The sequence below is a fragment of the Ochotona princeps genome, chromosome 18 (assembly GCF_030435755.1).
Source record: "Ochotona princeps isolate mOchPri1 chromosome 18, mOchPri1.hap1, whole genome shotgun sequence".
NCBI classification, from domain to species: Eukaryota; Metazoa; Chordata; class Mammalia; order Lagomorpha; family Ochotonidae; genus Ochotona; species Ochotona princeps.
This window is the reverse complement of record NC_080849.1, coordinates 19,089,959-19,231,862: the sequence shown is the minus strand read 5'-3', so window position 1 is coordinate 19,231,862 and position 141,904 is coordinate 19,089,959. Positions and strand designations below refer to the sequence as shown.

General features: G+C 49.0%; 4 protein-coding genes across 17 annotated transcripts; 1 reads left to right on the top strand and 3 right to left on the bottom strand.

Annotated features, from left to right (window-relative positions):
* Positions 1-59,600: 59,600 nt before the first annotated feature.
* CFAP53 (cilia and flagella associated protein 53) lies at positions 59,601-82,440 on the bottom strand. Of its 2 annotated transcripts, none has more exons than XM_058677128.1 (8): positions 82,138-82,440; positions 76,720-76,949; positions 75,490-75,663; positions 70,911-71,214; positions 70,230-70,358; positions 65,001-65,217; positions 62,444-62,546; positions 59,601-59,881 (listed from the first exon to the last, which is right to left on the bottom strand). In XM_058677128.1, the coding sequence occupies exons 1-8, from the start codon at positions 82,204-82,206 to the stop codon at positions 59,653-59,655; spliced, it is 1,455 nt and encodes a 484-aa protein (XP_058533111.1). In that variant the 5' UTR covers positions 82,207-82,440; the 3' UTR covers positions 59,601-59,652. The 2 variants fall into 2 exon arrangements, with proteins under 2 accessions (XP_058533111.1, XP_004579561.2); XM_004579504.3 differs by having other exon boundaries at positions 59,602-59,881; positions 70,230-70,448.
* Positions 82,441-82,583: 143 nt separating this feature from the next.
* Positions 82,584-96,694, bottom strand: MBD1 (methyl-CpG binding domain protein 1). 12 transcript variants are annotated; one of them, XM_058677119.1, is made up of 17 exons: positions 96,539-96,694; positions 95,366-95,506; positions 91,993-92,107; positions 91,743-91,897; positions 91,567-91,649; positions 91,358-91,398; positions 90,866-91,012; positions 90,643-90,771; positions 90,384-90,458; positions 90,152-90,268; positions 90,004-90,069; positions 89,347-89,514; positions 88,530-88,829; positions 88,303-88,440; positions 87,829-87,963; positions 87,681-87,742; positions 82,584-83,370 (listed from the first exon to the last, which is right to left on the bottom strand). In XM_058677119.1, the coding sequence occupies exons 2-17, from the start codon at positions 95,473-95,475 to the stop codon at positions 83,298-83,300; spliced, it is 1,914 nt and encodes a 637-aa protein (XP_058533102.1). In that variant the 5' UTR covers positions 95,476-95,506; positions 96,539-96,694; the 3' UTR covers positions 82,584-83,297. The 12 variants fall into 12 exon arrangements, with proteins under 12 accessions (XP_058533102.1, XP_058533109.1, XP_058533098.1 ...); XM_058677115.1 differs by lacking the exon at positions 82,584-83,370 and adding an exon at positions 84,000-84,890; XM_058677120.1 differs by lacking the exon at positions 82,584-83,370 and adding an exon at positions 84,000-84,883.
* A 616-nt stretch (positions 96,695-97,310) lies between these two features.
* Positions 97,311-102,736, bottom strand: CXXC1 (CXXC finger protein 1). The gene is made up of 15 exons (XM_004579681.3): positions 102,574-102,736; positions 101,300-101,418; positions 101,103-101,203; positions 100,604-100,839; positions 100,337-100,513; positions 99,954-99,980; positions 99,624-99,869; positions 99,394-99,501; positions 99,054-99,238; positions 98,695-98,902; positions 98,502-98,612; positions 98,342-98,391; positions 98,122-98,218; positions 97,736-97,888; positions 97,311-97,655 (listed from the first exon to the last, which is right to left on the bottom strand). Exons 1-15 carry the CDS (start codon positions 102,574-102,576, stop codon positions 97,509-97,511), a joined length of 1,968 nt encoding a protein of 655 aa, XP_004579738.2. The 5' UTR covers positions 102,577-102,736; the 3' UTR covers positions 97,311-97,508.
* Positions 102,737-124,455: 21,719 nt separating this feature from the next.
* Positions 124,456-139,408, top strand: SKA1 (spindle and kinetochore associated complex subunit 1). Of its 2 annotated transcripts, XM_058676884.1 has the most exons (7): positions 124,456-124,545; positions 128,761-128,885; positions 132,023-132,120; positions 134,541-134,678; positions 137,846-138,015; positions 138,711-138,889; positions 139,025-139,408. In XM_058676884.1, exons 1-6 carry the CDS (start codon positions 124,461-124,463, stop codon positions 138,857-138,859), a joined length of 765 nt encoding a protein of 254 aa, XP_058532867.1. In that variant the 5' UTR covers positions 124,456-124,460; the 3' UTR covers positions 138,860-138,889; positions 139,025-139,408. The 2 variants fall into 2 exon arrangements, with proteins under 2 accessions (XP_058532867.1, XP_058532866.1); XM_058676883.1 differs by having other exon boundaries at positions 138,711-139,408.
* Positions 139,409-141,904: the final 2,496 nt, after the last annotated feature.

Sequence of the window (141,904 nt, the reverse complement as noted above, 5' to 3'; positions counted from 1 at the left end):
TGAAGGTTGTGTACTGAATTAGAACTGAAGCTGAGCCCACAGCTCCATCTGCAACTGTCCCACGGAAACCTCCCTCCCTTTACTACAAGGTGCTCAACTCACAAGGGACGGCCTCTGCCCCGCCGAGATTCATTGTCAGCATCACAGCAGAGCTGTGAGACACACCCTGTCCCACTGGGATCCCATGTGGGTGCTGGTGCGTGTTCCTGCTGCTCGGCTTCTGACCCAGCTCCCTGCTGAAGGCTCAAGTGTCAAGTGTACATGTCCCTACCACCCACAGGGGTGACCACCATGAAGCTCCTGGCTTCAGCCTGGCCCAGCGCTGGCTGTTGTGGCCATCTAGGGAGTGAAACAGAAGAGAGAAGATTTGTCTCTATCTTTCAAACAAATCCTTAAAAGAGATTCATGTCATTAGCAGACACACATGCCAGCATTCATGATTCTTTCCAGGTCAGCCCTCAGGAGCCTGCTTTGGACATGCTGCTGGTTTGCCTGCAGATGGTTGAGTCAGCCTTCTCTTCCTTGCCATACCTGGGCTCAGTTTGGGTTTTGCCCTATTGTTGGTTGTTATCTCCTTACCACCCATGCATCCACAGCGGAAATAGCTCCCAGGAGCCAGTGTGGCCCAGGCTTTGCAGTCCAGGGTCAGCAGGCTGGTTTGACATTCCAAGGGTGAAGAACTCCAGGCACACCGTGACCCATTCAGAGTCCTTCCTGGCAACAGCACACTAAGGGCTCCATTGCTCCATACCAGAGGCCAGCTAGCAGCACAGTCAGCCAGCCATTCTTACAGGAGGTCTCCCTTTCAGAGACCATGATTCAAATGCAATCCGAGGTTCCCATTACTGTAAGACACAGGTGGCCCCTGGTGTCAAGTAGACCAAGGCTTGAACATGTATTCCATCACTAACAGCACAGCTCTAAGTGTGCTTCATCATGTATAAGCATAAACTTCGACACAATGTGATGTGAATTATACTGTTGGAGAGAAAGTCTTGGTGTTAGCAGAACTGTAATACAGGAAAGCTTTTTTTAAAAAAAAAAAAGTGGTTAAAAAAGAAACAGGTCTCCCCTTCACTGATTCATTCTCCCAAATGACTGCAAGAGCCTGTTCCAAGTCATACTGAAGTTAGGAGCCTGGAGTTTCTTCAGGGTCTCCCACATGGGTAGCAGGCACCCAACCAGCTTAGCCATCACCCCTGCCTCCCAGGGGCTGTATTAACAGGAAACTGGAATCAGGACTCAGACCCATGGCCTCCACACAGTTCGCAAGCATCTTAGGTAAGGACTTAACCACCACGTCAAATACCCACCTTGAGCTTCACTTCTCAAACTGCTGTTGTCAAAGACTGAACATCAGAGGATTGCTTTGTACCCCAGAACACTACTCTGATGTTCCAAGGGTGAGAAAGAGATCATTTCTCTGCTCCCCTGCAACTGTAGTGATCTACTCAGCTTCTCTGGGGACAGGGTCTGCTGCTGAAACACAGTAACCCCTGAGTCCCACTTCCCTAGATACCTACACACCAGGAGAGATATATATGCTCCCAGCTCAGAGCCTCCCCACAACCCTGATCTAAAGGAGCTGGGGGTGGGGGGTGTGTGTGAGCAGAAGAATGATGCTAGCAAGAGTGCTGAGTCTTCACAAAGATGAGGCTCCCCTTGATTAAAGACCACACAAGACACAGCACTTGGGTTTGCCAGCATCTGTGAAACGCACACCCTGCAGTTCCAGCTGAGCCCCAAATGGCAGGCAACTGACACAGCCTCATCACACAGCCTAAGCTGTTGTAGAGTGGCACCAGCTTCCTCAGTTAAGGGTGTGTGTGCCAACACACACACACCACACACACACACTCCACCCTGCCTCCATCCCAGAATCTGAGATTATTTCACAATGAGTTTACTAAGATTATTTTGCAATCAGTAGTTGGGACTAAGAAAAGCATTCCTTCTATGCTAAGACAGATGAAGGGTGACAGAGGTTCTCTTGACAACTGCTGTCAGCATATTTCTTGGTCATTTTATTTCAGAATTACCAAAACCTCTGAGGGCACTGGTAACAGAAAGCAGCTCAGAAAGCGACTCCACCAGCCCAGTCACAGACACTGACAAGCCAGAGGCTCCATCCTCACAAGCTTCCTCACCCAGGATCTACAGCTCCAGAGCAGGAGGTAGCTCACAAAACCATCACCAGGTCCAAGGGACTGAAGACAGCTCCCCAGCCACTGGTTGGTTCCCCCAGGTATCCCATCTGGGCAGCTTGTGCCATCATCCGCTGCTTGCCCAAGTGGAATGAGGAATCAGGTGAGTAGCCAGGACTCAAACCCAGAGACTCCACTGTGGGTTGCCAGAGGTCCCATATGGCACCACCCTCACCTATAGAACAAACATCCACTCCAACCGAAGGTGTCTCATTGAAATCCTTCTCTATTTTAAAACTCAGGTGAACTAAAATTACATAACCACCACCTCCCTAAGTTTTTTTTTAACTTAAGTTTTCAAAAACTAAAAAAGAAAGAAACAATGAAACAAAAAAGAAAACTATTGCCTGTTGGTGTTAAGTTTCTACTCTGAAAAACAAAAAATCAATGAAACATCACAAAGTACCTCATATTCCTAGCTCATACAATGGTAAATTCTAAATTCTTCTCTTGGGAAACCTGCAACTACATTATTTTCCTTATGAAAAATGCAAGAAATCAAACTGCTTACTGCTGGTGACAGATTCGAGAAGTGGTCATCTCACTGCCATGGATTTATAAACCAGGTACTTCAGCTCCCAATCAGATCTTTCACAAGAATCTTGTGCCAAATTAATCACCACAGTTGTATACCGCCTTACTAAGTAACGGAATGTGGCATATCTGTTGTTCTAATTGCAGTAAGAGTTGTGGTCATGTTCAATAATTTAGAAATAAAGATGTCTTTTAAAAATTCACATATTTTGAAAGGACAGAGAGAGAGATCAATCTTTTATCTGCTGGTTCAATTCCCGGATGGCCACAAGAATCAGGATTGGGCCAGGCCAAAGCCAGGAGTTTCTTTTGGGTCTCCATCAAGGTTCAGAGGCCCAAACACTCGGGCCATCCTCTGCTGCTTTCCCAGGCCACCAGCAGGCAGCTGGATCAGAAGCGGAGCAGCCGGGACACGAAGCAGCATCCTTATGGTAGGCCAGCATCTCAGGTGGCAGCTAATTCTAAACATTCTTGTTAAAATTTTTGCACATTATAACTTACTGAGTATTTAATAGCTTACAAAATAAATAAGAAACGTGTGACAATACAGGACCTCACAGCACCAAGGTCAGTGTCTCCCTCTTTGGGCCCTCAATTAGGTTCCTCTAACAGTTGTGCAGGATTGGTAAAGACTACCCCAAGCAAGACACTGTCTACATGGTCATGCCAAGACGGAGCTCAGAGAACTTGGGCAAAAAGAGCCAACTCTGTTTCTGTTCTACAGACCCCTCTGTGAGGGCACGCATCTTTTACCTGTTGCCTGGAATCACCAGGACAGCATCCAGGACAACACACTTAACAAGCAAAAGTACACACATGTTCAAAGAGTACTCAAACTTGCTATGAATCTAAAGAGAACAGATGTCATATATTTCATAAGTCCAACTCTAAGAAGATAATCATGCGGGCCCGGCACCACAGCCTAGCAGCTAAAGTCTTCGCCTTGAAAGCCCCGGAATCCCATATGGGCGCCGGTTCTAATCCTGGCAGCTCCACTTCCATTCAGCTCCCTGCTTGTGGCCTGGGAAAGCAGTTGAGGATGTCCCAAAGCCTTGGGACCCTGCACCCATGTGGGAGACCCGGAAGAGGTTCCTGGTTCCCGGCTTTGGATCAGCACAGCACCGGCCGTTGCAGTCACTTGGGGAGTGAATCATTGGACGGAAGATCTTCCTCTGTCTCTCTTCCTCTCTGTATATCTGACTTTGCAATAAAAATAAATAAATCCTAAAAAACAAAAAGATAATCATGCTTCCCACACTGCCTGAGGTGGGAGGGCCAGAATTTGTGGTAAGGAAGTTTCCCAGCAGGGAGAGCTATTGAACAAGCCCCAGAATGAATAGCGAGGGTGTGCAGACTTCCTCCTCTGAAAAACTTGCAAACACCAGGCCGATTCTACCTGCCTAAGGCAGTGCTACTCAAGTCCAGCCTGATGCAGGCTGTTAAGTTCAAGATAAAAGGTCCGCTTAGGTTCCAGGGACTCTGCTTTACAACCCCTCTAGTGATCTTAACTCATAGACTTGGCTGAAAACGAAAGTTCCACAACAAGAACTTGTTTTCCGAGTCTATGCAGGATTACATCAGGTTCCTGGCACAGGGAAACCTCCCATAAATGGTAACTACAATTGCTCCAGGTAGGAAGCAGTCACAGGCCACAAACCACTGAGCCTCCTTCAACACAGGAACAGTGAACCCAGAAACTCTTCTCCGTATTTCACCTCTCACAAAAGCACAACTCTTTGTGGACGGCCTCGGGATGCCACAGGCTAGTCGCCACATGCGATGGAGCTTCCCATGTCACAGTGCCGGTCTGAGTCCCAGCTGCTCGCCTTCTAAGCCAGCTCCCTGATAACACTTCTTGGGAAAAACAGAAGACGGCTCAAGTGCCAGGACCCCTGCCACCTACATGGGAAGCTTGGATGGAGTTCTGGGCTTGTGGCTTTCAGCTTGGCCCCAGCACTGGTCACCATGGCTATCTGGGGAGTGAACCAGTAAATAAAAGCTCTAACACTGTCTTTCAAGTAAATACATTTTTAAAAACACAACTCTACAATAATTTATAGATGTTTTCTTCAAAAAGTTGACAGTTATGCAAACCTCAACAAGGCTTTTAACTCAAATACAGAAATACATATTTTTAAAAAACAACAATTTCTAAAATTTATGTAACAAAATAAATGTATATTTTAATTCTCTTTCCATAAACTTTTTGAAGGGTCTTCAAAACTTTAACCAGTGTTCTTTCTGTTTTTATTGAATCAAAAGGCAGAGAAACAAAGGTTTTCTCTACATAGAGCCCACTTCCTAGAGGTCTGTAACAGCCTAGGGCTGGGCCATGCTGAAGCCAGCAGTCTGGTACTCCTCCCAGGTCTTCCATGTGAGTGGCAGAGCCCAGGATGGGCTATCATCAGCTGCTTCTCAGGACGCATTACCAGGAAGTCAGACCAGAAGCAGAGAAGCCTGGACTCAAACTGGCACTCTTGATAGGATATGCCGGCATTGCAAGGGGAGAATTAGCCTGCTTCACAGCAACGCCCACCCCCAACCAGTCTTTTAAAGTACAACCCTTATTAGGACTAGATTTAAGAACCACATGTGGGCCTGGCACAATAGCCTAGTGGTTAAATCCTCACCTTGCAGCATGTACCATATGGGTACCAGTTCATACCCCAGTTGTTCCACTTTCCATCCAGCTCCCTGTTTGTGGCCCGAGAAAGCAGTAGATAATGGCCCAAAGCCTGGGACCCTGCACCCCTATGAGAGACCCAGAAGAAGCCCCTGGCTTTGGATCGACTCAGCTCCAGCCACTGCGGCCACTTGGGGTGGGGGTGAACCAGCCAGATCTTTCTCTCTGTATCTCCTTCTCTCTGTATATCTGACTTTCCAATAAAAATAAGTAAATCTTGAAGAATCACAAGTGATTATATTCAGCCATGCAATTATATTTACTGCCTTGAGTAGATTTCTCCTGCTGGCCCTTTGAGTTTAAAACCATCCTGAGGTTTCTGTAATCATTGCTGCTTCTAACCACCTCCCAGCAATTTATCTACTTGTGAAAGGAACAAAATCTGATTGTTCCCAAATTAATCAGCATCATTAAATTGCTGGCTCAGCACTCGCAATAAGCACACGGCGAGGATTCATCCTATTTCCTCTCCCAGAGCAAATGCATAAAGGAAGAGGAAAAGCTAAGGGTTTCGCTTGAGACTTGGCTGTTGTCTTTCTTCCAATCAGAAAAGCAATTCTCACAAGAACCAGGAATTTCTGAGGGATACCTATGACCAATCACTGCATACTAAGACCCCAAAATGCCTCGTAAAACACTCACAATGTTGGGTCCAGCATGGCAGGCTAATGGCTAAATTCTCACCTTGTATCCACCAGGATCCCATATGAGCCCACTCCAGCCACTGTGGTCATTTAGAATGAACTAGCAAATGGAAAATTTCTGTTGATATTCCTCTCAAATAAGCCTTTTTAAAAAGACTCCAGTTACAGCTTTCCTTCCAAGAGTCCCTAGTTTTTCCTCTGTGTACTGTTCATATACTTAGTTTCATCACATAATAAAACTAAGCATGGGTGCATGAATAATTCACAAATCCTATATTCAGAAGTACCTGGGGAAGACCCCTCTCGAGATCACTTAATCCAAAACCTTCATTTGTAAACGAAAAAAAATCACAGGCCCAAGGAGGTGACATGATTCTTTCAAAATGACAATTCATCAAACACTGAATTCAGAATGCCAGCTCCCACACCCCGGCCCTGTCTGACCTAGATCCTGCCTGATGGTGGTCTCCCCCAGGCAGCCAGGGGTCCCAGAAGCAGGAGTTACTCATCAACCTCCTGGATCAGGGAGCAGCTCAAATACCTGACAACTGGGTAAGGATGCGAAGGTGGACAGACAGGAAAGAGTTTCTCCAGGGTACACACACACACACGCCCTATGCCAGCACGGCCTTGCACATCATGATGCCTGCTGCTCAGGATATTCACAGACACGGACAAACGGGCTGCACAATGCCCTGGACATTTAGGAGCTGCTCTCACACAGAAAGATTGACCACCATGGAAGCCAGAGTAGTGAACTCACTACCCTCCTGCAGACTCCCAGAGAAGTCAGACAGGTTTTCCCACAGCTGTCAAGCATGCCTGAAAACACAGCCCTGCTGGAAAAGGTGCAGTCAGAGCTGTCAGGTGAGCTGGACCCAGGAACCATGCCAGGCAGGCCTCCTCCCACTGCACAGAGACCAAGCCAAGGATCTGGAGCCATGAGATTCCTGGCCCAAGAGACACACATTCCTCTCTCTCATGTATTTCATGATTTGAGTCACCACAGTAAACCTCTTACACATACTTTCACCAAGCCCAGGCTCTGCCTAACAGCTTTCACAGGTTGACTAGCTGCTTAGACCCTCATAACCGCCTTCCCAGGCTGAGTCCAAACTTCCAACCCAGGATGCTCAAGCCTCTTTGGAGAGGTGAAGCCCCACTCCCAGCCACCCAACCAGAGGGCACAGCTGCCAGCTTGTACAGCCACCACAGCCCCTGGCTTCTCCCACACAGCACACCCTCTGTGGGATTGCCTGTGACGTGGCCGCCATGACCAAGGCTGAGCTTCCCCCTGCTGCCCCTCCCCCACCCTGCCCAAACCAGCCAGGCGGGGCACTCAGGCACATCTACAGACACATGTGGTTGGACCAGATCCTGGAGGCACAAGGCGAATGGTTTTCACAACCACAGACAGCACAGACAGGGAGAATGGTTCCTGTTGTGTGGGTGAGACAGGCCCTAACATGTGCTGAGGCCAAGGTCAATCTGTGCAAGTTAGTTAAGGACTAAGCCTCAGGTCAGACCATCCAATGGAAGTATGCAACAGCGGCAACAGCAGAGCCTGCGAGGGGTACACCTGCACTCTCACACATACACTTAGAATTCATCCACAATAACTACTCCCTGATCATTCTGTCCCATGCAAGTGGCTTTTCTCGTGGCTTGGCTGCCATGTTTGAGGCCAAGAGCTGCTGGGTCAGACAGCAGGACCCTCAGCACTCCCGGAACCCCACGAGTAGGTATTTGGGTATGATCCTGTTCTACACATGAGGATGACAGAACACAAGGGCATACCAACTTGGGACTCCTACCACTGGTTAACAATGAATTCCAGAGACCTTTCACAGATGTCCTACCAGAGGGAACTTTTCAATCCTCAAAGGAAGGGGCTGTCTTGGTAAAGGGCAGTCCAGCAGGTGGGCATGTTCTAGGGCACAAGCCAAGGAACAGGTGCCCTAGTTCACAAAAGGTCAGCCAGGATTCTAAGACCTACAGGAGTAGCAGTTCGGAGAACCACTCTGGATCATCTGAAACTCATGTCCTTGGACCAGTGCAGGATCTCTGTCCCAGAGGCTTCCACCCACTAATCCCAACTGCAACTGAAACAAGACTACCTAACAAATCACAGGGCCTGGTGCAGAGGAATTCCTCCGCACAGATGAGCTCCTCCTAGCCCATCCATCGTCCTCTCAGTTAACTGTCAAGCTTGGAACTGCTTGGAGACAGCCTCCAAACCCAGCGGCCACCCCACACCAGCAAGACCCACCCATCCCGTGCCCACACTCCTCTGGAATGAGGCCTGAAACAAAGTGGCCATGTCTTACAAGCTAGGGTTCCCCAGTTCGGCAACATCCTGGCCTCTGCCCTCTAAGATCATCTTCAGTTCTGGTCTCCAAGGGGGCAAAACCCTCCACTGGGGGGGTGGCACTGAGCTTTGCAAGTCAGTGTTGCCCCCTTGTGGCACTTACTACCTGGCTAAGAAAAAAAGAGACAGAGAGAGATAAACTCACCTACCCATCCCTACCAAAACACCACCACTTAACGTTGTGTGACATAAATACAGACACTGAAGGGATCAGAGGAAATGGACATTAAGTCTGGGGGTTTACAGGGACAGAGTCACTGCTTGTGACCCTGCTACCTCCACCCACAGATGTCAGAGTGCACAGGCGGCCCGACACTACTAGCTCAGCTCTGAAGAGGGGCCTCAGTGATCCCCAGGGAGCAACCTCAACAATGGTCACATTCTAGACAGCATCGCCACGAAGGGCAAGCTCAAGGCACAATAAGCATGGCAGACAAGGGGCAGCCAAGCCACAGGACAGCATGCCAGAAAACAGAGTCCGGGAACTTTCACTTCAAACATGCCCCACCCAGGAAGCCGGGGCAGGGCAGCCAGTTCTTTGGCTGAACTGGTTTGGCACGGGCTGGTTTTTTTTTTTTTTTCTGGAGTGGCCACCTCCATGCCTGCCTGCCTGCCAGCCTGCCAAGAGCCGGGGACTCCTGGGATAGCAGGAAGATCTCCCAGCAGAGGGCAGAGAAGAGGCCCCACCTGCCTGCCTAAAGGCTCGGCTACATTCTCCAGTTCCCCTTAAGTGTATCTGGTCCATCTCGAAGAAAAAGAGGCCATTTTCCAAACTGTTCCCACATAAGCCAAGTGTCTTTTTCAAATCAGGGTCTGAAAATGTGTTTCTGCTTTGTAAGCTCCTCCAGTAGCCATGGAGGAAGAAATGCACCCCAACACTCACAGGGATCCTTGGCTGCATCCCACCCCCAGGCACACTGCTGCTAAAGCCTAGTGCATCAGGATAAACGCATCAGCACTGACCAGGGCACCCTGTGCCAAACTTCGGACTCTACATGTGAAAGAAAGTAGAACTTCCAGTATGTTGCTCAACAGCCTGGTAGGGCTGTGACCCATGCACAAAGTCACCCTCTCCATCAATAATGCTGTGTCTCCAAAGAATGTTTAACATCAGTAACATGGCTCAGCCACAGCCCGGTGTAAGTGATGAGACAGAGAAACCCCAGGATACCAGATCACCAGCAAAGCCAGATCCCCAACCACATTACATTAACCCTTAAAGCACATTTTGTTCACTGCACTGGTAGCGAAGGTTGTGAGACCCAGTCACCAACTGTCCAGAGTGTTCAGACACCTTCAAGATGCTTGTGCCAAGCTCTCAGGTCTGTAACCCAGTAGTCAGCACAGCCCTCCCCCACAAAAATATCTTCCAACCACCCAGCACCCCACAGCGGATGCTCTCCCCACCCCATCCGGGCAGGGTCTCCCTCCCGTTTTCCGGGCTACCAAGAGCAACACCCACCAGCATAGCAAAGATCTTCTTTTACAGACAGCTGCAGGCAGCCATGGCTCACGTTTCAATGATTTTTTTGTTTAGTGCTCATGCAACTGTAGCTAATGACAACACTGACTTCACAGAGCAGAGCTCAATCAAATCAACAGAGATGAAGGCTGTTAGCTTTCCAGGATTCAAGGCAACTCAAGACTTTGGGCAAAGGGACCTGCAGTCCATGAGTGGCCTCACCAAGCCTGCCAACATCTATTCCTTCCTTTCCCGTGCCAGCCAGATGCTCTGTAAAAGCACAACAGTCCTGCATGGGAGCTAATGCTTCCAGACAGTGACCTTGCAGCCAGGCCAGTCCTGGCTGCTTACTCCCCCAGGAGCAGGGCAAACAGGGCCCCCATTCATATGACAGTTTTTCCCTGGCCCTGCAGACTTCACCTGTAAGGCCTTTTCTCACCGTTCAGGTTAAGGGAGAAGGGAAACCCCTGGCAGTGGACCCAGGGGCAGAAATAGAGCCCAGCTCTCCCGGGGCATAGAAGCTTTGAATCTCCACCCATCTCCTTTCACCAGCAGTCAGCTGGGTGCAGGCACTATGGCAAACACCCCAGGAGTTTGGAGCCCCTTTCCCAGCCAAGGCAGAGTTGTGACAGTCGCAACTGACATCTAACAGCACACTTGCGCAGAAAACACTTCATGTGATGGAGACCAGGTAGTTCGGGAAGAGCCTAGCACCCGCAAAGAGGACCCCATCCCACCCCCGGCCTCAAGTGCCAGGCTGCCTGCATCAGTCCTCAGAGAAGCAGCAGTCACATCAGGAGGCAAACACATCCCAAGCGACAACTGAAACAATCAACATCCCAGCCAAGTATATGTTCCATGAACTTAACATAATAGCCACACATCAGGAATGCAGTCCCATTTAAAACAAATCCCCTCCCACACACACACATGTTATCATAGACAGTCCAAACTGTTGGAGGCATAGCATTCTAGGCACAAAAAGTGCTGAAGCCACGACATGACTTTGAGCCCTGGTTTTTGACCTGGGAGTGAAGAGCCCAATGGAGGAACCTCAGGTCTCACAAACACCTTCTAGTACCAGCTTCCGGTGTGGCCCCCTAAAGTATGGGCCTTGGATGAGTGCCCTTCTCCTGCACTGCAGCCCGGCATCCCAGCCAGGACAACAGCATGTCTACAGCCTAGTTCCCACATCCTGCTGGCTCCATCAAGACAGTGTCTACTCACCACAGGTCAGCGGACTACACCATGGGCCGCTGCTCCCACCCATCTTGCAGGCCTCATGTTCAAGGGGAAGCAAGCCCTTGCTACAGCATTCACATTCATTACACACAGAATCATTGACTCAGTGCTCCACCAGGCTTTCAAATTGTGACAGCTTTTTTTAAAATTGAGTTTCTATCAGGAAAGCCAAAATAGAAACCGTTCCTTCCCACTGCAGCTACAGCTGGGGTAGGACATGTTAAGATTGGAGTTAGGGAGCTAGGGGCTAAACCGCAGACTCCTAGAGCTGAACAGCTAACTGGTAACCAACTCAGAACACACACACATACATGCACCTACCAGAAAGCCAGTGATTCAAATGAACTCGCTGTGAAATGAGAGCCCCCAGTTAGGTTGTCCTGCCTGAGGGTCATGTTCACTACGAGCATCCAAAGGGTTAGGTGGCTCCAGCTAGCAGGCTGGCAGAGGGCCCTCCTCATCCCCAAGGTGTGGATGCTTCATTGGTACCAAGCACTGTCCCACCTGCCCTCCCGCAGCCATACCAAAGTGACAGCTAAACTAAAACTCATTCATTCTCGTCCTCTCATCAGAGGAGTCTCCTGGGCCAGACAAATCACAGCAATGATGAACAGGCCGGGGTCTTCTGTGAGCCAGTATGTCACGTATACCTTTCCAAAAATACATACTGGCCTGAGGACTGATCAGCCACACACTTCACATGGAAAGCAGGGGGACAGGGGAAGATCCACCTGACGGATGGGCAATTCCTACTTTCTAGAATTTATTCTCAAATTCTTTCTGAAACCGTACACATTCCGGTTCCTGAATATTGTTTAAGAGTCACCCAAATTAGTTTCTGAACCAGCCTTGCTTGACCACTAGAATCTCAATTCTCAACTATTCTGGTAACATTTTAGAAGTTTCAGAAGTTCTAAGTTCACTGCAAACAACAGTCTAAACAATGCTGTCTACACCTGTGTTGGAGTCCTGGCTCCACATCATACTCTAGTTTCCTGCTAAAGGCTCACAAAATTGGGTTTCTACCCATCCACGAGGGAGACTTGGATGGAGTTCCTGGCTTTGGCCTGGCCCAGTTCTGGCTTTTGTGGTCATTTAGGGAGGAAACCAATGGATGGGAAATATTTGTCTCTAGGCCTCTCAAATCTGAGCCAGATACATTACATACATACATACAAAATATTAAAACTTCCATCCTTACTCCTACTCTCCACATCCCTTCCCATCAATACAAAGCAAGTACCAGGAGTTTGGGTTTTATAAGATTCCTCATCAGAAAACTGGGTCAAGCCAAGGGTTTAGCATGAAATTTAGCATGAAAGTGTCCTGCCACAGATGACTGTGGAGGAGCAGGATTACAGCTGCTTCTCCAGGCTGTAACCTCCTGTGCTTCCTTCTTCAGAGCAGACAAGTCTACAACATTTGATTTTATGAAGATCACAATCTTAGGCATCAATTTTTAATGCATTTGGAAAAAGAACTGCCTATCTTGAATACACATATTGAATCATCGGTTTCCATCTTTTAAGCCAAGTTCAAAGATGCCAGGGAAAACTTAACAGAAGGGATCCCCGGAAAGGATATTACAGACCAAAGCAAGTTAAACTGACCCCCTGAACACACGCTCAGCAACTGCCAGGATGAAAAATCCCATCCCAGCCTGGAAAAGACTCCAACACAACATACAAACAAAACCAATAGTTTCCTACACTTCCTGAGGAAAAACCCATGTGTGGGGCACACAAGGCTACCTGTACCTCCTTGCTTTTAGGGGAATCTACCACATGAATGATCAAACAACACAGGGCGGCGGAGCACTTGCTGGCTGCACACAGCTTTCCTTCCCAGCCTGAGACCCTTTCATCTATGACTAACCACCAGAGGCTTCAGTTGCGCAATAGATTGGCAGCATGGGACCCCAGCAGCCCCCCACGAGCCACACCCTAGAACCACTGTCCCAGCCTCTAGGCAACTGCAGCAAGTGACAGAAAGCAAGATACTAAAAATAAAACACACACACAAACAATGGCCCATCCCGTGAGCAGTCAGGCAGAGGCGTCCTCTGCTTGCTCTCCTCTAAGCCAACCCCAGTGATTCTTATAGATCCTGCTCAATTCTCACCTCCCTCAATAAGCACCCTCCCCAACCTGCTTTGGCAGCTCCCTACATCTGAGATGACCCACAGGCCATAGACAAAGATCCTCACCCAGGGTTCCCTTGTTCAGTTTTTTGGTTTTTGGTTTTGTTTTAAGAACAATATAGAGAACTCTGAATGCTCGAGTCCCCAAAATCAGTCAAGTCAAACCCATCTGCCATCTGGCCCCAGGGGTGAAGCAGAAACCTTTTGCTGCTGTTGGGAGAAACAGATGTATTCAGCATGAAGGCCACCACCCCAGGGGCTTACTGTGTGGGTTAAACCAACAACTCCGAAATAAAACACATCATTAGAGGAAGCCATTCAATCCACAAAGGGCATGGTTTGTAGTATTTACACTGCGCTTATATGAAGTACCACATGGGGCTCAGGCCCAGCTCTTTGTTCATTCTGAATTATTCAGCATTGCACTGATAGATTGCTAATTAAAATACTAACCCCTAAGGCGAGGGTCCAACTAAGAACCCTCCTTCCTCCTGGCTTCATCACTCTGCCAGCAGTAGCAGAAAAAAACCCTCTGCACTTGCTTCCCTCCCAGCTCGCTGCCAAAGCTCACCAGGGACCTTCCACCTTACAAGTCCAACTTACTTCATGGCTAAGGAAGCAAAGCAGAAAATAGGGTGACTCCTCGAGCGCCTCTTGGAGGTCTGTCATTTCAGTGGACCCAGGAAAGGATGGCAGTTCTGGCACCTGGCACATAAGAACACAGGCTCTCTTCCTAGAGTGTGCCCCAGTTCCTCTGCGTCTCACGCCACCGGCTGCCCCCAACAAAGCTGTCTAATCTGGGCATGGCTGCAGTGTCCCTCAGCACAAGTGTGGACTGGGTCTGGGGTGTGCCCGACTGGACTAGACTCCAGCATCCAAAGTGCTCGTGAGAATCAGGGTAGAGTAGGAGGGCTGGGCTAGGCTAGATCTCTGCCCCTGCTGAGCCATGTGTGAGCTGTGTCTGGGTGTGGACCAAGCTTGGCTGAGCTGTAACACCCAAATGTAAAAACCAGAACAGGTGAAGACCAGTCAGGAAAGGCCTCTGTGCCCGCTAGGATAGGAGGTGAACTAAGTAGGGCTGGCCCATGGACCTACCAATGGGCATGAGATCTGGCATTGGGAGAGGTTCTGATGGATAATCTTGTGAAACTCCTCTGTCAGGACACAGTCCTTGCAGGTGAGTACAAAAACCACAATAGGGATCCAGGCCAGGGAATGGAACCCACCAGCATACATTTGGCACAGGTTGGGAATGAACAAGGCTGGCCAGTTCATATCACCCACTGGTGAATCTGAGCACCAGAATGGAGTGTGGGTCAGACCAGATTGGGTCAAAATATAACCCAGTTCACACAAGGGCCAGGACTAGGGGCTGGCTGGGCTAGGTTAGGCTGTGGCCCTCACCAGTGTGAGCCGGAATTGGGGGTGGGCCTGGCCTGGCCAAGCTTTAGCACCCATTGGAAAATGCCTAGGTGAGGCAGGCCATGCCAGACTGGGCCACAGCACCCAACCAGCACATGTGAGACCAAGGGAGGAAGGGGTGAAGCTGATAGTGAGGTTGCGAGGGGCTCCCCTGCTGGACTACCACTCCCACTGGAGAGCGTGAGTTGGGATGATGATAGACCAGGCCAGGCAGGGTTATAACATTTGTTCGTCTCATGTGAGAGCTGGATTAGAGAAATGCCAGGCTGGGTTGACTATTAGTTCTGGTGCATGCATAAGTCAGAGTGGGTATGAACTGGTTGGCTTTGCCACAGCATTAGCTGACAAAGGCTGGAATTGTGGGGGGGGGGGGGGGGGTTGCAAATTCTGTCAAGTTAAACTTTAGAACCACCTGGAGAGTGTAAGATCTGGGAGTGGGCCCGGTAGAGAAACAGTGGGCATCTCCTCCTTGGGTTGCCACTCTGACTGAGGAGCATGAGAACCATGATTGGGGTGGGTGTGGCTAGACAGAGTGTATGGGTTGAAAGTGGGGTTGTTTGGGTTGAACTAGGCTTCAATGCCCATTGACATGTATGAGAGCTGAATGGGATATGGGACAGACTGAACCAGCCTTCTGTACATACTGGCAACACGGGAATGAGAGCAAGGGGTGGGCCTGGTGGGAGTTATTGCAGGGTGCTCTGACTAGACAGCCACTCCCACTGACATGTAAAGGCCAAGTATGTGGTGAGCAGGATCGAGCTGGGCTGAAACACCCACTGGTTTATGTAGAAGAAAGGGCTGGAGGCAGAACTGACCCAACAATTGCAACCACCAGCAGGTGCATAAGCTGATCAAGGCAGCAGACTGTGTGGGACCCTGTATTGGCAGGCACACACAAGAATCAGGTCTGGGATCATGTCAGATGAAGTTTCTTTGGGGATTCCCACAACTGAACCGCTGGACTCAAAACCCCAACCATGGAGAAAATTGCAGGTTCCATGGTCTGACCGTGGAGTGCATGTGTCAGAGCTGGGCCTCCTTCCTCAGTGGCTTAGACAGAGCAATGGATAGCATATCCAGTTGCACATAGAGGATATGGCAGTAATTTGAAGCCTACAGAGGACACCTGGTACCATTACAGAGGACAGAGGACACAATAAATGGATCAACTGCCCCAGCCAAGTGTTGGCACTGAATATCTGGGCAAATGGAGACTCTAAGGTGGACTATGTCAACCAGTGGATTCTGGAGACATTTCATCATGCTTGGAGTGGCAAGATCAGCAGTAATTCAGAACTGTTGAACTATCAGAACCTCTTGAGCAGGACCCTCAGAGCATGCCCCACACTGGAGACCCTGGGATAGTGTCAGGTGGCTGAACCCAGGGTGCAGAGGCATTTGGGAGGCCAGGTGTGCCTTCTCCCCTTCTATCCCTTTCCCCAGATTTAGGAAGGAAAAAAAGAGGATGTAGAAATGGTGATCTCACCCACCTTCCTGTAACCCTGACCCTTATCACTCTAATCAACTATATAATCAAAAAATTAAAATTAAATAATAAGGGCTTGGCAGCGTGGCCTAGTGGCTAAGGTCCTCGCCTTGATCCCATATGGCCGCTGGTTCTAATCCCGGCAGCTCTACTTCCTCTCTATCTCTCCTCCTCTCAGTATATCTGACTTTGTAATGAAAATAAAATAAATCTTTTAAATAAAATAAAATAAATAATAAAAATAATCCTAAAACAAAAACTGATCCAAATGGACAGCCTCTCTAACAGCAAGCAAGTCATGATCTTCAAAGATTACATAAGCCAGGAGAGGAAAGGAAAGGCAGAGGAAGTGTTCCAGATGGAACAGTGTTCCTGATGAACAGGTGGGACATGTAATCCCGCACTGGACCCTTTACTACAAGGGACACTGCCAAATCTGAAACTCAGTGCAAGCTGAATTGTTCCTTTGCATTATCCTTGCAGCCGACTTTCTTAAGTGGCTCAAAACTGAGCGCATTCTAAGAATCAGACAGCTTCCACACCTCCCCTTCCCCCCAGACCTGCCACGTTGGCCCACCCACCTGAAAACTTAGTGCTGGAGTCCAATGCGATCGCACAATGCTTAAATCCTCACCTTGCAAGCACTGGGATCCAATATGGGTACCAATTCATGTCCCAGCTGCTCCACTTCCAATCCAGCTCCCTGTCTGCTGCCTGGGAAAGCAGTTGAGGATGGCTCAATGCCTTGGGACCCTGTATCCACATGGGAAGGCTAGAAGAAGCTCCTGGCTTCAGATCAGCTCAGTTCTAGCCGTTATGACCATTTGGGGAGTAAATCAGCAGATGGAAGATTTTTTTGTCTCTTTTCTCCATAAATCTGATATGCCTTTATTTAATAAAAATAAATACTTAAAAAAAAAAACCACACACACACACCCTGACGCTGTGGTCCAGATGATGAAACCCTGGATAGCTCAGATCTGCTAATTCAAAACCAAGCAGTCGTGGCTAATGTGTTTGACTGGCAGAAGACTCCTATTCCTATTTTCCCAACACTGCTAACAGAAAAATTCACAAGATGTTAACAGAAAAGCTGGGGCTTGCCCCAGAGACATGAGGGCAATGGACATCAAGGAAAGGAGGTCTGGCCAGGAACAGCAAGAGCAACAGCTGTCCTTCAGGATTTGCATAGCCCAACCACTCCTGCGTCAGGTACATGATGAGTCAGGTACCACTGAGAGCACTGCCCCTGGAAGATACTGCTACATGCCGAGCTTCAGGCACCTTTGGAGCAGTCCACACCAATATGAGCACACTGGGGACTTATCAACAGCCCTTCAGTAGAATCCAACACTGTCTCGCAGGCGTCACTCTGTATTTCATTCTTTTATCCACAACTCATTTTTGTTAACACCTCAGGTTAGGCCAATAGGCATGCCTGCTGTAAGTTTCCTTCCTATCGTTACTTTAAATTTCACTCCTCTTTCTCTCTCTGAATTCTGCTGGAAGGCAAATCCAATTGCCTCCATTTAACACAGAAGAAGAAAAGAGAACAGCCAAGCTACTTGGCCGCTGCAAGGAAATGGTGTAGAGTGAGAATTCTGAACCCAGACACCCAGTGCAGGGTCCTTTTGCCTAAAACCACAACAGTGTCCCACTAATAACACTGTCAGTGCTTACTAGGGCTTTTCCTTGCTTTCTGAGGACAGGAAGATCACACATGGCTATAACAAGAGATCAGAGGTGAATAGCAGGAAGAAATGCCCAGAAGGTTCAACTGGATCTCAGCAGAGAGCCAGAGACTCAACACTCCTATACTCCCCACCATCCCACCTCCTCATCCCCTCACCTCCAGCATGGGGTCATGTGTGCACTCAAGTGAAGAGTTGTAGAATGTCACTCCCCACGAAGCTAGCAGCCATGCACTAGGGCCCTGCCCACTCTCAAAAATCAAAAGAACACCTGGATCCCCCAGCACTCAGCCACCAGGCCCACCAGCCCCACTCAGAGCCCTGAGCACCTGTTATATAAGACAGCACTGGGGCTGGCATCTACCTACAGGGATAAATTGGATGATAAGGTAAATATGTAAAGAGTGAAGCAATCCTCCCAGATAAGAGCACCAACCAACAGCAAGTGCGGAGGAGGAGCAGGGCAACACCAGGATCACATAACGGGCAGACATCACGTAGAGCAGCCAGCCGCCTTGGTGCAGGGAGCAGCCGTGCTCGAGCTGAGGGGGGCCAGAAGGTTGATGGAAAAGCTGCAAGCTGGCTTCAGTCTTAGAGAAAATAGACTTAATATCCAGGGTAGGCACAACACAGATGTAGAAAACTCAAGATCTGCTCAGAAAGGTAAGGAGCAGATGGATCGTGCCAGCAGGAAGGGGGTTACACAGGGCTGAGCCTCAGCCTAGAGCGTGTCAGTTACTACGCCCTGGCTATGGGAAAAGCAAGCCCTGAGTTCTAGTAGGTTCCAGCATTAGCTGTTCTAACTTGAGGCCGGAGGCTACAAACAGGACAGGTTTTGTCAAGCAGTTAAATGAGGGAGCTGCTATTGTGGTTCGTTGGATTAAGCCCCAATTTATGAATCCCATGAGAGCACCAATTCAAGACCTAGCTGTTCCATAACTGACCCAGCTTCCTGGGAGAACAGCAGAGGGTGGCCCAAGTGCTTGGGCCCCTACACCCACATGGCAGACCTGGATGGAGTTGCAGGCTCATGACCTCAGCCTGGCCCGGCCCAGCCTGGCCCGGCCCAGCCCGGCCCCAGCATTGCAGTCATCTGGGGAGTGACCTAGAGAATAGAAAGGTCTCTGTATCTTTCTTTCAAATAAATAAATATTTTTTAAAAATGGGGGGGGGGGAGTCAAATGAGGTTAAGCAGCTAATTGTCCTGAAAAGTCATCAGCTCACGAGTACTGAGCCCCACGTGCAAGTCTTTACCCCAGAACCCTGCGGGGATGGATGGCAGGGGAGGGCCCGAAGGAAACAACAATCTGGATGCGGAAAGGCCCACAACAACATTCCCTCTTTCCTGCTACAAGAGCACAGAGTTAGGTCTCCAAGGGTGCTATTCTTCATCCCAACCCTCCCTGGAAGCCCCTGCTCACCAGAGCTAGTCACATGTGTGAGTGCAGATTTGCCAGAATGTTCCCTCTTATGGAGTAACCAGGAGAGAAAGAGCATAGGCACCCAGGCCCAAAGAACAGGGACTCCCACCGTATTCCTGACACAAGACACTATCACAGCAAGTTCTATCACTCAGGGTTTGGCCAGGTTTGATGCCAAGCCAGACTCTCATACTCAAGGACAAGGTTATCAGCTATAATCCCAAAATGTCTGTCAAGCAGCCCAGTGGACATGCAGCATGGCTCTCCAATGCACATCTCTAGCAACATCGCTAACATTTCAAACATGGTCAGCAAACACCCCCAAGGAGTTACGCCTGCTCCAGGCCCTGAAGACTCAACTATGAACAAAAGGAGGACTGCTGTGGGAGAGTTTAGGGTCCAAGCCAGGAGACACACACGGCACAGGGTCAGCTATGGGGTCAAAGAATAAGACAGCGTGTAGTAGGGGCCTCACTGAGGCAGCATCATAAGGAAGCCCAAGCAACCAGAAGACACTAGGGTGAAGACTCGGGACAGAACATCTGTGCACAGGCGGGAGGCCTGTAGCCTTCAGTGAACACAGAGGCAGCTGGTTTGGACAGTAGGACCAGAAGATATGCAGCTGTATGGGCCCAGGGAAGTATGGAGCTTAGGTATCACTTCCAAAGAAAGAGGAGAGACAGTTGCATCATTTCAAGCAGGAGAATGACATAATCCAACAGTCATCTTGCAAGACCGATCTGACCACCATGCTGAAACAGGACCACAAAGGGACAGAAGGGAATGACAGGGCAGGAAGACGGCAGCTGCTACTGTCCAGGCTGGGGACCACGGTGGGCTGGATAGGTTGAAGTGGTGAAGGGTGAGAAGCGCAAGTCCCAGTTATGCTTGCAAGTGGTGTCAACAGGACTTGCGGACAGAGTGGGAGTTGAGGGAGGATTCAAGATACTGCCTGGCTCTGGGGCTTCCGCACCTGCATCCCGGCAGCCCCCGACACTGGGAGAACAAGCTTGCCTCTGAGCCGCCTCTGCTAGGGGCCACAAACTCTTCATGCACTTTTCAGAATGGGCCATGAAGTTACAGCCAAAGACAGGTATCCACTTGACCAGACTACGGGAGGCCCAAACAGCTGGTAAACCCGATTCCAAGGATGCCCACGTGGGTGTTTCTGGAAGAAGTTAGTGCTTGAAGCCACGGAATGAGTAAAGCAGATCCTCCTTTAACACCCGGGCAGATCTCACTCAGTTCCCCGAGGGTCCAAACAGAACAAAAAGGCAGAGGGGCACATGCTGTCCCCCACTTGAGCTGGGACACCCACCTGCTCCTGCCCACAAGTGGGAACCCCCAGTTCTCAGACTTTCAGACTTGCACCCTTGGCAACCCCGCTTCTGGCACCTGTACTATCAGGGTTGTCCAGGTGGGCAGGACTTGAGAGAAATCCAAGGAGGCCTACATGGTGACGGAGGCTGCAGACACCCACGGCCACAGAACTAAAGACATGCACCATAACTGTGCCAGCCACAAACAAGCTTCTGGGTGCCGGAAGACACATGGAGAACAAGCATGCAGGAGACAGTCAAGGCTACTGCCCCTGGCCCACAGCTCCTGAGAAGGCAAAGCACCCATGCCAGGACATATGCTCTGAACCTGCACCCCAGCCTCTCCCGGAGCAGTCAGAGTCGGGGAATGTCCCACCTCCTTTTTCCTCCTTGTCTTAGCACAGAGTAGGAGGGTGCTTTGTGAACAAGAACAACAACTCCTCAGTGGGAACACAACCTGGAAACAAAGTGAACACAAGGGAAAGAAGATACTGCTGTTAGCAACAACACACCCACCTTTACCGGGGCTAGTGGCGTGGGGGGAGGGCGGGGGAGAGGGCGATGAGAAGCCACCCACAGCAAGTTCCTTCAAGGCCATCCTCCTTTCCCACGTGGAAACTGGGGCCACGCCATTCTCTTAGACTGAGGTACCTACAGCAACAAGAAAATGCCTTCTCTTCTCCTCTTCTTCCATCTGCTGGAGATCTGCCCAACACCCACAGGCTGCTGCTCCAGAAGGTGTCCAACCTCAGGCATCAGGAATTGTCCCTAGAAGCATGCACCCCATGCCAGGGCTCCAATCAGGTGCCAAGCAAAGTGATGGCTGGAGGAATCAGATAGAAAGCAGCCACAGCCTGTCCTGGATCTGTCACAAAGATGCTCCAGCCAGGGCAAAATCATGAGTTTTAGAACCAGATGGAGCCCTGGCACCTGCAAAGGGCAACCCAGGTACTGGCTGGCTTTCCAAGGGGTCTGGTGCCCTTTCAGGCAGCAGCCTTCCTTCCAGAGCTGACCCGAGCACCACTCTGTGCTAGGAGCCTTGTGAGCCAGGTGCCCACACCACAGTCCCGCCCCCCTTTAACTTCCTCTCCACTCTGCATCCAGGCTCACAACCCACAAGTGATTTCATCCTAAGAGTAACAGGTGGTCGTTTTAGACTGCCTTTCTCTAAAGCCCAGCACCAAGCTCTAACACATAACTAAAGCACTTTGGAAACCATTTTATACCAAAGCAGTAAAAGCTTTATAATGTCCATTATTTAAGTGAATTGAAACCCATTTCTCAAAGAGAAACAAAAATCATCAACCTTCCAGTAAAGACAGCCACATCCCTTTCCCAATGCTCAAGTTCGAGTCTTAGTTCCAGCCTCCTGCCAACACAGACCACAGGAGGCAGCAGGAATGGCACAAGTGATGGGATTCTAGTCAACCCCCTGTATTAGCCAGCTTGGACATTTAAGGGGCAAACAGGTGGACAAATACTTGCTCTCTTTGCCTCTCAAGCTTTCTCAATTTTCTACATAAACAGAATCTCAAGAACGAAACTATTCCTCCTCTCAACTTCTTTTAGAGTTTGTTTGAAATTATTCCTGTTCCTATGTTTTATATTCCTTCCAAACAAGCAGTCATTTCTAGTCACCTTGCAAAGCAAGCAAAACCTTAAGTCCATCGGGGTCACATTGCCTTGCAAGGCACTGCAGTGCCTCACCTGCCCCACCTTCTTTTTTTTTAAAAGATTTATTTATTTTATTACAAAGTCAGACATACAGAGAGGAGAGACAGAGAGGAAGATCTTCCATCCAATGATTCACTCCCCAAGTGAGCCACAACGAGCCGGTGCGCGCCAATCCGATGCCGGGAACCAGGAACCTCTTCCAGATGTCCCACATGGGTGCAGGGTCCCAAAGCCTTGGGCCGTCCTCGACTGCCCTCCCAGGCCACAAGCAGGGAGCTGGATGGGAAGTGGAGCCGCCAGGATTAGAACCGGCGCCCATATGGGATCCCAGGGCGTTCAAGGCAAGGACTTTAGCCACTAGGCCACGCCGCCGGGCCCCTGCCCCACCTTCTGTCTGAGGCAGCACGTGCCTCCCCCGGAGGCACCAACTCACCACATGCCCCTGTGGCACACACGCACTGCTGATTGACATCCTGCCAGTGCAGAGGAGACATGAGAGTACCCTGGTGTTGCAGGGTTAAACATACTGTAACCCTGAGTTCCCAACCCTCGTTACTATGGTTCCCAGGCACCTGCTGTTCTGGGTACCTTTGCATGCATGTGCCCTGGTCACAAATATCCTCTTACGACAGTCACTACAATTGGTGACATCACATCTCACTGGGTCAGGGCAGGTCCCGCTGCGAAGTCGATGACAAAGCAAACCCCACCCAACACCCAATTATCCCTGAAAGTACCCTGGCTCCCCAATGCCACAGGCAGAACAGTCCAAGGAAACAGACTCAGCCCCTAGGCATATCTTCCCCAAGCAGGGTCATCACCTACACAGCCACACTAACTGGCTGGCATGTTAGGGGACTTTTCTTTTCACCCAGTACCCATGAGCTGCATTTCTGTCATTTTAACACCTCCATGAAGCAAGCGTGCCCAAGTTGTAGGACAGTCCCACCACTACCAGTCCTTGCTGGAGGCTGCTTGTTTTCTTGGGGGTTTCAAGTTCATTCTGCCATCCCCACCTGGGCTCCAGTCCAGGCCAAGACTTCCCAACAACTCAAGGGCCAAGGCAGCACAGGGCCGAGTTCCCACTCCAAAAAACTTGGTGAAACTTCCATTCCCAAGTCTCACTTTTGCAAAATCTTCACCTTGATATTAAAAACGAGTTTGTAAAGAACTTAATGTGCTAGCAATTTCACTACAGTACACAAAATCAATAGCACTATCTTTTTCTCAAGTCGGCAACAACCAAAACCACTGCTTCAGTTCTGCCTGAAAGACAAGTGTATGCTCTTATGAGATCAACTATTAACCCAAGTGGAATTATCGACACGGGTTTTTTGCCAGGTACAGTGATACTTCAAAAAGTGTGTAGAGGGGGCCAGTGTACAGTGTAGTAGGGATTAACATTCTACTTGTAATGCCAGTATCTTATATTAGAGCTCCTGTTCAAATCTGGGATACTCTGCTTCCAATCCAGCCCCTGTTAACACATGTGGGAAGCAGGTCCAATACTTGGGCCTGCATTTACATGGAAGATCCGATGGAGCTCCTGGTTCCTGGTTCTTGGTTCCTGGTTCCAGGTTCCTGGTTCCAGTGTGGCCCAGCCCCAGCTGTTTGAGGAATGAACCAGTAGATGGAAGATCTGTCTTTCTACCATAATACCTTCCAAATACGTCTTTAAAAAGACTATGTCCATTTTATTAAAATTCACAGAAATGGTATTTAAAAGTAAGCTTTGTTGACAGAACAATGAGATCCATGCATGGTTTTTTCATAACATGAATCTTCCCAGAACTTTTCTGAAGATGCTTCATCTTTCTGGTTGCCTGAGGTCACCATAACGCTATCAAATAGGCTGCCATATTCTCCATGTGCGTCCACCCCTACACCTTTTTCACTCGTAGGCAGGACCAAGGACCAGGGCCACGTGACGTGAGCCTCGCGGATCCCCAACTCCCAGAGCTCACGAACCCGGCACAGGTGGGAGGTTCCTAAGTTGTAAAATACACCTAACACACAGGTAGCATTCTAACAGCTTTAAATATTCACAGAGCTATTGTGTAAGCATCATCAGCATCCATTTCCAACGACTGTTTGAATCCTGCAAAACAAATTTGGTGCCCATGAAACAATTCCTTCCTCTCTCCCAGCCTCCACCAACCCATCACCTTTCTACTTTATCCACATGAATGGGACGCCTTTGCATGCCTCACGGTATGAACAATCACCCCATCCATCTTGTTGTATCTGGCTAGGTTTCACTCACAATCGCCCTCAAAGTTCAACCTGGTCGGAGTGTAAGGTGTCCACTCTTCCTTCAGGTTGCACATGCACAGCTGTATGGATGGACCACTTCCAGCTCACCCACTCACCCTTTAAGGGGCATGTGGGCACTTCTACCTTTTAGCTATCCTAACACCCTCACCCTCCGGTCCTGCCTGACCTGCAGCAGGCGAAAGCAAAATATTCTCCCATCTACTTTCAATAACAGCAGTGAAGATGCTGGTTGGGCCCCTAGCAAGACCTGGCTCTGCTTCACCTCCCAGCTTCCTGCTAATGCACACGCTTGAAGGCAGCAGGCGATGACTCAAGTACTTGGGCCTCTGTAACCCACCAGGAAGAACTTAATTCAGTCCATTTCACAACCACACACATTAACTCCGGGAAATGACTGCTACAAAAAAGCCAGCAATTGAAGAGCAAAGATCTCCACACCTACCACCAACCTCTGGCTGAGCACCCAGCATTCCTCTTCCTTATTTCACAAACAGCATTAGCCCACATTAGGGAGTTTAGGCAAATTGAGAACGTGATTCAATCTGATAAGATGAAAAAGCAATTTCCTTCCTCTCAATGTACTAATTAATACCTCTTACTGCTTACCCAGTGGACTGGGAGAGCCCAAGGTCAAAGGCAGTTTTTTGGCGAGCATGGACTCACCCCCAGCCTCACAGATAGGCTGCAGCACACACCCCAAAAGGCACAAGACAGCTGCAGATCCATTGACCGAGTGTCAGGTGTAAAATACGATCCAGCCCTCCCCACAGAGAACCAAGACCACTCTCCTCCATTCAGTGCAAGGGCAAGTCGAAACCAACCTGGCCTGGCTTCCCTGCTATGATTCAATCAACCACTGCAGGCCACGGGCTCTGTCAGTTCCTAGGAGCGGAGCTCCCCGGGTCCCAACTCAGCAGAAATACCTCAGTGAGAACTGATGGAGCCTGGTAACAAAGCATTCCAAGTCTAGGGGTGGGAAGAAAAGGCAAGCATACTTTTAACACAAAGGATAATCCTGGGAAGTAAAGGTTAAAAGGTAGATGTGACCAAAATTGTGCTTGAAATGAAGGTATTCAAAGTCAAGGCTGTTGTTTTCACTTCCACAGCACAGCATCACTTTGTTCTTGTTCCACATTCACGCCTTCTGCTAAGCCTCCAGAGCACTGTAATCAAAGAACAGCAGCATTTCATCTCCCCTGATGGCTTCCACCCTCCCCGTGCCAAAGGAAGCAAGTGGGCTTTTCAGCGATGCTGGCAGCCAACAGCCCTGCCAAACCCACAGGCGGCAAGGCAGTGAGGCAGCTCCTGGTAACCGATGCCCTGGCCCCTGAGGACCTGTGGCCTGGGAACAAGGGGCAGGGCAGGTGTCAGGACAGGCAGCACAGGTGGCGTAGTTGCCTTTGCCTTTACTGAGGATATAAACGTCCCCAATTGAGGGCCAGCTGAATCCTGCTTGCTTGGCTTCCAATCCAACTCCTTACTAATGTGCCAGGGACATAGCTGTTAAAGGACAAGGTACTGGGGTCCCTATACACTTGGAAGACCTGGACAGAATTCTTGGCTCATGAGGCTGGCGTGGTAGCACAGCAAGCTAATCCTCTGCCTGCGGCACTGGCATCTCATATGAGCATGAGTTTGTATCCCAGATGCTCTACTTCTTTTTTTTTTTTTTTTTTTTTTTTTTTGATGCTCTACTTCTAATCCAGCTCCCTGTTTATGGCCTGGGAAAGCAGTAAAGAATAGCTCAAGTCATTGGGCCCCTGAACCCAGATAAGAGACCCAGAGGAAGCTCCTGGCTTTGGATCAGCTCAGATGTGGTTGTTATGGCCATCAGGGACCATTCTCTCTGTAATCTGCCTTTCAAATAAAAATAAATAAATCTTTTTAAAAACAAATCCTGACTTCAGCCTGGCCCAGTCCCAGCTACTCCAAGTTATCCTGGGGAGTGAACCAGTGAATGTAGATATTCCATGCTTTCTTTCCAAAAAATAACTCCTGAAACAAAACAAAAACAAAACATACTTCAATGACCTTATTGAATGCCCACGGCACACAAACCCACACCCTGGTAACTTTAAGGAGTGAAGCATTAACAGTCAACCTGGGGAGCGAGGACTGTGACACAGCAAGCTAAGAAACCATCTTTCACACCAGCATTCCATACAGGAACATTGGTTCAAGTCCAGGCTGCTGCACTTCCAACACAGGACCCTGATAATGTGCCTGGGAAGACAGAAGATGACCCAAGGAATTTGGTTCCTGCCCCTGTTAAGAGCACCCTCCTCCCGGAGTCTGGGGCTCCTGGCTTTGGGACCTAAACAAGCCAGTAGATGGAAGTTCTCTCCATCTTTCAAATAAATCTTTTTTCAAAAAGTGAAACCTACATCTTCAACAAGAGCGCTTCTGCAATCACATCCTCCTCTACACAACTACCATCTACACAAAGAAAAAGTCACAGAAGAATCCGAAGCTCCCTAGGCCTCCCGGCCTTCCACTCGGCTTTGCAACTCACCCCACTCTGAGCAGAACCTCCTTCTGAGGTGTATGACACAAGCAGTAAGCGGAACACCTGCGAATCTGCCAAGTCAGCACACTGCTAACAGTCAGCCTCCCAGCCCCACAGTTATTCTAGATCGTCAGTTTTCCTCCTCCCTCACGTGTGGATCCTTCAACAATATTTTCCACAGTTGCTGGTTTTAAAAATTCCAAGCAGGGTTTTACCACACGCATTCCCCAAAGCACCTTAAATGCTGTTGCCTGCTGTGCCCCAGGATGGTACCACAGCACTGGAGAAGTGAGATCCAGGTGGGCAGTTAGCAGAAGGCAGTGGAATACAGTACAGCTGGTCCCCACAGCTCCCCCACCACCTTCTGCAGGGCAGCATCTACACTACCCCACCTCCTGCCCCCCCCCCCACACACACACACGCCATCAGCCTCTAGACTCCATGGAGAGGCTGCTGGGTGCTCTGGATCCTCTAGGACTCCACATTACAAAGCATTTCAGTTTCCTGGAAAGATTCACCTATTCAGGATAAGCCTCCACGCCACACCTCACCTGCCCACCCGGCCTCTAGCCTCTGGCCAGGCTGAGACACACGTGCTGTCCCTGTCGCTCCAACCATTCACGAGCCAGTGAGCAAAGTTTAAGAGTAACACCGTGAGCCAGTCCCCTGGGGCATAGGTGCACCAGCTTGAATGGTCTCAGGCCAAGCTGCAAAGGTATTAGCAGTGCTCCCCTGGACTGGGTCCAGGTGGCCTTGGGATGTCCTCCTCAGGTCAAACTTCAACCTCCAATGCAGTCTGACAAATCTCCCAGTAACCACCTACCAGTGTCAGCAGGAAGGATCTGGGCCAGGGGTTATCCTCCTGGGAGGCTCTTTCCTCGGATATTCATTTACAGTGACCTGTCCCGGCCACTGTAGTGATCAGGGCCCTTCTGCCAAAGGGACAACCTTTGACCCTGGGCACAGGGAAGGGCTTCTCGGGCTCTAACCCCTCAGTTCTCTGGCCATAGCCTAGAATGGGAACAAAACACCTCTTCATGGTAGGGTTAAAGGGGAAATGACACCAGGAGCAAAGGAGAGAGGCACATGGCCATGGCTATGGCAGGATCTTGCATTGCAGAATGAGAAATGACTTCACACTGCCCAGAATTCCTGTACATCTTTCTTATTACAGTCGGCCTTTGTGAAGATGTCAGTCTCTCTAGGGATCACCTAGTCTGAGGGTAGCCAGAAGTGGGTGTTAGTAGGTGTTGCCTGCAATTGGCAAAGGCTTAAGCAGCACAGGATGACCTGGGGGCCAGATGTGGCAATAGCAAAGGGATCCCACAGCCACAAATTCCTAAAAGGCAGCACCATAGGGACAGACCTCCTGTTACTCTCTACCCTGTTGCTGGGAGCACAGGACACTCTGCGTGCCTGCTCTGTGCACCAAGGCTCTTTGGAGACCATCATCATTCCATCACTGGGACCAACACCTTGTGGAAGGTGGCAGCATGGCCAGCAGGCAAGCTGTAGGCCAGGCAGCTTCAGGTGTGACATGCTAGCTCAGGATCCTTGCTGACAAGCAGGAATGACAGTAGCACTACTTTGCAGGGTCACTGTTACACAGCCTGCCACCGAGGCAGACACTCCCATTAACAGTGGTTTCCCAGCTGTACAGCCCAAGACAAACAAGTTCAAAACAAATGGCGAGGAAGACTATGTCCAAGTGCCTGAAACACAAGGCGCTGGGATGGTGGCATAATGGCATGGTGGATTGAGCCACTGTGAGTCACTGCCTGTGATATCTGTATCCCATATAGGAACACTGGTTCAATCCCCAACTTCTCGGCTCTCCCTCCAACTCCATACTAAGGTACCTGGGCAGTACTTGGGGCCCTGCATCCCTGTAGGGAAACCCAGATGCACGCTGGGCTCCTGGCTTCAGCCTGGACCAGCCCCAGCCATTGAGTCCCTGTGAGAAGTGAACCAGTGGATGGACGATGTCTCTCCATGCCATTCAAATAAATCAACCTTAAAAGAACAGAAGAGGTAAGAGAAAAGAAAAATAAAGAGAAGGAGAAGAGGAAGGGAAGGAAAGGGAAAAGCACCCAGGCTGGCATTTGGTCTATAACGTAAGATGACCACACCCCCACTATAGTGTGTCTGCATTTGATTCCCAGCTCCAGATCCCAATTCCAACATTCCTGCCAACACAGATCCTGGGATAGAGCAGTGACGGCTCATGACAGGACTCCTGCAATTCATACGGGAGACCGCACTGCAATCCTTGCTTAGAGTTTTGGTCCCTGACAGAGGGCTACTGTAGGCATCTAGGAAGTGAATGAGTAGATGCGAGCTCTAGTGCTCTCTCTACATCTCAAAGTTAAGATACATGGGAGCTGGCATTTGATCTAGCGGTTAAAGACACCTGCATTCAGTTCCATGGTCTGACCATGGAGTGCATGCGTCAGAGCTGGGCCTCCAGCACTGATGGGACCATCAGTGCTATAGGGATGGCTCAAGTCCTGGGGGGCCCCTGGCACCTACATGAGAGACCTGAATGCCATTTCTGGCTCCCAGCTTCAGCCATACCAGCTGCTGCAGGCACTAGAGAAAAGAAACCAGCAAAGAGAACTCTTTCTCTGCCTCCATTTTTTTTTGAAACATTTGATACATTTTTCACAGTATCAAAAAAAGTTAGAACCTAAGCATTCCTCAAAATGAGAACCGCAAAAAAATTACTGATATATTTATAATACTTTATCATGCAGCCATTTAAGACTGAGGTTTAAAATACAACATGATCCCATTTAAGTAAATTTTGTATGTAAGTCTAACAAAAAGTAAATGCAAATCACAAGGGCCTAGCATGGTGGCATAGTGCACTAGTCCCTCTCTTGTGGTGTCAGCATCCCATATAGGTGTCAGTTCAAGTCCCAGCTGCTCTATTTCCCATCTAGCTCCCTGTTTGCGGCCTGGGAAAGCAATGGGGAATAGTCCAAAGCCTTGGGACCCTGCACCCACAAGAGAGACCCAGAAGCAGCTGCTGGCTCCCAACTTCAGATCAGTCCAGCTCTTCCCACTGCAGCAACCATTTGGGGCATGAATCAGCAGATGGAGGACCTCCCTATCACTGCCTCCAACACCATCAAGTAAAATAAACAATCTTTTCCAAAAAACGCAGATCACAAATGTGAGTCATATATGGAACATTAAATTTCCCATTAGCCAGCCTAAAAAGAACATGGATTGACTATTCTAATCCAACATGTATAAATTATTTCAATGTGTAACTGATAAAAGTGAGTTTTTTTGCTTTCCTTCAAAGTACAGTTACCTGGTATGCATTTTGCACTGACTGCTCATGCCAGATTGGAGAGGTGTACCTGCAAATCCTCCACAGCCACCCAGGTCCAGGGCACACAGACTCACAGCTCACAGCAGCCATCTGAGGGTGAGCTGCCAGGCTGTCTCCCTACACTGTATGAATTGCTTCAATAATCATTTGCATGCACAGAGCAGGGAAAGAGAATGTGGTGAAAAATGCCTTTTAATTTACCTTTAATATTACCATAGGAGGCCAGAAAGCATAGCTTAAACTCAATGCCTCTTTCCCAGAGCTCTTCACGCCTCTGGGGGGGGGGAGGGCAAGGGAGGAAGAGGAACCTTCTCTCCCATGCCTTGGCTGTCCACGGCTTTGCTACCTGCATTTCCAGCTATCCCTCACTTCCCAGTTCACAGCGTCCCACCCCATCCCATTCCCAAACAGCAGCACAGATTACAAAGGCTCCAGCCACAGAACCCTGAACCCCCACCCTGGGACTGGAGGGGAGGCCAGCTGACCAACAGCTGCCAGGTAGGCACTGCCTGTGGATAAGAACGTGCCACCCTCCAGCGACCTTCCCACAATACAAGTACCATGCCCAAAACTTCAGACCAAAAAACACAGACTAAGAAAGCATCTTCTCCAAGGGGTCAAACATCGGAGTTTCACCCCTGATGCCCAGGGTTGTCCACTCTAAAATATACCGTGGACCACCAGGGACTGCCCACACCAGGGTCATGATCTTAAGACCATACTATCATCAATGCCACTTCCTCGTTAACCGATGGCCAATTCCAGGCATCTGTGCCTTGTGACGAGTGTGTATCTCAGTGCTTCCCCTCCAAGCTCATTCTTACTAGTCCATCTCCAAACGTAAGTATTTCCACAGGGACAAACCACTTTCACCCCAAATTCAGCACAACACAGCCAAGATTCATCATTTTTGCAACTGACATCTCTCGGTCCACACCCAAGCTAGAATTGTCAAGGCCGTATTTGATGAATCGAATCTCCTTCCCTCACCCCTCACTAGAATCACCAAGTTCTACCTTCAGTAATTACTAGTAACTAGATCTTAGCTTCTCAGTCCCATTCTTCAGTAAAAGGAAGTTGGCAGACAGCACAAGAATCAAACTCACCTCACCACAGAGATGCCAGTGAAAAGCGTACAGCTGCTCTGGGTGTTCCTGCCAAAAGTCACAACCTCCACCTAAGGAGACGGGGAGAGACACTCCAGAGGAACCCTGAGAGACAGGTGTCAAGGTCATGACAGACAAGAAAAAAAAATGAACTGTCACCCACTGGAGGAAACCAAAGCGCTACATACAAGTTTAAGGCCACTTGAGACTCTAGATGGGGCCTGGCCCAGAAGGAGGAAATAAGTGAAAAAACCCTGAAGTTGCAGTGAGGTCAAGAAGGTGATGACTGCTGTCATAAATGCCAACCTCATGCTCCCAATCATTGAACTATACTTGTTATGTATTAGGGAGAAATATAACAAGCCACACAAGAATTGTTATTTTCACTATGCTCCTAGAAGCCTAAACTCGTATCAAAATAAAACATAAAACATTTAGGGCTTGGCAGCTTGGCCTAGTGGCTAAGGTCCTCGCCTTGATCCCATATGGCCACTGGTTCTAATCCCAGCGGCTCCACTTCCTCTCTGTTTCTCCTCCTCTCAGTATATCTGACTTTGTAATAAAAATAAAATAAATCTTAAAAAAAAAAAAAAACATTTAAAAAAAAACACAGTGGGGTGGGTATGAAGTACAACAGTTAAGTCGCTACTTGGGATACTCACATCCCACACTAGAGTGGCTGGTTCAAGGCCCAGCTACCCCATTTCTGATTCCAGCCTCTTACTAAACACTGGCAGGCAGCAGGTGATGGCTCAAGTACTTGGGCCCTGTCACTCACATGGGAGACCTGGACGGGATTCTTGGCTCATGGCTTGGCCGAGGGAGAGAGAGTGAACCAGTGGAAGAAAGATCTGTCTGGCTCTCTGTTTGCCTTTCAGTTAATAGTTTAAAGGAAAGTGTTCACCTTACTATCCTGAAATATGCCTCCCTCATCCCTACCCCTGTGATGAAACTCACTCCATCTCCTAGTCCTGCCCCCCACCATTAATCCTACTCATTCCTCTAACACAGTCATGCACACTACCCCTAAAGGACTCCTCTCCCTGCCAAGGTTTCAGCACTTCCACAACAGTCATACCATGCTGGGGTGATCTGGCATTCAGGTTTTGTCACCAACCACCTTGGAGGTTTGCTCTGGCTGTTGTAATCCAGTACCTCAGGCTCACTGGGGCAAGAGGACCCCACACACAAATGGCCCATAGGGGAGAGCAGGGAAAGAGGTCTACTCCACAGCACAGGGGACCTGCACTCAAGACCACGCCAGGCAAAGGTGCCCAGAGCTCACCTGGATTACCCAGGCTTACCAGCCAAGGCGGGAGAGGGACCATTGCATTCACAGGTCACAATGTACAAGGCTTAGACCAAGGTTACAGAGTAACACAAAACTTGTATGCTGCAGCCTCTCACCTGAAGGGGGCAGGGGTCGCAGCCTTGGAGCTCCTCAACACCATCATGGCTAAGCCATGGTGCACAGAGGGTTAATCTGAGTTCCCAGAGTCAGATTCAGAGAGGAGAGGCTGATTCCTGCTCCAGAAACTCCTCAGGAAGGGTTCCAGGAAATGCCTGGTAGTGGGAGGCAGGGTAGGGAAGTGGCACAGGGAAGGGAAAGAAGCCAGCCAGGCAAGGGTGTGGTCCTGAGGAAAGTCCCAAGTCAGGGACCCAACCCTGCAGAGCGACTCTGGTGATGGTGTGGCTCACCCTGCAGAGTCAGGCCACTCCCTGGACGGCTAGGGAACCACTGGGCCAGGCCCGCCCTGAACACTCAGAAGTGTTGACAAAGACAGGTGCCTGATCTCGGGAGTGAGCAAGTGTGAAAGCAGCACACAGGAGTAAGGGAGAGAAAGGAGTGGCTAGCATCTGCCGTCAGGGCCCAGCCGGTCCTCCCATCTTCAACACCCACCACATTCTTGGAAAGATGGCCAACTCGGGAGTCAACAAGCAAAGACAGCATCCTTGGTCCCTCTTGGAGGGAGTAGTGGGTCAGCAGCTGAAACCTGGAAGAAACCTACAACAGGCATTCACAGGAATGCAGGGGGAAAGGGAAGAACTGAAGAGTATCTTCCCCCACACAGAGCTCTACTGTATTTGTTATTTAAGAATTGATCCCAAATCAGCATTATTAGTATTAAGGCTCCCAAGCCCAAAGCCACCATATACAGTGGAATGTCCACCAGGAGCACCATGCTAGGAGCACTCAAACACACCCTCCGCTCAGATTCAAACGTTTCCTCAGTCAACAGGCAAGCAGGACAAAGCACTATTTGGAGACACGAGTTTCAGTCCAATGATGCCCCCATCACTCTGCTGGTGGGAATCAAAGTGGCATCCTGAAAAATCTCACTTATTTGAAATAGAGTCTTTAAATTTTTCATCCAGAATAACCCTTCTATGAAGAGCCTGAGGAGGAGAGAGGTTACATATGCAGTCATCACAATCAAGTCATATTTACTACACTTGCACCAGCATCTCTTCCTAGAATCTCAGCAAATCCATGATGTCCTCTCGCATGGGGCGGAAACCCAGCATGAACACTTGCCCATGCTGCCATCTGACAGCAGGGCCCATAGTCAGCTCTACCTTCCTGGCAGATTGTACGAAGCTGGCATGGACTCAGATTTTCTTTCCCCATCTAGAAAACCCTCACTACAAGAAAACAACTTGTCAAAAAAAAAAAAAAAGTCAAAAGCGATGACTCAATTGGCTAATCCTCCCCTTGCAAGTGTTGGGATTCCATATGGGTACCAGTTCATGTCTACATTGCTCCATTTCCCATCCAGTTCTCCGCCTGTGGCCTGGGAAGCCTTGGCTCCTACCTCTGGATAGGCACAGTTCTGGCTGGCCATTGCAGCCATTTGGGAAATGAACCAACAGATGGAAGATCTTTGCCTCTCCTTTCCTCTGTAAATCTGCCTTTCCAATAAAAATATTTTTAAAAAAAAGTGATGGACTGGGCCTTCTGAAAATAAGAGCATCTTTGTTCCTGTTCAGCAACTCACCTTTCTTCTCCCTCAACAACAAAAACCCATGTAGCATATCTTCCATGCCAGCAGGTAAGCGCAAATATAGAAAGGGGGAGGAACAAAGAAAGCCTTCTCCTGGTACCTAGCAACACACTAACATACTTGGTTGTTACCTGGAAGTATTTAATGCTCACCATAAGCATATGTCCAGTTATAGCTTCCAACTCTGTTACTAAAACAACAGGTGCCAACAAAGGTCTGTCAGATTTCCATCAGGAAGTCCAACAAAAGCTGCTGGCATCACACATTATTTCTCTTATGCATAATGTGTGTCTGGTCCAGTGTCCACCACATTAGGAAAGCACACCAGCAGGTTAAAAATAAAAGGGAACACGGGCTGTTTTGCTAATACACCAAAATGAACAAACCATCCCAACAAAGTCAATGTGAGGGCAAGCATGATCGCACCGCAGGACTTTCGGTTCACATGCGCACTGAGAACCTGCCTAGCAGGTAGGTTTAGAATGGCTGAGAAATGCCACCACCGTGTCTCACTGGCAAGTACCAGAAAGCACGACAACTCCTCAGACCACACACCAAAAGCCCAGTGCCTTAGCTGGAAGTAGAGACCCCTCTGAGCAGTCCACCAGCGCAATGGAGCAAGTTCAGCAAGAGGGTCCTCTTGAAAGGCCATGTTTATGTTGTTGAAAATCTAGAAGCCTGTGCGTATTCCCACCACACACATTTTTCATGAACTTGAAGACCCCTTGCATATGTGAATTTCAAAAATGTCTGCGAAATAAATTCATGTTTGAACTCTTTCACAAACTTTCTGAAGTGCCCCTGTATTTGTTCTGAAGTATGCCAAAACCTCACACCAATGAATCTATTTTAAACATCTTGTACTATCCTTCCAGAACTTATTGGTGACACCCAGTTTTACTTTTATCTTGAAATCTCAAAAAATAGTACCTTGAAATCTCTTGAATTCAGATAATCCCCACTAATTCATCATGTTCATAATTAAAACACAACATACTAATTTCTAAATTAGAAATGGTTTTCCAAGCAAAGTGTTATCTTCTAAAGCAATTCAGTATCAACTCCTGTTCTTCAAAAGCCGGGCTCCAGATTAAGGGTTATTTAATTGTCCATCTGCTTCGTGGAAGGTAGCAGTTAAACAAGGTCTGATAAAGGACGTCAGGGCAGCAGGAACCTTAGGGCTAGCAACCTGGATCGCCTGCACCTGAATGTCACCAAGCTTCAGCTCCCAACACTCCACGTGTCCCCCTGCCTCCAGCCCCCACTTCCAACGACTCACTCTGACCTGGGGAGACCGACAGTCCCTCCCCTTCCCACCTCTCCCTCCGCCCCCAAGACCCTCACAGGTAAGAAGGCGGATCCTCCGCCAAAGACAGAGCTGCCAGGTAGAACACGCTGTGGCTCACCCCAGCCCACTCCCGGGGGCTGTAGCCCACCGGTGACCACTGCTGATATCTCACGGGGGTTCCTGGAGCGAGCAATGAGCGGCACGTGGCAGTCGCAACCCAGAAGACCACAGCCACCTCGTGAGTCTCAGCCCCTCTCGGCCCACAGTGCCCCTCTATCTCCCAGCGCAGAGGGGGTGACCCGCACCGCGGGCTCCCCCGGGCGCCAGCCGGCGACGGCAGCAGCCAGGTGAGGATGCGGAAGTAGCTCCTGCACCCCGCCCAGACTGCCGGCGTCCCGGGACTCGCGCGCCCACCTCCGCAGCCAGGTGTGCGTCTGTTTGCGCGCACCGGACGCTGTCAAAGGCGTCTCAGCCGCGGGAGACCGGCAGCGGACCGGGGTACAGAGCAGGCGACTGGAACAAGCAGCGTTGCCCGAGGTGGGGGTGGGGACAGGGTCAGCTGCAGCGCGGCCGTGGGCGCTCAGGGAAGCGGCAGTCGATCCCCCCCCAAGTTTAGCCACAGGAACGGCTGCGGAACCCCGGCATCTCCGCCCCCCCGCCGCACCTGCTCCCGACTCTAAGCACAGGGCCCCACGCATCCGTTCTAACCTTCAAAGCATCCTAAAAACCCACGCCCACCCCCGGCTCGGCGCTACCCAGACCCTCGCCCTGCCATGACTGAAGCCCACTTGGCGTCCCCCTCCGTTCGCAACGTCCGGCATGCCCGGCCAGGCCCTCCCACCCCTACCCTCCCCAGTCGCGAGCCCGGTCCTCCGCTGAAGGGTTCTCCCTAGGCGGGTCCGCAAGAGGAAGGGAAGCCCAGAGGGGCGCCCTCCGGGGCCAGGGTAAGGTCCCTCCATCTAAACCCCCGGGCTGGCGGCGCGCCCCAGCGGTCCGAGGAACTCCGCGCGAGACGAGAACCGTAGGTGAGGGCGCCGGCTCTGGCGCTGAGGAGCAGGTGTTGCAGGGTTGCCGGCCGCAACGCGCTCCTCAACCACCAAACTTTCTCAGGCACCCAAAGTTAGGGGGGCTGGCACCAGAGGCGAGGCGGAGACAGTGAGGGGATCCCGCCGCCTGACGCCTCGGGGAGCCACAGAAGCGGGTGGTCCCGCGCCCACCTGCGCCGCCGCCGCACTCACCTGGCTGTAGAGCTCGCTGACCGACATGACCCCGCCAACCGGGCCCGGAGCCCCCGGCGCTGCGCTTGGTGCCGACGGGTCCCAGCCTCTCGCCGCCCCGGCGACGCTCAGTCCGCGGCCGGCCCGCCTGGCGCCATCTTCCCGGGCTCGCCGAGCGTTTCTCCCTTTCCCCCTTCCCCCGACCTGCCCAGCCGGCTTCCTGGAGGCACAGCGGCCGGCTCCCTCTCTGCCGGAGCGACCTTTACTCCCGCGGTGGCGGCGGCGGTGTCGCTGCGGCCGGGCTGGAGTTGCCAAGCGGGCGGAGCTGGAGGTCGCGGCGCCGCTCCCGGCTCAGGTATGGGGAGGAGGTGCGGGCGGAGGCCGACAGGGAGGGAGGGAGCGCCGCAGTCGCCGCCGCCTTTGAGCTCGCCGGACCCGGCTGGACGAGCCCTGACCGCCCCCGCCGCCACCACGGGGTCCGCGGGGCCGGAGGCGGGGCGGGCGGCGAGGTTCCGGGAGCCGGCGTGGGCCGCCCTCTGCTGGACGCCCGGCGCGCGCGGGCGCAGGTGCGCTTCGGTGGAGGCACCTGCCGCGCCTCCTTGGTTCCACCTGCGCAGAGCAGGGTGTGCAGACCTGGCTTGTGGACGGAGCCACGCCGAGGGGCACGGGAAGCAGTCGGAGAGGGAGAATAGGGGGAGTTCTTTACCGTCAGAAGGTCCTCAACGTCTTCCTCTGGCTTATATGTGCATACACTCACACTCACAATGCGTGTCTTCATTAGGCAAGCTCGGTTACGACACGGCTTGCTAGGAAGGCGATTTGGACACAATCCCAAAATAGTATCCCATTGTCGGAATTCCCTTTGCGGAGACGGGAATCGGCAACGAGCCGTGGGCCCTGGGCTCCAGGCCACTCCCCTCACGGGCCTGGCTGCCCGTCTGGGAAGTCTCCAGTCCCTCCTGGATCTCCACAGACCTATCTTCAGCTCCTCTGCCGCCCTCTACCTCAGTTACATCCCGCGGCACTTACTTCCCTCCAAAAGTAGACATTTGCGCCAAAGCGAAGAAGATAATTGGCAGGCATCAATGGAGGGAGAGCGACCTCCAGCTTCCCTCACCCGGGGGGTGCCTAGGACAGTCCCATTCCCCCAGCCTCCCATTTAAGATCTGCCCCGCGTGCAACACGAGATCCCATCGAATTCACCTGGAGGGAACCTCCCTTGGTTGCCTACAAAATGAGAATCATCACGTGCAGGGAAGCTTCTCCAAAATTCTAAGGGACGGTTCTTTCACGGTGGACCAATGATGCAGCGAACAAAGTTTGAACCACTTTTCCCATGGATCTGACAAGGGCAGAAAAGAAATGGCTGGAACTTTTTTCACTTTTAAAAGCCTTGTAGCTGAGACCCGGCGCGGTAGCCTAGTGGCTAAAGTCACCTTATATGCACCAGGATCCCATATGGGCGCCGATTGGTGTCCTGGCTGTTCCTCTTCCCATCCAGCTCCCCGCTTTTGCCCTGGGAAAGCAATAGAGGATGGTCCAAAGCTTTGGGACCCTGCACGCGCATGGGAGACCCGGAAGAAGCTCCAGGCTTCTGGCTTTGGATCAGAGATCAGCTCTGGACGTTGCGGCCACTTGGGGAGACAACCAACAGACAGATCTTTCTCTCCTTCCCCCTGTAAATCTGACTTTCCAATAAAAATAAATAAATCTTTAAAAAAAAAAAAAAGCCTTGTTACGTAGTTCCCTTCCCCTTGCTGCTAGGGTTGGCTTCCCACCACACCCACCATCAGCACCACCTGGCGCATGCTGGACCACGGTTACAGGGCTTCCTCACTGATCCGAGTCATGACTTGGCTGCTCTGAACCAGGAAACCGCCCCTGCTTGCCCTCCCAGGTTTTCTTTCCTCAGCCACACCAGCGACCCCACTGCCCTACCAGCGAACTATTTTCTCTATTGCATCCTGATATTTTTTCTTCTTTCCTGCTAAATTTCTCCATGTTTTAGCTTCCCTTCCTCCCAGTTCCTCCATAAAGCGCAGGTTATAAACATGTCTGCACGTTGCTGTCCATCACTTTTGCAAAATCAGTTGCCTGGCTCCTATGCTCAGAAATCCTGATGGAACCTGTCCAGAATGCTGCCCTGGGCAAAAGGGTTTTAGAGAGTTTCCTGGGTGGTTCTGCTGGGAGCCAAGGTTGTGGGTCACTGTGGTTTTTCCTTCCTGTCTGGGCTCTACTCGGGCCCAACCTATGGGCATTGCCTTCTTCCTGGGACATGTGAGTGGCCTTCCACTCTATCCATGATGTCTAGCCATCTCCTCATTGGGCATCTGTCCTTTTCTTCTCCCTGTTCCTCCTACAGCCTCTAGATATCCTCTTGTAGCCCTGCTTGTTTTCCCTGATCTTCGAATAAAATGGTACCCTATTTCCCAGAAGTCCTCACATCCCTTGTTTTAATCATTTGGCACAATCTTAACTCTCAGATTTAATTCTAACCTAGCTCTAAACCCACCTCTGCACCTGCCAGAGCCACAATGACAGCCATCCCACTGGGGTCCTGGGCCCACCCCTCCCCCACCCCTCCCCCACCCTGGTTTCCATCACACCTGGCATAAATTAAAACCTGGATTATGTTCACTGAACTGAATCTCATCCCTGAGAGTGACTCTGCCCTTGGCCAGAACTTTGTGAATTTCTAATTCCTCAATCTGATAGGGTCTTTCCCTCTTGTGCATAATAATTAAGACATTTTAAAACTGACTTTGTTCCAGGAAACATGCCAAGTGACTTACTTCTCTGATCTTGTTGAAACCCCCGAGCTGCCGCTTAAAGGAAGTTTGAAATATTTGTCCTATTTCACAGACGAGCAAAGAGAGGTCAGGGAGCTGAGAAGTGTTCCAGGACAGAGACTTGCATCCATTTAAAGTCTTGCTCCAGAAGTCGAGCACCTGTTTGCATGCACATGGTTGGTGAACTTCATTGTGAACCAGGATGAGGGGACTCCAGGGCCTGCTACTTAGTTAGCCAGTGCTGGGGTCAGGGCTCACATATTTAACAAATTCCACAGGTGGTAAAGGGGGCCACACTTTTGAGAAATATTTCTTAGCACTCCACAGCCTGCCAGAATAGAGAGAAGACATATGTTGGGAATGCCATAACCTCACTCCCAACATGTTTGGGCTTCCATCACTGACAAACAAGGAAGAACTTTGAGCTGCCACCGTGTTATCCTATGCCTCTCTCACCTGTGTTACAAGTGTGCAAAAGCTCCTTTCTCGCTCTCCCCACCCCACCACCCCCAGGCTCTGGACGACAGGAACCACAGCTGGCCTGCCTTTGAATTCTCTGCTTAGCCTGAAACTGCACAGTTGATTTCAATAGTGAGCAACTTGAGGTCAGTTTTCAGCCAGGTCCTGAAGTACTACTGCACATTAATTGAGGGGATAAGAAGGAGAAAGAAGGAGATTGTCAGGAAGGAAAAAAAATAGCGTCAGCAAGGCAAAGGCAGGCATTTGGCACAGTGGTTTGCGCAGGAGCCACAGCAGGCTGCCAGCTAACGTTTCCTCTGGGAGGCAGTGGTGATGGCCAAGGACTTGGGTCCCTCTGACCTACCAGGGACATGTCAGTTATGTTCTGGGTTCCTAGCTTCCACCTGGACCTTTCTGAGAACTCAGTGTTATAAAGACTTAGGGAAGGAATTCATGAACAACAAGCTTTCTTATTGGCTGGTACTTATGTGAAAATGATTTATAAACTATAAATTAATATGCAATGACCGTTGAAGCTATTTTCTTATATTTAATCCCCTACCAAACACTCCCTTTCCTTTGCTAGGTGAACTGAACACAGATGCATAGAAAATTACACAAAACACAGCTGGGACCTACTGTCACTGGCCCGGCTGAAGGGTGGGTGGAACAGGAGCCGTGCTGAGAGGGGCACAGGTTAATGTCCACTGCAGCTGAGCATGGACTGTCCTCCAATCAAGGCTGCTGCTGCTCCTCCCTGTCCCCCACAAGGCTCTGCCTCCCACTCACACCTCTGTGCATCCCTGGATCCTACGATTCAAAAGGCCAGCCTCTCATTGCTATGAAAGGCTTTTTTTCTGCTTATTTAAAAGTCAGAGAGAGAGACAGAGAGATCTTCTAGAAGCTTGTCTGCTCTGCAAACACAGAAAGCTCTGGAGGAGCTCCAGGACCTCTGCATGATGACCCCCTTCCCGTCCTCCACTTCCACCTGCGTGGGGAGGGCACATGTGTCCCACTGACCAGCACATCTCAAAGTCCCTTGTGAATTCATCAAGGGAGTAGATGATGCTGCCGCTGGGCAGGGCACCAACAAGGGGAGCAACCCCAGAACAGGACACCAGAGAGCTGGCACCAGAGTAGAAATCTCTTAGGCCCCCTTCTCTCCCCCTGCCAAGGCTGTCTCTTCCAGCTCACTGCTCCTGAATTATGTCAGGAATTCTGAGCCCCCACCTTCACCCTACCCCATGCTTTCATGGGACTAAATCCAGTGAGTTCTGGATCTGAATGAGGAGCAGGTGTAGTGTATCAGCAGTTTGAAAAAAAATCAACTCCCCAAAGGAAAAAGGAATTGTCTTAACCCATGTGAGCAGAGGGTAGGGAAAACACGATTCTGACCCAGAACTGGGCCTGGGCTCACTGACCCAGGATCACAGATCCCGGGGAGGTCCTGTTACCCAATACAACAATGTTCATCTCGTCTCAGTGTTGGCTGAGACGCCAGGAAGAGTGGAGACCTCCCTAACTTCTGAAGCAGCCAGCCAGTGCTGTCCTTGAACCTGAAGAGCCTCTTAGCTTTAGGGGCCCGTGACGTCATCCCTACCCTAGGGCAGCTTGCAATGTATCTTCCCTGTCATCTACAGATTTCCAAGTGCCACACTGAGACTTACAGGTTATAACTGAGAAATAAAAGTGTAATTGAAATCAGATCCTCTAATTGAAAAACGAGCAAAGAGGTGAAAAGTGTGTTCCCAACAAGTGGTCATTTAGTCCCTGTGGGAGGCCATCTCCTGGCACCCAAACCCTGGGCCATGTGTGTAGACTTTGGCTCCAGTGATTTGCAGTGAACAAGAAAATACAGCGAAAGTGATGAGATGAGCTTTCCAAAATTCAAAAATCAACCCTGGCCTTGCTGGAGCTCTCTGACCAAGCATCCCTGTGGAGGGCCTCATATGGCCTCTGTGCGGCCCTGGATGGACCTCCCTCTCCCAGCACTTACGTGAGTGACATTGCACAGCGTTCTCTCTGGCCGAGCCTTCACCTGGAACCACAGCCCCAGCTGACACTTGGGCTGAAGCACAAGCCCCAACCAAGCCATGCTGGTGTTACAGACCATGAGACAATCAGCATGAGCTGCTTTAGACCACCAAGTCTGAAGGTTGTTCTCACACAGATCGCACCCTGTGATGATTGGCATAACCTTGCCCCTCTGGGCAGGTCACTTTCCCAAATGTCCTCCAGTTTTTTCTCAGAGGGTTGTTCTTCTGTACTATTGTCTAAAAGAAATCCATTTCTGCATTCGAAAGCTCCACGTGCAGTTGCTTTATTTGCCGAGCACAGCCTACAGTCGGGGGAGACCCAGACCTCCGTCCCTGCATCCTCTTCTCATGCCTCCTGACTGGGAGTCTGCCTGGCCCGGTCAGTCGGTGCTTTGGCATGGAGAAGGCACATGCCCACGAGCCAAGAGCCGTGCGTTCCTTCCCAGTCAGGTGGTTTCCAATTCTGAGCTCTCAGCAGATTTGAAGGAGGACCTGATCCAGTGGGCAGATGCCAGGTTATTAAAAAGTAATCTCTTGATGGATCACTCTATGATTTCAGGCAACTCAGAAGGAATTCAAAGAATGGAAGGACTCTGTTTTCCCGTCTATTTCCCATCTATTTATTTAGATCAGCCAGATTTCTCAGCGTTTAGATCTGTAATAGAAACGATAGGTTTCTAAGGTTGTATGATGATACTATTTATGATGCTAATTCGGTTCAGACTGAAGAATGAGGAGACATGGGGCTTCGGGACTGTATTTAACTAAATTGAAAGTCTGGGCTGTGAAAAGGAGAGCACGTGGCTTCTGCTGCATAGATCCAAAGCCTGGGACCAAAGGGAAGCTTCAGGGTCAACAGACACCAGTCAGGAGGGAGACACCAACATTCCCATGAAAAGAGCTGGTCCAAAGACACAGCCGGCATTTGGGAAGCAGTGAATGAGCTTGCTGTCCATAGAAGAATTCCAGCAGAGGCCAATTGTCTATGACAAGAATTCTATAAGGGCTGGCATTATGGTGTAACAGGTTAAGCTGCTACCTGCAACACCAGCATCTCACATGGCTGCCAAGTCAAGTCCTGGCTGCTCCACTTTCCATCCAGCTCCCTGCCAATGGCCTGAGAAAAGCAGCGAAAGATGATCCAAGTACTTAGGCCCCTACAATCATATGGTGACATGGAAGAATCTACTGGCTCTTGCCTTCCGCCTGCCCCAGCCCCAAACGTTGTGGCCACCTAGAGAGTGAATCAATGAATGGAAGATCTTTGCGTGTGTGTGTGTAATTCTGATTTCCAAATTTAAAATAATAATAATAATGCTGGTAGATTCTGCTGCCGGGAGTTTGGGTTGCCTCCACAGATCTAGTTCATGAGACCGAGGATTGTTTTCACTGGATTTGGAGGGAAGCCTAACTAAGGTCAAGCTTAAACACACGATGTAAGTGAGGGCTGCTTGGAGGAGGCTCTAAAGCGACGTTCCTGACTAGGACAGAAGCAAGTGTAACCAACTGGCTGGTTGTCTGACTGGGCTGTGGAGTGACGTTGCTCCCTGTGCCTCTCCTCATTCTTCTGAGTGCTGTCTGCTCATGTGGTTGACTGGAGCTCTCAGAACCGGCTCTGCTTTGGGGAGCAGCCCAACTCTAAAGACTGGTTTTCTTTTGCTCAAATAAACTCTACTGAACATAACTTGTTTAAGGAATGTTCCTTAAAAATTTCCTTTAATTGGAACGGCAGATTTACAGAGAGAAGGAGAGACAGAAGGATCTTCCATCTGCTGGTTCACTCCTTAAGTGACCACAACAGCCCAAGCTGAGATGATCTGAAACCAGGAGCCTCCTCCAAGTCTCCAACGCAGCTCAGAGTCCCAAGGCTTTGGGCTATCCTCGACTGCTTTCCCAGGCCGCAAGCAAGGAACTGGAAAGGAAGTGGAGCAGCCAGAATACAAACCAGTGCCCACATGGGATCCCGGCACATGCAAGGTGAGGATTTATCCACTAAGCCACCACGCCGGGTCCATAAGGAATGTTCCTTTTAACCAGCTATTATCACCCTGTGGGACTGATCACCCACAGGAAACAAACAAACAAACAAACACCCCTCAATTCTCACTTCCTAGAGGGTCTGCTATCATTCCTTTCTGGCAGACTTGGTCGCCTGCCCTTTCACACATGAAAGGCTCTACTCCCTGCTGTGAAAGGGACGTGGGATTGACTTACTAGGGGAAGAAAGAAGAAGTCTATCCACAGGACTTGTTCACAAACCAGAAGGGCTATGTGTTTGGTAATTTCAGACGACACTGTGTGGAGTGAGGAGGGGTTAGACACGGCTGAACAGAAGAAAGGAGAAGACACGCAGGTGTCTCTGCCTGCATGTCCATGCTCTGCATGTCCCCACCACCACCCCAGGGGACTGAGCTTCCAGCCGTCCAGGAAACAGGGCCCTGCCCCATCACCTGCTCGCCTGTAAGCTGCTTTCCTTCCGGAGGATTATACACCTCACCTTGTCGCGTATCACCATCATCAAGCGCCCTCTAGTGGACATGTTTTCCCAACCTCCTGTTGTAGTTTTGCTTCTCCCTTGCAAATCTTCCATAATTCCTTGGCCTTTGAATAGCTACAAAGGGAAGGGCCAGAGCTTCCATTTTATAGATAATGAAACTGAGGCTCAGAGAGGAAGTGGTACTATCCTGCCCTTTGCTGGAAAGAACTAAGTCAATGCAGGGTGGAGGGGCTGTCACAAGACCTGCTTCAAGTGGCTTCAGTAACAGAGCATCTCACTCTGATGCCTCCCCACCTGCCTTGCCAGAAAGCTTATCTTTCACTTCCCCATCACCTGTTAATAAGTCAAGATGGAAGGACTGGCACAAGGGTTTCACTGGCTAACCCTCCACTTCTAAGTGCCAGCGTCTCTTATGGGCACCAGTTTGTGTCCCAACTGCTTCACTTCCCATCCAGCTCCCTGTTTATGGCCTAAGAAAGCAGTTGAAGATGGCCCAAAGCCTTGGAATCCTGCACCTGTGTTGGAGACCCAGAAGAAGCTCCTGGATCCTGGGTTTGGATAGGCTCAGCTCCAGCCATTGCGGCCATTTGGGAGTGAACCAGCAGTTGGAAGATCTTTCTTTGGATCTACCTTTCCAATGAAGGTAAATAAATCTTTAGAAATAAATAGGGCCCAGCATGGTAGCCTAGTGGTTAAATTTTCACCTTGCATGCACTGAGACCCTGTATGGGCACTGCTTTATTTCCTCACTGCTCCACTTCCCTTCCAGCTCCCTGCTTGTGGCCTGGGAAAGCAGTCAAGGACGTCCCAAAGCCTTGGGACCCTGCACCCGTATGGGAGACCCAGAGGAGGCTCCTGGCTTCGGATCAGCTCATCTCTGGCCATTGCAGCCACTTAGGGAGTGCCAGTGCATGGAAGATCTTTCTCTCTAGTAAAATAAATAAATAAAAATTAATAAAATAAAAATAAATAAATCATTTTAAAAATAAGTAAATAAGGAACCACTAACCCAAGATGCTGCCTAACTGATTCCAGCTGAAGGGTCCCAAGATGGCGGAGAGGGAAAGAGAACACCACGCTTTCCTGGGATCAGGTGGCAGTCTCGTGTTGGTTACCCAACCTGATGTCCGATGCCTGGTCCTGCCCATTCTTTAGGGCAGCCAGTCTCAGCCCTGGCCACACAACGAAATCAAATGGAAACTTACCCCAGGAAGCTTGACTCTGGGTCTCCTTCCAGAGGCACTCACTCAGTTTTCGTCAGGGTGGTCTCTGAGTACTTCCCATGGGATCCCAAGCACTTGAGCCACCACTTGCTGCTCCCAGGTACATTAGCAGGAAGCTGGACCCAAAGCCAAGCAGCCAGGACTCGAACCAGGCACGTTAACATGGGATGCCAGCAAGCCAAGCAACAACCCAAGTCTCTGTGCAAATGCCCACCCAAATAATAGTTTCAAAATCCACTACTGGAGAGAGTTAACTGCTCAAGAAATATATGGGAACCAGCATTGTGGCTTAATGGGTAAAGCCACTGCCTGTGATGCTGGCATACCATGTGGGTGCCAGTTCGAGTCTCAACTACTCCACTTCTGATCAAGATTCCTGATAATGTGCCTGGGAAAGCAGGGGATGGACCCCTGCACTCATGTAGGTTACCCAGAAGAAGCTTCTGGCATCAGACAGACCAACTCAGACCACTGCAGCCATTTGGGGAGTGAGCCAACAGGTGAAAGACCTCCCTGTCTGTCACTCTGTCTTTCAAGTAAATAAGATAAATCTTAAAAAAAAAAAAAAAAACTTATGAATTGCTAGTTTCTGGAATTTTCCATTTAATGTAGCATAATTGATCTCAGATAACTGCAACCTAGGAACATGAAACCATGGAAGGCAGGTATGGAGAGATCACTTTAGTTGGCATTAATTTGGCATTAATTTTGATTTCTGAAAGCAGTGACCTGGATGGCTGAGTTTTGGGGGGCTGTCCCAAGCCCTAGCCCTGCTCCACTCCTCCTCCTTCTAGTTTTTTCAGAATAGCCCCCCCCCATCAGAAAGGCCTTGCTTGGCCCCCTCGGCTATCACTGCCTGCTCCCCTCGATTCTCTGGAATGAGCTGCTTTAGGCCTTGTTTTCTGTCTACCCCATCCACCCAACTACAACACAAGCTCCCAGGAAAGCGATGACTTTGTGTGCCTTGGCTGCTCCCAGTCGGTAAGAAAATGTCGCTGCCACAGTAGCTGCCCTCCTGTGTCAGCTATCTGGAACCTCCACCTGGGGACCGAAGTCCTGTGTGTCTGCAGCCCCCAGGTGAGGTTTCCACTCATGCATCCTGCCCTGCTGCCCTTCAGGACTCCCAGGGCTGAGAGGACCACAACCACAAACCAGTGAGAATGGCTGGGTTGAAGGAAGCCTCTTCCACATTCCAATTCTGCCAGTTTCACAGAAGCGATTCACAGAGTGCAGTCAAGTGCAGAAAAAACCTTGTGTGTCCAAACTTTGCATAATTCAAATGAGCGCCTCTTAAACCCTCCAGCCGTGCAGAGAGCAGGCGTTTTCCACAGACTCAGAGCTGAGCAGAGATACCAAGGCCGGCAGCTCTGTCCTGCCAGGAGAGGGGAATGAATCATTCTGTCGCCTTGCTGTTGTGGGCTTCTGGGTGTCCACGATTAAACTACGAACGTCCCCAAGGGGAAGGCACATTAGCAGAGCTCTCAGACAGCAGCATTTTCCTTTGCATGCCTTCGCGTCCTCATCCTGTGCCGGCTTGGTTCACTCTCCAATCCACCACCCCCCCACCTGCCCGGTCTGAGTCTTCTATTACGTGCCCCCTAGCCTTGGCCCTCTGGTCTCTGAACACATCCTATCCCCAAACATTTTTTCTGTTCCGTCTATCTTCCCGTACACACACCCTCAGAGGGCTTCCAGCTCACTTACCACACAAGCCCAAGTGCAAACCGCAGCCTCATCTCCCAGCCGCTCTTCTGCTTCCTCTCCCACCTGCTGGTCCTTGAAGGCCTTCTGGTAGGTCTGCCTGTGACCCTGCTGCCTCATTGCTTTCCCATCCCCCCTCTTCTCAGGGAGGCATTCCCACTGCCTCATGTACACATGCACGTGGCCTTGGCCCTCCACAGATCTCCCGTGCCTCTGTCTTTGTGTAGCAGAGTCTCCTCCTGCTCCCAGATGAGCATCGGAGTCCCTCACCTGGGCTGGTTCCCTCCATGAAAGGCTCCTTCCTGGGTGGAGAGTGGCTTAAAGGATACTCTGCCAGGACCGCCCTCACAAAGAACCCCAACCTAGGCCTGACAGCCACAGAAATCTCTCTCACACTTCCGGAGCCTAGAGTCCCAAGATCAAGGTGTGGCCTGGGCAGAACCCTCTGAGCATGTGCCACATCGGGGATCCTGGTTTGGTATTGGGTGGCCATTCCCCATCTACAGCTACTGGGACAGTTGTAGGGCTGGGTATAGCTTGTCCCCTTATGTTCCCAGATATAGGAAGAAGAAATAGAAAAGTTGAAAACAGTGATCATACCGTCTTTTTCCTAACCCTGAACCCTGATTAACTGTGTAAACATCATCATCAAAAAAAAAAAAAAAAGATCAAGGTGTGGGCAGGACTGTGCTCTCTCTGAGACGTGCACGGAGGGACCCATGCTGGCCTTTCCTGGCTTCTGGTGGCCTGCCTATCAGGCCAGGTGTTCCTTGGAGTCTGGGGGCTATAGTCGCTGTCTGCCATCCGTGGTGTTCAATCCTCATGCATGGACTGAAGGCCCACCCCACCCAGATCCCACCCAGGATGACTCCATCTTAATGTTGCATATTTTTGATGACCCCATCTCCCAGTAAGGTCACCTAATAAGACCATTGGCTTGTAGGCATCAGCACTTCAACATGTAGGCAGTTTAACCCACACCAGGGGCCATCAGAGTGTCCTGGTTGAGTGGCACATCTTTCCCTCCAAGTCAAGGACATGGAGCCACTGTGCGCTGTGAGGCCAAAACCTTGCCTTCTTTCTTCACACACTGATTTGGCAGACGGTGAGAAAGTCGGGCATTGGGTCATCCCAGAAGTCAAAAAAAAAAAGTGAAGTCATGGGCAGGTGGCTCCCCAGGGAGCTCCCAGTGGGTGAGCAGAAGCAAAGGGTTGTAGGGACCCCTGGAAGCCACCACCTGCTGACTCCTGCATGCTCAGTGTTGTGGGCAGCAGATAACTAACAATCATGTGTTTATGTACTTGCCACGAGGCTATAGCCTAGTTCTGCTTGCACGTCTGTTATTCCATAATGAAACCGTAAAACTCTTGCACACTGAAGTTGTCTGGATCCCAATGCTTTGCCATTCCTGCTCATCGTGATCTCAAGCTCCTTCTGCAAGTGGCTGTAGAAGTCATGGGCCAATTCCTGATTCACACCTCATGGATCCCCCTGCCCCCCGTACACACACCAGCCCAGCCTGGGAGCTGCAACCAGCTTTAAGGCCAAGGTCAGTAAGGCATCCACCTTGGTGATGGTGCTTTTTATCCTTTGGACTCCACTCGAAGTCCCATAACAGGGGCCCTGCTTCACTCCTTGCAGCCCAGCCTCTGTCAACTGCTCATCCACATCCTTCTGTAACCGTGTCCTTCTCTGGCCTGCCAGTGTCCTATGCAATGCCCTGGGACAAGCCTTGGTCATGGCAGCTTTCCATCAGTCTCTGATCCCCTCTCTAAGTCCAGATGTTCATGACTTGGTCCCCTTATTCGCAGCCAATTCTCCCTGGTAACTTGACTTGCCTCCATGTTGCGTCTGGATTCCTATCAATCCCTGCTGGGAACTTCCTGTTCTCCCCTGGAGCCTGCAGGGAGGAGTTGGGCAGTCTGTTTAGCATCGGGGTCAGGGTTTTCCATCGGGGTCCTTTAGCACACAAGGTAGCACAGCAGGTTAAGCCGCTTCTTGGGATGCCCACATCCTATACTGAGTGCTGATTTAAGTCCTGGTTACTCTGATTTCAATATGGACCAAGACCATCAGCATTGACACAAAGCCTACCACAGGCCTGGTGTTCATTTTGAGTACATAGGAATCCCAACAATATGGGATTTTAATTTTTTGTTTTCACATTTCTAAACATTTATTTGTTTGTTTTGGAAAAGGCAGAGTTATAAAGAAAGAGAGATTGGGGACTTTGCTTTTTCTCGTTTGTAAAATGAGTCTTCTTTTGGTCTGCCCCACCATGCTCTGACCTCCTATTCCCAAGAAAAAATGTTCCAGAGAGGTCAAGTTCACATCTCACTGCGATCTGCCCCACAGATTTCCTTCCATGTGTCCTCCTGGTTGTCCAGGCTGAGTGAGGCTCACACGACTTAATGAAGGGCAGCTAGAGGTCTTCCTCAAGGGCACAGCCCTGAGGAACCTCTCTCCCTTTCCCAAATCACCCAAGCAGCCGTGCTGGGTCTCCAAGTGAGGTGTTGATGGTCTCACCAATGTTCCCCCACAAGCCACTCCTCATGAACACAAAACTCAAGCAACACCGTGCACAGCCATTCAAATGCAGGTTCAAGGAGCGGCTTTCCAGTCTTATCTGCCAACCAGAGGTTTTCCTTAAATATAGGCTTTGTGGGAATCTGGAATCTTCTCAGTGCTACAAGAAATCTATTCCATACACTCAGTTATGCTTGCACAGCACTGGGTCCCACATGGCTGCGTGCTGACCTGGGCTGTTTGTCGGCTCTAGGTCTGGGCCCATGATAGGCCTGTGAATTCCCCCAATGGCAAGGATTCTGCCATTCTATTCTGTAGCCGGCTTACTACAGCCATGAGGCAGCTGCCTCAGAAAACGGGCTTGATGCTCTCAAACACACTACATTTCGTAAATTGGGTAGATGAATCATATTTGTATTATTTATGGTTGTAATGCCGATAACCATGATGAAGAATTATGAGCATTCTTCTCAGCACATTTGTCAATGATTCCTTCAGCCGTTAAATGCAATATATATATATATATATATATATATATATTTTTTTTTTAAGCCGGTTGGGCTTTAAATGGCACTGCAGCTGTTTCCTAAAGTGAATAATGTGCTATTTCATTACTTCTTGAAATGCTGAGCTCAGCATGCTTGGGGGCTGATGAAATCAGCCGCCCCGAACCAGCATGGGCATCTATGACACTCGCATTAATAAACCTGCTTTATTTGCAATTGTGCATCTCCCCAATTTAGGATCAAGTTATTTCCCATTTTGTTCAAATAGCAATTGCAGTTGATTTGCTTACTGGTTAAGGAGTCTTTCTCATGGTCTTCCTGGAATTGGCAGCTGGAGGGTGGCATTACACAGCACAGGTCTGCAATGCCTACCCTAATCCTTTGTTTTGGAATTCTGAAATGTCTGGGTTTTAACAATGTACTGTGCACCACTTGTAAATTCCTGTGCAGTGGTAGCATATCAAGCTAATCTTCCACTTGCAATGCCAATTCCCATATGAGCACCAATTCAGGTTCTGGCTGCTCCATTTCCCATCCAGCTCCCTGCTTGTAGCCTAGGAAAGCAGCAGAGAAAGCCCAACTCCTTGAGCCCCTGCATCCGCATGGGAGACATGGAAGAAGCCCCTGGCTTCAGACCAGCCTGGCTTTGGCCGTTGCAGTCATTTGGAAAGTGAACAGAATGAAAGATTTTTCTATCTCTCCTTCTCTCTAAATCTGCCTTTCAAATTAAAATAAGGGGTTTGTGTGTGTGTGTGTGTGTGTGTGTGTGTGTGTGTGTGTAAAGTATTTGAGAGACCGGGAGAAATATTCCTTGACTGTTCACTCTCCCAAATGCCTGCCTACAATAGCTTAGGCTAAAATTGAGTTCCAGGAACTTGGCCTGGGTCTGCCCCCTGGTGGCAGGAACGCAACTACTTGCACATCACCAACCCTCTCAGGTTGCACATTGACAGGAAGCTGGAGCCTGCAGCAGAGGATCTTGGTCTCAATCCCAGGGATTCTGGTACAGGATGTAGGCGTCCTAACTGGGGTCTTGGCTGCTAGGACATCCACCTGCCCCTTAGCAAGGGTGGGGAGCATCTGGCCCATGGGCCATGTAAGAGGACCAAGCTCATTTGGTTCATCCCTGTGAAGGCAGCGGCAGACCAAACTCAAAATTCCATCAATCTATAGCAGTAGGGTCACCTCTTAAGTGGATCATTTTGTATGGATCATGAGTGATGTTCTAAATAGTCAGTGGCCCTGCACAGACACAAGGTTCCCCACCGCTGAAAGAGGTCATTTGAAATCACTCTTACTCTTTTCCAAGCGAAGCTTTGAGGTCTGCTAGCAAAATGAGGCTGCAGAGCAGGTTGTGTTTTGTAGTTGCAGATGAGGGCTGTTGCATGGTGACCATCCCTTGCTGCCCCAGCATGTGGGGTAGAGTCATCCTTGGAGGCTGGCAGCCATACCAGGTCCTCCACCCTGGTGGGGGTTCCGATTCAATGCGGTGCCTGCCATGTGCCACACATGGTTCTTGGTGCCATGAGAGTTCAAGAAACCTAAGCTAGGCCTTTGTCTGATCTCGGTTCCCTAACCGAATGTCACAGGCCAGGTGTGTTTTCATAGTCCTGGTCGCTAAAGTTGCAGACCCCTAGCTCTGGGGCTTGCTAGTACAATGCCTTTGGCGTTTCTCGCTCTCCTCACATGAATCCTAGCTCCTCTGACATCATTAACTCTTAATTGCCCACTAAAGGGCCTGTCTCCAAGTAAGGCTTCCATAAAGGGAATCTGGGAGGACAGAGCTTGGTCCATAGCAGGTCCTTCCCATTAGCTGACCCAGGCATGTCCCAGCTAACCCTACAAGAACAAGACACCAAGGGCGGGGAGTGAGAGGGAGGCCGCAGGAAGGCTGTGGGCCATGTTGGGAGTGCTCTCAGCAGCAACAAGGCCCAAGCCTGAAAACACTCCAGGGGCAGGGACACAATGTCTTCAGGCAACAGTGAGTAACAGCACAGCCAGCAGGGACTGGGACTGCCTGCTGGGGCCCAGGCTCTGTTAGCTCAGCTTAACAGGATACTGAGCACCCAGGGAATGTTCCCAAAGGAGAAAACAGAAGCTTCTGTGAGGTGGGGTGGGGGAGGGGCTGCCTTATTTCCTCGCTGAAGGCTGAGACCCAACAGCTCAGCAACCTGCTGGCACCAAATACAAATGTTTGCATAGATCATTATTTCAACAACAGCCCCAACAATCAAAAGCTTAGCCTGTTTTGTGTAGTGCCACAAATCTCATTCGACTGATTGTTGTCACCTGTTGCTAAAACAACACGAGGCCTTGCCTAACAAGACCCATGCCTTTTAAGGGTTCCCTGGCCTCCAGAGTTCCCTGGTGTTCATCCACTGCTGGGAGGAGTTGCTGTGCCTCCCATCCCTGCAGCCTCTGGACCAGCTCCTGTTGAGGGACCTGGCATCTCCAGCCACCTGTCCAGAGGAAACTCAATGGAGTTTTCTTGAATCTGGGCTACCTGGCCGTGAGAGCTTCCTCCTGGAGCAGCCTTGAATCCCACAGGCCCTTTGCAGACAGATGAAGGGTCTTTTTCTCAACAAATGTTCAAAGTTCAAGTCGTGTTGGAATTCAACTCCACCTGCTCACTTGCTTTTCACAATGAGGATCTAATGAAGGCATGCCATGAGTCAGCAGCCTCAGGGGTGTGGGCAGCAGGTGCGTCTCTGAGCCTTTTTGCTCCCCAGGAGGAAGGAGATTGTGGAAGCCTCAAAATCCTCCCAACCTGCTCCACGCCCAAGTCTGTGGCCGCTGGAAGCTCAAAGGCACTTCCAGCCCTGAGCCGGCAGTTGCCGCAGTTGCGTTGCCACCTCTGAGAACCCACTTCCTGGCCCATGCGTCACCCGTGTCGGAGCTGGTGTAGCCTCCTCCCGATCCCGGGTCCCTGCCTGCTGACAGGTAGCGTAGGCTCCCTGGCTGTTTCTAGAGTTCTTAGAGGGTCTCTCAGCTCTGGCCTTCTCTTGGTTTCAGCCTGGCGTGCTGGGTAAGGAATCACGAGGAAGGGTCTCTGTTTGTCCTTTCACCGTTACGTGTGAGGCCTCTTTTCTTTCCCCAGAACAAATGATGCCACCAATGCTAAGGTGTGCTCTTCTGCTTATGTGCACTCGGTGTGTAATGGGAGAGAAAACACACAGACATGCATTCACACATGCACACACATGCACAACTTGCAGGACAAAACCAAACCAAGCCCCAGCAGCCTTGCTTTAGCCGAGCGTTGTAGGTGAGAGCCGGAGCTCTGCTAACTTCTCTGGCCTTGCTCTGTCCTGCTCCCTGACTGCCGCTGTTGGGCACGTGGCTCCTTCCAGGGTCCCAGGGACACATTCAGGTGCACACCGTGCCTTGCTGTGCCTTATGGCCTCAGAGATTCTCACAGAGCCTTCTGAGCCTACAGAGTCAGTGCTCCTGGGGACAACCAGACATCAAAGAGGCCAAGAGTGGGGTGGGTGAGGACAAGTGCTCAGTGTACCCTCACATGCATCAAACCTGAGTGACTTTCACATGTCCCCCTGCAGATCCTCCAAGTGGAAGGGACCGCTCCCCCTCATGGCTCCTTCCTCTGCGCTCCACAGCTCCCCAGCACATCTGCCACCAACACTGTGTCACCCAAATCCTCACCAAGGGCTCTGCTTGCAGAAGTGAGACCAGGACGGACCCTCCTCTGTGAGGATTTGCACCAGACCTGTTCCCTGACCCTTCCAGCTCTGGAAGGCCTGTCGTCTGGAAGCCCAATAAGAGGGTCCCCAGTACCTCTAACCTTAAGACACATTCAGCTGATGGATGGTGTGGGGGTACCTGAAATCACTAAAAATAAAAGCACTAAGAGCTGTCATTATTGATCTTCATAGGCAATGAAAGAGAGGAAGGGTGATAGGAAAAAGGGAGAAGTCAGGATGATAATGGAAATGTTGTCAAAATGGGAGTCACTTATGAGCCAACTGAACTACATAGAGCTGGGAGGTCTCAAAGGAAGGGTCCTTACAATTGGCCTAACGACAGGAACTGGTGCAAAGGATTCCAGCCAATCATGCACTCGCACCAATAGCCACCCGCCTGGCAGCTGCCCATCTGCGATGAATCCTCGCAGCCAGGATTCTTGTTTCAAAACATTTGATGTTAACCTTCACCTTTAAAAACTTCTGCTTTGCTTGGCCTCCTGGGGTGTGCAATGGTTCTCCACAGTTCCCCATGGCATGTGTACTCTGGACTTGCAAATCCCCTGCCACTCATTCCTCAATAAACATTTTTTAAAGATTTCTTTATTTTTTATAGAAAGGCAGATTTACAGAGAGAAGGCCTTCCATTCACTAGTTCATTCACCAAATGGCCACAATGGTCAGAGTGAAGCTGATCCGAAGCCAGGATTCAGCATCTTTCTCCAGGTCTCCCAGTGGGTGCAGGGTCCCAAGGTTTTGGGTCGTCCTTGACTGCCTTTCCAGGCCACAAGCAGGGAGCTGGATGGGAAGTGAGGCAGCCAGGACATGAACTGGTACCCATGTCGGGTGCTGGTACTTGTAGGTGGAGGGTTAACCAATTGACCCATTGCACTGGTCCTAAACTAAACTATTTCTTTACAGATTTTTTTCCCCAGTTGTTATTCATGTTGATAGTTTATCATGTAATTCAAATCCGCTGTTCACAAAGTATAGCCAAGTTTTCGTTAATAACTTGGTAGCCACCAATAGTTAGTGCACTAAAATTTACGTGCCAGCACAAGGTGATTAAGTTGATGGGTGGATTGAGCCGAAGCTATCATTGTCTGGTTTATGAACTTATAACCAATAAGGCCTTCCACAGACATGACAATTGGGCCTTTTTTTCTTCACGAACGCAGAGGACAAGCATTCAACTGTGGCTTATGTCAAGCCAAGTATGGTGCACTGACTAAAGGAGGTGATGGCCCCACACAGATCAGTTCTGGATGGCTTTCATTCACTGTGCGCACCATTTTAACACACACCTGCAAAATGAGGCATGGCCACTAGGGGGCTGGTGAGCAGGGTCTGGCGTTTATTTCTGGAGAGTGAGTGGCAAGAGGCCTGACAGTGACCTCCTCCAGAGACTAGGTTTAGTCAGTAAAGCTCCCGAAGACATAACCACACCTTGTGGCTAATTGTTTTGGGAAGATGGATCTTCTTTAAAGTCATCTTTCCATTGATTACAGCACCTGCACAGAACTCTGCACAAATCTGAAGGGAAGAACTGGAAGAATTCCTCAAACACACCAGATAACCACCACCCGATGAGCACCCAACAGTCCTCTTGTGGGCATCAGCTTGTATTCAGTTTGGGGCAATTATAAGTACTACTTCTATGAATAATACTGTATACATAATTTATGACATATGTGTTTCTGCTGGGTATGTACCTAAGAGTATTTGCAGGTATTTAGGGGAAAGTTTTGATAGGGATAGGATTCTTTATAATTTTTTAGTGTCTTGGTTATATTGGTACACTGCCTTCTGACTTCCAAGTTTTTTAATGAGAAATCCATTTATAACCGTATTGAACATCCCTTGTACATGGTGAGTCACTTCCTTCAAGATTCCCTCCTTTGGGCTCGGCAGCGTGGCCTAGTGGCTAAGGTCCTCGCCTTGATCCCATATGGCCACTGGTTCTAATCCCGGCAGCTCCACTTCCTCTCTATCTCTCCTCCTCTCAGTACATCTGACTTTGTAATAAAAATGAAATAAATCTTTAAAAAAAAAAAAAAAAAAGATTCCCTCCTTTGGGCCCATCGTGATAGTCTAGTGGCTGAAGTCCTTATCCTGCATGTACCAGGCGTGGGTTCTTATCCCAGCTACTCCATTTTCCATCCAGTTCCCTGCTTATAGCCTGGGAAAGCAGTAGAGCATGTCCTAAGGCCTTAGGTTCCTGCAACCACATGGGAAACCCGGAAGAAACTCCTGGCTCCTGGTTTTGGATCAGCGCAGCTCTAGCCATTGCAGCCACTTGGGGAGTGAACCAGTGGATGGAAGATCTTTCTGTCCATCTCTTCTTTTCCCTATAAATCTGACTTTCTAATAAAAACAATTTTTAAAAAAAAAAAAGATTCCCTTTTGGAGCCAGCACCTTGGCATAGCTGGCTAAGCAGCACCAGCATCCAGTATGGATGAAGGGATAATAACAAGATTTTCCAAGTGGAGTCAGAGGGTGACTAAAGAAGCAGGACCAATGCATGTCTCACACTGCTGCCTAAGAATGTGAACGTGGGGTATTTCTACCCTCTGCCTGCAAGCAGTAAGACATTACTGGACTCTTGCTTTATTATGGGCATTTTTATGAAGAACACACGTAGTATGTAACCCTTATCTTCTATTGGTTATGTGACTCTGTTCTTTCCCAAATATTTCTACCAAAGATGCTTTGCTGCTTTCTAATAAATTAACACTGCTCTTGGCCTCCCTGTGCATACTCACCAAGAGCTATCTAAATCTGTGTCTGCTGACCTGCAATTCCTGTGATGCCAGGTCTCTAAAGTTCTTTTGCCTTTATAGTCACAGAGCTTGATCGACAAAACTGTTCTGAATTGCTGCCAAACTCGCCATTCCAATCACAATAAAATCTATTCAGAATCCACTGGCTGACATAGTCCTTCACGGTTGGGGTTCTGAGATCAGCAGTTCAGTTGGAGAGATCTCCAAAGAAACTTTGTCTGACGTGATCTCAGACCTGATTCCTGTGTGTGCTTGCCAGTACAGGGTCCGGCACCGTCCATTGCCCCAATCAGCTTATGCACGTGCTGGTGGTTGCAATTGCTGGATCAGTTCTGTTTCCAGCACTGTCTTCCACACGAACCAGTAGGTGTTGCAAGCCAGCCTGATCCTGCCCACTTCATACTCAGCCCTCATGCAAACCAGTGGGAGCTTCAGCCTAGTTGGGGCAACTCCCATAACCCCCACCAGTCCTGCTCCCTACCCTGGTTCCCATGTTTGCCAGTATATACCGCAAACTTGTTCAGTCTGCCCCACATTCCATTTAGCTCTTGTACATGCCAATTGGCATTGAAGCCTAGTTCAACCCAACCAGCCCTGCTATCCAACCTACACACATACTGGTAGGTGCCTTACTGTCTAGCCACTCCTGCCCCTGTTCTGGTTTTCATGCTGTCCAGTTGGAGTGGTAGGTAACCCAAGAGAGAGGCGCCCACTATTTCCCTACTAGGCCACTCCCACTCCCAGATTATGCACTCTCCAGGTGGTTCTGGAGTTTAACTTGACAGGTTTAGCTCCCAGTGCCAGCCTGTGCCAGCTGATGCTGCAGCAAAGCCCAACCAACCCTTGCCCACTCTAATTTTTGCTTGCACCAGTCGGAATAGTCAGCCCAACCTGGCTTTTTCCTGATCAAGCTCACAGGAGGCCCACAGGTGGTGTAGACCTGCCTGGTCTGGTCTGCCCCCATCCCAACTCATGCTCTTCAGTGGGAGTGTTTGTCCAGCAGAGGAGCCCACACTCCCCCTGCTGGCTTTGCTCCCTGCCTCCCTGGTTCTCACATGTGCTGGTTGGGCGCTGCAGCCACATCTGGTATGGCTCACCTTCCCCTTGGTATTTCGTAATGTGCATTGGTTTGGGTCGCGACGGAACCTGGCCTGACCCACACTCTTCTGGTGCTCGGATTCACCAGTGAGTGGTGTGAACTGGTTCATCCTGGTCTGCCCCCGACGTATGCCAACTGTATGCTGATGGGTATCTTTCTTTGGCCTGGTCTGGGCTGTTTCCTATCATGGTTCTTGCACTTACCTGCAGGGACTGTGTCCCGACAGAGGAGTTTCCCAAACTTTTCCATCAGAACCTCTCCCTATGCCAACTCTTGCACATACCAGTGGATCCATGGGCCAGTCCTTGCTGGCCTTCAATCTGTTCCAGTTCTTACTGTTGGATGTTTTAGTCCAGCCAACGCCTGTTGATACCCAGACACTGCTCACACATGGCTCAGTAGGGGCAGAGACCTAGCCTAGTTCATCCTACATCTACCCAGGTTCTCTAGAGCATTAGATGGTGCTGGCATCCAGCCTGGTTAGGTGCGCCCAGCCCCAGTTCACACTTGTGCAAAGGGAGATTGCAGCCATATCCCGACCAGGACACAGCCCCCACTCTTGTCCCCACACTCCCCCATGGGAACCCCAACCCAGCAAGGGTGTACTCTCACAGCTCCCCAACCAAGCCTATTCCTAGGCCTAGATTATGCATGTGCCAGTGGTTGCTCTGACCCAGTTGGCTTAGCCCCTTACCTGTCTCAGCCTTTTCCTTCGATGCTGTGGCCTAGTATCCCTAGCTCATGCAGACCAGTCGGTCTCTTTTGGCATGTTCTTCCTTGTGAGTTGAGGTTTGCTCAGCCCTGCCCAGTCCACCCCTTTCCAGTTGCAGCTCGGCCCACCCCACATCCTATTTTAGGATGCACTTACAGGTGCTGCTGCCTTTACCTGCCCAGACTGTTGTCAGTTCCTTTACCCGTAAGTGATGGCAGGACCCTATATGGGAGCCAGTTCATGTCCCAATGGCTCCGGATCCTGTCCAGCTTCCTGCTTGTGGACTGAGAAAGCAGTATGGGATGGCCTACAGTCTTGGGACCCTGTACCCTCCTAGGAGAACCAGAATAAGCTTCTGGCTCCTGGCTCCTGGCTTCAGATTGACTCAGCTCTGGCTATTGTAGCCACTTGGGGAGTGAACCAGTGGATGGAAGATATTTTTCTCTATCCCTCCTTCTCTCTGTAAATCTGAATGCCAAATAAAAATAATTTAAATAAAAACACCCACTTATCTATGAGTTAAGAAGGAACATACAAGCTTATTACAGTGAAAGACATATTTAATGGGTCTGAGAAAATACACATTGATGGTTAAGAAGCTAAGGTGGTAGCCTGCTGGGGCACGCCTTTCGCATGGGATGGATTTTGCGGGGCAGTGCCCGATGGGTGGCCAGGACCTCCTGGATCTTGTCCTGGCACATCTTGTTTTCTGCCACCCCTGCTTCAAACTCAAGGCGTCTCTCTTCCTTCTCTGCTTCTTGGATCTGCTGCTGGTAGGCCATCTGCATGTCAAGTTGCTTCCTGTACTCCTGAGCTTTCCCATAGCGTCTAGATGTTAGGAATGTCAACACATAAGATTATTAAAGTTAAGCTGGTGAACTGATTTAGAGCACTGTGCTTAAATACAATTTGTGGAGCCAAATTCCTCTCATAAAATTTGGTTGAGCACAGAAGACACAGCTGAAAAGCTCAACACTAGGTAATTGAGAGCATCACCTGCTCCATCCTTCTCTCAGGACAGTCGTACACACACAGGTGTTCTTCATTTAGCTAACCCTTTTCCTCTCACACATGCTCTGCTCCCTTCCTCCCTTTTATCAGGCCGTCACTACTCTATCACCTTTTATCAGGAGGTTCACTACTTTAGGAACCTTGCAGAGGCAGACTCACACATGGTATCCATATCTTTCTGTGGCTGATTTCTTTTCACCCGCAAAAATATCCCCAAGGTCCAGGCCTTCTGGAGCACGTGACAGGATGGGTTTCCTTTTTCTGAGCAACATCTTTACCTGCTCATTCATTGGACGGCATCTCTAGCACTTTGACTTCTTGAATATTTTGAGTCAAGCTGCCGTGAACACATATGTGTACTTACTTCATTGAAACTCTGCTTATGATATTTTTGGATATATATTCGAGGCAAGATTTGCTAGACTATATGGTAACTCTACCTTCAATTTTAAAAAATCAGATATATTTCTTATTTATCTATGTATTCATTATTAATCATTAAAAGGAGGAGATGCAGAGAGAACTTGTCAGCGAATGGTCTGCTCTCCAAATGCGACTTGGTCAGAAGATGGCATGCAACTTGGAGCTGGTGTTTCAAGAGGGGCAAGTCTCGTGGCACTAGGCCCTTAGCCTGTGGTGTCTGTGTTAACTCTGTAGTGTCAATATCAGAACTGAATAACTGGACATGTGTTTGGAGTCTAGGAGCTCTGGGAAGGGAATTTTAGTATCAGAAAAGAGCCCATCAGCTTTGACCGGAAGCAAAGACAATGCTTTGGAAATCGCTCTGTGATGGCCACAGTGCCATCTCCCTGCCTACAAGCTCTCCTGCTCTGCTCCTCTCCCAAAGGGCAGAGCTTTCTCCTCTATCCATGTGAGTCTGGTCAGTAATTGGGACCGATTTTATTCCCAAAAGCACACAGTGGAACTGATGCTATGCCCAACTTAGGTAAACCTCCACCTGGCTTGGCAGTTGCCTTTCTTTGTCTCTGTCCCTGGGGCCTGCCCTTCTTGGAACAACATGCCACTCTTGGAAAAGCTGGACTCAATGTGGAAAGGCACACACAGGCGTGCCAATTGATATCACTCAATGCAATCACTGGTGCTTGCCTAGTCTGCATACTAAGTGATGGTTAGGCAAGGAAGGACGAGGACACTTCAAAAACTTTGTGGAAAACAGAAATTAAAAAGTAAGTTTCATGTTGGTGGGAATAAAGGGAAATCCATGAGTTTTTTTTAATAATATGCACTTTGGGTGAACTTTTTGAAGACTTGGGTTGACTCTGTCTATTCTAGCAGAGCCCTCACATATAGGACTCAGTCAATATCTGACTTACACTGCTAGGAGCAGGAACCCTCCAGGTAAACCCTGTCAACCCACAGCTCCCTAAGGACAGTCAATCACTGCTGCTTTCAACTAGCAGTTGTGGGTATTCTGTCCTGTAACTAAAACTTTCTGGCCAACTTTTTTTTTTCTTTCTCATCTCAGATTCTGAAGTGGGGCAAGAAAAAGAGGTGGTATCTATTACATCTCCCTCAAATCTCCAACAGCAGACTTTTCAAAAAGCAAACCAGAAAGTTCTCCAGGACATAGACTGTAGCAGAAAGCCACAGTGGGGTAGAGCAGATGCTGTTTCCAGTGTCCTAGCCTGGCAATGGTTTCCACATATATATATTCTATTCTTTCTGAAGAGCTTTACTCATATGCAGCAAATGCATAAGGAGAAAGGCCCTGGAGCGAGGGAGGGCGGCCAGCAGTGTCACCGGCTGTGTCTCCTTCCTCCCACCCGAGCTGGCCATCGTGGCCACCTCAGAGCGAAGGTGCTGAGAGATGCTGCAAGCGGTGTCTGCCAGCTCGTAGCCTTCTCCTCGCCTGACTCCAGCCTTATCAGAGGAGGGCGTGGGAACTTCCCAAAGCATTGAAGTCTTCCAGGCTGGTGAGGCTGGCTGGCGGGCGGGAAGGAGGGTAGATGGGTGGAATCAGCCTGTTGAGTTACTCTAAATAATCCGGCCACCCTGCATATCACCATTTACTCTATGTAGGGAAAAATATATATATATATTTTTAAGTTAGGACTTGAGGTCAGTGCCTAGTTTTTAAAAACTTGTTTCAAACTCCACTTTTTTTTTTTAAGGATGTTTCTCCAAATCTAGCAGCTAACGTGGACCATTGCAACATATACAGTAGCCAACAGAAGTTAATTTTAGTCGTAGAGTTGGTGCCTTTTTAAACACACAATTTGGGGAACTGCTTTGAGCTTCTAGCAAGACAAGTATATCATTCAGTAATGCCCATGACCAGTGTGTGAGTTTGGCTGCTCTCCTGTCTGTTGTTATAAATGGTCTTCAGGTGGCAAATGATAATGGAGAAAGCCATCACACCTTGAAAAATTCTCCTGTTCATCACAATAAAGTTCTTTAAGACCCTCATTGATTCGTTCTTGTTCCACAGCAAGCTCTTCCTGTTCTTTCACTTTTCGCTGCACTAAAGAAGCAAAAAACAACAAATTTTTTTTTTAGTTATTTGCCAAATGACTTTTTCAAAGAAACTGCCTCAGTTTCCTGGACACCAAAGTCATATCACCTTTAGAAAGAGAGAGCTATTACGGGGTCCGTGGTGGGGCCAGACAGGTAAGGTGGAAGGAGTGTTTTCCTCTCATGCTCCTGCGGGGCGGCGGCCCACAGATTTCTCTCCATCACTTTCCACTGAAAATCAATAAGCAGCCTTTTTTTTATCCCGGATTACTAACATTAAAACACTTGTCAATTTTCCTGAGGACAAATAGTTCTTTGGCTATTCATATTAATAAGAGAGCTAATTACAAAATAAGTATTTTAAAAAGTGTATCTTCTCTATAATAAACAACCCAACAGGAAAAAAGACCAAGGAACCAATTTAAAAAAGAATAAACACCAATTTGCTGGTATGCATCTGAAAAGTACCTACACCTGATTTTAAAATGGGTTTCGCGAATATGCCTGACATAACCCAACAGGAGCCAATAGGTTACATACAGAGATAGTAACCTGTTATTGCTAAAATAAAGGTAAAACCATTAGAAATAATCTGAATATTCAACGGTTGCATTTAAATATATTTTAGTTGCTTTTTGTAATACATTTTAAGCAACCATTAAAAATCTTACAACTAGGGGCCTTGCACATGGTAGCCTAGTGGCTAAAGTCCTCGCCTTACACACACCTTCATCCCATAAAGGATCCATATTCTGTTGCAAAGAGCACTCCTGTGGAATCCAGTGGCACCCCAACAGCAGATGTGCTGGTTTGCTACTGCCTGGGTCCACCTTGTTGCACGTGGTGACAGCAGAAATCCACAAGGAGCAGTTCACCCTCTCTGCAAACACTGTTTTGTGGTCAGGTGCTGCTTCAGGCCAAGGGAACGCAGTGACATATACATGGGGAAATATGAGACAGGCTGTGGTGCAAAGATCTATGGTCCATTTAAAGTCCACTGAAGGCCCCTAGCTGAAGGGTATAACGCAGTCCAGGGGTATTCCATAGCCAAGACCACGTTCTGCACAGATTAACTTTCAGAAATCTTAAAACAAAACTCACTGTCAAAAGGATAGCTTACAATTATTTTAGGAAAGAGACACCTAGGGGATGGTGCTATGGATCAACTGGCTAATCCTCCAGCTCCAAGAACCAGCATCCCATCCAGGTGCCAGTTTGTGACCTGGGTACTCCACTTCCCATCCAGCTCCCTGCTTGTGGCCTAGGAAAGCAGTAGAAGGTGGCCCAAAGCTGTGGGACCCTGCACCTGTGTGGGAGACTCAGAGGAAGCTCCTAGCTCCTGGCTTTGGATCAGCTCAGCTCTGGCCTTTGTGACCATTTGGGGAGTGAATCAGCAAATAGAAGACCTTTCTATCTCTCTCTGTAAATCTGCCTTTCCAATTAAAAAATTAAGATTTATTTTATTTATTTATTTTCTTATTGGAAAGTCAGGAGGAATGGAGACGGCTTTGGAAGCAAAGACGGCCTGATAAAAGGGGTGGGGGTAGGAGCATGTCTGTGTCCCACTCCACACTGTCCTTAGAGTCCTAAGGCATGCAGTGCCAAACAACAGACTGCTCCTTCTAACATTGTTCCGTCTTTACTTGTCTATTATTTTCCTGTGAACAAATAGATTTGTTTTATTTTATTGTATTATTGGAAAGACAGATACACAGAAAGGAGAGACTGAGCCAATCTAAAGCCAGAAGCCAGGAGCTTCTTCTAAGTCTCCCACGTGGGTGCAGGATCCCAAGGCTTTGAGCCGTCCTCTACTGGTTTGTTTGGTTTTTTTTCTTTTTTTAAGATTTATTTATTTTTATTACAAAGTCAGATATACAGAGCGGAGAGACAAAGAGGAAAATCTTCCATTCGATGATTCACTCCCCAAGTGACTGCAACGGCTGGTGTTGCACCAATCCGAAGCCGGGAACCTGGAACCTCTTCCGGGTCTCCCACACGGGTGCAGGGTCCCAAAGCTTTGGGTTGTCCTTGACTGCTTTCCCAGGCCACAAGCAGGGAGCTGGATGGGAAGTGGAGCTGCTGGGATTAGAACTGGCGCCCATATGGGATGCTGGGCGTTCAAGGCGAGGACTTCAGCTTCTAGGCCACGTCGCAGGGCCCCCTCTACTGGTTTCTTAGGCCACAAGCAGGGAGCTGGATGGGAAGTGGAGCAGCAAGATCACAAACTGACACCCAAGTGGGATCTTGCTGTATACAAAGTGAGGCTTTAAGCTCTAGGCCACTGCGTTGGGGGGATGGGGTGGAGTAAGGGAACAATCAGATAAGATTTGCAAAAGTGAGGCGCTTACTTTAATTCTCTTTGGATCCCCCTTGGTATGACAAACACTTAACCAACATTTTGATTATTACTTAAGTGGAATTAAGGGCCACCTAAATGCCCTGTAACCATGACTCATGTCCTTACACTTTTCTTGGAGTTGGAGTTTCCTGGTACACATGACCTCCTGCAGGAGTTGTTTCCTCGCCTCCTTTTCAAGCCTCAGCTGCCTGTCCTTCTGGGCCAGCTGCTTCTTCGCCTCCTCCTCTAACATCCTGTCTAACTCCTTCTCTTGGGCTTTGTCTTCTTTCCGTTGCTGTGCCAGGTACGTGAGATAGATCTTCTGTTCTCTCATTGTTTCTGCCTGCATAACACAAAACTTGATCCATGATGTGACAAGGTTTTAGGTGTGATCACACAATTAAGAACGAGAGTGAAAGCACTCTTAAAATACAATCCCAATCTACCAGAGCTACAGTATTTGCAAAATATGGCTGAGGCTTACTGAAAAAATACCCTAGCTGGTGGTGGGTGGGGTCTAGAGGTCAGCAGATGGCTGCTGAGGCCAGAGCCCTGTGTGGAGTTGTGCTGCCCTATTCTTTGGCATCTGTTCAAAATCTTGGAAAACTCATTTTTGATTAAATACATTCAGAGTGTTTCTCCAAGCAGCATTCACCTGACATTCACTTGGATAAAGACAGATAAAGGACGTTCAGTCCTGTCCCTACTGCAGATGCGGCATTGCGTTTTGGACCGCCAGTCACCTGATATTCAACAACGGCAAATCTCAATCTTAGCAAGGCTTTAATGTCTTAAAACGTATTGAGTGATTCTGCCCCGCCTCCCCCAGTCCTATTTAATGCAGAGATTTGTGAGCCCCCAGGGTGGACCACCACGTGCTGTTCTCCAGCCTATGTGTTTGTGTGGGCTGTCACCAACGGCTGTAATGGCAGTAACGCTATGGCAGCAGTGAGTTCACCTATCACTCAGGCTGTAGTTGCCAGGGCAGAAACTGAACAAGATGAACCTGGGTTGGCTTGTTGTGTCACAAAGCTAGAGAACTCTCCAAAGTGAGGTAATATCAGAATGAGGTAACAAGCAAGCAGCAGCAGCAAAAATGCTCAAAATCCTGAGACATTAGGCAAATGCAAATTGAAACCGTAACAAAAAAAAGTAATGAATATGAGCAAAATTGACATTTTGAGATTTTGTTTTTAGAGCCCATGTCTATACTCTTGAAGAAAAGTGGCTTTTCTACTTCCTGCTGGTTCACTTCTGTATTTAGCAGAGGGTTAAGCCTGTGGTGACAGAGAAAACTGAAAGCATGTCACTGTAAACACTCTCAGCAAAACAAGAAAAGGAAGAAGGCGAGCACGCTGGCAAGCAGCACTGATCTCTGGAAACCGTGCATTCACGTAGTGCATGAAACGTGTTCGCTTTATTTACATTTAAAAAGTTAAAAAGAAAAAACTGAGATAGTCCTTCAGAATACTGGGATGACTAAAACAAAAAAGACAGACAACACAACGGTTGATGAGTGTGTGAAGAAACTGGAAGGAATGCAAAATAGTACAGTTACTGTGGAAAACAGCAATTTCTCAAAAGCCCAAAGAATTACCTTATGACTCAGTAATTGTCCTCCAATAGACCCAAAATAAATGAAAATATCCACATAAAATTTTGTAACATGAATATTCACAGTAGCATTAGTCACAACAACTAAAATGTGGAAACAACTTAAATGTGTTCCAACTGACACAGGGATAGTCATGAGTACATGCACAAAATGGACCATTATAGTGTTCACACAAAGAAATGAACAAAGCAGGGATGCATAGTGTCACATGGATAAGCCCTGAAAACATGATGGCAGGTGAAAGAAGTCAGCCAAAAGGGGATATAATTCATTTATATGAATTCATTTATAATTCATTCCCAGAACAGGGAAATCTACAGAAATAAGCTGGGCAGGCCTCTGGGTAGGGTGAATAAGTGTGACTGGGAATAAGAAAATGTTTTCGAGTGGAGTGTGGGGGTACCTGTACAGAACTGTGGATACATTAAACACCATCAAGTTGTGTGTGCTGTCAATGGGTGAACCGTATGTGAGGCAAACTGCGTATCAGTGAAGGTGTTAAAATGATTCAATAGACAACAAAAAAAAAGGCAAAGAATTAAATACACACATTAACCAAAAAAAATGGGCAAAAGAGTTGAGGAGACATTTCCACTTGAAAGGACAAACAGGTGGCCCAAACCATCCATAGTGAGGGATGGTTACTCATCTCTCAGAATGGCTGCTGTCTAAACTGTGACCACTCCAGCTGCTGGTGAAGATGTGGAGAAGCACCCACGTGTGGCCAGCAGGGGTGTGAGCTGGGGCAACGACTCTCAAAGCACTTCCATGGTGTCTTTAATAAACTAGACAAACAGCAATCCTGTGACCACAACAGCCTTCTCCTTTCCAGGCACTTATCCCAAAGACACCAACATCTGTGTTCATACAAACACCTGTGTCCCAAAGTGCCCAGCAGCACTACTCAGAAACAACACGAATGTCCTTCAATAGGCTGAGTGCATGAGCTGCCTGCGGCCAAGCCCGACTGTGACTTTTACTCAGAAGTAAGAGGAGATAAGTATTTTTATCTAGTGATAGATACAAAAATTTCAATGTCCAGAAAGCTATACTGAATAAAAATTAACTTACCCCCAAGAGTTATATATTCCATGATTCCCACTCTTGAAATAACAAAATTATAAGAATAGAAAACAACATAGGCTGCCAGAGGTTAAGAAGGGGGAAGGGTGAGAAGGCAGGTCACAACTATTAAGGGACAACCAGAGAGATCCTTGTGATCATGAAAATGCCATGTGGTTTGGTCACATCAAGGTCGGCATCCTGACTGTGGCAATGATCTACAGTTTTGCAAAACATGACCACAGGGGGAAACTGAATGAAGGCTGCAAGGAATCTCTCAGTATTAGTCATTAAGGAAGAAGAGGCAGGCGGGGTGGGAAGTATCATTCCACTCTTGGAATTGTAGCTATGAACTAACTACATGAAATCTGTTCTCTTTGTAGCTTCTGTACAGCTACAGAAACAATCAACAAAGTAAAAAGGCAACCCACAGAATGGGAGAAGATCTTCGCACACGACATAGGTGATAGAGGGCTAATATCCAGAATATACAAAGAGCTACAAAACAACCAAAATGTCAAAACAAGCAACCCACTCAAGAAATGGGCACGGGAAATGGGCAGACACTTCACAAAGGAACAAACCCAAATGGCAAATAAACATATGAAAAAATGCTCAAGTTCCCTGGCAATAAGGGAAATCCAAATTAAAACATCAATGAGGTACCACCTAACGCCAGTAAGACTGGCCCACATGAATAAAAGCACCAACGACACTTGTTGGCGAGGTTGCGGGGAAAAGGGATCCCTACTCCACTGCTGGTGGGGCTGCAGGCTGGTACAGCCTCTATGGAAATCAGTATGGAGAATATTCAAACAACTCAAATTCAACATACCGTATGATCCAGCAATAGCACTCCTAGGAATATATCCAGAACACTTGTTCTATGAGAAACCAACATGCACTCCTATGTTCATAGCAGCACAATCAGTAATTGCAAAAACATGGAAACAACCAAAATGCCCATCAACAGAGGATTGGATAAGAAAGCTATGGTTCATCTACTCCATGGAATACTACTCAGCTATTAAAAAAAACAAAATGCAGTTCTTTGTGGCCAAATGGGCCAAACTGGAAACCATAATGCTAAGGGAAATGAGCCAATCCCAAAAGGTTAAATACCACATGTTTGCCTTAATTTAAGATGATATGATGTTATGTATAACATGTTATGTTTTGAATGTTATATGTTGCATATAAACTAAAATTGAAGTATAGGTGAGGTGGTCACAGAAGGTGGCTGGGAACCCGCATTTACTTTTAACATATTGGTTACTCATTACTATGTCAATTAATTCCATAATGATGTAAATTTTTGCTGATGGTATGTTGGAGCTTTCAATTGACTGGGATGATACTCTGCTGGCTCTGTCATCAGACCAGAGAGGGTATACCTAAGAAGCCGTTGAACTTGACGGGACAATAAGATGCTGGACTCTATGTTTGGTATACTCTTGCAATGGGGAAATCTCAACTGAACTTGAGCTGTGGTTATGCAGCAAGGTGGAGGAATCCACCATGGTGGGAGGGTTTGGGGAGGGGTGGGGAGAACCCAAGTATCTATGTAACTGTGTCACATAATACAATGTAATTACTGAAGTTAAATAATAAATAATTTAAAAAAAAAAAGTATTGTGACGTTCAGCTTGCGGTGAGCATTCAGTCACATGAGAATGACTGTTGTTTCAGCAGCTCTGCTTTTAGTGTTTATTTGAATAAATGTTTAATTTTTCCTTTTATGTTAAAAAAAAAGAAATCTGTTCTCTTTGTAGGAGCAAAAATATATTAATTTAAAAAACACTGCACGTGAATCTAAAAGTATGCCAAAGAACATAATGAAACAAAACAAAACAAAACCCTGGAGGAAATACACAGACCCTTTAAAAGTTGAGTATAAATTCCAAAGCTAGGAGGAACCAAATACTAAATACCTTTCTCTGCTCTTTCTGCCTGATGAAGTTTTACATAGCCTGTAAGGGCCAACTCAAAGGCTACTTTCTCAGTGACATCTTGCCCAAGTTTCAGGTGTCAGGCTCAACACGCGTCAGGATCACCCAGGCATGCTGAGTAACACACAAGATTTTGACTTGCAGAACCTGATGCTGAAGTGGGTTGTTGTTTCTTTTCATTTTTGTGTATTTATTTGAAAGTGTAACAGATAGATCACTCTTCTGTCCTCTGCTTCACTCCCTCGATGGCCACAACAGCCAGGGTTGGGGCTGGCCAAAGCCAGGAGCTTCTTCTGGGTCTCCAATGTGGATGCAGGAGACCAGATATCTGGGCCATCTTTGGCTGCGTTTCCCAGACACATTAACAGGGAGTTGGATCAGAAGTGGAGCAGCCTGGACATGAACTGGTACCAGAGACGGTGTCTTTACCATTGTACCAGGACATGGTCCTGGCTTTCTAACGCTGCCCCCACCAGCACCCCACCCTGCCAACACCATGCCCAGACTGCTATTTGCAGGCTTGCATCCAGGAGCACTGTCAGCCTCATGACCATCATCCACCAACCCAGGATTCAACAAGGCATCCCACCCAGCTCTGTCTCCCATCCAAGTACTAACCAGGCCCGACCCTGCTTGGCTTCTGAGATCAGATAAGATTGGGCGCGTTCAGGGCGGTATGGCCATAGACCCCACCTAGCTCTGCAAGTGGGCACCAGATAAACGTCTTACTTTTTTTTGCTGTTTCTTCTCAGCCTCTTGCTGTAAGTCTTGCAAGGCTCTGTGTATGAGCTTTTCGTCCAAGTCCTGTTGTTCTCTGTATTCCTGCTGAATGAACGCTATCCTCTCTTCCAGGGCTTTCTGCAAAACGGCCCGCATTTCCCGCTTTTTCTGCTGCTTCCTGAGCTTGTCCTGCTCGTTCTCCAGTTTAACCTGTGCTCTCTCCTGTTCCTGTGATGGACCAGTGATAGAAGACAATGCATCAGCACAGTAGGACACTATATGCACTATACACATTTTAAGAGGTGAGAACATTTTAGAGAAATGTACATGCAAGCTCCACACTCGTGGGTTTAAGGAGCTAGAAGAAACAAAATTTGCCTTTTTTGTTGCTGGGTCAGTGATGAAGTACGACACTCTGTGGTATTGTGAAGTTGTGGCCATGGGGCACAAAAATATAATAAAGGTCAAAGATAAGGTACATTTAATCCCAACACTGATCACCCACCACAAATCAGTACAACAGCCTTCTAGACTCTGTGTATCTGCATTTGGACACATAACTAGACAGCAAGAAGCAGCCAAAAACGATTCAGGGTAGGTGCTTGGATCAGTTGAACAGCTGAGGCCAGCAAATTGCGCCACACCCTGAGAGCCTCACTCTCTGTCTCCCAACACGCAAAAGGCCCTCACCACCAGGCGCGCCTCCTCTTCCTTTTGCCGCTGCGCCACGCGCCTCTGCGCCAGGACACCAGTAATCTGCGCCTTCAGCGCCAGGCGCATGTTCTCGGCCAGTTCCCTCTGGCGTCTGGCCTCGCTGGCTTCCCGCCTCTCCTTAGCCAATCGGTCCTCCTCCCAGAGCTTGGCGAACATCTGCTCCTCTACCAGCTTCTGCCTCTTGAGTTCCTCATTGAATGCCACCTGTGCTTTCCGCTCCTCGCACACTTTCTTCTGGTGGTCGCTAAACAATTCCGAGCGAAGTTCGTCACAGGACTCCCTACGAGGGAAAAGCCGCCTTTCATGATGCACCCAGGTGCACAGACACACAACCAGTGTAGGAATGAAAGCCAGAGACCTGGAGCGCAGCCATGTGAACCACGGGAATTCACGCACATGGGGATGGGATGGGGGCAGGTGCAGGCACTGCAATTGGGCGGAGCAGGCTGCGGTTCCCATGATCGCCTGTGAGGCTGTGACTGGACACAGAACCTCTGTAACCTGCCTTCCCTGTGTGTAGAATGGCAGCTTTTCAAGGACCTGCTAAGCATCAGTGTCAATGGATGTCAATAGCTGGGAGCTAAGAAACAGTAATTCACATTACTATTGTAGAGGAAAGACAAAAGCAGTGGGGATCTGGAAGTTTTTCAACTGGATAAAGGACTTGATTAGGGCCTGGCATTGAGGCACAGCAGGTAAAGCCGCCACCTGCAATGCTGACATCCCACATGGGTACCAGTGTGAGTACTAACTGCTCCATTTCCAGTCCAGCTCCCTGCTAATTATGTGGGAAAGCAGAAGATGGCCCAAGTACTTGGGCCCCTGTACCCACAGGGGAGTTTCTGATAAAACTCCTGGCTTTGACCTGGCCAAGCTTTGCCCGTCACAGCCCTTTGGGGTGTGAAGCAGCGTATGGGGCATCTTTTCCTGGGTCTGTCCCTCTCTTTCTATCTCTTTCAAATCAATAAATACAAATATTTAAAAATAAAGGGAAGTGGAAGGGAGGGGGGGAGGGAAATTGCTCATCAGAAGACTCCCTGCACGCACACCCAAGGCCATGTTGCTGCAGCTTTGTCCCCCCACAACCCCATCCATAAATTCCTGGCACAGCCCCACGACCCAGTCATGCCCAGCCGATGCCACAATCCTCGCCGAGGGTTTAGATTCCATCCATTCTGTCTTAGTAAAGTTTTTTCAGAAGTTCTTCACTGAGCTCATTTTTTCCCCCAAGGATTGTGATTTTCAACATTATACATTTTAGAATTACTTTGGGGGTCGTTTCAAAATTCCAGTCCTTCTCTTTCCCCCCTCTCTCCTTCCCAAAGCTAGGGAAGTAATTCAGATATTTGGGGGATGGGACCCAGATATCTATACCCAGGAGGCTGTGGCAGATAGTAGGTATGGGAAACTTTATTTGGAGTTTTTAATATTTATAAACATCAGGTCCCCTGGCTTTGCTTTTTCAAATTATTTTTAAAATATTTATTTGAAAAGCAGGGTTAGAAAGAGAAAGATCAAGAGAGCTAGATCCTGGTTTTTCAATCAAATCCGTGGGACCCTGCACCTGCATGAGACCTGGAAGCAGCTCCCGGCTCCTGGCTTAGGATCAGCTCAGCTCCTACCATTGTGGCCACTAGGGGAGTGAACCTGTGGATGGAAGATTTTGTTTTTCCTTCTCTCTGTAAATTCTCCCTTCCAATAAAAAATAAACCTATCTTTTTTTTAAATTTATATTTTTATTAGAAAGGCAGATATAAAGATAGGAGGAGAAACAGAGAGGAAGATCTTCCATCCGAAGATTCACTCCCCAAGTGGCCACAACAGGCAGAGCTGACCTAATCCAAAACCACGAGCTTCTTCTAAGTAAATTTCCCACATGGCCACAGGGTCATAAGCAGGGAGCTGGATGTAAAGGGGAGCAACTGGGATTAGAACCTACACCCATATGGGATCCTGACGCGTTCAAGGTGAGGACTGTGAGTCGCTAGGCCATTGCACCAGGCCCAAACCTATCTCAAAAAAAAAAAAAAAAAAAAAAGTAAAGCCCTTGTGAAGATGCTTGAATTGTTAGGATTACACAAGAGGATGAGGTCTGCACTCAGACTGATGTGAGTTAAATGCTGCCAGGGGCTGAGCACTGCATCTCCCTAAGGGCTGGGACTCAGGAGGACACATCTTCCCCAGGTCCCATCCTCCCCATGGTGGTGACTCCATGGACACATAAGCACATCCATTAGCAACAAAAGGTAACCAGCAGTTATTCAGCTCCTGTGGAGGCTGCAGCAAGATAACAGGAGCTGAGATTGCTAGGACACCAAAAACCAACCCCGAACCAAAGCAAACCAAACCAAAACAAGAAAAACACTGTAACAACATCCCCACCTCAGAGTTAAAGGAACTGAGGCTCAGGCAGGGGCTGGTGCCATGGCTCATCAAGTTAATCCTCCACCCTATGGCACACCAGCATCCCATATGGGTGTCAGATTGTATCTCAACTAATCCAGTTCCCATCCAGCTCCCTGCTTATGACCTGGGAAAGCAGCAGCAGATGCCCTGAGTTCTTGGGACCCATGTGAGAGATCCAGAAGAAGCTCCTGGCTCCTGACTTCAGATCAGCTCAGTCCTGGCCAACATGGCCATTTAGAGAGTGAACCAGCAGGTGAAAGATGTCTTTTTCTCTGTAAATCTGCCTCTCAAATCAAAATAAATAAATCTTTTTTTCTCTTTTTTTTTATTCATTAATTACATTGTATTATGTGACACAGTTTCATAGGTACTGGGATTCTCCCCACCCCTCCCCAAACCCTCCCACCATGGTGGATTCCTCCACCTTGTTGCATAACCACAGCTCAAGTTCAGTTGAGATTCCCTCATTGCAAGCATATACCAAACATAGAGTCCAGCATCTTATTGTCCAGTCAAGTTCAACGGCTTCTTAGGTATACCCTCTCTGGTTTGAAGACAGAGCCAGCAGAGCATCATCCCGATCAATTAAAAGCTCCAACATACCATCAGTAAAAATTTACATCATTATGGAATTAATTGACATAGTAATGAGTAGCCAATATGTTAAAAATAAATGTTAGTTCTTAACCACCTTCTGTGACCACCTCATTGACATTTCAATTTTAGTTTATACACAACATATAACATACAAAACAAGAATCACATGATAGTATCAATAGACGCAGAAAAAGCTTTCAACAAAATCCAACACCACCTCCTGCTAAAAACCCTAACCAAGGTAGGCATAGATGGAAAAATCCACATAATCAAAGCAATATATGAAAAGCCCAATGCCAGCATCATACTGAATGGAGAAAAACTGGAACCCTTCCCACTGAGATCTGGAACAAGACAGGGATGTCCACTTTCTCCACTACTATTCAACATAGTCCTAGAGGTACTCGCTGAGGCCATAAGACAAGAAAAAGAAATCAGAGGAATCCAAATGGGAAACGAAGAAGTCAAGCTCTCACTATACGCAGATGACATGATTCTTTATGTAGAAGAGCCAAGAGACTCAATACAGAGACTGCTAGAACTTATACGAGAGTTTGGTAGAGTGGCAGGGTACAAAATTAATGAACAAAAATCAACAGCCATAGTGTATGCAAACAGCCCCAAGATGGAAAAACAAGCAAGATACCATTCAAAATAACAGAGAAAAGTATGAAGTATCTGGGAATAAATCTAACCAAAAATGTAGGAGACCTATTTGAAGAAAACTACAAACTACTTAAAAAGAAATTGAACAAGACCTCAAAAGATGGAGTAACATCCCATGCTCCTGGATAGGTAAAATCAATATCATTAAAATGTCTATACTGCCAAAAGCAATATATACATTCAACGCAATCCCAATCAAATTGCCCAAAACATTCTTCATGGAACTGGAAACAATGATTCAAAGGTTCATCTGGAAACACAAAAAACCACGAATAGCTAGAACCATCCTGAAGAATAGGAAGTTAGCAGGGGGAATCACAGTTCCAGACCTCTGGACATACTATAGGGCAGTGGTTATCAAAACAGCGTGGTACTGGCACAAAGATAGAGAGGAAGATCAATGGAGCAGAATAGAAACACCAGAAGGGAACCCACACAGATACAGCCAAATAATCTTTGACAAAAAGAATAACGACAATAAATCTTATTTAAAAAGAAGAAAGAAAAGGGTCATAAGGGTCCCTGGAGATCAGCATGGGTACAGTAAACAGGTGTGGGTTTGCTCAGGAAGTGCATCGGAAGTGTAGGCGGTCAGCTGCCAAGGATGGGGACACCAGGCAAGCTGACGGCAGAGGTGAGGGAACCCGGCACACGACCAGCACAGGGCAGCCTGTGTCACGTGGAGCTTCTACTCCAGCTGTGAGGCACAGTTCACAGCCAAATGCAGACCTGCATTAGTCAGTGACATGGAACCCAATTACCAAGACTCAAAGGTGCCCCTGTCAAGGACATGCTCCAGAGGTCACAGGTCACTGTAAATTAGCATCCCTTGATCGCTTCAAAATATACCAACTTCAGATTCTGGGTGTATTCCTCACTTCATTACCTGAATTGCTGCTCCAGCTTCTCAGCCACAAAGTCCTGTCTCTCTTTTTCTTTCTTCTCCTTTAACAACCTGGTTTTCTCTCTCATTCTGTCTTTTTTCTCCTCCATGGTTTCTTCTTTCATTTGCATTTCAGCAAAATACTCATTTTCTTCAGCTGCTAAAAGTTCACGTAGCCTGAAACAAGCAAAAAAGAAATAAAACCATCATGCCATAGGCATTATTTTATTATGCTATATTCAATGTCAGAATTATCTAGCCAATCATAAGTTTTAAAAGATTTATTTATTTTTATTGGAAACCAGATATATAAAGAGAAGAGACAGAGAGGAAGATATTCCATCCATGACTCACTGCCCAAGTGACCACAACAGCTGGAGCTGAGCTGATCCGAAGCCAGGAGCCAGGAGCTTCTTCTGGGTCTCCCACATGGGTGCAGGGTCCCAAGGCTTTGGGTCATCCTCGACTGTCCAGGCCACAAGCAGGGTGCTGGATGGGAAGTGGGGCTGCTGGGATTAGAGCTGGCACCCATATGAGATTCTGGCTCATTCAAGGCGAGGACTTTAGCCACTAGGCTACTGCGTGTCCAGCCCCATAAATTTTGGAAGAATGAAAATTGTCGTCTTTCTTCAGATAAGACCACTTGCCATACAGCAATAATGAGAGTGAGCTTGCCATATTGAATTTGATCACATGCAGACATAATATCTAGCAAAACATAAGTAAAATTAACATTTTAATTAAGAGTAATGGAACAGAATACAGCTTTCCTTCAAAACATAGGTTACCACTAGAATTATTAACAAAGCAGTAGGTATTGGTTTGAACATGAGCATCTTCAGCCATGATACTTACTAAATTTTTAAAAATCATTTTGAAAGACAGAAAAAGAGAGACAGACACACAAAGAAAATTCTTCTAGCTGTTGGTTCACTTCCAAAAGCCCACAACATCCAATATTGCACAGGCAGAGAGTTGGAGCCCACAACTCCATCTGGGTCTCCTACACAGATGGCAGTGACCCAAATCCTTGAGCCACCATTTGCTGCCTCTCAGTGTGTGCATTAGCAGGAAGTTGGCTTGGAAACAGAAGGAGGACTTGAATTCAGGCACTCTGATCTGGGATGTGGGCTTCTTGACCTCTAACCCCAGGCTTGATTTTTGACTGGTTAGTCCTAAACTGTGGTTCTGACAACGCTTTGATGTCTGCAGCATTGGACTGGAAAACCTTACTTATTCCGTCTCTCTTCAGTGTTGATGATGAAGCCTTGCATGGCGTCATTGATCCTTGCCTGTGCAAGGCTGTCCCAGAACTTGCGTTCATGGTGCTGCTCCCACTCAACTTTCAGGCGATCGCGATCTTGGGACTTGATGGCAGCCAAGATGGCATGCTGCTCCTGATGGCTGTGCTGGATTCTCTCTAGACGCTGCTCTGCCACATGGCCTTTGGGAGGCTTGGCTCTCTGCAAGCAAAGACAGTCACCCACACATGATAAGCTAAACATCAATGGCAAACTTTTTAATTCACCTTGACTTATACCAATGCTCCTACCAAACAACATGTGGGGTGTGTATATACATACAGATGTATATAAACCAGATAAGATATCCTACTGCAACTGAAATCAGCTTAGGCACACCCAAGGAATAACGTGTTCAGTTCTCTACATCTATACCTAACATGCCATCCAATCAGCCTCAAGTAAGGAGGCTGCGTTCCTATTCCTGAGAAATCCATTATACATTGAAAATGTCATAAATCAAATATACATGAATAGACCTAGCCTCCCCAACATGGTGGCTGAGAAACTAGCATACTGCAGGACACTGCAGCCTGAGAAGGGATTGGATCACACACTGCTGGTCTGGAAGAAGGTCAAAATTCAAAAACTGAAGTGTTGTTTACTACTGAATGTGTGTTATTTTCACATTACTGAAAAGTCAAGAAATCCTAAGCTGAACCATTTTGTTTTAAAGATTTATTTTATTTTTATTGCAAAGGCAGATATATTCAGGGAGGAGGAGAGACAAAGAGGAATCATCTTTTGTCAGATGATTCACTCCCCAAGTGACCACAATGGCTGGTGCTGAACCGATCCGAAGCCAGAAGCCAGGAGCTCTTCCAGGTCTCCCACATGCAGGTGCAGGGTCCCAAGGCTTTGGGCCATCCTCGACTGCTTTCCCAGGCCATAAGCAGGGAGCTGGATGGGAAGTGGAGCTGCCAGGATTAGAACCAGCACCCATAAGGGATTCCAGCACATTCAAGGCGAGGACTTTAGCCACTAGGCCACGGCGCTGGGGCCTGAACCATTTTTTTTAAAGAGTTATTTATTTTTATCGGAGATTAAGATATACATAGAGGGGAGACAGAGAGGAAGATCTTCCATCAGTTGATTCACTCCCCAAGTGATCTCAGCGGTTGGAGCTGAGCCAACCCAAAGCCAGGAACCTGGAGCTTCTTCTGGGTCTCCCAAGCAAATGCAGGGTGCTAAGGCTTTGGGAGGTTCTCGGCTGCTTTCCCAGTCCACAAGCAGGGAACTGGATGAGAAGTGAGGCCACCGGGATTGGAACCAGTGCCCGTATGGGATCCCAGCACGTGCAAGGCAAGGACTTTAGCCACTAGGCTACCATGCCGGGCCCAAGCTGAACCATTTTAAATTTGTGACCATCTGTATTTGTAAAATGCTGAATAAAAGCTGAAGGAATCACAAAGGCAAAAAATATTAATGTGGCTAGAGGTTACCTAGTCAAACCCAGGGATGTTAATTGCTTTACCCACAGTGCTGCACAAGGGGAAGAGCTGGGCAGAACAAGAATTTGAGATCTTCGAATTTATGACCTTAATCTTGCCACCCACTATCCCACATTATTTCTCAAGGGTAGATTCCATAGTTTCCAAAATACTTTCAATTAAAAGGCTAAGTATATGTGTGTATTATAGATGGAGAGAGAGAAAGAAATGCTGAAAAACACTTTACTAAATTAGAAGAAATCAAGGAAGGCAGAGAGGAAAGAGGGCGAGGAAGAAAAACAAAGGCTGGTGGAAGAACTTCGTCCTATTTCTGTGGTTCTCAGATTTTCTCACAATGGCTGTGCTCTTAAAAAAAAAAAAAAGAGCTGTTTTTATTGGAAAGTCAGACATACAGAGAGGAGGAGAGACAGAGAGGAAGATCTTCCATCCAATGATTCACTCTCCAAGCGGCCGCAATGGCCAGAGATATGCTAATCTGAAGCCAGGAGCTTCTTCCGGGTCTCCCACATGGGTGCAGGGACCCAAGGCTTGGGGCCGTCCTCGACTGCTTTCCCAGGCCACAAGCAGGGAGCTGGATGGGAAGTGGGGCTGCCAGGACAAGAACCGGCGCCTATATATGATCCTGGTGCATGCAAGGCAAGGACCTTAGCCACTAGGCTACTGTGTGCTGGGTGCAATGGCTATGCTCTTGACATGTTGTAGTAATTTGAACTGCTATCAATGTGTTGTCTTTACACAGATGTCAACAAAAAAGTTGGAAATGTATGGACCAGCTGGATCCGTGTGAATAATACTTCATGGAATCACATAGACTTTTTCACTTCTACATCCCCAGCTTTGAGCTAGGAATACAGGATAAGGCCTAGCCGACTTTGGTTCTCCACTCAGATGAAAGAATGAGCGGAGAGAAGGAAGGAATGTAGTTCTGGGTAGGCTCTCCTAAAGCCACCGTGGAATCCCAGGGTAGAACCTTGTGATTTCAGCAACCATATTGCCAAGTCCTCCTTGGGCAAACACAGTAACAGATTTAACTCCAGAAACCAGACATGACCGTCTCCAGGGACACCACCACTCTGGATTACTTGACTTCAAGGTTTAGGGGTTTATTACAGGGTATCATACTAAACTTAGCTTGGTATACTCTAGTTTCTCTTCAGATCATATAAATATTTTGCCTTTTACTAAACACAGCTTGGTGAAAAAAAAAATCAGGGCTTGGGGTAACATATCAGTACCTGGGGATGTAGCTGCACAAAGTAAGGCAAGTTTGAAGGGAGGGAGGAGAAGGCAGGTGATGTTGGGAGTTCCAGGAGTTCATGCACACCAGAATTATTTGGAGCCTAGAGCCTGCTTGTTACAGGACTATTGCCTAGTATTTACAGCATTTTATGAGAGCACAGAGCAGGCTCTGGCAGGAAACACAACAGGAACTGGGGCTCCCAGGAGATATACAGTCGGGCCAGAAACCAAGCACCAAGGTCATGGACAATCACCTCCCATTGTCATGACAGGAACTGAGCTGAGGCACATTCTGGCTGGAGAGGAAGAGGAGCAAAGGGCAGTGAGAAACAGCCTGGCCTAGAAGCCCTTCTAAAACTAGGGACTTTGTGCCAGGCATGATCTCTAGACAAATAAGGTCTGACCGGGCTTCTCCAACAACATAATACCCCTTCAGGCAGTCCTGGCGTTGCTTAGTATACCATGCAAAGTATATATGGGAAATTTTTAGCAGTTACATTTTAAAAAGTAAGAAAAAAACACAGGGAAAATTAGTTCTACATGCATGTTTTATTTAAACCAATATGTCCTAAAATAATATAATCATGCGATGTGTGACTGCGCATGTTAAGGTGCAAGAGCTACTGGCTACTGTACTGGCCATTGCAGCCCTAAAACAGTAAAGACAGGACACAGGATCTAACAACCAGCATGCGTTTTCAAGATCACTGGAGGCTTTTGTTCTGGCATCTCAAATCATACCGTCTAGGATCACAGTTTAGTTTACTGTCTTCAAGAACAAGGCCTTACAGCCAAAGGCTGATTCTCAACCCCTCACCAAATGTGTCAACCAAGTTCAGTCATCTTTCAGTCTCCATTTCCAAACTGTCCAGTGAGCTACCTTGACGTCTGCCCCTCAGGAACTCTGTGGGCAGTAGTTCCTCTCGTTTTTCCCTTACCTCAGACATTACATTTCACTTTATTGCTTTTCCTGGAACTCGTGTACAGTCCAAGCACCATGATTCTTTCCCCTGACTGATCTACGACTCTTAGCACACAGACCCACAAGGCATAGCAGTCGCAGCTACTTCAGCCTCTGCCCTTTCTGTGCAAATACTGCTGTAAGCATCAAGTATTCAGTGGACCTAGTTAGGTCTCTGACTGGGTATCTTTGTTTTCTTTCTATTCCTGATTGGCCCCTAGCACAAGTCACAGCACCCGACAAATGGCCCCAGCCGCTGAGCCCTGCATGTCTGCCTCACAAAGTCTGTTAATATCACCTTGAAGTCTGCAGCCCACTGCTGTTGATTCCAAATGCTATCCACCTTGGGCCTGGAGAAGGGCCAGCAGGTCTACAGGTCAAAGGACATTTATCTGTGCCCTTAACTCCCTCATCTTTATTCCACAGATTGTCCTCACCAATGGTGCAGCCCCCCACTCTTTTTTTTTAAAAAGATTTATTTATTTTATTACAAAGTCAGATATACAGAGAGGAGAGACAGAGAGGAAGATCTTCCGTCTGATGTTTCACTCCCCAAGTGAGCCGCAACGGGCCGGTGCGTGCCGATCCGAAGCCGGGAACCATGAACCTCTTCCAGGTCTCCCACGCGGGTGCAGGGTCCCAATGCATTGGGCCGTCCTCGACTGCTTTCCCAGGCCACAAGCAGGGAGCTGGATGGGAAGTGGAGCTGCCGGGATTAGAACCGGCACCCATATGGGATTCGGGCCCATTCAAGGAGAGGACTTTAGCCGCTAGGCCACACAGCCGGGCCCTGCAGCCCCCCACTCTTACCCACTGTGTGAATCTTGAACTTGTTCTTGCCTGAGCAAGCTACTTCCACATACAGAGCTGTCAGGGAAGGGCATTCCTCCAGGTCAATGTGTCCATCCCTGTTTTAACTGCTACATTTTCTGTCCTGCAGCAATAAGGGGATTGAACACACAGGTGTGGGGCTCTCAGCAGCAAGCAGGATCTGCTCCTGGCCTATTCCAATCACCCAGCCTCACACACAGGCATCTGCAGGAACAGCACTCAGTTCCTAATGTGGACTGAACACAGGAGGGCTCTACAGCCACTCAGGACCCCTTAGTGCCTAATTCCCCAGACTAAGATCATTCAGCTCAGGAGGCAGCACTGCAGTGTAGTGGTTCAGCCCACGCCTGGGATGCAGGCATCCCATATGGGCACTGGTTGGAGTCTCAGCTGCTCCACTCGTGGTTCAGCTCCCTGCTGGTAAACAGGGTCCAAGTGCTTGGGGCCCTGCACCCACGTGGGAGACGAGAATGAAGCTCCTGACTTTTGTCTTCAGCCTGCTTCAGCCCTGCAGTCATCTGGTGCGTGAACAAGTGGATGGATGATTTTTTTTTCTGTTTCCTCCTAACTCTTAAACAAACAAATAAATAAAAGAGAAAAAAATCAAATAGCTGAACCCCAGCAGGTCCAGTACCCTTGCTTCTACATAAGGTGATAGACCTCCTTGGGGAGACCTGGAACCAGAAGCCCCCAAGATCCAAACACCAATTCTCCGAATACAGAGTAAGCGGAGTGGCAGTGGAGAGGGGCGGTTGCCAGATGGGCAACCTTACCTCTTTCAAAATTCACTCCACCACCAACCCCACTGGCTCCCCAGCAACCGCCCCTCAGGGCTCAGCGGAGCCACCACACAGCTGCCTGAGCTTACCAACACCACCACTTTGGGAGTCGGGCCCCGGATCTCCCGCTGGACGGTGCCAAATCGTTGGCTGTACATCTCAGCGTCCCCTCGGGATGTGAGCTGTGTGCTCTGCAGCCGCCTGTGCGTTAGGCAACCCGTTTCCACAACGCCGCTGCCAGGTTGCTATGGTGAGGGGGGCGGAAGTCAGCCCTGTTGCCACAGGGCCACTGACGCTTGGCTGGCGACTTCCTCTGACCAGGCGGCCTTGGTTCGGCCTCGTGAGCCTCACCCGCCAACCAGAGCCCGGACCTCGCTCCTGCTCCCTCCTCCCTCCGGGCCTAATTCCAATCCCAGTTCCGGCCATTTGGTTCATTTACATCCCCTGCAGCCTACAGCGCCAGGAAGGTGAGAGGACACCCAGGGAAAGGCTGTTTTGTACGCTCTCCAGATTCTTCTTAAGATATCAAGAACCATCGCAGGCCAACGTTGTATTTGTGAAATTCTTTACAAATTGCAAGGTATGTTCACACGGAACACTCCTCGAGACTCACAAATATGTTACACGGTCAACAGAACAGCAGGTACTGTCTTCACTTTACAGCTAGGACGATTCTGGCTCCAGGAGCCTAAGTGCCTTGTTATATCACCCAACCGGCCACCAGGTTTAATAATTTTTGCGACTACAACCGCGCAGATCGCGGCAAGGGACAGGTGGCGCAGGCTGCTGGCGGGGAGACGGGGGAGGCAGAACAGTGGCCTCCACGTGGCCCGGCAAACACAGCCCAGAGGTCTGTTGGAGTGGAGGGTCACTGCGGACCAGGGTTGGGACAAGTTTGGGTAGTCGGTTTCTGAGGAGGGAACCTAAAACGGGCCCACCAGATCAATTTCCAGTTAAGAGCAAGGTCGTTGACAGGTTACAAGCCAACAAGGAATGACACGTTGGTGTTCCCACCCCAACATGGAGGTGAGTGTGGGACGTCGGGGTGCAGACGACCCAGCGGAGTCGACACGCGTGTTCTCGCGTGGCCGCGACTGCAACCTTCACCCCGGCAATCCACCTGCTGGTCTCAAAGGCCGCGCCTTCCTAGATTTGGATCCCATTTTGTATTGCTGGTTCAGCTCTTCAGCCACAAAATAATCCTTGTTCTCTCAATAATCTCTTAATCATTCTTATTTTTTTTTTCCTCCTATAATGCTTCTTCTTCAACTTGCAGTTCAGTAAAATACTCTTTTTCGTTTACTGCTAAGAGTTTGCGTAGCCTGAAAACGAAAAAGACAGATGTTAGGAGGCAGTCTGACTAGCCAGACCGCGTGTCCTGATGGGGACTCCTTGATCTGCCGCGTGGTCCGGACGCCTCCCCCACCCTGCACCCCCAGAGGAGAGACCCAGACCAGGCCGGGGAATGGTTTGGGGAGAGCCGAAACCCAAGGTATATGGCCGGGAGGGTCCCTTTGGAACGAGTTCCGGGAGGTGACCCGATGATGCCCGGGACGTCCAGGTGTCAGTCTGAGCTGGTGGCGTCTCTTCCCTTAGCACACACCACTGGGACTGGCCCTGCTGCAGGTGGAGGCCACGCCCCCCAGCGGCCCGGCCTGGGGTTGGAGGTCAGCTGATCTCCCAAGGGTCCCTTTGTGCCGACCACCCGCAGCCAGGCAGTGTGGATGCTCGACGCAGGCACCCCCCTGGAGAAAGCGGCTAGAGGCGAGGCAAGCGAGGCCCACCAGGCACACCACCACCGGAACTGGCCGCCAAAGGTGGTGTCCGACCCAAAGTCTTTCAGCGTGGCTACCACTTACTATCCTGGCATCCCAGGACGGTCAGCAGTAACCACCAAGACGCTCCAAAAAGAAACACTAAGAATAAAAATCAGTACGTGTGACAATAAAAATCATTTTTAAACCATTTTAAGACAGGATAGCTTAGAGATATAAACTATTTGCAATTCTTGTTGTGCCCCAACAAGGTTCATATAAGTACTTTCTTCTTGCTTCCAGAACTGGTTCCATTATTAAAATCCATGATAAAGTTGGGAATCCATTCACATAATATATACGATGCATTTAATAAACTTGCATGGACTTTTTTTTTCTTTTTGTGTTCCAGTATTAAGTACAGTGCCTCTCATGGGCTAGGCTGTCAATACTCAAATGAAATGACACAAAAATAGCCAACACCAGCATGTCTGCTCTGGGTGGGCTGGACAGAATTTCTTTACTTGCTGGCATCACCACGGAATTCATGGTCTTCAGCTTTGCATTGATGTTGCTTTATCGAATTATCCTTGGGTGAGTAGGGAGACCGTTGGGAGGTGATTCATGGTAGAGTGGCTGTGTCTCGTGGGCTAGGGTGTTTCCCACAACTCTCTTCCCTATGTTTCCGGTTAGTGGGGCCACAGGAGGCATTAGCCTGGGAACTGGAGGGCAGAAGTGAAGCAGCAGCATACTCTACGCGTGGAGGGCTGGTGCGGTTCCTGCTGGCTCACCTCGTGGCCGTGGGGCAGCAGTCAGGCCCACAGCCAGGCCTACAGCTGCTCCATCCTCCCCGGGATCTTCCTCCAGCATGTCTCATTCCTAGGCCAGGTGCATACATTTACATGTGTGAAGACGGGCACCAGCTTCTTCTGCAGGGCACCCACATCATCAAAGCTGAGGGCGATGAGAGACTGAGAGGGGATCCAGGCCATCTTCGAGGGTCCCAGCTCGTCCTCAGGGGCTCCAATGTGTCCTCGGTCTCCCATACTTTACAGCCATCTTCCCTTCCCGACTGCCTGCCCTGCAGACTTCAAGCTCCAACATTAGATGCATGACAGCAGTCTCAGAGACCGTCAACCCAGTTCTTACATAAGGTCAAATTCCTGTGATCCCTTACAGTCAAAACATACATCATCTTAGTGGTTCTACTGCTCTGGCTGTACTCTAACATACATGGTGACCACTCAGGAGTCAGAATGCCAATCAGATATCAACAATGACCAGAACACCAGGGCTGGAGGGTAGGACTTTCAGAGGAAACTGAGCAGCAGCAGATGGCCCAGTCCTGACCAAGGCTGCCCGGGTAGGGCAGAGGGCTGTAGCGTATAAGCACAAACTGGGAAATGGCCGATTCACATCAGAAGGAAATTACAAGGCTGGGACAAGGGTAAGGCAAGAGATGGGATACAGACCTTTAGGAGTGCTCACTTGGTCCCCATCCTAGAAACTAGTTAAGTAACAAAATGAAAAGTCTACTAGCTTTTGGCATTTTTATGAATGGAGAATTGGAGAGAGGTAGGACTTAGCCATGACTAGCCCCTAGGCAGTCCTGGTGGACATTCAGTCTGAGGGCAGGAAAAGGATGTTGTCAGTAAAGATGCGTCAAGGCTTTAGTTCCAAAGGCTGCTCTGGTTGAGCAGGAAATCATAGTAACCAGCAAAAGGGGAACAGCAGCAGGCAGCCAGGACCACCCCCAAGGGTTGGAGGGACCTGCACAGCAGCTGGGGTAAGGGGAACAGCAGCAGGCAGCCAGGACCACCCCCAAGGGTTGGAGGGACCTGCACAGCAGCTGGGGTAAGGGGAACAGCAGCAGGCAGCCAGGACCACCCCCAAGGGTTGGAGGGACCTGCACAGCAGCTGGGGTAAGGGGAACAGCAGCAGGCAGCCAGGACCACCCCCAAGGGTTGGAGGGACCCTGCACAGCAGCTGGGGCCTGTTATGGGCCCTGCGTCTGCAGGAACAGATGCTCAGACCCCATCCACACTGGCACTTCCTACACCATGCTAGAGGTAGGAATGAAAAGGATTTATTATTGTATTTATCATTAACTGATTGTTTTCTAGGTCACTGACAACTACAGTTCAGTGGCACAAACAGCGATTTTACAGCCTGACTTTAACTCTTAGCTCCACCAATGTTAACTTTTTGACACTGGTCAAAATAATTTCTTGGAGTCTCTGCAAAAATGGATAAAGTCAATGTCTTCTTAAAGACTGTTTCAAAGGATGAGTGAACTGGGATGCACAGGAGAAATTCACCAAACAGCTTTTCCTTTCCTTTCCTTTCCCATTCACTCATGAACAGTTTTCATTTGCTGTCTATCTCTCTGAGGCAATGTTTAGGTACTACCAGGTCTCATCCGGGAGCCACTTCAAATTTAGGAAGACGATGTGTTTAGGGTGTTTTGTAGTGGCTTTAATTTTAATTCTCCTTTCCCACCTCAGCTCAATTTCTCATCACTCTTGAGATATATACTGCCTTTCCACTTTCCCCACAGGCTTACTGCAGGCCCGAGCAGGCCTGCTTTGGTAGAAAGTTTTTTCTCCTCCAAGGGTTAAGTCACACAGAAGCCCTGGAGCCAATCTACCATTCATCCCCTAGCAGACAGATCAGGGTTCTTGCTCATTAAATCAGTCTGTAACCATCATCTTGACTCCTACAGTCTGCAGAAGGCTCCAGTCTACTGCTTTCTAGCTCCAGGCTTTTTAAGGTCCTTGGACCTAGAGAAGAGGGAGCAGGTCTGTATGTTGAATATGGTTGGCTCTGTGCAACACGGAGAATCACAAACCATTTCCTACCATTCTGCTCTCCCTCATCCATCTCCCTTTAATTATCCCCTTTCTTTTCTCTCTTCTCAAAAACACTACTATTGCCAGCACAGCCTTCACTGCTAGCAGGAAATGACTTCACACACAGGCAGCCTGTAGGTTCCCTGAAGCCAGGGATCCTGTGTCTCATGCAGCACCCTTACAGAAGGCTGATTTATTCATTGCTGTGCCTCAGACTGCTGTGCACAACCAGCAGGAACTCAATCAGCACCTCTGTAATCACCTGGGGATGGCTTAGGGCTTGATGTCCTGTTGCAACTGGATTACAGGAACACAGGAGTACAAGTGCCTAGGCCAGCAATTTTTATTGCCTGCACCTAGGGGCCTGTGGACATTCTGTGTGTAGGAGGCAGGGTTTCCATCCTCTTTGCACCACCCGTGTCCTTAGGGGCACCAACCCTTGATCCCATCACCAGACCTACTGGGACAGGTCTGCCCAGCAGCCAGAATAGTTAATAACAATCTCAGTATGCTCAGAAAAACTCAGGGACCCAACCCAAGCCCCTCCACAGAGGCTGCTCCAAGAAACAAGGACAAACCAGTGATAACACAGGTGCAGGTGTGCATGGACTCAGTTCACAGAGCCAACCCAGCACCACCTGTGACCCCCACACACACTGTCATTCGGAGACAGGCAGCTGGCAGTCTGAGAGACACAAACCTGGCAACTCTGTAAAGAATGTACATATTAACTCTGACCCTTCTAGGGAGACTGGCATCCCTTACCTTCTTGTTCTTCCAAATCTCATCATAGGGGCATCCCATCCCCTCGCCATCCCCTCAAGGGCAGCCCTGACCTGGACACTACCGGGCTGGGTCTCAGAACAATTCTCTAGAGGCCTGCAGACTCCCTGCATCCACCCATTTATGATATCCAGCCTTCAGTGGATATGGGGCCTTAACCTATCACTGAACCATTCTAAAACTGTTAGCTGGTCTTTGAAAACTCAGGGCCCAGCCCATCCCCACCCCTCACTGTTTGGGGCACACCTTGGTAACCAGACAGCTGTGTCTCGGAAGCGGGTTCCACCCAGGCTGAAAATCTCCGTGATCTAGGGAAGAATTAACATCATGGGTGAACATGGCTGGAGGGGCTGAGGCAGACTCAAGTCAGGGTAGGGCATCCCCTTGCACTGACCACAGGTGTGCCAGCCCCTCCTGACTCCTCCTCGGGGGCCGACTTAGAGGCCCAGTCATCCTGGTTGTCCTCCTCCTTGTCCTCCTCAGGGTCAGGTGGCTCTTGCTTCACTGGTGGCAGGCCTGCGTCTACTGCCTGGGGGAAGTGGGAACGGCGGCAGTTAGAGGGGCAGGATCGACCCCAGGGAAGTTTCCATCAACCAACCTACCACAGTGCTGCCAAGTTCCAATTCCCTAATGGCTCAGCACACTATGTCCCCTCTCTGCCTGCACACCTTTCCCATCCCCATCCTTCACTCATCTCCATGAGCCTGTTAGTGAAACAGCAGAGCAGGAACAGCCAGTTGCCTATGGAGGGGTGGTGCCTGCTGACTGGCAGGGTAATCCTGCTGCAAGGCTGCACTCAGCACACCTGTCTTCACTCTGTTTGCAGATCACCCCGCCATGGCACACAGGGCCCCCATCACTGCCCCACCTTGCTAGGGCAGCCAGGCTGCACTATGGGAGAAGTCAGGACAGCTGTGCCAGGTGTCCACTCTTCCTGGGCATCCACCTTCTCTTGCTTCACCTGGGTTAAGGCCACAGCCCAGCTCAGGCCAGAGCACTGGGCCTCCTGCAGGAGGGAGGATTACAACTTGGTCTCAGCTCGCTTGCATGAGGATGGGTGGAGCTAAGAAGAGCAGAGAAGCGTGGGGCCCTCACCTGCGACACAGTTTCTGTGGAAGCTGCAGCAGGCCCTGGCACTTGCACAGGACTGCTGGCACCCTCCCGTAAAAACACAAGATCGGTGCCAGGTGGGGGCAGCACGAAGCCACCACCTGGTTCCTGCTTCATTGGTGCCTGGACACGGTCTGACCGAACTGTGTGCGTCGGCAAGGAGGGCTTCCGAGTGGGGCCCAGGAGAGGTCGTCGAGCAGAGCCAGGTCTCTTTCGCCGAGGGTAAAGTGGAGGTGATCCTGCCCCCTCCTCAGAGCCTGACCCAGTGCTGGGCAGCAGCCGCTTCTGTAAAGAGAAAGAGCAGGCTATGGGCAAGTGGTGGAATGAGTGGCCACCTCCAACCTGCCTTGCTTACTGTGCCTGCTTATGCTGTTGGCTTCAGCACAGAATGTGCTCAAGTGAGTCCTGCATCTGTAAGCCGGCTGGGGTCCTCTCAGCAAAGCCAATGTCACCGAGGCCCACCTACCCCAGCAGACGCTGCTCATCTACAGCCAAACCCAGGAATCAACCCATCCACCCAGCACACCCAGGCACTGGACGTCAGGCCCAGTCCCCATTCACCCGGCACTCCCAGGCACCAGACATCAGGCCCAGTCCCCATCCACCTGGCACGCCCAGCATGCCCAACACACCCAGGCACTGGATGTCAAGACCAGTCCCCATCCACCCGGTATGCCGAGCATAAACCTAGGCACCAGGATGTCCAACCAGGTCCCCATTCACCTGGCATGGCTAACACATCCAGGAACTGGGACATCTGGCCCAGTCTAACCCACCCACTGACCCCTCCTGTCTCACCCACCATGGCAAACTGCAGGCACTGGCGCCAACGACACTTCTGGCGCTTCTGGTTGCTGCCCCCAAATTTGGGCTTGTCACAGCAGAAGTCACAGCGGCCACAGTCCATCCTTCGTAGGCAAGCTGCACAGGCCCCACACTTTCGGTTCTGCCGGCGGTTCGTGTAGGGTTGCTGGGTGGGCAGGGGGAAGAAGTGCAGAAAGGACACAGGTGTGTGCTGTCACCAGGACAAGGGGAGGCCAACCACAGCACCTGATCCCGTGTTCTCCCTGGCGTCTTCCAGCTCCCAGAGGAGCTGTAGTACTGAGTCCCTGTCGTGCTCCCTAGATGTTTTTGATCCCCAACTCCCCCAGGAGTTTATGACCCTCAGTGATCTCCCATCACTAGGCTGACTGTGTCTGCTGCTCCTACACACATCCCACTCAGTGGACTGGCTGCCCCCTATTAATCGGATCATCCTATCTGCCAGTCCTGCATTAGCCACCAGTGATGGTTCTCTGGCCACCAGGCACTGTCACTGTACCTACTGCTCCCTCCTAGCTCTTGCCCCACTACCTGCTCACCCCAGCCTAGTACTCATGCTTGTGCTTTACTGCCCCGCCAGACCAAGACAGAGTCCTGAGGCAGTCTAGATTTATCCAGGTCGCGTGAGGCCACTCACTAGCTCGTCCTCCTCTACACAATAGATGAGCTCGGCAGTTGGCGAGGGGGCCAGGGCTCTGGGGTGCTGCAGAGGCAAATGGGGCAGGGTCAGGGAAGGTACCGCGTAAGTTTAGGGTCATGCCTTCCCCCGCCCACTGGGGTCTCACCAGCTCTGGGGGTTCTGGAGGCCGCGATGGGAGAAGTGGAGGTGGTGGCTGGGCTCGGGAGTGTTTCCGGGCAGCCCCCTTAGCATCACGGCCTCCCCTGTGGCGGCTGCGTTTACTCTAGGAAAGACCCAAAATGCTGATTAGGTCTTAACGGTACCAAGCAAACAGGACTACCTGGAGTGCAGAAAGCATGCATAGGATAGGCAGGCAGAGTACAGAGTGCAGAACTCACAGGAGGGGGGGCTACAGTCAGGGTAGGGCGTCGTTGACATCGCTGATGGTGACGACGGAGGCGGTGAGCAAGGTGCTGCCAGACAGAGGCAAGTAGGTGGGGCCAGGGACGTGAGCGTGGGGTGGAATAGAAAAAGAAGACATGAGGTAGGCAAGGCTAGGCTGGGGAAAAGCAGCAGCCACAGTGACAATTCTAACACCAGAAGGAGTTCCACCCCAGCCCTGGCCCCACCAGCACTTGCCATGCCGGCCAGACTCACCCGTAGGCAGCGCCGCTGGATACACCTCCACTGGCGCCTGAGCCCAGGACGGGGAGGGCGAAGGCAGACTCGGCAGCAGCCACAGTCTTCTTGGGTCTGACAGCCCCGGCACACTCCACAGCCTTGGCTCTGTGGGGGTCCAGAGGTGTGACGCAATGGGTCAGGGCCCTGAGAGGCAGGGACTGGGGGTGAGCCTTGGGCCCACCCCACCTGCCCGACTCACCCTCTTCACAATCCGGAGGCAGCGTCTCCGCTCACACTTGCAGTACAGCCCCGAGGCCACGTCACGGGGCAGCTGCAGGAGGCAGGTGGAGCAGGCCCCGCAGTCTTCAGTTACCTGGCAGGCTGCACACTCCCCGCAGCCCACACGCTGCCAGGAACAGGTGGGGCAAGGTCACAGGCCCAGGCAGGGTGGCTCAAGGAGCTGCCCATCCTGTGTCTGCTGACCCATCATCATGTCTGCTAGTCCATTAGCCTCATCACTGCATCTGATCATCACCCATGAGCCACCAATAGAGGCAAATTACCAGGCCCACGGGTCTCCTGTTGGCTACTGAAGCTCCGTTAACCTCCAGACTGCTGATCTGTGGCTAGCTCCCTAGAACATGCCTCTGGCACCCTGTGGACCCGTCACCAGTCCATCAGACCCGCCAACAGCCCCGGCACTCCCTGCCCTCCCTGCAGGACAGTGAGGAGAAAAGCAAGTTGTAATTACCTTAAACATCCGCTGCTCTCGGTTGAAGGCAATTCTCTGCGCTGAGAGAAAGAGAAGTGAAAATGGGGTCGTAGACACCTGACCTCACCTCTGCCTCTGCCCTGATTCCCACCCTTAAACCTCCACCCTGCAGCCCTGTCGGCAGCCTTCAGGGCCTGACTAGGATCTCACCCTGGCTCCTGCCACCCACCGCCTCAGTCCTTACTCACCGCGGCAGTCCTTGCATAATGTCTTGAGCCGCTGCCTTCGGGAGCCATCCCCTGAGAAGTGGATTCCACAATTCTCACAGCACCTATGGTGGCAAAAGAACAGGTGTGGGGCCCTGAGAGCACCCTCCATCACAGCCCTCTGGCATCCGGCTCAGTGGAGTGAGGCCAACACTCACCCAGGTGCAGGGAATGAGCTCGGGGTCGGATCAGTGTTAGCTTTGGCTTCTTCTTTCCTGACCTCACCCCTCTGGGACCCAACATCACGCTTCCGAGCCCTGGCTGGCTTGGATGCCTTCTTCTGCTTCTTGCTTGAGGTGGGCAAAGAACTTGCCTGAAGACGAGAGCAAGGGCAGGAGGAATGTGTGTAAATAGGCAGGTGCTGGGAGGCATAGACACCTCTGCCCAGGCACCCCTTTCGTAAAGTACCTTGGGGGCTGGGTAGCACAAGACACCTTGCTTGAAGTCGAAGAGGGAGAGGTCACACGCAGGGCCCAGGTATCTGGTCAGTTCAACTTTGCTTCGGATCCTATCTCCTGTCGGACTGGAGACAGGCCAGGATGAGCTGGTACTCAATTGGGATCAATGTCATTCCATCCATACAACCCATGAGACCCCACCCAACCTACCCTAAGTGGCAGGAACACACACATATAAATACCAGCACACATTTAAACACTAATGATACAGTCCGGAGACACACAATGCTTCTGTCAACAGGCTGCAATACAGTGGTGGTTCTATAACAATTACGATGAAGCTGAAAAGTCCTTTTTGCCTAGAGACATCACAGCAAAATGTACCTCTCACATGTTTTTGATAGATGCCAGTGTAAACACATCTACTGCACAGCCATCAGAAGTATAAGCATAATGACTATGTACAGTATGCAATACTTGGTAACAAGAACACATGCCTTAATGATTTATATATTTTCCACACTGTATTTTCTATCATTGTTTTAGCATACTGTTTCTATCTATTAAAAACAAAACTTGCACTATGACAGTGTACCATGCTCTGACAGCAGCAGCCTCAGGTAACTTACGTTGGCTGCAACTCCTGATGCATCATTTCCTCTTAATTTCAAGTTTATTCTGTTTTGTTCATCGCAGCCCTAGAAGCAATTGGGCTATACTACACACATGGAGTCCAGCACTACACAAAAATGTTTCAAGCCGCAACAGACTGAATATATGCTGGTGGTCCCTAAAAGTTTTTCACCAACTGATGTCATGACAGCTTCTGTAAGTGCATGCCACAATCCTGCACCATGACGACATCACCTCCTAATGTGTTTCTCTGCATATTTCCCCGTTAACTGACATTTGACTGCACCATTGCCAAGTGTGTAGTTGGTACCTCACGCAGATTTAAGTACACTCGATGATATTTGCACACACAGGGGTCCAAGTTGTTAAGCAATGCATGACTGTAAAATGTAAACAAGACATGAATAAGAGGAGGCTTCAGAGGAAACAGGCTAATTTTGGTGCAAAAATTTTGAAATTCACACACGAGTCTTCAAAAAGTACATGGAAAATATCTATTACAAGATAGCTATGCAGATTTCAAAGAGCTTGCACCAAAATAAATTTGACCTTTTAATTCCATTTGAAGTACCTTCATATTTATACCACATGATGCTACTGACACTGAAAATAATTTATATAAACAAAAACACACATGTAATAACATGCATCACATACCAAACACACAACCTAGCAAAGAAGAGTTACAACAAAAATGCTTTTAAAATTGTAAATGAGTTTAAGAAAAAACAAATAGGTATAACTACAAACAAAATGACAGATAGGCAACTTAAGCTGGGAGTCCAGACCACCTGGGTTTCCTGCCTTTCTGGCTAGAGAAGCACTGCTGGTCCTTTGCAATAAGCTATCTTTTCACATCTGTTTATAAAACAACCTTGGAAGATAAGAGATAGGGTCTCCTTCCAGAACAAAGGAAAAGCCTACTTACTGCCCTAACATGGCAGGTTTCTACTCCCTCAGTTCAGGGCTCCCCTCCGGGTACAGGCCTATTTAGCCATCCTCACATCTCTCAGTGGGGACCAGAGCTCAGAAAACTGACACAAAAGTGGTGATATCCCATATCCTGCTATGCTGGAATAAACTGTCTTCCATCTCTGTTCCAAGAGTCTGCTGCTCCTATCAGCACCCACAAAACTGCAGTGAATTCATTTGTTACCTTGTCTGCACGGGGCTAAGATCTCAGATCCTTTACAGTTCTAGTCAACTGTATTTAATTAACCTTGAACGTTTTACACAAATATATAAATATGCAAATAAGTGGTAACCAAATAGAAATGAAAAGCAACTATATTTGCTGTCCTATGATATGGCAACTTAGATAACAAAACAAACAAAAATATCAGGATGAGTATAGGAAAATTAATAACTATCACATATCCAAAAACATGTGCAAATGTTTATAACTATGTTTATGCGCTGTCAGGCAATTCTCATAATTAATGGCAGCTATGTCCTAGAAAGCTGCCAGAAAAACTCAATTAGTCAATCTGCTTCTGAGGCAAATGCAGGGTCACCTCTGCACTGTGTGTGCAGATGCCATGGAGCGTACTTAATCTATACAATGTACCAACTCGGCACTCAGGTGATGCTCCAGCCGACTGCTGGCTGATGGGATATCTGCTGAGGAACACCTCAGAGCCATAGCTGCTGATGATGTTCAGAAACACCTCACTGAGCAGACACTTCCGACCAATGATAAGCCACCCAGGCTGAAGGAGTCAGAGGCGGGTTCTGAAGGCCACTGTGCTACGTAGGTCTGTGTGCCAAGATTCTTGCAACAAAATTGGCTTCACTGGCACAGAAAACCTACTCTTTCACATAATCCCTTTCCCAGTTTAACACTTCACAAATATTTTTAAAATTCTTCCTCAGACTTCTGACCTGCAGAACTTGCATCCCTTGCAAGTTTAACATTTTTTCATGCCATATCTCCTTCTGAAATGTGCCAGCCAGTTAGCACGAGCTGAGATGAGCTTCATACCTTTCCTGCTGCTGGGGAACATGACTCTAGCTTTCCTCACAACACAGTCCACTACGCTGCACTGGCCGTCACTCTGTAGAGCCACAAACCGAGCCGCTTTCCCACCTTTTCCATACCTTCAGCAAGGATTAGGGGTTTTTCTTCCCCAAGGGGTGGGGGGGGAAGAGGAGATACTTTCTGAAGAAGTTTCACATATACATCACCAAGTTTCCTCTTTTCTCTGGATATACCACAGTTTTGATTCAAAATATGGAACTCAACAGACAACTGCATTGTAGCCCACTGGAGCAGGAAGGAAGCTGATTGAATACATTGTTGTCTCTCTTAGGCACATCCCCAGCTTTTTACACTCACAACACTGACAGCACTTCAGCGCCACATTTAGGGGCGATTCTCAACAGCAGAATCACCCCTCATTTCTAACAGCAAAAAGCCCAGAGATCCAAAACGCATGCTACTCAGTAGACTGCGGAAAAGACACTTGTTTACTATCCCAAAAAGCCATATTCAACCTCAAACAGGAATACTTGCATTAAGTGACTGATTTCTTTGCTGTTCTGTGTGACCGCCGTGGATAGCATGAAAGCACTGGGTTTACCAACTTTAGAATTAGATACATTTTCTTAAGCAGGTGAATTTGCAAATGTAGGATCTGCAACTAATTAGGATTCACTGTGTCTATCTTTAACCCTGCCACAAAGTTAATCACATTCCAGCCCCTGACCAGGCTCAGGCTGGCGCCTGACCTTGCCCGCAACTCAGCCAGTACCTCTGGTAATAGATGTCTGAGCGCCCGCAGGTGGCCCCTGACTTGCGAAAGACTTCCCGGCGCTTCCAGCCAGGGCCCAGGGCTGGGCAGTCCTGCCAATCCTCAGCCATGGAGCCCTTGGGAAGCAACAGCAACAGCAGCCTGCAAAGTTGGGGGAGGGAGGACATGAGAGAAACAGAAGCCCTGGGACAGGGCAAGCAGGGCCCTAGGCCACACGAGCTAGAATCCACAATGCTTGCCTGAACCCAGACCTGCCAAACTCACAGAGCAGATGGTTGCTGGACACACCCTGTCCCCATGCCCACCTGACACTCCCTGTCCTGGCCTCACGGGTTCCCTCCTTCCTCTCCTGTGTGCCTCCTGCACTCCTCATCCTCAGCCCTAGGCCCCAGATTTCCCATTCTCAGTCTGTCCTTTCCCCAGCCCGCCCACCTAGGAACCTCGCAGTCCTCGCCCTCCTCCCCACCCCCACTCTCTGCCTCGGGGCTCTAACCACGGCTTCTCTCCCGCTGGTTTTAACCGTCCCGCGCTTTCTCCCACGCCCTCCGCCCTCCGAGATGACCTCGCCCTCCTCTGGCACCTCTGAGAAGGGAGCCCCTCAGCTCCTCCTCACCTTCCGCCTGGACCCCCTAGCTCATCAGCCCAAGAGCTTCCCTGCCCAGTCTATTCTCTCTCAATTCAGACCCGTTCATCCCCTCCCTTGTGTCGGTCCCCACGTCACCCCATCCCACTCCTCTGACAGCGACCGTCCCCCAGGCGTTCTCGTCCTCCAAACACCCAGATCCCCAACTGTCCCCACCCCCAATGCCTTGTCAACCCCACTGACAGTACTCCAATCCCCTACTTCTTCTCGTCATCCCTCAACCCATCGGCCCCTCCCTTTCGCTCCCCAACACCTCCATTTCCTCCGCAACGTTCGGAACCCCCATTTCTCTCTCCCTTGGCGTTCCCAAGTCCTCATTCCTCTCTGTCCCCGTCCCAGGGTTCTGACACACCACCTGTCAACGTTCCGAGCCCCATTCCTTCCCGCCTTCTGCCTACCTGTGCCCCCCGGTCCTCCCTTCCCTTGCTCAACGCCGCCATTCCGCCCCTTCTCCGGCCGAGGGCCCTGCACTCCTCCCCGTCAGCCATCCGAGCTCCGACGCCTCCCGCCCCGCCCCACGGCTGTCTCACCAGCTTGGCACTGGCCTCTAGGCCCGCCGGCCCATGGAGAAGAATCAGCCTGCGCCTCCCGCCTCGTCCCCCTCTTCCTCCTCTGCAGCCGCCTTCTCCCAAGCAGTAGCTGTCGCCTCCGCGGCCGTTCGTTGTTCCCGGAACCGGAAATCCGCGGCCAGCCTCTCGGGCTCCACCCCCGGCGGCTAGACACCTGCGCGCTAGAGACCCACTGGCTCATACCCTAATGTGGAGGCTCCCGCGCCTACGTGCTGACGTCCCCTGGCCAGCACCCAGCGCGCCTGCGCCTTAGCTCCTCCTTAGCCGGTCCAGCCCGGGGCGGGGGACGTCCTGTTTGCGCCTGCACTCACCCCGGCCGTGGCTGGTGGAGTCGGGGCAAACAGAGCAGGCACCACACCTCTGCCCTGGGGTTCCTAGGAATCTTCCCCCCGGCCGGCCCCCTACTCTTTCCGCAAGCACTGGGGCAAGGGGCAGCCTATGCGCCAGGTAACTGGCACCTAGTGAGGACTGGAGGTCCCCCAAGCCGAGTTCTGCCCGACCGAGGGAGAGGAGGCTGGGGCTGGTGGGATCCAAGTGGGCCCCATTGTGTACCGTTTCCCTCAGTGGGGCCATGGGTCAAGGTCGTGGCTGTCAGCCGCACATGAGGGAGCAGCAGCTACATGCCACCTGCTGCCCTGAATCCCGTGCCAGGGGTGCACCGCAGCCCAGCGTTTCCAGAGCCAGGAACACACCTGCGCCTGGAGCAAGAGCCCAGAGCATTGGAGCTGTCTAGCTTGTTTCAATCTTTTATTAACAAAACTGAGGAGGGGGAAGGTAGGGTGGCCATCACAGTCCCACCCAGGCACGAGAACAGAGACGAGGACAAGCTCAGACCCTTCCAAAGGGACTGAGAGTGATCAGACAGTGGGTGGGCGCGAGGAATTGGACAGCAGAAGGTGCAGGGTGTCCAGCTGGGCTGGCGGCTCAGTGCTCAGCGGTCGGCACTGGAACGCAGGTCGGTGGTGAGCGGGTCATGCTGGATGGTCTGGTGCAGCATCAGGGCCAGCAGGCCCGCACGGTTGGTCATGGCGGTGCGCACATTGCGCTCCTGCTCGAACAGCTCGTCCAGCTTGTACCACTGCCAGGGGAGCGCAAGGAGAGGTCAGTCAGGCTCCTGGACTCCCACCTGACCTCAGCCCCAACTAGCATCACACCTACCACCCGTACGCGCTCCAGGTCCACTTCAGCCCGCCGTAGCTTCTCCCAGCAGTAATGACGATTGCACTGGCGTTTGGGCAGGCGGCAGAAGTCACCCGTGAGTTCAAACACATCCCGGACCAGAGGACATCCGCACACCTCATCTGCTGGCACCTGCAGGGAGAAGCCAGGTGTGGATGAGTGGGGGGTGCTGAGGGAGACTGGGGATGGAGGAAGGAGACAGGAAGGACTGGGGAGTTGGGGAAAAGGAGGAAGGATGACAGAGAGGCAGGCACGGTGGGAGGCACGAGGTGACCAGGCAGGATGGGGAGCTGAGGAGAGAAGGGATGCCTATGAGCTAGTGAGGCAGGGAGGGGGGCTGCAGGGGAGTGAAGACAAATCCTTACTTTGGGGTCACGTGAGTGCTCAGGGCACAGCACCTGGAGCCGCTTACAGTACGTTTTGCTCTGAGGATTGTAGACATCACAGAAGAGTCGTGTGGCCCTAGGATATAGAGGAAAGAGGGTAACGGTAAGAAAGGAGAGGCCCAGTCCCCTTCATCACACCCCAGCCTGCCCAGCTGCACACACATTCCACCTCTGAACGCCACATGGCCCCCTCACTCACCCTTCTATGCGGGTGGGGTACATGGACCCAAAGGACGTCTGGCTCTCATACTAGAAGGACAAGCACAAGGAGGGGACTGTGGATGTGCGTTGGAGGCCCACCCGAGACACGATCCCACCCTGGCTGTCCTGCCTAGCCCCACTCAGGCTGACACCCCAACCTTGGCATAGCAGCGCTCCATGTGGCGCAAGGCAACACGTGGGTTGATGGGGTGCCCGCAGGACACGCAGAAGATCTGCAGGTCTGTGTCGTCACTGTCATTCTCATTGCTCTGTGGAGGCGGGCGGAGGGATAGTGATGAGGCCTGGCAGGAGCAGGTGCTGGCCCTGACCTGCTGTGCCTGGCTGCCTTACCTCCTCATCCTCGCGCACGGCCTGCTGCTTGGCCCTCAAGATGATGGCCTCAAGCTCATGAAAGCGACGCTCCATTTCCTGGAGGCGGGTGCGGGCACTTTGCTGCTCCCGGCGGATGCGCTCCAGCAGCTTCTTGCCGTGCTCCTCAGCAATGCAGGGGCTCTGCTGCCACTGCTGGATGCGCTGTGGGAGGATCTCATAGATGCGGCTGCACAGGAAGGGAGACTAAATGGTGAGCTGACAGCCAAGGACCCGATGCATTGGGTAGATCTAGGGCTGGTGCTGGGCCAACTGAAGGGTGGCTAGGTCATGCCCTACCCTGTGTATCCTGCCTGTGCTCAACTCCCGGCACAACTCACTTGGCCGCCAGCTTCATGCCACAGTCATCCGAGCAGTACTTGGAGCCAGGCTGGGCAGCCCGCACACAACCAGGCCCCAGGCACTGCGGCAGTGATGCGGGATCCTTGGCATCGGCCCTCTCTGGGTGTTTCCATTTGTCCTTGTGCTTCTGCTTCTGCCGGTGCCGCTTGTATCTCTCTTCCTTCTGCAGGCCAGACCAGGCCGAATCAGGGCAGCATTTCAGTCAGCCCCGAGCCCAGTCTCCCCATCCACTCAGTCCTGACTCCTGCCCCTTTGGCCTTGTTCTCTCAAGCCTACTAACCGCTCTGCTGTCCCACTCCACTGTCACCCCTCCATCACCTTCTTGTCAGACTTCTTCTCTCGACGCTTCACATGCTTCACTTTCACTGCTCTCTTCCGTAGGGCAGGGTCCAGAAACGGGGACTCCTCAGGGTCACTCATCCAAGGCTGCAAGGAGGGCAGATGACCCAGCTGCTCACTTCCCTGTCAGTTCTCACAGCCTCGTGGGATGCTACTGCTTCCAGAACCTCCACCCTTCCACCTTGGAATACTGGCCCCTGCCTGCTCACCAGGCCGTGGTCATCAAAGGCCCCTGCGCAGAAGTCCTGGTAGAGGTCAGGGTCCAGGGGGAGGTCTTCGTCTGACAGTGGCTCAGGTGTAGCTGTTGCCTCTGGTGGCTCTTTGACCACTGACACTGCCACTGGCCCCTCATCTTCCCGGATGCGCCCCAGCTTCTGGGATGGCTGTGGCGGTTGTTGGGGAGGCAGTGGCCGGCGGGGCCTTGGCAGGGACTCTGAGGGCGTCACTGGCGAAAGCTGCGGGGCAGAACCTCAGGACTGGCCCTGCCCGCATGCCCGCCCTGCCCGCATGCCCCGCCCTTCCCTGGGAGCTGCACTCACCGAGGAAGGGAAGTACTTGTATGATTCCTGTGCCGGCAGGAGGAAGGCCCAGGTCAGCCCCAGGTCAGTCCAGGTAGGTGGAGGGTGATCCTACCCTAGCCCCACTCACCTAGCCTTGACTCGGCTCCCCAGACATAAATGCCCCCTTGCCTCTCACAACCAGGACATGCTAATCCCTGCCTGATCTGCCCTGAAGACCTGGAAACTATGGCCCTACACTGCCTACCCAGGACTGGGGCTTCTCCTGCCAGCCCCCTTCCCTCTCCCTCTCCCCAGGGGTCCCTTTCCTTCTCCCTTCCCAACCATGCTTTGCCTCAGCCAACCCTCCTGGACCCATCAGCCCTATTCCCCAACTGGGCCTTGCCCACCCTACCCATGCTCACCCGGGCTCGCAGCTGGCACTGCCGTAGCCGACACTTCTGCCGGATCTTGTTGGGGCCCCCAAACTTCTTCATGTCCCGGCAGAAGTCACAATGGCCACAGTCTTCAGTGCGCCGGCAGGCCTCACATTCACCGCACATACGGGCTGACCGTTTGATCTGCTGCTGCTGCTGGTGGTGCTAGGGTAAGGTGCCCAGAATGAAAATCAGACACCTGGACAGGGTCCAAGATGCCAACACCCTGCCATCCTAGCCAGCATAACCACTCACCTGGCTGGGTGTGGCTATCAAGGGCTGTGGAGAGGATTTGTGGGGCGAAGCAGAGCCCCGAGCAAGCATGGCCCCAACCCCTGTTCCTGAGCCCGCCCGGCGTTGCAGGTCTGGATCCGGCATAGGCCTCTTGCGCCCGCCGCCCTCATCCCGGGGCTCGCTGCTGTCGCGCTCACTGCCATCCCGCTCTCGGGACTTCTTGTGCCGATAACGGATCTCCAACTTTGGGTCTTTCTCTGTGGGCCAGAATGGGGGACCAGAGTGGGTTGGCATGGGAGACTTGTGAGGAAACCTTTTCTATCTTCACTGCTTTTTTGTCCCACCCACTTGTTCTGCCCCCTTATGCCAAAATCCTGTCACCAGTTCAACAAAGCCCCCAATGCAGCTCACCACAGACCATCAGTCACTCTGCCCACTGCTGCTGCTGCATTCTGGTACCCCCACCCTTCATGACACTCCCTCCTCCTCAAAGCACCACTGTGCTTCCCCCTGCCCTTACCTCGGCAGTCCCGACAGTACCACTCCCGGATGGCCTTCGCCATCTTCTCAGTGATCCGGATGCAGTCCCCATGGAACCATTCATTGCAGTTGTCACACCCACTGCAGAGGAGGGGCAGGTGGCAGAGAAGTGAGGGGCCCGCCCCTTCGCCTCTCCCAATCTTGCCAGGGGGCAGCCCCCGACTCTGTCACACTCACATCATGAAGCAGTTGATGTCTGGCTTGCGGCAGATGCAGTAGATGGGTGCGTTCTCCCCATTCTCCGACTTGCTGTCCTCCCCGGCATCTGGAGGTTCCGGGTCTGAAGCATCTCCCTCCTGTGGGACACCTCCGTTATGACTTCCCATCATGGCCCCTCACAAGTATCTCCACCGTGCCCCCACTGTCACCCTAACACCACATTATTCTGCTTAGCATGTGGACTGCTCTGTTCCCATCACCAATCCAACAGACAGCCTGTTACCCCATTGCTGTTCCTGTAACAGCTCCTGGCCAATGCCCCCTGACTCAACCCACAGATGCACAGCCCCTAACAGTGACTGGCAGCAAAGAGCCCCCTTGCTCACTCCCAGGCATCCTCACAGAGTAGCCAGCACTCAACCCCTCAGAAACCTCATGGCACAACCCACACTTCCCCACCAGCCCATGGCAGACACTGACCCCACAGGACCGCTCTGCTGCCCCCCACCCATGCTCCCACAACACTTCACCACAAATAAAGGACACCCCATTTTCCCATCCATACACACCCGTAATGACTCACGGTGGACACCCAGCTACATCCCCCTCCCCAACCGCTTCCCAGAATTGCTCATGGCAGATCCCACTGCTCACCTGGTGACCACCCCACTCACACACACACAACGGCTCAGGGAGACACCCCACTGCTCACCCCGATGGCCAGCCTACTGCTCCATCCACAATCCCAGAGCCGCTTAAGGTGGACATCACCACTGTCCCATCTACACTTTCATAACAGTTCATGGCAGAGCCAGCACACGGCTCCATCCACAACCCCAGGCCTGCTGGGGCGGCCGTCCCGCGGCCCCGGTCCAGCTCACCACAGCGCCACTGCCACGGTCCCGTCCACACTCCCCAACTGCTCGCAGTACTCGCCCCATTCTCCCATGGCCCGGCACCCGCCGGCCTCGCCTAGGTCCCCGACGGGCACTGAGCAGCAGACGCGAGCCTTGCCCGCTCTGCTCCCGGCAACAGTGTCCCTCAGAACTGCTTCTCGGAGTCTCACTCAACTTGGACAGTGGCTCCTCACAGAACTCCAGCGAGCCCGCCACGCGCCGCGTGTGCTCCCGTCCCGTGACCCCGGTGGAAGCTCTCCCGCGAAGCCCTCCTCGCTGCCCGCACTCGGCACGGCTCTCCACAGACCCCCGACGCGCTGCCGGCCGGCCGACCCACCCCGCCGTCACCCACCCCAGCGACCTCCAGGCCGAGCCCCTCCCAGACCCCACACTCACCATGTCTCTCTGCTTCTAGCACACACGCCCTCGAGACCCCGAGCCAGAGACCCTCCGAACCCACACAGCCCACTCCGCGGCGTCTGCAGCCGTTGAAAGGCTCCACACAACTGCTTCCGCTTCTGGCCGCGCCTCCCAGGCGCCGGACTCCCGCCGCGCATGCTCCGTGAAGTAGCTGCGCGAAGGGCCAGTAGCGCGCCCCTAGAGCCCGGAGTGTCCCGCAGGTGCCTCCATCTTGACTGTCGAGTCCGTAAGGTAACCAGGGTGCACTCGCCGATTGGAAACATGGCGTCGCCCTGCTGTAATTTTGCCCAGGGTGCCGCCACCTTGTCGGTCGAGTCCGTACAGCGGCGGCGCTTTAGAGCTTAAATCCGATTGCGTCAAAGGGGCCGTGTCCGTGCGTTCCCAGGCAACACTTGAAGGCGTCCCGGACGCTGTCTTCTCAAGGGTTCCGCCCGGTTAGCGTTGATTCCGTACACCATTCCCTGCGTATCTCCCTGAGAGGTAACTAGGCGCAGCTGAAGCTCCCGAATAGCAGCCTGGGTAATTCATGATTCGTTTCTCCACTCAGTCGGTTTCCCTCTCATGCCCTACTGGGGCTCCGGTTAAGCTGTGCGCCTTGCTCAGCGAAGAAAACCAGACTTTGGGCTAAGGGATTTTATCTCCAAATTCACCTGCCACCAGTCTTTCCAGTTTATATGCCTCTTCCAAATTTATATGCTTCCTCCTCGTCTCTCCTCAACTAGACCTAGCACAGTTCTACTTTTATTACTTAAAAAAACTCTTAAGCTAATTATAAATCCTATTTGAGTTCTATAAACTGCAAAAATAATCTAGTCTAACAGTTTAGCAACGATTTAATTATCCATTTTGATAAACAATTTCAAATCGTTCTAAATAAAGTTACAATGAACAGTCTGTGAACATAAAAAGGAAAAATCATAAGAAATATTGAAAGAATCTTTTCATTTTATTTCTTTTTTTAGGATTTATTTATTTTTATTGGAAAGTCAGATATACAGAGAAGAGGAGAGACAGAGAGGAAGATCTTCCATCTGTTGATTCACTCCCCAAGTGACCGCAATGGCAGGAACTGCACTGATCCGAAGCCAGGAGCCAGGAGCTTCATCCAGGTCTCCTACATGGATGCAGGATCCCAAGGCTTTGGGCCGCCTTTGACCGCCTTCCCAGGCCACAAGTAGGAAGCTGGATGGGAAGCGGGGTGGTCAGGATTAGAACTGGCGCCCATATGGGATCCTGGCGCGTTCAAGGCGAGGACTTTAGCCACTAGGCCACGGCGCCAGACCCGAAAGAATCTTTTCTAATGGAATTGGGAGGCCGTTAGAAAAGCAGGATTTACATACCTTTTAAGCTGTTGCCTTCAGCACCCAACAGCACATGTGGGATCTGGGGCTGGGAGCGGGCCTGGTAGGGGAGCTTGCAGAACTCTCCTCTGCTAGGCACAGCTTCCATGGGTAAGCACAAGAGCTGGGGCTGGGAGTCGGCTTGGCCAGACTAGACTGCAGCTCTCATTGACACAATAGCAAGCTGGTTCTGGACCAGCCAGGCAGAGTCAATCCACAGCACACACTGGCACCAATGTGAACCAGGATGGGGTGCAGGCCAGGCTGAGTTCACATGAGGGCTTGGGCTGGGCCAGGCTGGGTTAGGTTGCTGCACTTACCAGTGGGAGCTGGGACTGAGCTAAACCCAGGGCTGGGCTAAGCCAGGCAGTAGCAATGATGTTAAATGCCAAGACTGGGGGCAGGCCATCTCAGACTGACGGCATATGTAAGACCATGGGCTGGGAGCAGATCTGGCAGAGGAACTATGGGGACTCCCTTGCTCAGCTGCTGCTTCCACTAGTGAGCACAAAAGCTGGATCTGGGGTGGGCCGTCTTGGGCAAACCAGCCAACCTAGGATGAAGCACCAGCTGGCAAGTCCCCAGACTGGGTGTGGGTGATGTCAAGCTGGACTGCAGTACCCCTTTGCAGTTGCAAGATCCAGGGTTGGGAGCATGTCTGGTGGGGAAACTATGGGCACTCCCCTGCTGGGCTGTACCTATCACTGGTGAGCATAAGAATCTGGGTTTGGAATGGGCCAGGCTGGACCAAGTGGCAGCACCTGTTGACATATGTGAGGTATGGTTCTTGGGGACCATGTCAGGCTGAGCTAACCATGCCATGGGATGTGGGCTGGACTGGGCTAGGTCACAGCAGAGGCTGGCATGTACAAAAACCAGGTCTGGGAGTGGACCTGGTGGGGGTTATTAGGAGATGCCTCAACTAGGCTGCAGCACCTTCTGGTATGCTTGAGGACTGGGCCTGTTGTGCGCTGGCTGGGCTGGCTGGGTTGGGCTTTAACACCTGTCAGTCTGCGTGAGACATGGGGCTGAGGCAGATCTGACCAGGCAGCTGTATCCACCAGTGTGTGCATTGGCTGGTGCAGGTGACATACCGAACCTGACCCTGTACTGGCTGTTGCACACAAGAGTGAAATCTGAGGTCATCCCAGGTGAGGTTTCTTGGGGCATTCCCCAAAGGGACCACTGGACTCAGACCCTGGCTACAGGGAGAATCCCAGGATGTGTAGTACAACTTTGGAGTGCATGTATTGGGAGTGGACCTCCTTAGTTGCTGACGCCTGTGCAGTGGACAGCATGTCTAGTTCCACGTGGAGGACATAATAACCAGCTCATCTAGGCCAGCTGGGAACATTAACTGCCATGTCAGAGGATGGAAAGCGGAACAGGTCGGACAATTCCCCTGACCAAGCTTTGCAGCATGTTTCTGGATCTGTTGGTGCACTAAGATGAAATTTATCAACTTGTAGACTTTGAAAAGATTTTCTCAAACATGGAGCAATATCTCAGAGCTGTAGAGCTGTCAAAACCACTCAAATAACACCTTTGAAACACTCTTCTCCACACTGGGATCTCTAAGCATCATCAAAGGACCATCTCCTATCCCTAGGTGCTAATATAGTTAGTTTGACAGCAAGGAGTGGCCCTCTCTCCCTCCTCCCCTGTGGACAGAAGAAGAAGAAAAAAAAGATGGAGACTTTTGTTCCATCTACCTTCCTTCATACCTGACCCTTTCCACCCTAATCAGAGGCCCACATGGGCCTGCATCCCTCTCCACCATGTAAACAATATTGTTTAGCTGCAGTCATTTAGAAAAGATGATTACACTGTGCCTGGAGAATCAAAATACACACTGATACGCTATGGGCTCTTGCTATATGGGCATTTTTACTTAATATGCATTCCCTTCTTTACCATCTGTTTGGCACATGGCCCCTAAAACGTGGCAATTGTCAATTCCAACAATAGCTTCCCACAGAATAGTTTTGACTGCTCAGTAGTAAAACAACACTGCTGCTTTAAACTCCCACCTTCTCTGCCATCTTTTGAACATGGTTTGACACGCTCTGAATCTGCTTACTGGACTGCAGTTCCTAAGACTTCAAATAAAGTCCCTTTTTACTTCAGCTTCTGAGTTTGTGTTGATCGGCAGGTCTTCAACATGGACCTTCATTCTCATGTCTAGGTAGGGATCCAGCTTGACGGGGTTGCAGCCACAGCCACCATCATGCAGTCACCCCACAGCCTAACGGGGTAAACAGACTGCTAAGATCATCTTCTGCTCTTATCTGATGTCCCAAATGTCTGACACCTGGAATGCCTCCTGTGTTTATATTTCTTGAGAAAGTCCTAGAACATTCCAACTGGCTACCCTTGTCTTAGCATGTTAAACTCTTTTTGCCTGCTTTGTGGCACAGAATGTTTTTCTCATGTGGGTGCCTAAAATACACTTCTGTCCATGAGTCCCTGATATATTACACTGTGTCATCCTGGATTTGTCTACCTCTTGATTCCTTCTACTTTGTAACTGCTTCTGTGTGCAAAGATTCCTGAAACGCCGATTTTCTCCTCAAAAATAAATCTCTAAAAGTGGAGTTACTTGAAAATTCAGTAAATACTGTAAGACAGTTGATTCCAACACTGTCATCAGGAACACTGAAGGTTCCTGTCTTACCTCCTTATGAGCTTCTTAGGTGAGTGCCAACTTTTAAAATTATTCATCCCTTTTTGTCAAAACTGTCAGCATCCATTTATAAATACTATACATTTGTAACCATGCTAAGACTGTAAAAGTAAAAATATATATAAATAAATATATATATATATATATATGTAAATGGAAAGGAGTGAGACAAAAATAAACATTACCACACTTCCTCAAAACGAGGTTCTTAGACGTTACTCTTGGAGAGCTCCCAATTGTGCTTTGTTAGTGTGCAGTAGCAGCTGTTCTGACAGACGTATGGATTCAGGGAGAAGTGCGGGTTTGTGAATTAACAAATAGAGCAGGCAGTAGATGGAGATAACATTTAGAGCTCAGAGCAGGTGTGGACATTTGGCCTGGCAGTAGCAGTAAGACACCAGTTTAGTTGTCCCTGTCCCATAGTGGAATGTCTGGGTACAATTTCCAGCTTTGGTCCCCAAGTCCAGCTTCTCGCCAGTGTGGACCTGGGAGGCAGCAGGTGATGGCTCTAGCCCCTGGCTCAACCCCAGCTGTTGTGGGCGTTGGCCTTTGTGGATTTCTACCTCCAGTTCTTGGTCCTAAAAAGATCAATGTTGGCATACATGAAGTTGAACACTTTAAAACCCTTTGGTCATGGTCTGGGTCCATGATAAAATGTTTTTTTCCTGATTCTCCCTGACTTCTGATCCAATTGCAGCCTTCCCTGACACAAGGTCACGTTCATGACTCTGTTAGTCTGCTCTTTCAAGTGTGAGCACATCACTTCCTCAGTGAGATTATAACCAACCAGTAGGTAAGACTCGAATTCTCTCTCTCTCTCTCTCCTAACCTTTTAAAATTTGTTTTTGGTAACTTTTCTTTAAGTTTTTTTTTTTATTATTTTCATTTGAAAGTCAGATATACCTAGAGGAGGAGAGACAGAGAGGAAGATATTCTGTCCATTGATTCACTCCCCAAGCGGCCGCAACAGCCGGAGCTGCACTCATCCGAAGCCAGGAGCCAGGAGCTTCTTCCAGATCTCCCACATGGGTGCAGGATCCCAAAGCTTTGGGCCATCCTCAACTGCTTTCACAGGCCACAAACAGGGAGCTGGATGGGAAGCGGGGCTGCTGGAATTAGAACTGGCGCCCATATGGGATCCTGGCGCTTGCAAGGTGAGGACTTTAGCCACTAGGCTACTGCACCGGGCCTTCGAGTTATTTCTTGAAGGGTAAGCCTCCCAAGGCTATTGAAAAATAGCTGTGTCTTGTGAACGAAGTGGCTCAGTTGGTAATTTTTTGTTTATGTACAAAAGGAGGTTTTGTTTTTTGTTTCCTTTTTTGTTTTTTTAATTAATTTTTTTATTGATTACATTGCATTATGTGACACAGTTTTATAGGCACTGGGATTTCCCCCCACCCCTCCCCAACCCCACCCCATGGTGGATTGCTCCACCTTGTTGCATTACCACAGTTCAAATTCAATTGAGATTCTTTCATTGCAAGCATCTACCAAGCATAAAGTCCAGCATCTTATTGTCCAGATAAGTTCAACGGTTTCTTGGGAAGACCATTTCTGGTCTGAAGGTAGAGCCGGCAGAGTATTATCCCGTTCAATTAAAAACCCCGACATTACATCAGTAACAATTTATAATGATATGGAATTAATTGACATGGTATTGAGTAACCAATGTTAAAAGAGAAAGAAAAAAAAAAAAGAATGCAAGTTCTGAACCACATCCTGTGACTTCTACATTGACATTTCCATAATTAGTTTATATACAACTGGGTTCTATACACCTTAAAATGGCTATAGATTACTATTCAGCTGTCTCATGTCTATTTTAATTTTAATATTTAGCAGTTTATAGCATTGAAGCATGATTTTGCTGCACCTGGCTGTTTTTTGAGTAGTCTAACTCTATAACTCTAACAAGACATATGTCGACAGTTTAGGTGAGCAGTTTTAGGAGGGGTGTGCAGAGAAATCTTCAATACCCCAGTGAGGAATAACTAATCTTTGTGTCCCACCCAGTGAGTTGTAAGTGGATCCCCGCTGACCGTTTCCTGTCTGATTCTAAGCTTTTCTTGTTGTTCTCTGTCTATCTATTCTAGTTTTTTTGTTTGTTTGTTTGTTTTGAGGGGTTTCTGGAGCGATCCTGATGGTCATTGCCAGAGAGGGTGGGGACCCAAGGTTGGAACCAGGCAAGGACCAGAGAAAGCTCCTCTCCCTAGTCCCGAAGGAAGTTTACTGTTCTGTTTCTGCGGACCACTCAGGGATCCTGGTTGTCATTCCGATGACCTTGGATCCTACAAGGCAGGATTTGGGCTTCTTCCATCCCATGTGGTAGATCCAAATGGGGGTGGGTGACCTCAGAGTTCTTGGCCTTCGAAGGCACTCCAATTCCCAGTGGTCTCCTTGGCAGTTGGGATGTAGTCCTCGGTGCTCGTACTGATAGTCCTTGGTGAGGATCTGGGAGTCTTCAGGGTTGGGATATAAGCCTCCTCCTGTCTGCCTGCTCCACTCTGGGGTCCTCCCCCCACCCCCGGTGCTCTATGCTTATGACCTCTGTTAAGAGGTTAAAGGAGGTTTTGAATGACTTGTTTGGCTTGCTTTGAAAAAAACAACAAACTAGAAATGCCTGGACTGAGCGTTGATGTTGTCTTGATGTGGGGTACAACATTCCAGTCTTTGGAGGTACCCACCTTTTCCATGGCTGGGCCCCCAGCAGCAGCTCTGCATGGCAGTTCTGCCAGTTCAGTGATAACCCAATCAGGAAGCCTCAGAACGTCTCAGAAATCACACAGATCAGCAGGAAACCGTGACCACACGGCCGGTTAACCACTCACATGTTAGGTTGGCAGAGCAGAAGTGACTCCACCTCCCTGCTGAAGTCAAGCTGACACCACCATCCAGGAACGTTTAGAATGCCAAATCACCCTGACCTTGTCTCTGTGCAGAAGGCCAACACCGCCAAGATGAATACCCCGTGCTACGCATCACATGCACTCGCAAACCTAGGAGCAGCCGCCTTTTCCCATCCCCCATGCCTAAGATGTGTGAAAGCCCAGGGCCACATTCCCTGGACTGGCCATTTCCCACGCCTGCTCTCTGTCCCCTGCCATGGAAGTGGTCCCGGCCGTCTCTCACCATGGAGCAGTCCATCAGACTCTGCTGACTAATAAAACCCTTTGCCTGAATTGAAAAGCCTCTTGTCCCCTCAATTGCCCCTAAGCCTGACACCACCATTCACACCCTAGATGAGCTGCTGTCCCAGGCTCCTTTGTCAGGCATGTTACCTGTGGCAAACAGACAGCTATGTTGTGTCTGGGAGAATAAAAGTCTCCAATATCCCAATGACAATTATCCAGGTATGAGATAATAGTATAAGTCTGACCCATGGCACATGCTGGATAGGGGAAAACAAGCCCTCATTAACCTTTTTCATCTAGCATATTCAATTACTGCTTTCTCTCCTTTTAAAAAGATTTATTTTTATTTGAAAGGTGGAATCAGAGAGAGAGGAGAGACAGAGAGAAAGAGAGCTCTTCCATCTGTTAGTTTACTCCCCCAAATGGCTGCAATGACTGGAACTGAGCCCACCTGAAGCCAGAAGCCAGTAGCTTCTTCCAGGTCTCCCAGATGGTGCAGATGATGCAAAGACTTGGACCATCCTCCACTGCTTTCCCAGACTGTAATCAGGGAGCTGGATGGGATATGGATCAGCTGGGACTCAAACCAGTGCTCATATGGGATGCCGGCTCCATAGGCAGAGGCTTAGTGTGCTATGCCATGGCACTGGCCCATTTTTTTTTAATATGTTCCTTCTTTCAAACCCTATTTTCTTTTACCAGTCTGTCTTTGTGCATTTATTTGAAATCTTTCCAAGCCCTAGTGGAAGACATTGAGTATTTTAAAAAAAAACCTTTATAATCCAAATCCTATACACTCACCCATTAAAAGTGTGCATCTCAGTGCTTTCATTCAGAGTTAGCCATCCATCATTTTCAGAACTTTTGAATCACTCCCCCCACAAACAGCTCTGCACCACCTAAGTATCATGCATAACTTCTTATCCCTAAGTAACCGGTAATCTACTTTGTTTCTACGGATTGGAGTATTCTGATGTTTCATATGAATGTGCTTTTAAAAGCCAACTGGTTTTACTTAGTACAACATTTTAAAGATTCATCCATGCTGTTGCATTCCTTTTAACAGCTGAACAATATTCCACTATTTGGACCTACAACATTTTGTTTATCAGTTCATCTGTTGATGCACATGGAAGTTGTTTCCACATAACCACCGAGTTACTTGGTGAACGGAGCCGCTACACACACACGGACTTCTGACTGATGATCAAAGCTGAAGTTTGTTAACAGCGAAAGACTTGAAGACAGGGTCACGCAGGCATAAGGGAGGATGTTCTGAAATAGGACATGGTTTATGTGCTAGCATACGAGGGCATCCATCAGCAGACAATGTGTTCTTCCAGCAGGCTGCTAACAATTAAACAGAATAGGCAAGAAGACTCACCTCCCTTGGATTTGTTATCAAAGCTTGAGGATTAGGGAGTTCCTGCGCCCATGGTTTCCCGTTCAAACTGCATCAGGACTTTGCCTTGAGTTCTTAGAGCTTTCTCACAAGATTACAGCTGGTTAGTTTTACACTGGTGAGGTTCCCAAATGCTCTCCTACAGAACACCTTGGACTAGTTGTTGTGTACACACATTTTCATTTCTCTCTGTGAGTAGGAATGCAATTGCTGGGCCATATGGCAGCCCTGTGAGGCCATTTGAAGACAGTGCCAGACGCCTTCCCAAAGCACCTGTCCCTCCCTCCTTACATTCTGGTCGTCACAGCCTCACATCATTGCTATTTGTTACTTGTGTTTCGGTTTAGTTATGTGAATGGCGGGTATCTCAGTACGACTCTGCTCTTCTTTTTTTTTTTAATATTTCACTTTTTTAAAAAATCTTTTAGAAGTTTTTTTTTAAAGATTTATTTCTGTTGGAAAATCAGATATACAGAGAGGAGGAGAAACGGAGAAGAAGATCTTCCATCTGATGATTCCCCAAGTGACCGCAACGGCTGGAGCTGAGTTGATCCGAAGCCAGGAGCCCAGTTCTTCTTCTAGGTCTCCCATGCAGGTGCAGGGTCCCAAGGCTTTGGGCCATCCTCGACTGCTTTCTCATGTCACAAGCAGGGAGCTGGATGGGAAGCGGGGCTGCCGGGATTAGAACTGGCACCCATATGGGATGCTGGCACTTGCAAGGTGAGGACTTTAGCCGCTAGGCCACGCACTGGGCCCTTGGCTCTACTTTGATTTACTCTGAAGGCTAATGATGGCCAGCATCCTTTCTTCTTTATTTTCACGTGTCCTCCTTTCAGAAAAGTGCCTTTTAAACTTGCTCTTAATTGCTACTTATGAGTGTTTTATATAAATTGTAGACCCACATTCACGATGGGTTTTGTGATTTGTATCTTCTCCAGTTCTTTGGGCTGTCTTCACTTGGTTGGTGGTGCTGGTCCAAGCACAAAGGTTTCCATTTTGATGAGTTCCAGCTTTGATCATTTGCGCTTTGGGTGTCATGTCTAAGAGACCATTGTCTGCCCCAAGGTCACAAGTTTCAAACCCATTTTCATCTGATTTTTATAGCTTAAGATGTAACATGTAGGCCTTTGGGCCATTAGAGTCAAAGGATCCATTTTGAGTTCAATGAATTTTCTATATGATGTGGTACAAATTCAACTTCAGGCCTAAGCATGTGGGGTATCCAGTCATCCCAGCAACATTTACCGACGAACATTTCCCCAGTGAATTGTTTTGGCATCTTGTTGAAAATCAGTTGAGTATAAATATGGGGGTTCATGTTTACACTCTCAATTCTATCCTATTAATTTATATCTGTCCTAATATTAACATTGCATATCATGTTTTGATTAATGTAGCCTTGTAGAGTTCTGCCCAATCAATTTGGGGAATGCTACTATGTTCACAGAATTCAGTCTTCGGATCCAGGAACAAGTGATGTTAACTCGGATTGCTGGTCCAATGGGGTTGGCCAGACACGCCTCTAGGGACCATCAACCAGGTCCCTAAACACCGTCCCTTTCCCTGTCCTCCCACCTCACCTTTATCCTCACCAGGCTCCATGTTTACGAAGGAAACGTGAAGCCCTTCTATCTCCTGTTCCTACTCCACAAGCCTGAGTTATCTACATTTTCCGGGGGCTTTGGCAGCAGTCGCCACACCATCACATCCCGAAACCGAAGCAGCGTTCTGGTTGCCATGGGTTACCTGGGCACGTAGGCGGGACTGCCTGGAGGGCGTCCACGCCCAGCCAGAAGGCTGCGGTGTCGCCGTGGCAACCGAGGACGCCAAGGCCAGCCGAGTTTCCGGCGCTGCGTCTGCGCGCAAGCCTCGCCACAGCCCGTGACGCCTGGAAGTTACTTCACGCAAGTTCAAGTTACTGCAGGAGTGGCCCAACGGAAGTCCATGGAGATGTGGAAAGCTAGGCTTGCCGCCGAGAAGCCCTCAGAAGTTGACCCCACGTGGAAAGTCCCGATCCGGCTGAGTCCTGGAGCGCGGAGCCCTTCACCCTCTCCGGGAAATCCGCGTGGCTGAAGGACTCCACATTGCGTCCTGTCACGTGTTGTGGGGGGCAGAGTGCAAGTCTCCGGGCCCCTCACAGACTGGGTCCTGTCCCAGGCGGGAAGAGGAATGCTCTCAAGGTGGTCGCTGGTGACCTCTGGGAAACCATGGAACAAAACCCAGAGCACTTGGTTGCGGCTCAGCCACGAGCCAGAGCTTGAATTGTTAACAGAGGTTGGGTTCATGGAATCCAGCTGAAGGCCAGAGGAGTGAGGTCCTCCATCAGACACTTTTGCTTTGGGGAGGTGGTTTCAGGATATGTATGATATGGGTGTCCCCTGGGGAGTCCTGTTTGGTGAGTTGTGGGGCACCACGTTTTCTGTGATCAGGAGGTGGTCTCGCAGGCAATCCAATGTGGGCGTGGCGGTTAGGGAGGCAAGCCCAGTCGGTTGTGTCTTATCTACTCCTTGGAGCTATCTGGATAGACCATATGGACGAGCCGGGAGTAGGAGAGAGCCGGAGAGACGGTGTCAGGGTGACTAGTCCCTGCATCCGGAATGAGAGAGGTAGGTCAGCCTGGATTTGATGCTGATGCAGTAGTTACAGAAATTCGCATCCTTGATGGCCAGGCCTTAATGGAAGTTTCGGTTTAATAGACCTACCTACAATCCACTCCCTTTATGACACAGCTCCATTTTAGCACCGGCCGCCAGAATTCTCTTGTGCTTCCCCACCCTAGGTCCTCTCTCCGCCTCCCTAGCCCCTGAGAACGGCTGTTTCCTGAAGTTTGCTTCTTCCAAAGCATCAGATACGAGGCATCTGCTGTACAGGACCCTATCAGGCAGATGGATGCTTCTGTAATCTGTGTCGATGTAGAAATTCTCAGCTCCTTTGTTCAGGTGGGGAGACATATTTCTTTCTATAGCTGTATAACATTCTGTGTCTACATTGACTCACAGACAGGTTGTGTCTGGGTTTTGGTGGCTATGAATAGAGCTGATGTAAATATCCACTTACAGTTTATGTGTACATGAAACCAAATTTTCATTTTTCTTGAGCAAATGTCTAGATGGATGGCAGGATCACCTGGTAAACACCTATTTAACATTTAAAGGCAGATTTTTGCCAAAGAAGCTGGGACAGTTCCACCAGCAATGCATTTTATTTAACCCATTAGAAAAACTTTGCTTAGATATAACTGTAAAATTCACTCAAAGTGGTCATTCAGTGAAATTATGTTAGGCATAGTCACAAATGTGCAGCCATTGTCAGAACCCAATTCAGGACATTTCTATTCCCCAAAGAAGCTGTTTTATCCACAAGCAGTCACTCCTGGATCCCACACAGCCCCCTGTTTTGTCACGATTGATCAAACAAAGAACAAGAAGACACTTAACAGAGAAATGATTTTATTAATTTACACTGTGGCCATCTCAGAATACACAGCCTTTTACACCCCCAAAGAACCCAGGTATCAGGTGTCTTACAAAGCTCTCTTTAATCCTTATCCTATGTGATGCTAGCAGTTTCTTATATTAACTAAGAATAAAAAAGGAAGAAGACATTAACACGGAGTTTTGGTATGCTTTAATCCATTATTTGTAACTCAAGCAAAGCAAGAAGAAAAGATAGCATTGAGGCTGTTTTCTTGTTATCTTTAACCAGAGGGAGGCAGGAAAGAGAGATAGCACCGGGACTTGGTCTGCTGGTTGGTGTTCCTGGCTTCTGATAAGCTTCCTTGTCCACCAATGCACTCAGCTCCTTCATGTTTCTATACATTTGCATATATCGAAAGCCACATAGGATACGCAGTCTTTTTAATAAGAATATTTATGTATGGGCCCGGCATGGTAATTCAGTGGCTAATTCCTCATCTTGCACACCCGGGATCCCATATGGTCACCAGTTTAGGTCCTGGCTACTATACTTCCTACTCAGCTCCCTGCTTGTGGCCTGGGAAGGCAGTGGAGGACGGCCCAGAGCCTTGGGACACTGCACGCACGTGGGAGACCTGGAAGAGGCTCCTGGCTTCAGACTGGCTTAACCCCGGCCATTGCAATCACTTGGAATGTGAACTAGTGGATGGAAGATCTTTCTCTTTGTAAATCCGCCTTTCCAATAATAAAATAAATATATCTTTAAAGGCAGGATTAAAGAGAATGAGAGACAGATCTTCTGTCTGTTGGTTCACTCCCGAAATGGACACAATGGCCGGAGCTGAGCCAATACAGTCACATTAAAAGAGAGCTCAAAAGGGAAAGAGCGAAGATGGCCAGATGCCAAGCTGTGCCCACAGCTTCCCTGCTCTGCCAGTGTCCAGTGGAAGAAAAATGGCACTACCCTGCCCTCTTGTGGCCACATGGCAAAACAGCACTCTAATCAACATCCCCTTATAACCAAAAATCTGTTATGCCAAGTTTTTTCTTTTAAAATATTATTTATTTATTTATTTATTTATTTATTTATTTATTTATTTATTTATTTATTTATTTATTCTATTGGAAGGTCAAGTATACAGAGAGGAGGAAGGTCAGAGAGGAAGATCTTCCATCTGTTGATTCACTCCCCAAGTGGCCACAAAGGCCTAAGCTGCATTCTGATCTGACACCAGAAACCAGGAGCCTCTTCCAGGTCTCCCATGTGCAGGTGCAGGGTCCCAAAGCCTTGGGCCATCCTCAACTGCTTTCCCAGGCCACAAGCAGGGAGCTGGATGGGAAGTGGGGCCACTGGGATTAGAACTGGCACCTATATGAGATTCCAGTGCTTGCAAGGCAAGGACTTTAGCCACTAGGCTACTGCGCCAGGCCCCAATTTTTTAAAAAAATTTTTTCTTGCTTTTTTTTTCCTTTTTCTTCTTTGCTTTCAGGTTTCTCTTTTTAGCTCCCTTTTTCTTTCTTTCTTTCTTTCTTTTTTTTTTTTCTATTTGCCAAGTTTGAGGAGCATAATATTCTAGGTAAGTTTGGTTTGATCAAAGCTGTACTGAGCCCAGACGCGGGGAAGGTGTTCCATTTCACGACAGCTTCCCTTTGTGTGGCGCCATTCGGGAATTTGGCCTCTTCCCTCCAAGCCTCACTCTCTGGGAACTACGTACTGATGAAGTTAATGTTGCAGAAAGTACTGAACAGCAGCTCTTGTTTGGAGCCCCTGGTCCTCCCACCGTCCCCTCCACGTGCACATGCATCCTCAGCCTTAGCTGACAGGTAACACGAGTGGATGTAGAGGACAGTGCAGCGTCCTCCTACACTCTGCTCCCCGCCCTCCCCAGGGGTTAGATCACTCTGTCCTCCAGGACTGACCAGACCTCCTGTTCATAAAGAGCATCACCCAGTGGATGAGGGTGCATCCACCCACTGGTCTCGGTTTACCTTACGTCCCTGTAAAGATCCTATGTCCAAATAAGGTCCCGCTCAGAGGGGCTGGGGATAGGACTTCCACATACGAATGGAAGTTCTTTAGGATTCTGTTAGGCGCCCAGGCAACATCACGGAAGTACCTGGAAATCCTCTCTCCCTGTCCCCGCCCCTCTCTCTTTCCTCTCCCTCAGTGGTTTTCAACACTGATGTACGTTACAACTATCTAAGGAGTTTTAAAAGTTTCTGATCAGGAATTAAATCACAAGAAAACGTTCAGGGAAGCCTAACTCGAGAAGGGATCCAAGAGGACTTTTGGTTAGAGGGCATTGGGTTGCTGAAATCAAGAAAATTTAAGGAAATTGTTGAGACAAAAAATAGACAGAGATGTCAGCATGGGTGTCAGACTAGCGCTCCAGGAGACTGGGACTTTGGCCTGTGCCTCAGTGGGGGGTGGTCCCCCAAGTCACTAGTGCAATCCTACCGGCAGCTGCCATACTGAGATCTACTCCCAATAGGGAGTCTCTGGGAGCTGCCGAGGGAGCCAGGGCTTGTGTGTGTTCCATGTGAAGGGTCCAGGCTTCATTTTAGCATTTCACAAAGGGCACCCTGTGACCTGCCCTGACCACTGAGCTCACTGCTGGGTGTCGAGCGTGTGAGCTGAATCAGAATGCTACTCCAGTTCTATAACCAGCAATGGGGCAAGTCGACTGATAAAAACAAAAAGGTTGCCCATTTGAAAGCCTCTGTGGCTGGCAGTGAGTCCGGCTCAGGTGGGCCGGGCAGCCTGGTGGAGCGCAGTGAGTGGTACGGAGGCCTGGATCCCGATGTGCAGCCAGGAAGGCAGGAAGTCAAATGCCCTATGTGGGTGGACAGAGCAGAAGGGAGCAGCCTGGTACCCAGCTTAGAGCCGAGGCTGAAGTGAAGCACGTGGTTTGGCAGCAGGATACACAGACCAAAACTAGGTAGGAGGAAAAGACATACATGGGAATCCGAGCCCGTGGGGGTTCTGGGGCTCCTTAGGGGAGTTCTGGAAGGCAGCAGCTTCCACAATCAACTGATGCTGGCAGATTTGACAAGGCTTATCCTTTTCTGTATCAAAAACCAGAGAACTGTTCACTTTGTACATACCAAGATAGCAACATCCTTCAAAGTGCTGACAATGCCGTAGGATTCCTGTCCATCAAGCAAGACATAGTTATGTAACTTGGGATAGTGTTTATTTTCAAATATTTACATATTTGTGCATGTGCAGTGTTGGTGCCTATTCTGAAAAATATGTTATCGTAGTCACAGAGTATGTCAGCATGTGAATGGGATAAACTCAGTGTCTGTGCTGTCTTGGGCCCCTCAGGACACACGCTCTGTAGTGTTTGATCCACTCTCAGGACAGCAGTGGGTGCTCAGGGCCACTGGCACTACTGCCCTGACCTTTATGAACTGCTTGAGGTTGGGTCAGCCGGTGGGGGGTGGGAGTTATCAGTGACACGCCAACAGAAATGGGAGCAGAATGGAGGCAGATGTTTCTGTCCTGATGTGTGCGCCTCCTGCAAAGGTCACACTGCCTGTTGGATGATCGCTGCCACAAAGTGGACAGACAGTTCTTTCCTCAGGACCTAACCTTTAGTCTTTGTGCTTGGAAGTAAGCCTGCTCCCTGAGGGTACAAGACCCAAGAAGCTGAAGAATCCTACGTTACCTTCTGTGAACTCTGTCTACATATCTTATTTTGAAATTCTTAAGACTTATTTATTTGAAAGGCAGAGTTAAAGAGAGAGAGAGACAGAGACAGAAACAGAGACATCTTCCATTGGCTGGTTCATTCTCCCAAATGGCCACAATAACTAGGGCTGGGCCAGGTTGAAGTTTAGAACTCCATCCTGGTGTCCCACATGGGTACAGGGGCACAAAGTGCTTGGGCCTTCCTCTGCTGCTTTCCTAGGTGCATTAGTAGGGAGCTGGATCAGAAGTGGAGCAGCCAAGACTTGAGCTTGGGGCCCATACAGGATGCCAGCATCACAAGAGGTGGTTTACTCGCCAAGCTGCAGTGCTGGCCCCCTGCCCACACATCTTAAGTGAGCCTTTCTTTAAAAATGAATTCTACCCCAATGATCCAATTTGAGTTTTCCATCTGTTTCTTGCCAGGAACTTGAAGAATAAAGTGTGCTTGCTCTTTTTCCATTGTGTGAGTTAATTACTTGAAAGAAAAAAAAAACCTGGAGCAATTGTATACTCCAAGGTGCTATAATAGTACATCTCTCCTTCCTTTTCTTTAAATAGAAGCCAGTGCTCCAATTTCCAGTGCAGTCTGACTCCTGAAGCACAGGCTTTGGGCACACCCTGTGACTGTGAGGCGGGACTGTCTAGGCGGCAGGGAGTGTCTGAGTCTGTGAATTAGAAAGAGGACAGATTTTCTCACTGCTGTGGAAGCACGGATGAGTAGTCTCTGTGGTACGTGTCTTGGTGTCTCCCCTGCTTCCCCTCCAGAAAGCTGGGCCCTTCATCTAACTCTCTCATTCTCTACACACTTCCTGTCTGTCACCTGTAAGTGCAAGATCCTTGTGGCTGGAGACCTAAGAGGTTGGGATTTCATCTTCGTACATGCAGTGGACTGAATGATGTATCCCCCGAATTTGCGTGTGGCAGTCCTACCCTCCAACATGACTGAAGGAGAAGATGTAGCTATCTTCTGCCATATGAGGACACACTGAGAAGGCAGTCACCTGCAAATCAGGAAGTTGGCCCTTTCCGGAACCAAATCAATTGCTCCCCCAACTATTAGGAAACAAGATCCCAGCCTATGGTATTTTGTTAATGCAGTCTGAGCTGACCAAGGTATGTGTGTTTTGAAAATATGTGAAAAAATTTCCTGTAATAGCAATAATGTATGTGACCACTATTAACCTAGTTGGCATATTTGTTTCTAATCCAGCATGTCTTGTTAAGTAAAACACATACTGCTTTATTTTGTCATTAAAATCCTAGATGCTTACACAGAAAAATTTAAGGAATGCATTAAAATGCAAAGTCAAAAATAAACATGCCATACTACATTCCACTACTCAGAAATAATTGTAGTTACTGTTAGTGAACATTATGTCATGCAACTTTTAAAGAATCATATACATGAAGAAAAAAAATAGCTAGGGGCCTGGCAGGGTTGACATAACAAGTTAAGCCGTCACCTGTAATGGTAACATCCCAGTTCGACTCCTGGCTGCTCCACTTCTGATCCAGCTCCCTGCTAACATGCCTAGGAAAACTGCAGAAGATGGCCCATGTGTTTGGGCCACTGCACTCACTTGGTTGAACTGAAAGAAGCTCCTGGCTTCAGGTCTGGCCATTGTGGCCTTTTAGGGAGTGAACCAGAGGATGGAAGATTCTCTGTCTATACCCTCCTCTGTAACTCTGCTTTTGAAATAAATCAATACATCTTTTTGCAGGCAGGGGTTGTTTTGAGGACAGTCGTTGAAGTTAGCTTCGACCCCAGAAGGCATCACTCAGCTATCTCCTGCATTTATCCAGTATACCAGCGGGCGCCACGGTTTCACTTGTTCTGATGAATTTAAAGGAGCTACCCACATCCCTTTATTTGCTACACATTCAAATCTCCATTGTTTTCTAGAACATACTTTTCCAAATCAGCACTTTTCTCTGTTCCTAAATTTTCCTTTCCACCTGGAAAACACCTCTGAACCACTGCTCTGGGTGCTGGATGGAGCGGTCAGCTCTTGCCTTCTTAGCTAGCCACCCCTGGCATGGATACTCTGCCCTCTGGAATGAGGGCAAATGGGGATCCTAGTAGGCTTGTTCTGCCAAGTCTTGAGTGGAACCTCCACCTCATGGGTAGGGATGGGGGAGGACAAGGGAGGCCTTGAATGGTGGATGCACTCACCGGAAACTTGGCTGTTTTCATCGGTTCAGGCATGTCTAATGGGAAACCATATTGGGTGGCTTGTAAGCAAAAGAACTTTACATCTCACAGCTCTGGAGGCTGGGATGCCCAGAGCCTGGTGATGGACCTGCTTCCTGGTTCATGGGGGCTCTCTATGGCAGAACAGGCTTGCACAGAGCAGAGCAGAGACCTCGGGTTCCTTTCATAGGTACTAATTACTTCCCGGAGGCCCCATGTCCTAATTCCATCACTCTGGGGGCTTGTTTCAACACAGGATAATATAATACAAATACAGTCACTGCTGTTTGTTTGTTTTGTGCATGATTCCTGGTTTATAACAGTCTCCATAGACATCAGATGTTCTTTTCCCTAAAGTGGGTCATGGAAACTCTACTGCTCGCTTGCCTTTAGCAGGCCATAAAGAAATTCTCTGAAAAACTCAGTCCGAAGACCTCCTCCCCCTTCCAAAGAGATCCTTTCCTCTTCCCACAAACACAGGGTACTGAGGAATCTTAACAGACCCATCCTGAAGTCTGGTCTGAATCCCAGTTCCACTTGCAATTCAGCTTGGAGGCAACAGATGAGGACTCAGCACTTGGGGCTCCTGCCTCCTGGGGGAGATTGAGTTCCTAGGTGCTGGCTTCCATCTGACCCAGCCCTGGTTGCAAGAATCTGGAAAGTGAACCAGCAGATGAAAGATTTCTAACTATGCATTTCAAATAAGATGAAAAGAAAACTCAGCACAGGACAGGGTTTAGAGAACTTCATGTACTTGAACCCTTGCAGGTTCCGGGACTGCCTGGAGAAGGTACAGACGTTCCAAGTTCGGCACTCGCCCCTTCTGCCTCCACTCTGGGCAACTCTTGTGCATACTTTGTAGCAAACAGGCTGATGCAAGGGTTTCCTTGAATTTTTGAGCCGATTCATCAAAGATGAGGGAAGAAGGTCTGCGGGAACCTTGATTAATACTCAGCCTGTGGGAAGCGCAGGTGAAACCACCTGAGACTTGTGCTCGGCCTCTGAGGGGTCAGGGAGCCAGCTGTCCATCCGTATGTTTAAGTCGATGCTATTCTTTTATTTCTGTTGCTTACACCCCTGTGCAAGCTCTTATTTCTAATACACATGTACAAATGCAATGTTCCTGTTATTCCTTTAATTCTGCATTCTTTTTGGCCAATCTCTCTAGCAATCTTTTTCGTGGTCTCTTCCTTTCTTGCCTTTCTTTTCTCTCCCGTTTTCTTTCATTGCTCTGCTGTTCACAGTTTTAAGAAATAGTCTGTCTCTGTGGGCCATCAATGGGAAACCAAGTTCATGAAGAAAGAGACTGGCTCTGGGGAAACACTGGTTGAAAAGCAGGGCTTTTCCTTGCTTGCTAACCTTCAGGCTTCCTTCGGTCCTCAGAGGCGTGGCTCTCCGCAGAACTTCAAGGTGTATAGAGTTAAGAGCCAGGTTATTTATTTTTTAAAGATTTATTCATTTTATTACAGCCAGATATACAGAGAGGAGGAGAGACAGAGAGGAAGATCTTCCGTCCGATGATTCACTCCCCAAGTGAGCCGCAACAGGCCGTCCTCAACTGCTTTCCCAGGCCACAAGCAGGAAGCTGGATGAGAAGTGGAGCTGCCGGGATTAGAACCGGCGCCCATATGGGACCCCGGTGCTTTCAAGGCGAGGACTTTAGCTGCTAGGCCACGCCGCCGGGCCCAAGGTTATGTTTTATCTATCTGTTTGCTATGCTTCAGAATCTTATTTCCATCCTGGATAGTAACTATTAAAAAAAGTTTTATAATTAATTTTTATTGGAAAGTCAGATATATGGAGAGAAAGAGAGACAAAGATCTTCTCTCCAAGCAGCCATGATGGCTGCAGCTGATTCAATCCAAAGAAATGAGCCTGGAACCTCTTCCGGGTCTCCCACGCAGTTGCAGGGTCCCAAAGCTTTGAGCTGTCCTCAACTACTTTCCCAGGCCACAAGCAGGAAACTGGATGGGAAGCGGGGGCACTGGGATTAGAACCGGCGCCCATATGGGATCCTGGTGCATTCAAGGCGAGGACTTTAGCTGCTAGGCTACTACACCAGGCCCCTAGAGAGTAATTTTTAAAATTTTATTTATTTGTATTGGAAAGGTAGATTTATAGAGAGAAGGAGAGACAGAGAGAAAGATCTCCCATTCACTGGTTAATTCCCCAAGTGGCCGCAATGGCCAGAGCTGAGCTGATCTGAAGCCAGGAGCTGATGGCCTGTCTCGTACCACAAGTGGAAGGGAGGAGCCCCAAATGGCTGCTGTCAGGGGTTTTAAGCTCATACCAGCACAAAGCCTATCCATCCAATCGACTAAATTAACTTTGGTTGTCTTCTCAAGGTCGGCCACTCTTTCCTCCCAGGGTTGCTCTTGGAGTCTTACTAGATGCATGGGAACACAAAGCTCTGAACTGGCCCACTGGCTGGTAAAGGAGGTGAGAAATGAACAAGAGTTGTGTTTGGGGCTGTCAGGCGAAACTGTAGCTAAGTGCTAACCTGAGGATAAGGGGGAGATCCACCACCAGCAACCCAGCTGCCAGGCACCACCAGGACAAACAATAAGACTGTTACTTACCATGTGTCTGTCCTTTCTCTCCTTCTCCAGGAGGCCTGTGTCAAACAGGTTGTGACTTTCAGAGACTCTGCCAGATAAAGAAAAGTAAGATCCCATCCTGAACGACTTACCATCTTACCTCAGGAGCACTGGTGGGCGATCTCAGGGTTGAGCCGTCTCACCTGACAGCTGGAAGGTAGGAGAGGCACCTGCTCAGGTAGCCTTTTCCAGGGAGCCTCCCAGTGCCATCACGGCCCCTTCCAGGCCCCGCCCCGTCCTGTCAGCCCCGCCCTTTCTAGGCTCCGCCCCATCCTGCCCAGCCCCGCCCCGTCTTGGCCAGGCTTCGCCTAAACTCCCTGTCTAGGCTCCTCTCCAACCCCCCAAGTCCCCGCCCCTGCCCCGCCCCACCTGTCAAGCCCCTCCCCGTCCTCACTTCTCCTTGGCTTTTTCACAGCCCCGCCCAGGTGCTGGCATTGTCTGAGGCTGGGCTTCAGGAGCTGGATTTGCGCCTGCGCGGCGCCGGGCCTCGGCGGGCTGTTTGAATTTGAGTCTGGCTTCCGGCGGACATTGGGGCCTCCACAGCTGTTCTTTCGGCTGGGCGCCGAGGTGGGAGTCCGCGCGTTCGGGGCTGGAGCGGCCGAGGGATGGCTCGGTGGGGCGCCGGGTGCGGGGCCGCTTCCTGGGCTGGGTGTACCGGCGCGGGTGCTTTGGAGAGGAGACCTGCTCGGTTACCCTGGAGCGGAGGGGATCTGAGTTCTTTCCCTGCTTCTTGACCTCAAACTGCAAAGTCCAACCCTCCACGGCCCAGAAATCCTGCCCTGCGGCCCACCTCCTTGTTTTAAAATTACACTGTTTCTTTAAAATACTTATGTGTGTGTGTGATTTTAAAATGTGACTATAAATACTGCTTCTGTCCCAAATCTTAAGAAAATAATCCAGAATGACCCCCTGGCCCTCCGGGCCACCCTGACTGCAGATGACTGTAAGTCAGTGCTGTTCTTTGGTTGGAAGCCGAATTAAGTGGAACAGAAAGAAATCCCTCTTGAGTTTTTGTGTTTCAAGGAGTTAGGATTTGTTTGATGTTTGCTACTGTTGGATTTTGAAAGGGAACACAAATTTGCTTGAAAGAGTTACAGAGAGAGATCTTCTGTCCTTTGGTTCATTCGCCCAATGGCTGCATCTGCCAGAGCTGGGCTTGTCTGAAACCAGGAACCAGGAGCTTCAGCTAGGTCTCCCACGTGAGTGCAGGGTGCCAAAGTGTTGGGTCATCCTCTGCTACCTTCCTAGGTCATTAGCAGGGAGCGGGATTGGAAGTGGAGCAGCTGGGACTCAAACCAGTGTGCATATGAGATGCTGGCGCCATAGGCATAGCGTGTTGCACCAGGGTGCCGCCCACCTGGCTTTTCATGTTTTAACACTTGCCTCCTTTTTCTTCAGAGACTCAGAGGATGGCCTCCGATTTGGAACAGTTATGCTGTTATGTTAATGAAAAGATTAGCACTATCAGAAAAACTCTGTCGCTGAGAAGCCTGGGTAAGTGCCACAGGAGGCCTTTGTTCTTTATGATGCTTGGTTATTGGTCCACTTTGAGAAATCTTATGGCTTGTGAAGTGAGTGTTATCTTAGAAAGGTGATTTTTCATCATCAAAAATGAAACTAGAAAAATCCTAATTAATTATATAAACATCATCAAAAATCTAAAAGAAGGTAATTTTTGATTTTGAGTAATTTTTAAAAAAATATTTATTTATTTTTACCTGAGAGGGAGATTTATAGAGAGAGAAGCAGAGACAGAGAGAGATCCTCCATCTGCTGCTTTGCTCTCCATATGGCCCTAGTGGCCAGGACTGGGCCCAGCTAAAGCCAGGAGCCAGGATCTTCATCCAGCTAGGTTTCCCACATGGATCCCACGTGGATGCAAAGGCCCAAGGACTTGGACCACTCTCTGCTGCTTCTATAAGCGCATTAGTAAGGAGCCAGATCAGAAGTGGAGCAGCCGGGACTTACCAGCGCCCATATGGAATGCTGGCACTGCAGGCAATGGCTTTACCCATACACAACAGAGCAGGCCCCCCAAGGTTTCACCTCTAAATGGAGAAACTAAGAGGCAGAAAAAAAAAAGTCCCGGAAGTGGACAAGATCCACAGATCCGCAGAGGTAGAAGTTGTCCATTTCCCATCTTACGGAGACAGCCTGCTTTGAAGGAAGCATGTTACTAGATTCCACTGGGAAACAACTTCTGGAAATAAAAATGTTTACAACAGCTGTAGCTTGAAGCTGTAACCATTTAAAAAATATCTTGACATGCTGAAAAAAGGATGACACAATGAAAATTCAAAGAAACATTTGATCTTTGTCGGGTGTACTTGGGCCTGGTGCAGTAGCCTAGTGGCTAAAGTCCTTGCCTTGAACGCACCAGGATCCCATATGGGTGCCTGTTCTAATCCCGGTGGCTCCGCTTCCTATCCTGCTTGTGGCCTGGGAAAGCAGTCGAGGACGGCCCAAAGCCTTGGGACCCTGCACCCACATGGGGGACCCGAAAGAGGGTCTGGGCTCTTGGCTTCGGATTGGCGCAGCTCCAGCCACTGCAGCTGCATGGGGAATGAATCATTGGAAAATCTTCCTCTCTGTCTCACTTCTCTGTGTATCTGACTTTGCAATAAAAATAAACAATTTTTTTTTTAAAGTGATGTACTCTTCAGTTCGAGGTTAGAGTGTTAAGGATTTATGTGCAGAAAGAATTCTGTTGTTGGCTTGGGAAGAAGAGCGTGTTGAACTTCCACTGTTGTTAGTATCATGAGTGTGCGTTTGTGTGCTCTCTGTTGTGCTAACAGAACACTTGGGGCTGGGGACTTTATAATGAAGAGAGGTTTGTCTAACTCACAGTGCTGGAGATTCATGAGCATGATGCCAATGCAGGCTCAGCTCTTGTGACGGTATGGATGTGCGTGGAACAGAGAGATGGAGTGGTGAGATGGGAAGCTTGAGAGCTCCAGGCACCAGGCTTGCTTCTGTGCCAACCCACTTTTGAGAGAACTAACTGAAATTCCACGAGAACTATACTAATCCCTTCCTGAGGGCAGTGCCCCTAGGGACCCATCTCTGGCAGGTCCACACTCTTAAAAGTTCCAGCACCTTCCAGCACTGCCACCCTGGGGAGCAAACTTGCAGCATAGGAAGCCCCAGGGGACAGGCCACATCCAAACTGTCCCTTGGCAGTGAAACATTTTTGTTTTTTTTTTCTTTATATTGAAATTATGGAGTTGATCTCTGCATATCTCACTTTCAAAAAAAATGGAGTTGGATATGTCCATTACCTTGTAAAACTTTGATATTTTCAGTCCTTTACTGAGAACCTCTGATTTAGGAGCCTCATACGTTTGTGGTTCACACACTCTGGAAAGTTACAGCTGAGCCCTCTGTGTTACATGTGAGGATGCTGGCCCTTGGAGATCGATGGTTCTATGAAACCTTGACTCCAAATGTGTCCACCAAGACATGAGTGCAGCGATTGGTACTACACAATGGGACGGCCATCAGTTTGCATGTGGGAAGAACAGTTAGCCTGTTTAATTCCATGACCTGGGTACTGAAGCCCAGTAGCTGGTTTACCAGCAGTATTTGCTTGATTACTGTTAACAAAAGTAGTGAACGCGTTCCATTGATGATCTTATCATTCCAGAGCAGTAAAGGAAACCCTAACATTTAGATGACTAGAAGTTTTTGAGGTACTAGTGTATAGGGAAGAAATCCTGAATCCATCTGGTTATTTAACCCTCCTCAGTGGAGACACTGTTTTTGGTGGTTGTGAGCTGAATGTCAAGTGCAGTTGGCATTGATTGCTCTGTTACATTGCCATGCTGATGATTCACAGTTTGCATTGTGTGGGGTGCCTTGCCCGGTTCCAGAGTGATGCTGCACCTGTCATGCATTTCCACTCTGCTTGCAGTAGAGACTGGTGTCTCTGACTTGAGGTCAGGAGCTGCTGCTCGTATCACTGCACTGCCCCATCATTGATGGGTATGGCCAAAGTGTGATTTTCCCTAGGTGTATCTCATTGTTCTGTTGCTGGAAGTACAGATGGAAAAATTTCATTGCCAAGTTGTTTTACTTTTGTGTTTTTCAATCTGTTCTTGACTTTTTTCTTTTCTGCTATTTTATTTCTAGAGAAAGGACTGAATTTCACTTTTTTTTAAAAACTTATTTATTTGAAAGGCAGGGTTACAGAGAGAGATCTTCCTTCTACTGGTTTACTCCCAAGATGGTCACAATGGCCAGAGCTGTACCAGGCTGAAGCCAGGAGCTACATTCAGGTCTCTCCTGTGACTGCAGGGACCCAAGAACTTGGGCTAGCCTCCAGTGCTTTCCCAGGCACATTAGCAGGGAGCTGGATTGGAAGTGGAGCAGCTAGACATGAACCCGGTATCCATATGGGATCCCAGCACATACAAGGCGAGGACTTTAGCCACTGATCATTGTGCTTGGCCTTATTTATTCGTTTGTTTGTTTATTTATTTATTTTCTATACAACATTTATTTCTCACAGTTATGGAAAATAAAAGGACTAAGACCAAGGTATTGGCAGCTTCAGTACCTGATAAGGACCCACCTCCTGGTAGACAGTGGTCCTCTAACTCTAATGCCATGCTCTAGAAAGACGAATAGGGGTCTGTCTCTCTCAGGACTCTGATGACGGAGGCTCTACCCCTATGTTCTGTTATGTTTGGCAGTGGCTTGACTGGATCATCTATGCAATCAAGCTCTGAGAGCCCAAATCTGGCAATGTTAAGGTGATGGGCAACTTATTGATCACCTACTAGAAGATGGTTAGGTCATTGAGGGGCTGCCCTGGGAAGGAATGCTTTTCTGACCTAGCAAAGTGAGTTAGCTCCTGAGAAATCAGGTTTTTTTTTTGGGGGGGGGGGGTCTGGAAATTTGTTCTTCTTCTTCTTTTTTTTTTTTTTACAGTTTTGTATAGACTGAGGTTCCCCCCACCCAATCTCCCACCCCCTGTCAGATTCTTCCCCCTATTTATTTTTTGCTTGTAAATGATATAATTACAAATCCCAAACCAGATTGAATCTCAAGTCTTTATTAAATTCCCAAAGAGAACTTTCTCAGTTTCACACCCTGCCCCCACACACATCCACATGCACCCCAAGAACCAGTCTAAAACATAAGCTTATCTCCTTAGCTAGCAGCTAAGGCTTTCCAGGTGTGTATTTCATTGAAAGTGTGTGCCATGGCGGAGAGTTCCGGCCTCGTTTGGAAGTCTCACTTCCAGGATCTGTGCTTTGAAGCTCCGATGCCTTGCTTCTTTCTCCCTTGTAGTAACGGGAGTCAGTTGGTGGGATGGGCAGCCGCCTGCGCTGGGTGTCTCCATACCTTCCTGTGGGTGAGGGCGGCTGCAGCGTCAGCTCACACACTGTCTCCTCTGGGCTTCCCTCTGCCGGTTGGAACTCTGGGAGTCTTGGCCTGTTTTCCTGCAGACTCGGCTGTGCGTGAGGAAGGGTGTTTGTGTTTTTCTGGCATTTCTAGAGGCTTTATTATAGTAAGAGAATCTACCAGCAACAAAGGCACTTTATCCTTGGCTCCTCCCCCGTCTTCCATCCTACTCAGAAATGAGGTCTTCGGATCTTCCTAGGAGGCGGTACTAGGGACTGAAGTGATAATCTTATTCCCACCCTCAATGTGATGGCTTCTGCTTTTCTGTAAGCTTTCTTTTCCTTTTCTCTCTGTGTGTAACAGGCCAAGAACCTACCTTGAAGACTACATTAAATAAAATAGGAGACGAGATTTTTGCAGTAAACGAACTACTAAACAGATTGGAACTGGAAATTCAGTATCAGGAACAAACCAACAGTTCACTTAAGGTAATGTTTTCCTAATGAAGAAGCAAAGTAAAAAAGTAATAAATAGAAACTCCCCATTCACCATGTCCCTTGTAAGAATTCTTTAAGCTTATAATGTTCTTAGCACTGTAAATGATTAATGGGAGAGTGCCATTTGTGTTTTATTTTCCTGGCTTAGGGGAGTCCAGAACTCTACTACTATTGCTTCCCTTGCTGATGGCAAGTGAACCGAGCTTTACTGAGAACGAGGGTTCTCCCTTGGCTGCTCTGGGTACTCTGCCTCTAGGAGGAATCCATTTCACTTCTTGGGAGTTTCCTCATTTGAAAAACAATCTACCATACTGGCCACTGCCTTAGTTCCCTTGTACTCCCGTATTTCTGTATTTTTATAAAATTGATGTTGGAGACACCCCCATGCCCGTTTTTTGCTCCGAGAAGCCTCCAGCTACTCTAAGTGCTGGGTCCCTCGTGACAGGAAGATGCTCAGTCTGGCCCGTGATTCCGTCATTTTAGCGCTGTCTGGGTGTTCACTGGGATTGGACTAGTTGGCCTCTAGGGTCCCATTTGACCTTATGATCCTTCAGATCAGCAGGGATTTTTCAGCAATAGGAATGGGCATGGTGCCTTTCCTGCTGCTGCTGAAAATGAAATTCAGCTCTGCAGAAGCGTAATGTCCTTCCATTCAAAATGGAAGCCTATATTGATACCCAATTCTGACCTATCCTGGGGTGCCCAGTGCTTGGTGTGGGCACAGACTATCCAAGTCACAACTGATGACTGTCTGGAATTCATTTTCATGTTATGATTGGGAGTCAGATGATAGGAATTGAAAAGCAAGGAGTATTTTTCTTACTAAGATGCGCATAAGTTTGCTGTCTCAAGTTCTAGTGGAAGTTAAACACAAAACAAGACAAACAAACAGCCCAGTTATGCTGCAGGGGAAATGTTCGCTGGTTTGGAGTGTATGTGCATCAGCAGTGGGAATTTTTGCAGGGAGCACCTCGTGCTTGCTTCTGGGTGTCGTTGCCACTGTGGCGCTGTCCTACAAGAACCACTGGGAACATTGGCCAAGTCAAGAAAAGCAATTTACTGGAATGAAAAACATAAATCTCTCACATATTCCTTAGTTGCCTCTTAAGGTTACAGTATTTGAGAAAGTCTTAAATATCAACCCTCTCCATCTTATGACTGTAATGTGGTTGCTGTAGGAATTGTTCCCTCAAAAATATTACCATCTTGAGACCGGTGTCGTAGTGCACTGAATTAAGCTGCCGTTTGCAACCACAGCATCCCATATGTTTATTGCTACAGTCCTGGCTGCTGCACATCTGATCTAGCTGTCTGCTAGTATCGCTGGGAAAGCAGCAGAAAATGGCCCAAGTTCTTAGGCCCCTGCACCCACTTTGGAGAATTTCAGGCCCTTCAGCTGGCCTAACCTGCTCATTATGTCCTTTGGGGAGTGAACTGGCAGATGCAAGATTGCTCTTTCTGTAACTCTGACTTTCAAGATGAACCAATCCTTTTTTTATTTTTTAAGATTTATTTATTTATTTTTCTTGGAAAGGCAGATTTACAGAGAAAAGGAGAGACAGAAATATCTTCCATCTGTTGGTTTAATCCTCAAGTGGCCACAATGGTCGGAGATGAGCTGATCCAAATCCATGAGCCAGGAACAACTTCTGGGTCTCCCTTGCAGGTACAGGGTCCCAAGGCTTTGGACCATCCTCTATTGCCTTCCCAGGCCACATGCAGGGAGCTGGATGGGAAGTAGAACAGCCGGGAGATGAACTGGCACCCATATGGGATGTCAGTGCTTGCAAGGCAAGGATTTAGCCACTGAGCCATCATATCAGGTCCATAAATATTTTTTTTTGTTAAACTAAATACTGTGTTTTTGTTTGTTTGTTTGTTTTAAGACTTATTAATTTTTATTGGGAAGTCAGATATACAGAGAGGAGGAGAAACAGAGAGGAAGGTCTTCTGTCTGCCAATTTACTCCCCAAGTGACCACAATGGCCAGAGTAGAGCCAATCTGAATCCAGGAGCCAGGAGCTTCTTCTGAGTCTCCTACATGGGTGCAGGGTCCCAAGACTTTGGGCTGTCCTCTGCTGCTTTCCCAGGCCACAGGCAGGGAGCTGGGGGGAAAGTGGGGCTGCCGTGTCTAGAACCGATGGCCATATGAGATCTGGTACGTGCAAGGCAAAGACTTTAACCACAGGCTACTGCGCCGGGTTCCCCCACCTTTTTTTGTTTTTTTTTTTTTTTAAAGAAATATAACACTATTAAGAAAACAGTTTGAGAAACCAAATGTTGGTGCATTGAGTACTTTCTGTCTTCACCGTGTTGTCAGTCCTCACAGAAGCTGTGATTGGTGGCTCAGGCTCGCCTGCTTTTTTTTTTTTAAGAGTTGCTTTATTTTTATTTGAAAGGCAGATTTACAGAGCAAGAAGGAGAGACAGAGAGATATCCTCTCTCTGCTGTTTCATTCCCCAAATGGTTGCAACAGCCAGAGCTGAGCCAATCTGAAGCCAGGAGCCAGGAGCTTCTTCCAAGTCTTCTGTGTGGGTGCGGTGGCCCAAGGACTTGAACCATCCTATGCTGCCTTCCCAGTTCATAAGCAGGGAGCTCAGTCAGGAGTAGAGTGGCTGATACTGGTGCCCAGAGGGGATGCCAATGCCACAGATGGTGGCTTAGGCAACTATGCCATGACACTGGCTGCTCTCCTGCTCTGTGCTGTATTTGCACACAAGAGAGGCAGTGGAAATAGATTCTCCTCAGTGAGCTTTAATTTTTATTTATTTATTTATTTATTTATTTATTACAAAGTCAGATATACAGAGAGGAGGAGAGACAGAGAGGAAGATCTTCCGTCCGATGATTCACTCCCCAAGTGACTGCAACGGGCTGGTGCTGTGCCAATCTGAAACCGGGAACCAGGAACCTCTTCCAGGTCTCCCATGTGGGTGCAGGGTCCCAGGGCTTTGGGCCGTCCTCGACTGCTTTCCCAGGTCACAAGCAGGGAGCTGGATGGGAAGTGGAGCTGCCGGGATTAGAACCGGCGCCCATATGGGATCCCGATGCGTTCAGGACGAGGACTTTAGCCGCTAGGCCATGGCGCTGGGCCCGAGCTTTCATTTTTATTTATTTTTTAATTTAAGGAACTCTGTGAATCTCTGGAAGAAGACTATAAAGATGTGGAACATCTGAAAGAAAACATCCCTTCCCATTTGCCTCAAGCAGTTGTAAGCCAGAGCTTGTAAGTAGATCTATAAATACTCTTGCTATCTGGATTATAGACACTTGCAAACACATAACATTTTAGTGTTCAATCTACTTGCAATTTTGTCAGCAACTGTCTAGTATTTTTTTTTTTAATCACTGAACTAGACATACTTGAAACCAGAAACAGGATTTTCTCATTTTTCCCAGTTTTCTTACCCCGCTGAAGCCGTCCGTCATCAGCCTCTTTCCCAAGAACGAGTCCTCTGGGTTGCGCCTTTCATTGTTGACCTTGGCTCTGTTGCCTTTGAGGCTGGGGCCTTCTTTGTTGGAGAAGAGCACATTTAGCCCCATCCCTGGTCTCTGCCCATCAGACGGAAGCACCCTCCGACACCTGATCCGTGCCTGTGCAGGCTGTGGGCAGACTGCTGAGTGTCGGCTGTGAGCAGCGTCTCCCCTGACCCTTAGTTGTAAGGATAGACCCAAGAAATTTCTGAGTCATCGTTTCAACTCTCTGGTGTGGCCCCTTTTTCGCTCTGCCCTCCCATCTTCTCATGTGACGTGAGTCACAGCATTACCAAAGCCCTCCAATGTCCAACCCCAGCCTCAGCGTGACATCTCACACTGCTCTTTCCAGGGCACGTGGGGAATCTGTTGAGAGCTGTGTTCTGTCTCCACTCGGCGTGCCCAGGGCTGAACTCTAGCTCTCTTTAGTTCCAGTCCGCCTATTGCAGGGCCAGGAAAACCACATCCTCACCTCTCGCTTTCTCTCAGCCTCTCCTTTCCATTCTGCCTTTCCGGGGTTTTTGTCCATCCCAGTTCTCCTTCCTGTTTTATTGTTGGCTCTGAAGAGGATCTTCCTATGCCCTTAGTTTTTATAATTTGGGGAGTTCTATGTTGGGTCTGTCTGGGATTTCCCCACTCCCATCTTCTCAGTGCTTTGATGCTGGGATTGCAGAATGCATGATCAGGGTTCCTTACAAGAGGAGAGAGCAAGGTCATGGTCCCGAGTGTGTACTAGGAAACGCAGGACATTACAGCCTGTCTGGCAGGATTGAAATGTGTGATGGGGATCATAGTCCCAGCAGGCACACGGCCAGGGGAATGGGAACTCGCCACAGCTGGCTTCTGTTCTCAGGGCCAGGTTGCGGCAGAACTGTGTTGTAGACTGAAGTGATGTCAGGTGTTTCCTTAGCACATGGCCAAGACAAGGAAGGAGAGCTGACAACCAGTTTCACACTGGGGTCTGACGTGAGGATTCATGAGGGTGATTGTATCAGAGCAGGGGACATATGTGTCTTGGTGGGCCACCACATGGCTGTCTCCTGAGTTACCTAGCTTCTCTCAGGCCTAGCTGCCCTCAGGATATAGGTTCAACTTCATCTTCAGATCTCATTTCCTGCATTTCTGGGCTCCCCTTTACTTCCTTCCGTGTTGAATCTGCTGTGTACTGAATTCGATGTCAAGCCATCATGGCAATAAAGATTTGTTCCTTCCTAGAAGTCGCTAGGCACAGCCTGTCTCTAGACCCCACTGCTAGTGGGGTCAGGGGCCCCTTGGGGCCAGGGCAGTGGGCTTTTACTGCTTAAAATTTGGATGAAGCAGGAGCAAGCCAGGCTCACGCCAAGCAGCTGAAATGAGCCTGCAGGGGTGGGAACGGACAGCAGCAACCTAGGGGAGGACGAATTAGATTTCATGGAAGTCACAGGTGACTGATGGTTCCAGGATTAGGCCTAGGAAAGTCGGGAAGAGAAGCTGTTCAGAGGTTCCAGGATCAGGTCTAGGGAAGTCGGGAAGAGAAGCTGTTCAGAGACCTGGAAGAGGTTCCTGGTTCCCGGCTTCAGATTGGCACAGCACCGGCCGTTGCGGCTCACTTGGGAGTGAGTCATCGGATGGAAGATATTCATCTCTGTCTCTCCTCCTGTCTGTATATCTGACTTTGTAATAAAAAAATAAATAAATCTGGGCCCGGCGGCGTGGCCTAGCGGCTAAAGTCCTTGCCTTGAAAGCCCCGGGATCCCATATGGGCGCCGGTTCTAATCCTGGCAGCTCCATTTCCCATCCAGCTCCCTGCTTGTGGCCTGGGAAAGCAGTCGAGGATGGCCCAATGCATTGGGACACTGCACCCGCGTGGGAGACCTGGAAGAGGTTCCTGGTTCCCGGCTTCGGATCAGCGCGCATCAGCCCGTTGTGGCTCACTTGGGGAGTGAATCATCGGACGGAAGATCTTCCTCTCTGTCTCTCCTCCTCTGTGTACATCTGGCTGTAATAAAAAAAAATGAATAAATCTTAAAAAAAAAAATAAATCTTTGAAAAAAAAAGAAAACAATGTTGACTGTAAAATTATTATAGCAGGGTGAATCATGTGCTTAATGTCGATTGATTTTAGTTGGGAAAATCTCCCAGTGTGCTGCCTTGTTGTGACGACTGTGGTGCATGTGTTCATCTCTACTTTAGGGCTAACCGGTCAGATCTGGACCCTGAAGAGCCAGTCAAAGTGGAGGAGCCTGCACCCCCAAAGAAACCCCCCAAAGAACAAAGGATTATTAAAGAAATGCCATTTGTCACTACAGATGAGTTTAATGGTGTTCCAGCGTAAGTATTAAGATAGCTTAAGATATTTAAGAAATTTAATTATTATTTTTATTTTTGATGATTTTTATGTAGTTGATCAGGGTGACTAGGGTCAAGGGATACAGGAAGGTGGGTGAGATACCACATTCTCTTTTCTTCCTTTCTGTATCTGGGGGAAGAAGGGAAGATGAGGGGAGAAGCCACATCCAGTCTCCCAAACGCCTCTGCACCCTGGGATGGAGGACAGCCACCCAATACCATCCCAGGGTCCCTGCTGTGGAGCTTGCTCTGAGGGTCCTGCTCATGAGGTTTTGATAGTTCAACAGTTAAGATAGCTTTTAATGTCCAACTGTTATGTAATTTATATCAGAAAATTTGATTATGTCATGTGTTGTTCAGCTGTTGGTCTTTTCTAGGGAGTCTTAGGTTGTTCTGTGAACAGACAGGTAATTGTTCTGTAAAGATACTTGGGGTACCCCCCTGCTTGTCCATCCAGGCTGTGTCCTGGGTCGAAGGTCCCTAGGGGAACGCAGACCTGAGTAAGACGAGGCACTTTCCCCAACGGGAGTGCTCCTATGCTTTCTATGGGAGTCAGTAATGGAAATCTGTACTTTTTAAACTTGCATAATTCTAGAGCTTTGCTTAACTCCTGAGTTTTATATTGTGTCACACTTATTATTCATTTTTTTATTATAGAAATATACATGCTAGGAAGTTTTTATTGTGAGAAAATAAAACTATTTTGTAATTCTACCCAGAAAAGATAGGGTAGTATTTTCCAGATTTTATTTATTTATTTATTTATTTATTTGAGAGATGAGAGAGAGAAAGAGCACGTGTGAGCATGTGCTTATCCTTCCTGGTTCACTTGCCAAGTACCCACAGTGGCTCCTGACCAGTGCTCAGCCGGGAGTCAGGTACATGGGTGGCAGGAACTCAACTACTTGGGCCATCACTACTGCCCTCCAGGGCACTAGCTGAAAACTGGGGTCGGGAGCTCGATCTTGGCATCCAACCCAGGTACTCCAGTAGGCATCTCCACTGCTGAACCACATGCCCGCCCATACGTGCCAGTTTGCCTTCCTGCTGGCAGTGTATGAGACTGCTCATCTCGTATCACACTATCCCCTGGTTTACAAATTGTTACTCATTAGACAGTTGAAAGATGTCTGCTTACTTTACAATCCTGAGTCTAGTCATGAAGCTGACATTCCTCTTGGTATCATTTTCTGTTTTGTCAACTCAATCTTTCTCTCTGTTGTCAGCTTTATTTTTATGAATATTTGAGGCTTTGAGTCCACTCAGTTTTGCTACAGGGAGGAGCAAAGGACTCAGAAGAATGAAGTGGAAGAGTTTGTAGAAAGGATGTCAGTGAAGAAGGAAATTAGAATGATCACGGTGGATTGTTCATTTATCAACAAAGGGTTATTTAATGAATGAGAGACAAAGTTAAAAGATTAGGTAAAGAAGAATGAGTTCCAAATATAGAGCTTTGATTTAATTTTTAAACATTAATGCATTGGTGAAATTTGGATGGCAAGCAGCTGCAAATAGGGAAAGTGGATAGTGTTGCACGGTTCTAATGAGATCACGCCTGACAAGTCTAGGGTTTATTAAAAAGTCTTTATTAACCAAGTTTGGTGATAATGGGACCCACTAGAAATAGCAAGTCACAAGTTCATATGGAAATCCAGTCAATCAAAACCCCAAGAGGAACAGTGATTGCCCTGAAATCCATCCGTTGAACTGAAGACCTATGTCTCAGCTTCCCCAGCAATACAAGTTATCCTAAGAGTCATGCAACGAATAACCTGTCCATACTTCAAAGCTGCAGACATTCACCTTTCCCTGGATTCTCTGCCCCCATTCCATTATTCGTAGGCCTTACCTCTCCTGGAACTCTCGCTAAGTACACATTAGAAATACAAAGCATCTTAGCTTTAACATCTTCACTGTCCTGCCTAAGCAGTGAACAGAGGGTGAGGAATACATACAGAGGCCATGCTCAGAAGCTACCTATTCTTAGAGTCTGTCCTGGCCAAGAGTGCCAGAGCAACAGAGGCACAAGACCAAGACAGCAAGCCTCTCCCTATCATGGGCCTTTATAGGGGCTTGTGAGGGGGATGGTTACACAACAATACAATACCACCCCTCTAAGGTTCCAGGTGTTGATAGGTGAGCATCAGAGGTGGGCAGGAGGGAACACCTATGTGGTGGTGGGGCAGTGGCTTCCAAGCTAGCAAACTAGCTGCCTACCCCACCACAGATAGATTCTAAATGAAGGTGGTAGTTGAAGGATTAGAAGGAATTCCTAAGTGTATTGTAGAGCTGCAGCATCAAGAGTTTGGAAATTGTGGTTCTGAAAAAGGACTTTAGAAATGACAAACGAAAATGAATGGTTTAAATAGATTCCTGTCTTTTTGTGGCAGAAGTTTTAATTGTAAAACTACCACTTTAAATAGACGTGGACAAGATAATGAACCCTACAATTTCACAATGGGAGGAACAGGTGGATCATTCAGTTTTGGTTTTGGTATTATCTGGACCAATCAACATCCAGGGACTCTGGGGACCAGGAGGACAAGAGGAAGGTGCAAGCTGTAGAGAGGGCTCTAGAGTAGGAGAGGTGATGCTTTGGAGGAACATGTGGGTCCAGTGGAAAGGGGCGTGGTCGCCCAGTCTCGCCCCCTGCCTGGCAGCTGAAATTCAAAACCTCTGGTTCTCTATCTCTCACCCCCTTCAGTTCTCTGTCCTTGTGGGCATTATCTTTATTGTTGTCTGCCTTGTCAATTTTTGTCTTTTTCCCTCTCTGAACAGATAATAGTTTTTGCAGAAAACCAGAGTTCTATGAATTATATTCTTTTATAATATTTTGAATTTTCTTTTGCTCACAAACATTTTAAAATAAATTTCTATTGAAGTTATTCAGTGCATTTGAATCTGAAAGCTTATTTTACATTGTAATGTTAATTTTCTGTAGATGGAGAATAGGGAGTAATACATCCAGATATTATTAGGGAAGATAGGCAGTGACATTGTTATCACCTGTATTTAATTTTTCAGCTGTTGAGATGTGTCTAGTTTCTTGGGGAATGATATACATAAAATTGTTTTTATAAAGTATATTTCTCTTTTTTCTGAAAAGATAATTTGTAGGATGATAAAAAATAATCTTCATTTTTTTGCAGGTATATGAAATCACGCTTAACTTATTGTCAAATTAATGATGTTATTAAAGAAATTAACAAGGCAGTAATTAGTAAATATAAGATCCTCCATCAGCCAAAAGCATCTATGAATTCTGTGGTCAGAAATCTCTACCACAGATTTATCAGTGAAGAAACAAAAGATACCAAAGGTAAATAATAGCAAACACATATTGAATATGTTATAAGAAACAAAGTTGATTCTAGAAGATTCTAAGTCTAGGGAGTTAATTCCCAAGCAGGGACGGTTTTCCCAACAGGGAGCATTTTGCAGTGTCTAGAGACATCCTTGGTGGCTGCAGTTGGGGTGGACGGTGTTGTTGGCACTAAAGGGTTGAGGTCCGAGATACTGCTAGAACATTGGGAAATGCACAAGGCAGCATAATAAGTGTCCAGAACTGAGGCTTTAAAGCTCTGCCTTAGACTCTGCCATGGCATTAAGCTCAGTATTTTGAGAGTTAGTATAATAATGATAACTTGATCGTGTGCATGTAGCACTCACTGTGTTCCAGATAGTGCACTGAGAGCTTTGCTGCTCTGCAGACCAAAGAGCTTCAGTTGCTTGCCTGAGGTCATCTGTTAAATGATGGAGCTACTGTGGGTGTCATTCCACACCACTGAAGAGGTCTCAGTGGATAGCTAGTGATCTAATATGCAGAGCCACAAATGCTCTAATACATAGCAGGCAACCTTGATTGATGCTGCTTTAGCAGTAATGCCAGTTCTTGGTTTTACTGGAGAGGCTGGTAAGAGTGATCGATGTCCCTCATACTTGTGTTTACATGCATGAAAGAGTCGTCTTGAAAGTTCACCTCCTGAAAGTTTGCCCTCCTGTCATTATTCTCAGGTCATTATTTTATAGTGGAAGCTGACATAAAGGAGTTCACAGCTTTGAAAGTTGACAAGAGGTTTCATGTGATACTGAACATTTTGCGACACTGCCGGAGACTGTCCGAGGTCCGAGGGGGTGGACTCACCCGATACATTATAACCTAAGGCCCTACTGAGCTTTTGAACTGACCAACGGTAGGGTGTGGAGGCTATTCTGTCGCTGTATTGTATACATTTTTTCTTTTATCTCCTTTTCTTGCTTTGTAAAGAAATACAACTTATTTTTGGATAAAACATATATATTTTTTTCAGAATTCTGCTTCCTTTCAGCAAATACTTAACCACATGCTGTATAAGCCTCACTACTAGGCACACACTCTGACTGTGTAATGTTCTTATCCTGTCCTTGCGTGGAGTGGCAAGTCCTGAGACTCCAATGCAAGGGATGTAGATGTGTTCATTGGAAGAAAAAGATGAAAATGATGAGGCCACGGGATACCCAGGTCCTTTCCAACGATAGGTCGTTGGTTCCTAAGTTGCATCAACAGCATCTCTGTTTGCCTCTGGGTAAACTTCAGAGGCTGCTTATCCACCTGGTTATTGTGCTTTCTGAATGTCTTGAGGGACTTTGCTAAAATGCATTCCATATAAACCAGTCTGTCAGCCTCCAACTGTAATCAAAGTGTAATAAACGCACCTTGAGATATTACAGAATTGTAAGAAATATGTGTTTTGATCTTTGTTTCACCAGTTCCTTGTTTCTAGCTCCTGAAACCCTTGGAATGTCCTGAGGGTTAGTGCTATTCCTTCTGGTCCTGTTTGTGGTCTTTGACCCCAGTTGCTCAGATACCTCCAGAATCCTTTTGAATGTCCCAGGGCAGAGGCATTTTCTAAGGAGGTAGCCTTTGCTGGGCTCCCAGAGAGCTTCAGAGTAGACACTCATCACAAAGCCCCAGCAGTGACTGGAATCTCTGCCTTCGTATCCCATTGCACAGTGAAAGTTGTGGCCTGGAAATGAATCCTCATATGTGATAAAGCCAGCCAAACTCATACCCTGTGGAGTCTGGAGTTTCTGGGCTGGTGAACACATGGATGCCAGGAAGGCATACCCCAAATCTGCAAGGAGAGTTCCTGTGCCCAGACCCTTTTCGACCTTGCTTTGTATGCATCTGAGTCCTTTATCACATCCTTCAAGCCACCCTGGTTAGTGTAAGTGAAGTGTTGCCATGAGTCGTCAGAGTTGTCCTAGCCAGAGATCTTCCTTGAGAAGTCAGTGGGAACCCCTGATTTACAGCTTGGAGACCCACCAGTTGTGATTGGTTTTGAAGTGGCAGGGTCGTTCTGGTGAGACTGAGTTCTCAGATGGGAGACTGTTCTAACTGCAGGTACTTAGAATCCGATAGAGTTGAAGGAGATCCAGTTTATGTCCAGAGAGCTGAAAGATTGACAGGTAAGGGAAAAAATCTCACACATCTGGTGTCTGTGTGTCAAGGACATAGAGATGGAAAGTTTTTCCCATTAGGATGAAACAGATGATGACTTAACACACGTGAGTGGGTTGATAGTGATCGTGGGAAATGGCTTATTGGATTGCAAGAAGCTGTGTTTCTCTTCTGCACCTGGGGAGAATGGTCTGTCTATGGAGGTGCCATCTGCTCGGTGGCTTACCCTGCAGCAGAGCAAGTCTCTACAGGCCCTGTGACTGGTTAGCAGCTTCGCTGTGATAGCCCAGACACTAGGATTCACGGTCAGCCTTCCTTTTATCTTATTCATGTATGTTTAACTTTTCATGCCTTGTTGTAAATACAGAGAATGGCACTGTTCTTTATTTTGTTTTGAGTTTTGCTGGATTTTTCTCCAGGAGTCCTCTTTGCCTATGAAGTAAGTTTTCTGTTTAAAATATTTCTTTATTAAGCACCTATGGAGCAAAAATGTCAATAAGCTGATGTTGTTAAGTTAATAGCGAGACAAAGGGTCTTTGTGAGCATGAATACACTTCTTACATCAATATGTAATTGTTAAAATCATATTCCTCAGAGAAAAGTAGCATTAATTTTCAACCAGTAATTTAGTTTTCAACAAAATAAGGCCTTTTTTCTGATTTTTTTTTAACAGAAAGTTTTTTAAAATCTAACTTTGAATTAATTTGGTGTCCTAATCTCTCTACCTTCAGTTCATTTCTTGGCTTTCCCCTGGTAGCATCCAGAGCCCTGTTGTGCCCTCCATTGTCCCATCTGTTTGTCTCTCATGTCTACGGCCCCCTCAAGAACTCAAGGCATCAGACTCCTGGGAATGTCTCTATGGGTGGGCCCAGGTTGACCCAGCAAAGCTTGAAACCTGGGATGCCATGTCCCTGTTCCAGCAGGACTGGGCGACTGCAGCACTAACAGTAACCACCCAGAAACCCCCTCCAGTTACTGTTTCTGTTTATTATTTTGGCAGACATTTACAAAAGTTAACTATTTCTTTTAAAGGTCTGAGTTAAAGAAAGAGATCCTCTGTCTGCTGGTTCACTCACCAGATGGCCTCAGTGGCTGGCTCTGGGCCAGGCTGAAGCCAGGAGCCTCATCTGGGTCCCCTGAGTGGGCGTAGCAGCGGCCCAAACTGTTGGGCCATCTTCTGCTTCTCTTAGCCCATTAGGAGGGAACTGGATAGGAAATAGAGCAGCCAGGACATGACCTGGCACCCATAAGGGATTCTGGCATGGCAAGTGTTGGCTTTATCTGCTGTGCCCCAATGTCAGCCCCTGAGATGGTGATTTTTATGTGATAAAATCTTCAGTCAAGCCTTGAGAGGTTCTGTTCTTTCAGAAAAGTTGGTTATTTATACAGGTAAGGTAACACCTGTTAGGGGTTCAACAGGACTTGGCTTTCTAAACTGCTGACAATGTTTGAACTCTGACATCATAGTTAGGGGTTGATGGATTCAGGGCAGACATTCGATTGAACTATAGTGTCTTGTGGCTGGGCCTGGTGGGAGGCCTTGAGGGCCTGGAGGCCTGTCATACAAATGTGGCTCTTGTGAGAGGATGAGCTGAATAAGCTAGCCATGCTTCTTGTGTCTCTCTTTACTTCCTGGGTCACTTAATGGTCACCAGCCCTCACCACTGAGCTCTGTTCAAGTTGGGTTGAATCAGGTCTCCAAGAATACACAGAAGCAACTTTTGAGAAAATAGGATATTACCACCAAGTTGTGCTTCAAATATCATAT

Excerpts from the sequence above, each read along its gene's own strand:
- CFAP53 (XM_004579504.3), bottom strand. The coding sequence starts at position 82,206 with ATGTACAGCCAACGATTTGGCACCGTCCAGCGGGAGATCCGGGGCCCG. Across the intron at positions 71,215-75,489 it reads AAGCTGGAGCAGCAATTCAG|GGAGTCCTGTGACGAACTTC; the intron begins GTAATGAAGTGA and ends TTTCCCTCGTAG. Across the intron at positions 59,882-62,443 it reads GAACAGGAGAATTTTTCAAG|ACGCTATGGGAAAGCTCAGG; the intron begins GTGTGATGGCTT and ends CCTAACATCTAG.
- MBD1 (XM_058677115.1), bottom strand. The coding sequence starts at position 95,475 with ATGGCTGAGGATTGGCAGGACTGCCCAGCCCTGGGCCCTGGCTGGAAG. Across the intron at positions 90,459-90,642 it reads TCCAGCGGCGCTGCCTACGG|CACCTTGCTCACCGCCTCCG; the intron begins GTGAGTCTGGCC and ends TCTGTCTGGCAG. Across the intron at positions 90,070-90,151 it reads CTCCAGAACCCCCAGAGCTG|CACCCCAGAGCCCTGGCCCC; the intron begins GTGAGACCCCAG and ends TTGCCTCTGCAG.
- CXXC1 (XM_004579681.3), bottom strand. Across the intron at positions 99,981-100,336 it reads AGTGCCAGCTGCGAGCCCGG|GAATCATACAAGTACTTCCC; the intron begins GTGAGCATGGGT and ends CTGCCGGCACAG. Across the intron at positions 98,219-98,341 it reads TACCCCACCCGCATAGAAGG|GGCCACACGACTCTTCTGTG; the intron begins GTGAGTGAGGGG and ends TCTATATCCTAG.
- SKA1 (XM_058676884.1), top strand. The coding sequence starts at position 124,461 with ATGGCCTCCGATTTGGAACAGTTATGCTGTTATGTTAATGAAAAGATT. Across the intron at positions 128,886-132,022 it reads AAACCAACAGTTCACTTAAG|GAACTCTGTGAATCTCTGGA; the intron begins GTAATGTTTTCC and ends TTTTAATTTAAG. Across the intron at positions 134,679-137,845 it reads GAGTTTAATGGTGTTCCAGC|GTATATGAAATCACGCTTAA; the intron begins GTAAGTATTAAG and ends ATTTTTTTGCAG.